The sequence below is a fragment of the Pristis pectinata genome, chromosome 20 (assembly GCF_009764475.1).
Source record: "Pristis pectinata isolate sPriPec2 chromosome 20, sPriPec2.1.pri, whole genome shotgun sequence".
Lineage (NCBI taxonomy): Eukaryota > Metazoa > Chordata > Chondrichthyes > Rhinopristiformes > Pristidae > Pristis > Pristis pectinata.
The window spans coordinates 33,207,507-33,351,685 of record NC_067424.1 but is presented as its reverse complement, the minus strand read 5'-3'; the positions used below and the strand labels follow the sequence as shown (position 1 = coordinate 33,351,685).

The window sequence follows — 144,179 nt, the reverse complement described above, 5'->3', positions numbered from 1 at the left end:
ACTGAAGAGACAATCGTTTCTTCCCACTTCGAAATGTTTTTCCAATTATAAACGAAAGTTTTCAGAAGTAAACCACAAAGTACTCTTTTGTTCCACACCTCTTTGAATGTCGCCTGCATCAATTTCCTGCAGATTAACTTTCAGTTCACCGACCGCAGGACAATCCTGAAGGATTGGAAACCGGACCCTTCTCCCGCCGGCATTTCCCCGGGACCGCCGGCCAGAGTTCAAAACTCTCCCTCTGGAGAGCGGGATTCAGACAACGTTCAGCTCCGGCTGCGCTTCACTGCATCCTGATGACATACTGTGTGTGGCGACACGGCGGCAGAACTCCAGCCACCGGGAGGCCGAACCACGGCGAGGTTGGGGACAGGAAAAATCTCCTACCCCAAATCCAGTATCCCCGGACACGGCCACGGCACTCCTCGCCTCTAACATTCAACAGAACCAGGTCGAAATGAATGAAGTGTTCCTAAAAGGGACCCCGCCCTCATTATATAAAACAGACTCGACACAGTTGTATCTATTTTTTGATACATTGCAGCCTGGAGATTCCCATTCAGTGCGCCATTCACTCAATTTACCTAATCCCAGGCTTCCCGCAGTCAGTCCCGTGCCTCACACAGCCTCTTCAACCAGCAAATCAATAACAAGACAAACTCCACACGAGTGCCAGAGAGAGATAGAGAGAGAGAGAACACTGACCTGACCTGTTTTAATTTGCACACATCCAAGCCGGTCTCCTCCTCGCGTTGTGCCTTAAATCATATTGTAGGAATGACAGCGCAACGGAGAAGAAGTGGTTTCGGGCCGGTTTAACTAGGTGGGGTTTGGTAAGATTGCAGAGGCTCTTATTGGAGCCTCGGATAAGTAGACGCCTTGAATGAACCACGGGCCAACTGTTTCATACAGCTACGTAAAATTCTACTACGCGGACTGAGGCAGCAGAACGGATCACTAAAAAAAAAGTTTCAGAAAAACTTTGCCAACAAATTAATATTTAGAAACAAGCCTTTTTCTTACCAGCCCGTCTCGGTTGCTGTCAATTTCCATCCTGCCCGCCGGTTAATTTCAGGCACGGTTCACCGCAATGTTTCCCATTTCGGCGAGAGCTTCAGACGGGCCCGAGAGGATACACAGACCTCAAGTGTAGTTTCCACTTTCTCTCTGTGACTGTGCGTTCAGTGAGATCCTGGCTGGAGCGACCTTAAGCGGAAGTAGTGCGCCTGCATATCAATGAACGGCAGCAGCGCCTCTACCACACAAGGCAGACGGGATAACGCCTGCTCCAAATCTCCAGCGATTCCCACTGATGTTACTTTCCAACTACTTGCGCTCGCTTTTGCACCGCCCGAGCAGGCGGCGGGAAGCCATCCTAAATTAACGTCGAAAAGGGGATTAGATACAAACGGAAAGAAGTTGAAGCTGTGTTCTTGCAACTTCACAAGTGGACGGAGAAACGGTTAGCGTTTCAGGCAGATGGTTTGGAGAGGTCAGGCAGCATGTGTGAGAGGGACAACCGGGTTAGTGGTTCTAATATAAGGACAGAAAATGCTGGGAGTCTTCGGCAGGTCAGGCAGCGTCCGTGGAGGGGGAAACAGTGTTAACATTCTCAGGATGAAGACTCTTCGTGGATGTTAGAAAAAGCTGGGAAGTAAAGCATGTCTCCAGTATTTCTGGGTGTGTGTGGGTTAACCTACCAACCGGCACGTCTTTGGGTTGAAACCCATACAGTCACGGGGAGAACGTGCAAACTCCACACGAACAGCACAGGAGGTCAGGATTGAACCCGGGTCTCTGGAGCTGAGGCCGTAGCTCTGCTGGTTGTGTCACTGCGCTGCCCTGGAACCTCTTGAACTGCTAGAGCTTTTATTGCTGATGCCGTTTACACAGGGCTTCACTTACTTTTGGCAATACTTCTCCCCGACAGGTTGTAGTGACTGAAATCACTTGCTCCAGCATTCCTACCTGGTTACGGCACTATTGGGGGCTAGGGAGAGCTTTAGTTCAGCTAGAGCTTTGGTCATGAAGGCTCCAATACAGAGGCAATCTCAAAATATTGATGTTCCCATGGGAAAGCGATGATTGACATGGATACCTTCCTGAATGTTGAGGTGTAGGGGAACGTACCAGGTGGAGCCGCTAAGTTCAGGGAAAAAGGGAGAAAACTCTAAAAATTTCCAGGATGTGATTCCTTTACATTCATATCCTGAGCATGAGAAAGACAAGCCCCAATTCACCGTTGTAACGTGTGTGGCATTTTTAATATTGGTTGGAACCGCTTTAGGATTGTATTTGTGTGACTTGCTACTTTCTATATTGTGACAACATTATTCAGTTGTGGAACTTATCAGAGAGTCTGTCATCTCTATGCAGGAAGCCACATTAAGGAGGATGTTATTTGTAACACTGGCAGCTTTTATTTATCATGTCTCTTTGCTGTTAGTTTTAATTGCTGACTATTTTTCGGTGTCTTTGAGAGAATCCATTGTCCCACAGCCTGGAAGGTAGCAAATGTAATGTAAATGTAACCCCGCTATTTAAGAATCTGTTATTAAGGAAGTGTAATGGGGTACCCAGCATTATTATATACTAAAACTCAGATAATCTGACACACTGGCGTTGGATTGGCAGATTTTCTGGATTATTGGACATTGTTCCTGTTAATACCCAACGCTCTTTTAATTCCCTTTTTTTTTAGATGTAATGCAGCAGTATAATAAATTCTCATTGTCTTAACCAGCTGAGGAATTTATGAACCTTCACATAACATACAAGTGTGGTGTTAAGCTTCAGGCTGTAAGAATTTTAATTTTTGACTTGTGCAAAGAACAGTTTAAAATGTATTTCCATAATAAATTCACAGTGGTTTTAAAAGTAGATGTGTGATATGGACTAATCAACTTTTACTAAATAATAAACTACTTAGTTTAAAAACAAACTAAATATCTAAAGACTATTAGAGAAGGAAATGCACCATTCTTACTTGACCTGTCTTATATGTTACTCCAGACCCACAGTAATGTACTTGATTCTTAACCAACCCTCTGAAATGGGTTTGTCACGCAGTTTATGGATAGTTAGAATGGACTATAGATACCAGTCTTGCCAGCATGGCCATGGATGAATGAAGATAAAAAGTAAGTGGATAAAAACCTGTACCTCTGGATGAGTGAGTGCCATTGAATGCACGTCCATTGTCGTGTGGGAAATGCTCCTTGTGTTTAGCTCAATCACATTTGCAGCAAGTGTTGTCAGTTGGAGGGGCTTGAGCTCCAGGTTTCAGAGTTTGAACAGTAGCTGGGAGCTCTGAAGCGCATTGAACTGAGAGCTATGTGGACAGCACATTTCAAGGAGGCGATCACCCCACTGCAAGTATTTGAGACAGAGATGAAATGGGTTAACATTGGGACTAATAATAAAAACCAGGCAGGTTATGCAGAGGTCTCCTGGGTGAATCACACTCTGAGGGCAAAACCTGCTCTGGAGATGTAGTCACAACCCAGGTGTAGGCATCACAGACAGTTCAGTGCAGGAGAGAGTAAGGTCAGCAATGCAATCATTATAGGAGATCAGTTAGTCTGGGATCAAGTAGGCATTTCTGCTGCTCCAGAAGTGATTCTGGGATGGTATGTTATGTCCCCAATGCCAGGGTCAAGATTGTCACTGAACAGCAGCAGACCACAGAAGAGGGAAGGTGAACAGCCACAGGCTGTGGTCCATATTGATATCATCAATATGGATTGAAAAAAGTTATGAGTTTCTGCGGTCAGATTTTCGGGAGCTAGGAATGAGAATAACAAGTGGATTATAATGGGCACTATATGCTAGTGAGTATAGGAGAAGGATATTACAGCTCAATACATGGCTGAAGAGATGGTGCAGAATGGGGGAAGGTGGGGGGGGTGCTTTAGATTCCTAGGGAATTGGAACCAGTGTTGGGGGCAGTGAGATCTGTACAAGCCTGAGATGATTCATCTCTGGGCCAGGATGAATGACTAGGGTAAGGACAGAAATCCTCATAGGGATGGTGGAGATTCCAGCGTCTGCAGTCTCTTGTGTCCTCTTAGAGAGGATTGCTGGTTCTGTTGGGGAGGGCTTAACCTCGGTTGGCAGGTGGGTGGGAATTAGAAAGGAAGAAGGATGTGCACATGACGGAAAGAGACAGATGGCACCAGAGTAAGAAATAATATAGTGTAACACGGGAGCAGATTAAGAGAAGATCTGAATGAGCTTTGCAGTAGGCACACATAGAGAGTGATAAATAAGGTTGGTAAGCTGCAGGTACAAATAGCCATATGGGATTATGATAGTGTAGTAATAATTGGGATCTGGCTGGCTCAGAGCTGGATAAGGTTGTCTACTAAATGAAAAACATGATGACGCTGGAGGAACTCAGCAAGCCAGGCAGCAGCCGTGGAGAAAAGCAGGCGGTCAATGTTTCGGATCAGGACCCTTCTTCAGGATGCTGCCTGGCCTGCTGAGTTCCTCCAGCGTCATCGTGCTTTTCATCTAGATTCCAGCATCTGCAGTCCTTTGTTTCTCTTGGCTACTAAATGTCTCTGGACACAAGTGAACCAGAATTATAGGGCAGGAGAGCGGACTGGAGTGTGGAGAGACAGTATTGATTAAAGATAACTCGACAGTGCTGGAGAGAGAGGAGTTCCAGGAGACATGAAGATTAGAATGAAGAAACAACATAGGGACCCTTCCACCTCTGGATGTATTCTCAAGAACACCACCCTGTGGGAGGAATGAAGGTAAGCAAGTTTGCATGGAAGTTGCAGAGCACAGAATAGTGGTAATATTTACTGAAATGGTGGTATGGTAAAGAGCAGAGAAGGGAAGGAATTTCTGGAGAGTTTCAGGAGACCCTTCTCCATCTCAGTGATTCTGGTGAGGAGATTGGCGAGGTGGAGCAAGAGGCAGTGGAGGAACAGACATCATAGCATGTAGATTAGCAACAGAGAAGGATAAGGAACATTATGGAGTAAAGGTACTTAACTGAAGAGGAAGACCAGTAGTAGAGGGTTGAGAACGAGCCTGGCTGGGGCAGATTGGCATTAAAGAGGGGCAGGCAAGACAGAACTTGACAGCATGTGATTGTAAAGCAGAGATGGAGCGAGTACAACATAGGCATGTACTGTAATAACTATGATAAAAATCGTCACCCTGGGACTTCAGTGGTGAGGGACTCGTGGATTTTGGATGTCACTTCTATTAATACCTGAACACACTTTTCTTTGACTTTTTTTTTCTTGTTACTTTTCCATTAAACCCAGTGATTTTAAAGGGAGAGTGAAGCAGAACCCGGTGCATGTCAGCTTGCAAGTTTCAGCTTGTATGTTTCAGATTAACCCTTGGTGTTTCCGACACAACTCCAGCTCTGAACCCACAATCGGGATCCCAGGCTCATACTCTGGGCTAATGAGTGACCCCCAGATGCTGAACAGTCAGGATTTCCGAATGAACGGATGGCAGATTTTCACAGTTTCACTGGACACACCAGGCAGAAACGTGAGGCAATCGAAACCAGGGCTTCTTGGAGAATGAGACAGTGCAGAGAAAGGGAGTGCATGGCAGATGTCAGAGAGATAATACAACTGAAAGCCAGGTTGAATTTAGAAAATACATGGAGAAAATGAGAAAAGATATGGAGAGAGGAAGTGGTAGCCAACATAAAAAAAGGGACAAAAATCTTTGATAGTCTTTTAAACAGGAAAAAATATAATAAGAGGAAGTGCAAGACCAATTGGGGACCAAAAGAGTTTAACTCGCTGATGAAGAGGGCGTGACTGGGTACTAAGTGAATGCCTTGCATCTGTCATGACCATAGACAAAGAAGAAGTAGCTGTGATATTGCACAGGATAAAAATCTGACAAGACAAAGGCACTAGAAAGACTGTCCTTAATGTAGATAATTCACAACGTCCAGATGGGATGCATTCTAAGCTGCTGAGAGAAGTGAAGCTTGAAATTACAGAGACATTGCTCATAACCTCCCAATCACTCTGAGATGCAAGGAATGTGCCAGAGCAGCAGACATTTGCAAACCTTACACATTAAAAATGGAGTAAAGATAAAGCCAGAGGCCAGTCAGTTTTACCTCAGTAACGTGGAAGCTTTTAGAAACAATAATCCAGAACAAAAATAGCAGTCACTCACATTCTTATGGACAATGTTACAGAAGCCAGCTCTTGTTTGTAAAAAGCAAGTTTTGGTTAACTAACCAGATTGAATTTTTTGATGAATTGACAGAGAGGACAAGAAGACGGTCCAGTTGCTGTGGTGTCTATGGACTTCCAAAAGGTATTTGATAAAGTGTCACTTAACCAGCTTGTTAGCAAGGTTGGCACCCTTGGAATAAAAAGCAAAGTGAAAGCACATGTGTGAAACTCGGTTAATGATGAGAAGCAGAAAGATGAAAGGTATTTTTGTTGAAAAATGGAGTTCCCGGCATCAGTTTTGGGACAATACTTTTACTGTAGTTTATTAATAACTTGGATATAGAAGTACAGGGACAATTCCAAAATGTACAGGTGACACAAATATTGAAAGTAAGGTGAACAGGGAGGTTTTCACAAGCATCTGGGCACTCTAATGGAATGAATGGACCTGCTGTAGTGTGGAAAATTATGAAGTGATGCGTTATGGAGACAAGGCAACACAGAGACACAGCTAGCAGGGCTACTGCCTCACAGCTCCAGCGACCTGGGTTCAACCCTGACCTCTGGTGCTGCCTGTGTGGATTGCACTTTCTCTCTGTGATGGCGGCAGTTTCCTCCGGGTGCTCTGATTTCCTCCCATGTCCAAAGATGTGTGGGTTGGTAGGTTAGTTGGCTGTTGTAAATTGTCCTGAGCATTGAGATGAGTGGTGGGATTTGAGGGCAATTGATGGGAAGGTGAGATGAATCAAATGCATTTGGTAGGATTTGTGTAAATGGGTGGTTGATGGTTGTGCAGACTCGGTGGGCTAAAGTGCCTGTATCAGACTGTACCTATGACTGTGGGAGAGACGTTATATATAAGATACAATTGATTGGCAAAAGAACCAAAGGCAAGATGGGGAAAACATATTTCAATGCCATGGCCAAGAAAGCTCACCAGCGCCTCTACTTCCTCAGCAGGCTAAAGAAATTCGGTTTGTCCCCTTTGACACTCATCAACTTTTATTGATGCACCATAGAAAGCATCCTATCTGGATGCATCACGGCTTGGTACAGCAACTACTCTGCCCAGGACCTCAAGAAACTGCAGAGAGTTGTGGACACAGCCCAGCGCATCACGGAAACCATGGACTCTCTTTACCTCTTGCTGTCTTGGTGAAGCAGCCAGCATAATCAAAGACCCCACCCACCCAGGTTATTCTCTCTTCTCCCCTCTCCCATCAGGTAGAAGATACAGGGCACATACCACCAGGCTTAAGGACAGCTTCTACTCCACTGTGATAAGACTATTGAAAGGTTCCCTTATATGATGAGATGGACTCTGACCTCATGATCTACCTTGTTGTGACCTTGCACCTTATTGCACTGCACTTTCTCTGTAGCTGTGACACTTTACTCTGTACTGTTATTGTTTTTACCTTTACTACCTCAATGCACTCTGTACTAACTCAATGTAACTGCACTGTGTAATGAATTGACCTGTACGAATGGTATGCAAGACAAGTTTTTCGGTGTACCTCGGTACAAGTGACAAACATAAACCAATCCCAATACCAAAGTAGTTAACATCTGGACTGAATTGTCTGACAGGGAGGTCTCACCCTATCATAGCTTCCCAATGTTCTCCCTGTCCCTCCTCTTCTCTGCCTGTTTTCTGACTTTTCCTAGCTTCAATGAAAGGTCATGGAGCTGAAACATTAACTCTGTTTCTCCCTCCCTCCTACCTTGAGCTGCTCATCATTTCCAGCATCTTCTATTTTTATTTCAGATTTCCTACATCTGCAGTTTTTGTTTGCTTTTGCTGTCAGATTCCTACACTTACCTTTGTCCTTTTGTGTCTCTCAATAACCTCTCCCCAAATACATCCAATGTTGGAAGTTAATTAATGCTTCAAGGAAGGTGAAGATACCTTTCTGATCACAGATGTCCAAATAATAATGCTTTTACAATGGAAATTTTAATTTCCTTTCATAGTTATCATGGTTTCACTCTAAAAAGGGAGTTGGATCAATGCTTGAAAGAAAGAAATGCACTTCTGCAGGGTAAGGGCATTTCCTCCCACATCCACAGATGTGTGGGTTGGTAGGTTAATTGACGACCAGCTGCACTGACCTTGCAATGAGGTAGCATAGTCTTGAAGAACTGAATGGCTTTCTTTTGTGCTGTTACTAACCCATGATTTTATGACATTTACCTCAATCGCTTTCAGCTGGGTCTGGTCTCACAATGAGGCGGGCTGTTGGTCCATTGAATAACAAGTGTGCCACCTACTGTTCCAGTTGGAGACCAGCTCCTACAGTAGCGTATGTCATGCAATTTCTCTGAGACCTAATTTATATTCAACTTAAGAGTCATAGAGTCATATAGCACAGAAACAGGAGTTTCAGTCCACCATGTCCGTGCTGGTCTTCCGTACTAATCCCATTTACCAGCACTTGATCCATAATCTTCTATATCTCCAAACGCTTGTCTAGATACTTCTTAGATGTTGTGAGAGTACCTCCCTCCTCCATCCGCTCAGGCAGTGCATTCTAGATTCCAACCATCCTTTGGGCAAAAAAGATCTTCCTTAAAACTCCTCTAAACCTCTCACCCCTTTCCCTAAACCTATGCCCTCTGGTGTTAGACACCTTTCGTATGGGGCATCTAAGATTTTATTTGCGCTTGAGGTGACAATACAACTCTCCTCAGATGGTGAAAGTTGAAGCAAAAAAGGGGCTCATCTCAGGGCTCTCTGGATCTTCTCAGGGCCTGTTTCCTTGATTAGACTGTCCATCCTGCTTAGACCCGCAGGCTAATGTTGTTAGCTCAACCCCAGCACCGCGGGATGTGGTAGCTCCTGTTTCTCTTCAACTTTCACCATCTGAGGAAAGTTTACCATAAACACAAGTAGCAACATCATCCTTTTCTTCACAGACTATTCCAACTTGCAATGATTCCTAAGTGACACATTCCTGCAGATGTTTGTCTAAACTTTAGAACCTGGTGGCACTGCTGAGCAGCAGTTGGTTTACCCCCAAGGCAGAAGGTCAGAGGTTCAAATCCCACTCCTGAGATTGTACACAATCTCTGCAGATTCTCCCAGTATTTTAATGAAGAAATGCTGCACTGTCAGAAGTTCAGGCAAATTAAGATAAGATAAGATCTTTATTAGTCACATGTACATCAAAACACACAGTGAAATGAATCTTTTGCATAGTGTTCTGGGGGCAGCCCTCAAGTGTCGCCGCGCTTCCAGCGCCAACATAGCATGCCCACAACTTCCTAACCTGTATGTCTTTGGAATGTGGGAGGAAACTGGAGCACCCGGAGGAAACCCACACAGTCATGGGGGGAATGTACAAGCTCCTTACAGACAGCGGCCAGAATTGAACCAGGGTCGCTGGCGCTGTAAAGTGTTACGCTAACCGCTACACTACTGTGCCTGCCTGTTGAACTGACATCATCTCCTTCTTGAATTAATGTAAAATTTTGTGATCTAATGGTATATAGTATGTTTTTTTTATGATGATTAAAGTTTATTGTGGAATAAAAAAAAGGTCCAAATGGACCGTATTGATGCCGCGATGCTATTTTAGGGTGTTCTCCCCGAGTTCCTTAGATAATATTTATCCTTCGTCCAATAGCATTAAGAATAGATTATCTGACCTTTCGTCACATTGTGACAAATGGTGAGGGGAGTAAGTTCAAAGGAGATGTGTGGGGCAAGTGTTTTACACAGAGAGGGGTGGGTGCCTGGAATGTGCTGCCAGGGGTGGTAGTGGAGGCAAATATGATAGAAATGTTTAAGCGGCTCTTAGATAGACACATGAATGTGCAGAAAATGGAGGGATATGGACGTTGTCTGGGCAGTTTAGTTAGGCATTTAATTAGTTTGGCACAACATCATGGGCTGAAGGGCCTGTTTCTGTGCTGTACAGTTCTACGTGTCTGTAGGTCTTTGGCCGTCATGAGTCCTACATTGCCATAGAGGTAGAGGGTAAAGAGCTTGTGGCCATGCTAGGTCTGTGAGAGACTGGACACTATCAGGCATGTAAGGAGATAAACATAGGAGCAGGAGTAGAGAACATAGCCCCTCAAGCCTGCTTCATCATTCAACAAGGACATGGCTGATCCACTTTCCTCTTCCCTACAGCCACACACACCATTTTGCTCTATCTTAAAGGAACATTCACTGAGTCCGTAACAACAGCCTTCTGTTCTTGTTTTTGACTCGGCTCAGAAACACCAATGGGTTATGATCTGTATACACAGTCAATGGTTTCTGAGCGGTGCAAACATATACACTGAAATGTTGCAAGGCTAAAACAAGTGACAGTAGTTCTTTCTCTATGGTGGAATAATTCTTTTAAAGTCTTCCACTAACATCAATTCTTCTCGCACTAGATTTACCTCACCAGTGTCAGTTTCTTCACCAAAATTTAAAACACTGTCCAGCAAGAGAGACAGCGATTAACGGCTCCCAAAACAACAATGTGAATATGTGTTGACTGAGGGTAAATATTGATCAGGGGACCAAGGATAGCTATGTTGCTCTTCTTTGAAAATAGTGTAATGGGATCTGTTATACTCTGAGCAGACAGCCATCTCAAACACAAGACCACTTACTCTCTCTACAGCTTTGGAATAGCAGCTTGGATTTTTATGCTCCAGTGTCTGGAACAAGACTTTGAACTAACAAACCTTCAGCCCAGAGGCAAAAGTGTTTTCCAACTAAGCCACAGTTGAACCTGGGAAGCAAATGCAGGAGTGAGGGAATGAATTCCCAGCTGAGAAAATGATTAAATGTGTAAAAGAGCAAGTAGTCATGGTTTGGCTTCAATCCTGCTTCCAAACAGAAGTGAAAAGTTTTAAATGAACTGTTCTCTTCCTCTCATTTCAATATTACATTTCAAAGTTACCTAATTTAACTCAATTTAATTTTTAGTTTGATTTTTTTTACAACATCGCTGTATTGCTTGTGAAATATTTTTAAAACTGCAGATGCTGGAAATCTGAAATAAAAAAACCCAGAAAATGTTAGAAATATTCAGCAGGTCAGGCAGCATCTGTGGAAGGACAAACAATGTTTCAGGATGAAGGGTCTTTGTCTTGAAACATCAATTCTGTCTCTCTTTCCATAGTTTCCATAGAAACTGCCTGCTGAGTGTTTCCAGCATCTTCTGTTTTTACTGTATTTCTTGTGTTGTTTAGTGCAAACTACTGGATTGCCTTTTTGTGTGGTGCGAAAAAACAGGGAGGCTTTCAAAAAGCACATGGACACAGTAATGAAGGGACCAGCAGGTTGTATTGAGTCTCATGGAGCACCATGGTCTCTGTTAATAAACACTATCTTCAGTTCCTCTGAATGGAACAGACTACACAAAAGCACTCAACAGAGTCACTTCTGTTAATAAACCTGACTATCATTTTATCTGAGGTTTTAATGTCTGTAACATTCCCCACCTCACAATCTCAATTACACATCAGTGTATTACAACTGGAACCCCAGTTCTTTGCTGTTTTTACTGTGCATCAGCCACCAGGAGTTCTCAAAAGCACAGAGCAGGTTGACAGTTAAGCATACTTCAGATCCCAGAAATCTCTTTGCACAACACCGTGGTTTATCTACTGGACGCCATTGATAAGATGCATCAAAAAAACACTGTAATAGGATCAGACTTACATGTGTAAGCTAATGGTAAATAAATTTACATCAGATATCAGAAGAAATATCTTTGCATCATATGTTCAGAATAACCTGTAAGTCATATGAGTAGAGACCCAGATAAATGGGGCTCCCAAATGGGTGTGGCTGAGCCTAAGTGACTGTTCTCATTTTTCTCCACTTGGTTTTGGGACCTCTCATTTGTGGCTCGGTGCCGGTGTGGTTGTTGAGTCAGCAGGTTGTGAGATCCATTCCCACCACAGGGTTCGGAGGCACAGTCTGGGCTGATGTTCAGTGCCTTGTGGGGGAGGTGTACTCTTCCAGATGACATAGTAGCATAGAGATTCAGCTGCACACTGCTGTTTATTTCGTCATTGTGTAATTGAATATAGACTTTTCCCGGAGTGAAACAGGATAATGTGTTGAATGACTCTGGAAATTTAACTGGGCACTTCCTGGCATGAGTGGCACTTGTGGATATCTTACTATTTCCATCTCAGATGCTTATCAAATGGCTTGTTTCCATGTGTGATGCTCTCTTCTTGTAGAAATTAAACCAGACGTGACTGTTGTTGGTCATTCCTGGAACAACTCCAAAGTCCAAACGGCCCTTGATCCCAATTGGATCTCGGATGTTTGACTCGCTCGCATGCTGTGCCTTGATCAGACCTCTAACTGTTGCCCCTGCCCCCAATACCACTACAACCCTCACCCTGGATCCAGCCTTGGTTAAGGGAAGCCGTATTTCCTTCACATATCCTGCAGCATACAAGGGAAATCTTGCAATAGTGTTGTAGTAACACAGTCCATGGGCAGTACTGAGGCTTGTTACAAGGGAGCACAGCTGAAGCAGACATTGGTGCACTGTGTTACAGCCTTTTATGACACAATATAATTTCTAAACCATGAAGCTGAGCCCCAATCTTGGTTGTAAATGATCCCATAAGCACTATTTCAAAAGAGAGCAGGGTGCTTCATTTTTCTAAAACATCATTATATCATTGCAATTACGTGGCGTCTTGCCCTGTTCCATTTCTACAAGTGAAATACACTGCACTTCAGGACTACCTCATTGACTGTGAATTGCTTTGGAATGCCCTGAGGAATTGAAATGTGCTGAATTAGTCCAAGTTTGCTTGTTCCCTGAGACTGTTTATTAAGTGGTACAATTGTAGCACCAGCCTTTCCCATCAGAGGGCACTAGAGCAAGCATTTGCACAGCTTGCAAGTGGAACCTGGCTTCTTACTGTCTGATCAGGTTGGATCATTGAACTGATGTTATTTCCATTTGTGTGACTGCATTAAAACCGGCCAGAGGAAGGTAGGGAGTAACTGCCTTCCTCTTCCCCACTTATTTTTTTGGAATGGTCCATCTGGACAGTAAGTGTATTTGAAAGCAGCCAACGTAGTCAAGGACCTCTCCCACCCCGGTCATTCTCCCTGCTCGGGCAGAAGATACAAAAGCTTGAAAGCACGGACCGCCAGACTCAAAGACAACCTCTATCCTGCTGTTATCAGACTATCGAACGGAGCTCTCAGACGCTAAAGATGTGCTGTTGATCTCCCAATCTACTTTGTCGCGGCCCTTGCACTTTATCTGTTTACCTGCACTGCACTTTCTCTGTAGCTGCAATACTATATTCTGCATTCTGTTTTCTTTTTACTACCTCAGTGTACTTATGTATGGCATGATTTGTTGGGATGGAACACAAAACAAAAGCTTTTCAGTGTATCTCAGTATGTGACAATAATAAATCAATGCTAGAATGTATTGGGAATAACCCATATAGTGACCCCATCAATTTCAAGTAACGGTCCCACATGACAGCTTGTAGTTTTCCAGTGTATCTCAGTACACGTGACAATAAACCAATATCAATTTGTGGTGTCATCAACTGAAAGGCCATTCTGTACTCCTTTTGTTGTCCTAGTTGCAGTGTCCCTCATGGTACTCTGCTGTGGGCCCTGTAGAGAACTTTGACTATATGCCTCTAGGACTACACTGCTGTTATCTTTCAGCATGAAATGCATACCCCACAGGGAACCAGTATTGACCAAAAGTTGACTGAAATCTCTGTCCCAAGATCCTGTTGGGAGCCCTATGTCAGTGCTAAACTTTTCAACCAGGCTGTAAGCTGGAAAGGAAATCCTAAAGTATTTGTTTACACAAACATAAGCTTTTCTCCTGGTTGCTTGCTCTGTGGCAATATTATTAAAACTACGTCATTGCATAAATAATAAGATGGCTTTTTCAGCATCTGTCCCCATCTTTGCGAGTGTAAATATCAGTGGGAAACATGTTAGCAACTTTTAGACTGTTAATAAAATCAAACTTTCCTATGTCGAAGCATCTTTGTTGTGCCTTTGGTGGGATATCAAATAAGCCCTCATCAGGCAAACATGATGGGGATGGTAAAGTCAAAAGGGACGATTGTGTCAATCAAATTGTCATGGTTGTGAGTTTTGGATAATAAGTGACTCAGAGGGTGTGGCAATGTACCACCCTGAGTAGTTGCCATGATAAGCGCTTTCTAAAATAATCTAGAGTTAAACAATAAGTAATATTTAGTATTGAAGCATAGCAAACAGGTTTAGAAGGTTATGGCCCAAATGCTGGCAAATGGGACTAACTTAGATGGGCATCTTGGTCAACATGAGCCGGTTGGGCCGAAGGGCCTGTTTCCGTGCTGTATGATTCTATGACTCTGTAACAGAAACTACTGTAGAGAAAAAGAGATGCCAGGAGTTACAGTAAAGGGTTAAAGTGGTGTAAGGTACAGAATACAGATGTCCCATTAGAGTACAACAGTTTGCAGTATATTTTTTAATAGTTCTGGGTTGTGCTGCTCTATGTGCCTTGAGTAGTTTGTCCACACAGGCAAGTTCCAGCTGAACTCAGACGACAGGTATAGGAGTATCTACCGACACATTGTGGGGCACTGATAGGGGATTGAAGGATTGGATAGGGCAGTACTTGAGAGAAAACTTACTGCTGAAGGACTGAGTATGCATCATTGTGGCTGCAACTGATCCTATAAGAGAGGCTGGGAGAATGGGAACAGACTACTGTGGCTAAGACAAGTCGAAGATAGAGGCTGTTTAGCCCCTAGGCAGAGAACACAATGGTTAGTGCAGGAACATAAGGATTTATGTTTTCCTTGTGAATGCTGCTTATCTGATGCTATGAGCCTGTGATGCTGCTGGAAGTTTTTCGTTGCACCTGTGCACACATGTACTTGTGCATATGACAAACTTGACTTGACTTGAAAGATGCAGTAAAATTCTGATAATCTGGCATCTGATTGTTCGGAAACCCCGATGGTCTGACATCTGGCTCGCTCATTAGTCTGGAAAGTGAGCTGGGAGTCCAGAGTGCAGGCGGAGTTTGTGGCCAGAACCAGGGGTCTGGAGTCAGAGCCGGGCTCTAGACTGTGGGCTGGGTGCGCAGCTGGAGTTGGGGTTAGAACATAAGAAATAGGAGCAGGAGTAGGCCTGTCGAGCTTGTTCACCATTCAGTGAGAACATGGCTGATCTGGCCGTGAACTCAGCTCCATCTATCTGCCTTTTCCCCATAACCCTTAATTCCCCTACTATGCAAAAATCTATCTAACTGTGTCTTAACTGTATTTAATGAGGAAGCCTCTACTGCTTCCCTGGCAGAGAATTCCACAGATTCACTACTCTCTGGGAAAAGCAGTTTCTCCTCATCTCCGTCCTAAATCTATTCCCCCGAATCTCGAGGCAATGTCCCCTAGTTCTAGTCTCACCTACCAGTGGAAACAAACTTCCTGCCTCTATCTTCTCTACCCCTCTCGTAATCCTATATGTTTCTATAAGATCGCCTCTCATTCTTCCGAATTCCAGAGAGTATAGTCCCAGGCGACTCGATCTCTCCTCATATCAACTCAGCGAACCTCAGAATCAACTCAGCGAACCTCCTCTGCACCGTCTCCAAAGCCAGTACATCGTTTCTCAAGTAAGGAGACCAGACACAGTACTCCAGTTGCAGCCTCACCAGTACCCTGTACAGTTGCAGCATAACCTCCCTGTTCCTAAATCCAATCCCTCTCCCAATGAAGGCCAACATTCCATTTGCCTCCTTCGTAACCTGTTGCACCTGAAAACTGACCTTTTGCGATTCATGCACAAGCATTCCCAAGTCCCTCTGCACAACAGCATGCTGCAATCTTTCACCATTTAAATAATAATCTGATCTTCCATTTTTCCTTCCAAAGTGGATGACCTCGCATTTACCAACATTGTACTCCATCCGCCAGATCCTTGCCCCCCCAGTTAACCTATCTATATCTCTCTGCAGACTCTCCGCATCCTCTGCACATTTTGCTTTTCCACTCAATTTAGTGTCATCAGCAAACTTAGATACGCTGCACTCGGTCCCTCTTTCAAGTTGTTAGGTAAGGTAAGGTAAGGTAAGGTTTCTTTATTAGTCACATGTACATCGAAACACACAGTGAAATGCATCTTTTGTGCTGAGTGTTCTGGGGGCAGCCCGCAAGTGTCGTCACTCTTCCGGCGCCAACATAGCATGCCCACAGCTCCTAACCCGTACGTCTTTGGAATGTGGGAGGAAACTGGAGCACCCGGAGGAAACCCACGCAGACACGGGGAGAATGTACAAACTCCTTACAGACAGCAGTCGGAATGTTCAAGTTAATGTGTATCGTGAACAGTTGTGGGCCCAGCACCGACCCCTGCCACTGATTGCCAACCAGGGGAACACCAATTTATTCCCAACTCTCTGCCTTCTGTCGGTTAACCAATCCTCGATCCATGCTCATACATTAACCCCAACTCCATGCATCCTTATCTTATGGATAAGTCTTTTATGCGGCATCTTATCGAACGCCTTCTGGAAATCCAAGTATATAATATCCACCTGTTCCCCTCTATCCACTGTGCTCATTATATCCTCAAAGAACTCAGGTAAGCTTGTCAAACAGGACCTGCCCTTCCTGAATCCATGCTGTGTCTGCCTGATGGAATCACTTCTATCCAGATGTCTCACTATTCCTTCCTTAATGATAGCTTCAAGCATTTTCCTGACTACAGACGTTAAGCTAACTGGCCTATAGTTACCCATCTTTTGCCTACATCCTTTTTTAAACAGTGGTGTGACATTCGTAGTCTTCCAATTATCCAGGACCCGTCCAGAGTCCAGAGAATTTTGGTAAATTATCACAAATGCCTCTACTATAACTTCCGCCATTTCTTTCAGTTCCCTGGGATGCATCCCATCAGGACCAGAGGACTTGTCTATCTTTAGACCTACTAGTTCGCTCATCACTACCTCTTTAGTGACAGCGATTGTATCAAGGTCCTCACCTCCCATCGCATCTATAACATCTCTCTTAAGCATGTTAGATGTGTCCTCCATCATGAAGACCGACACAAAATAGTCATTCAAAGCCTCGGCCATTTCCGCATTACCCAATATTAATTCCGCCTTCTCATCTTCCAAGGGATCTATGTTCACTTTAGCCACACCTTTCCACTTTATATAATTATAAAAACTTTTACTATCTGTTTTTATATTTTGTGCCAGTTTACTTTCATAATCTACCTCCCCTTTCCTTATTGCTTGCTTAGTGGTTCTTTGTTGCTTCTTAAAGTTTTCCCAATCTTCCAGTTTCTCACTACTCTTGGCAACTTCGTATTCATGAGCTTTCAGTTTGTTGCTTTCCTTTATTTCCTTGGTTATCCAAGGCTGGCTCTCCCCTCCCTTACTGTCCTTGCTTTTAACTGGAATATACTTCTGTTGAACGCTGTGAAAAATCTCTTTGAAAGTCTTCCACTGTTCCTCAACTGTCCCATCATATAGCCTGTGTTCCCAGTCTACACCAGCCAACTCCTCCCTCATCCTGTTGTAGTCTCCCTCGTTTAGGCATAATACACTGGTTTTAGATTGAATGATTGCACTTCCATTTGTATGAGAAATTCAGTCATATTATGATCACTCTTTCCAAGAGGATCTCTAACTAAAAGATCATTAATTTTACCTGTCTCATTGCACAGGACCGGATCTAAGACAGCAGGTTCCCTTATAGGTTCAGTAACATGCTGCTGAAGAAAGCTATCACAGATGCATTCTACGAAGTCGTCCTCAAGACTGCCTCAACCAACTTGATTTGCCCAATCTATGTGGAAATTCAAGTCCCCCACGACAACTGCTGTTCCATTCTTACATGCATCAGATATTTCTCGGTTTATTGCCTGTGCCACTGTAACGTTATTATTCAGTGGCCTGTAGACAACTTCCAGCAGTGATTTTTTTCCCTTTACTATTCCTAATCTCTACCCAGATGGGTTCAACATTCTGTTCCTTAGACCTTATATTGTCTCTCACTATCGCCTTGATTTCATCCTTAATTAAGAGTGCTACTCCACCTCCCTTACCTTCCTGCCTATCCTTACATGTTACTTGATACCCCTGGATATTTAATTCCCACTCATCTCCACCCTGCAACCACGTTTCTGTAACGGCCACTAAATCATAAGCTCACTGACCCTGTTTCAAATACTACGGGCATTCAGATAAAGTGCCCTTGCACTCATTGTCCTCCTAGAATTTAGTAACCTTTGTGTGTTTTGCCATAGAACCATAGAACACCACAGCACAGAAAAACAGGCTATTCGGCCCTTCTAGTCTGTACTGAAACGTTATTCCGCTAGTCCCGTTTACCTGCACCCAGTCCATAACCCTCCAGACCTCTCCCGTCCATGTATTTGCATTCAACTTTTCTGTACTCCACTCTTACTTTCCTAACTTTTGCTTTGATCTCTGCATTGCTTCCCTCTGATTTTCTGCATGGATTCCCATCCCTCCGCCATATCAGTTTAAAGCCTCCCCTCCATTTTGCATTGGTCCCATCTCCCCCAGGACCGGTTCCAATGCCCCAGGAATCTGAAACCCTCCCCCCTACACCACTGCTCAAGCCACATACTCATCCTAACTATTCTGCTATTCCTGCTCTAACTAGCAGATTGGTATTGGTTTATTATTGTCACTTGTACCAAAGTACAGTGAAGATAGGCAGCAATACCTCCGGCATGATTATTCTCAACACTGGTGCCCCACAAGGCTGCGTCCTCAGCCCTTTACTCTACTCCCTGTACACTCATGACCGTGTGGCCAGATTCTGCTCTAACTCCATCTACAAGTTTGCAGATGATACCACCGTTGTAGGCCGTATCTCAAACAGTGATGAGTCAGAGTACAGGGAGGAGATAGAGAGCTTAGTGGAATGGTGTCATGACAACAACCTTTCTCTCAATGTCAACAAAACAAAAGAGCTGGTCGTTGGCTTCAGGAAAGGGGGCGGTGTACGTGCACCTGTCTACATCAATGGTGCTGAGGTTGAGAGGGTTGAGAGCTTCAAGTTCCTGGAGTGAACATCACCAACAGCCTGTCCTGGTCAAATCACGTAGATGCCACGGACAAGAAAGCTCACCAGCACCTCTACTTCCTCAGGAGGCTAAAGAAATTTGGTTTGTCCCCTTTGACTCTCACCAACTTTTACCAATGCACCATAGAAAGCATCCTATCTGGATGTATCACGGCTTGGTACAGCAACTGCGCTGCCCAGGACCACAAGAAATTGTAGAGAGTTGTGGACACAGCCCAGCGCATTATGGACACCAGTCTCCCCTCCTTGGACTCTGTCTTTAACTCTCATTGTCTCGGTGAAGCAGCCAGCATAATCAAAGACCCCACCCACCTGGGACATTCTCTCTTCTCTCCTCTTCCTTCGGGTAGAAGATACAGGAGCCTGAAGGCACCCACCACCAGATTTAAGGACAGCTTCTAACCCACTGTGATAAGACTATTGAATGGTTTCCTTATACAATGAGATGGACTATGACCTCACGATCTACCTTGTTGTGACCTTGCACCTTATTACACTGCACCTTCTCTGTAGCTGTGACACTTTACTCTGTACTGTTATTGTTTTTACCTGTACTACATCAATGCACTCTGTACTAACTCAATGTAACTGCACTGTGTAATGAATTGACTTGTACGATCGGTTTGCAAGACAAGTTTTTCACTGTACCCTACTTTTTAATTTATCTCCTAGTTCTCTAAATTCGGGTTGTAGCACCTCATCCCGCTTTTTTCCGATATCGTTGGTACCTACATGTACCACGACAACTGGCTGTTCACCCCCTCCTTCCAGAATGCCCCGCAGCCGCTCCGAGACATTCCCTGACCCTTGCATCCGGGAGGCAACACACCAACCTGGAGTCCCGTTTGTGGCTACGGAAGCTCCTGTCTATTCCCCCTACCACGGAATCCCCCACCACTAGAGCTCTGCCTCTCCTTTTCCTGCCCTCCTGTGCAGCAGAGCCACTCACGGTACCATGATCCTGTCTACTGCTGCCTTCTCTTTGGGTCAGAAACGACAGGGGCAGGAAGGTGAGTGGGTTTGAGGCTGGAGCCAGGGTCCAGAGTGCTTGGATATTTTCCACTCCCTTTAATGTCAATGGGTTCACTGGAAAATTTATTATAGACTGTCTATCATGTAAAAAAAAATGAAATAAAAGTGTTTGGGTATTAAAAGGCATAACATCTGCTAGTCTGGCACTAGTCCTGAGAGGGCTGGATTATTGAAGTTTTACTGTATAAAGCTTTGGGAGAAAGAAACTGCTGGAAAAAGTAAAAAAAATCTTCGGGAGGACGTTGTAAAATTCCCAGAAAAGGATGAAAGGTTGCAGGAGAAGGATGTGGTAATGAGGGGATTAAGAGAAGAAAAGAAAGAGTTCAGACATGACAGAGAAGAAGAAAGAAAGGGAATGGAGACAAGGTGTATTCGAGGCACAAGTAGGTGAAATACAACATCAGTGTGACAAGTGACATGGAGCACTGGGTGGTGCGAAAGAAGAAAGTGACGTATTTAAGGAGCTCTGTGATTTAGAGACAGCCTTCCAGGTGCTCTGGGAGTAGGAATCTGGAGCATGTGCTGATCTGTGTGTGAGGGAGGGATTAAATGACTGTAGCAGATGTCACAGAGACGGCGAGGTGAGATCTGTACTATGATGGGGCTGTGGAGGAAGGAAATGTCTTAGACACATGGGTGGAAAAGGCTGGAAGAGAACTCTGTGGAAGGTGATGGGAATGTGGCCGTGTGGAGTGAGGAATACTGTGCCCAGTAATGCACAGGAAACGACACTCACAGATGAGGGAGACCAGGGGGTATCAGCTTATAGTGAAGCTTGTATTCCCTCACAATGACGGGAAACCTCCAGAGATCTGGGAAGCCCCTTGGATGGGCAGGAGATGTGGAAGGTCACCTTTCAGAGACAATAGCCCCAATGCTGGGTTTTGATGAGGCTAAGAAGTGTTTGGTTTTTAGTTTAGATTGGTTGGTATCGACTGGATTATCCCTAGACAGTAAGTGTGCCCACCCAAGCTAATGGGAGGATACTAAATTACACGGTGGATAAGGGGAAGGGAATCCACTTAAGATCACTTTAAAGACTGTGCAGGGAAAGGAGGGACACCCAGAAGCATTCAGCAATCGAGCCTGGCCATTTAAAATGCAATTCAAGGAGGAGGGTTAGGCTGCCAATCATCAGTTGACCAGAGGCAGTCTCCGCCAATGTTAAGAGCCCTTCTGGCTCACACAGAGCCTGTCACCAACACAGCCATGTCAGGATTGAGTTTGAGAGATCCAGGCATGGCAGAACACATGTGCTGAGGAAGCTGGTTCTACTCTAGGAAGACAAGCAGGATAAACCCTGCCAATTATGTCAATAATTTCGAATCAGTATCAGAAAAGGAAGGAGAGATCTAACACATATCCCAGACATAAATGGAAGCAAGGGTCTGGAGCAGGCTCGAATGGCCGAGTGGCCTACTCCTGCTCCTATTGTCCATATTTCTACACGTTTCTAGATCTAGTGAGAAGTCTGAACTTTCAGAATTTCTGCTCGTCTGGTATACTGCACGTATCATCTGTGCACCTCCATCCCACCCACCACACACACCCTCAAAATCTTGGCCCATTAACCCTACAGATTATCTTTTTATGATCTTAATCTAGCAAGTTTACAATTAGGTGCAGAGAAAATAAAGGGCCACTCCCTCCTCTCTTTTTCTGGTACATCGATGGATACATTGGTGCTGCTGCCTGCACTCATGCAGAACTGGATAATGTCATTGTTTTTGCTGCCAATTGCCACCCTGTCGTCACTTTCACAAGGTCCATCTCTGAATCTTCCCTCCCCATTTCTGGATCTCCCCATCTCCATCTCAGACATCCATTACAATCCTGTGCTATCTTCTCGCTACTTCTTCCCACCCTCCTACCCACAAGGACTCCATTCCATTCTCTCAGTTTCTCTGACTCTGTTGTACTTGCTCCACTGGTGAGACATTGTACACAGGTGCCTCTGAGATGTCTTCCTGCTTCCTGAACCATGGCTGCCCATCTACCTGGGTGGACAGAGTCCTTGACCGCATCTCATCTCTTTCTGCACAGGTCGATTGGGTTGCTAAGGCCTTCATGGTGTGTTGGTCTTCATTAGTCGGGGTATTGAGTTCAAGAGCCGCGAGGTACTGTTGCAGCTCTATCGAACTCTAGGTAGACCACACTTGGAGTATTGTGTTCAGTTCTGGTCGCCTCATTATAGGAAGGATGTGGAAGCTTTAGGGAGGGTGCAGAGGAGATTTACCAGGATGCTGCCTGGATTGGAGGGCATATCTTATGAGGATAGGTTGAGCGAGCTGGGGCTTTTCTCTTTGGAGAGAAGGAGGATGAGAGGTGACTTGATAGAGGTGTACAAGATGATAAGAGGCATAGATCGAGTGGACAGTCAGAGACTTTTTTCCAGGCTGACAATGGCTAACACGAGGGGCCAATTTCTACCCTATCTATGCCTCTCATAATTCTATCAGGTGACCTGACAGAATTAAGAGAGGCATAGATAGGGTAGATAGTCAGATTCTTCATTCCAGGATAAAAATGTCAAATAATAGAGGGCTTTAAGGTGAGAGGAGGAAAGTTTAAAGGATAAGTGCGAGGCAAGGTTTCTACACTGAGAGTGGTGGGTGCCTGGAATGTGCTGCCAGGGGGAATGGGTAGAAGCAGATACGACAGCATTGCTTAAGAAGCATTTAGACAGACACATGAGCAGGCAGGGAACAGAGGGATAGGGACCACGTGCAGGCAGATGGGATTAGTTTATTTGGCATCATGGTCAGCACAAACACAGTGGGCCAAAGGGCCTGTTCCTGTGCTGTACGGTTCTATGTTTCTATGTTTCTCAAGGCAATTGATTATAATTTCCCTGCTGATAAAGGCAGCTGCTATAATTCCCTCACAGTGTCTGCTCTGTGACATATCAAATGATATCTCTAGTGATAACTAATTGTTGCCCTCATGATATTATCAATAAACTGAGAGTGGTGGCCATGTGACTCACTGTTACCCCGAGCAATAACTGACTGTATGGTGGTTAACCTTCGTAACAAGCCATAGTTCTCTGAGTGATAGCTGAATGTAGAATCATCAATAGTAATTCAGTTACCTCAGTGATAACTGAATGTAATGAACCTGATGAGAGTTGACTTGTCTCCCTAATGGTACCTGATAGTTGTGTTCATAGATATCACTGATTATGTTGGCCCTATAGTCACCACGATCCCTCTGAAAGTGACTAACAGTGGTGTCCCTCACAGTACACTTGAGGTACCTAGTACCCATAATTACATCTGGCTGCTGTTCCTGCAGTGATAACTCTATGAGTGACACTGACATCAACATTTTGTGGTGCCCTAGAACAATCAGGTATCATGGATGCATGGTAATTGACTGTTATGCCTTTAGTTGTAACTGGCCGAGGTGCACTGAGTGGTAACCGCCCTGTGGTGCCTGTAGTAGCAACTGATGGTGGTGATTAACAGTTACATCTTTTCCAGAATTTTCAAACAAGCACCAAGCCCTTGACTTATTGGTGGTGAGAAGGGCCCTCCCCATCAGAACTTTCATGAACAGCCAACTTCTCAGTGTCGCCACATGCCTCACGCTAGGTGTCTGTTTTGAAGACCATCAATCATTTTCTGGAATACGCATTTGCCAAAACAGTTGTTAGAGAGATGTGCAGTGGCCTTGCTGAGGTTCATCCTGTAGAACAGGACTCTGTTCTGTGGGCTTTTCCTAGGGACGCACACTAAACAATATCAATTGCTGCTTGAACATTATCAACTCAGTGACAGGTCTACTTTGGTTTGCCTGAAACTTGCTGGACTGATTGTTACAGGCATGTACCAGGGCTAGGTGTGGAGAAATGCACTGAAGCTTGGTGCAGTCTCTACACAGGCTTCATGGTGAAACACCACAGCTTAGGCCCCCTTGCCATTGCACAGTGAGGGCTGGAAACCACCTAATAAAATCCTTGGACTTATTACTTATGAATATCTATGTGAAAAAAGGTCATCATCATGCCTTTTAAGTAAATGGAACAATATGTCTTGTGCTGTGTCAATGTATGAATGTGTTCTACATTTTTGGAAAGAATAACCTGTTGTGCGGTTAGTCGTCACACACAGTGCGACTAGAACTAGAAGCAGTGTTTGTTCATAGGTATCTGCCTGTGGTTCTGACAGTGTTAACTGATTCTAAAGGTTACCGGCTAAAGTGCTCCGGTGGTATCTATTGGTAACTGCCTGAGGTGCTGCATGTGATACCATGGCTGCAGTGCACACAATGGTAACTGTTTTCTGTGCCTCTCACAATGCTCTAGTTACAGTACCTTAACAGCAACTTGCTGGAAAGCTTCTAGTATAACTGGCAGTAATATCCCTTCCTGTAACTGAAGACAGTGTCCCTTAGTGGTTGACTGTAATATTCCCAGCGATAACCATGGATTAGGAAGGCTACTCACAACAGCCTTCTCGAGGGTAATTAGTACTGGCCTTGTCAGTGATATCCAGATCCCCCCCCCAGAAAAACAAATAAATAAAAGAAAAGCTTGGTTGTGAGCAGCTGACTCTGCATAGACTGTACAGGGGACCTAATGTCTACGTGACATGGTTCCACCTTTATTGAGTGGATAAGATCTAACTGCCACATTGTTTAACGAGTGCCACAAGCTCTGCTATAACTCCATGCCTTGCAGCAAAATGTGCCCTGGTACAGTGGGTGTCAGAAAATATGATGGCATCACATGTCAGAAGCAGATCATCTCCTGACTCTGATAGCATATGATGTCAGGAGCAGATCATCTCCTGTGGGTGATGTCTCTCCCTCGAGTAGCTCCCAGGTTGTAATCCTTTAAGGATTCAAGAAAAGCTGTCGCTAACTCAAAACCTCTCATATAACATCAGCAGCATTTTATTTCCCAGGCACTGTTGGCAGGTCACAGGGGGGAGATGTGATCACTTAACAAGGTTGTGTTGTTTGCCTCAGGCACGTTGAAACATTATGTGTGAACAGAGCAACTAGGAGCAGGGGTAACAGAGACACAAGGAATTCTGCAGATGCTGGAATCTGGAGCAATACACAAAAAAAAGTGCTGGAGGAACTCAGCAGGTCAGGCAGCATCCATGGAGGGAAATAGTTGACATTTCAGGCTGAGACCCTTCAGGACTGGAAAGGAAGGGGGCAGAAGAGGAAGAGGCTGTTCTGGTTTCTGCCCTCTTCCTTTCCAGTCCTGATGGAGGGTCTCGGCCTGAAATGTCGACTGTTTATTTCCCTCCATGGATGCTGCCTGACCTGCTGAGTTCCTCCAGCACTATATTTTTGGTGTATTGCTAGGAGCAGGGGTAAACCATTTGTCTCTTCCCGGCTGCCCCACCATTCATCAAAACCTTCGCTGATCTTCAGCACCATTCACCTGCACTACTTCCCTATCTGCCAATTCCCTTCACATCCAGAAATCCACCTACCTGTGTTCTGAATGGTCAATGACTGAGCCTCCACAGTGATCCAGGATAGACAAGTGATCCAAAGATTCGTCAGCCTCTGAGTGGAAAAGAATTCTCCTCATCTCAGTTTTAAGGTATCAGGCTGACACAGGCAGGGAGTGGAGGGATATAGACCATGTCCTGATTAGTTTGAATTGGCATCATGGTAGGCACAGACATCGTGGGCCGAAGGGCCTGTTACTGTGCTGTACTGTTCTATGTTCTAAACTGCCTCCCCCCTATTCTGAGACTCTGACCTCTGGTTCCAGGCCCTCAGCCAGGTGAATCATCCTTCCTGTGTCCTACTGTGGAGCCCTGTAAGAATGTTGTAAGTTTCAATGAGATCTCCTCTTATTCTTGCAAACTCCAGAGAGTACAGATCTGGTCTACTCAATCTCTCTTCATAGGGCAAACCTGCCACCTTGGACGCAGTCCAATGAAGCCTTCCTCCGTGGCAAGTACACCCTTCCTTGGGTAGGGAGATCGACACCAAACCTCCAGGTGCGATCTCACCGAGACCCTGTATAATTACTCACATCTGGCCAAAGATTCTGCCCATGCAACTCTTCAGCTGACCCACTGAGCTGCAGTAGTCCAGTGCAGACTCAGCCCCCTGACATTCTCACCCAATGGCCCCAATAAAACAATGGTTCAGGGAAGGAGATGATATCGAGTCATGTGTGCTCATTATTCTGTTGCCATAGAGACATAAGGTCATGCAGCACAGAAACAGGCCCTTGTCCATGCTGATCATCAGGTATGGACCGAGACCAATTCCATTTACTGACACTTGGTGCATTGACTTCTTTGCCTTGGTGGTTCAAATGCTTGTCTTGTTGCATCTTGAACGCTGTGAGAGTCTCTGCCTTCACCTCCCTGTCAGGCAATGCATTCCAGATTCAACAACCCTCCCTCTGGGTATAAAAATTCTTCTTTGTATTCCCTCTAAGCCTCCTATCCCTTACCTTAAACAGGTGCACTCTGTTATAGACACTCTGCTGTTTACTACTGTTGCTCCTCTCTGTGGCCTTCATAATTTTGTACGCTCCATCAGTTTCCCCTTCAACCTGCTCCAGTCTCGACCTGAAACGTCAACTGTTTATTTCCCTCCATAGATGCTGCCTGACCTGCTGAGTTCCTCCAGCATTTTGTGTGTGTTGCTCCAGGTTCCAGCATCTGCAGAATCTCTTGTGTCTCTGTGTGACCCCCCCCCCCCCCCCACCACCCCCAGGACTATCCAGTCTTCTCCTATAGCTGAGAACTGCATCCCAGGCAATTGGTCCCTGGTGAATCTCCTCTGCACTTGTTGCAGAGCACCTATCGAGAGGTGCCCCTTCGTACTGCTTCCTCTCTCCCCATCTTTCCCCTTGTCGTCTGTTTACCCTGAGCATGGAGTGTTATCCTACGTGCATCCTGCCAATCTTACAGTCTAGTCATTGGGCGAGGGTTGTGCCTGTGTCTGGCCTGTAACCTTCATATCAGAAGGATGGGCCAAGTTCTTCTGTGCCCGATGGGATCTGTCCTGATTCAGTCCTGGCCAGTAATGCCCAGAGATATTTTCTGTGATACAGAGCTTAGAGTTCTTCAGGGAGGGAAGGATTGTGTTTGTATGCTTTCCACCCTTTTGTAAGCATTCTTGCGGTTTTTATTAACCAATGAAGATACTGCTGCAATTTTTTCTACTGGCAGTGAACAGAATTTCTGGTTCAGATCAGTCCCTTCTGAGAAAGTGTAATTTCCAGCACACTTTACTGATGTTGTTCATGTTTAGTTTGAAAATGTGTAACTATGTATGGAATAATAGAATTGTACAGCACAAACTGGGCCCTTTTGGCCCACTTCATCCATGCTGGCCAAGTCTATCCGTGCTAATCCCATTTGCCTGCGTTAGGCCCATATCCCCCTCTGCCTTTCCCATCTAAGTACTAATGCCTTTTACATGTTATAATTATAACTGCCTCTGCTACCTTTTCTGGCAGCTCATTCCAGATAACCACCACCCTCTGTGTGAAAAGTAACCACTCAGATCTCCTTCATAATTCTCTTCCCTCACCTTAAACCTGTGCCCTCTAGTTATAGAGACCCCTACCCTTGAAAAAAGACTCTGACCATCTATCCTATCTCTGACCCTTATAATTTTATTTATTCACCTCCACAAGCTCATTCCTCAGTCTCCTATGCTCCATTATAAACCCAGTCTATCCAACATGCCTAATTTGTTGTCTTAACTACAGTAAAATTACACAGTTGCTGTTGGTTAAAAAAACAGCTCCATGCAGACAAGTCCGTTTCCCTCTGTGGGTGCTGCCTGACTTGCTGAGTTCCTCCAGCATTTTGTGTGCATTGCACCTTACTGTCTGACTGCACTGCACTTTGTAACTGTAACACACTATTCTGCATTCTGTTATTGCTTTTCCCTTGTACTACCTTAATGCACTGTTGTGATGAAATGATCTGCATGTGCACTACATGTGCATAACAAAGATTTTTCACTGTAGCTTGATACATGTGACAATAATAAACCAATTTACCAAAGAAATCCCAACCCAGACCTGTCCATGCGCAGTGTCACCTTGCTGCTTGTTCCCTTGCTAACATTTCTGGATATGCACCCTGCCCTTGGGGTTACCATATGCAGTGACCTGCAGGGAAGTGTGAGGTAAGATAAGATAAATTTCTTTATTAGTCACATGTACATTGAAACACACAGTGAAATGCATCTTTTTGAGTAGAGTGTTCTGGGGGCAGCCCGCAAGTGTCGCCATGCTTCCGGTGCCAATATAGCACGCCCACAACTTCCTAACCCGTACGTCTTTGGACTGTGGGAGGAAACTGGACCACCCAGAGGAAACCCACACAGACACAGGGAGGACAAACAAACTCCTTACAGACAGCGGCCGGAATTGAACCCGGGTTGCTGGCACTGTAATAGCGTTACGCTAACCGCTACCCCCACTTGTTGGAATGGCTACCACATGTCTGACCCTGAGGTGGAGTTAGCTGGTTGGGAGGAAACCATGCATGGTTCATTATCAGGTTGGGACAGGACCTGGTCACTGTGGCCACTTGATGCATGAATGGAGTAATGCAGGAGTTCCACAGGACGTGACCATGACATCCCTGATCAAACTATTCAGTGCAGGACAAAACTGTCCTCCCCAGGTTACAAGCACCCAACTTATGGACAGGCTGTACATATGAGCAAGTGTTTGGGAGACTGGCAGGATGGATTCACCAGCTGCTGCTGGGCTGCAGGCATCTTCTGTCATGTGAGAACTTGCCTCGTGATACTACCTGAATGGTTGAGTTAAATGGCCTGGTTTAACTACACGTTGCCCTTGGTTGGCCAGTGTTTTACTTAAATATGTTGCCAGGCAGCCGCATTTGGGACTTACGAACTGTTTGGGTTACGAACTGTTCTCGGGAGCAGATCCCTGTCGTAGCCTGGGAAGGACCTGTACTCAGATGTGACGGGGACTTCACTGATACCCTCTCATTGTTGAAAGAAGAATCCTATCGATATTCCATCCATCTGATTCCTGACTGCACTTTCTGTACATCCCACTGCTCCTTGCGAGGATTCACATCCTATTCCACTGTGCATTATGTTAATCTCACATTGTCTTAATGAGCATCCTATTAATCCCAGAGTTCTGCATTGTAATTATCTCAATACCCTATGTATTCCATTTATCCCAGTTTCCCAGTCTGCCTTCTAGTCACTGCACAATTTTTCCCCCTGCAGTCTATAACCCTTTAAAAAAAATCCCAATGACCTCATTGTATATTAAACTTTGTATGGACTGTATCGTGTGCAATTCTGGTCACCCCATTACAGGAAGGATGTGGAGGCTTTGGAGTAGGTGCAGAAGAGGTTTACTGGGAGGCTTTCTGCATTAGAGCCTATGAGCTATAAAGCAGAGGTTTGACAAATTTGGGTTGTTTTCTCTGGAGCATCAAAGGCTGAGAGGAGACCTGATAGAAGTTTATAAAATTATGAGAGGCATAAATAGGGTAGGCAGTTGGAATCTTTTTCCCAGGATAGAAATGTCAAGTACTGGAGGACATGCATTTCAGGTGAGAGGGGGAAAGTTTAAAGGAGATGTGTAGGGCAGGTTTTCGACACGGAGAATGGGGGGTGCCTGGGGTGGGCTGCCAGGGGAGAAGCAAATACAATAGTGGTGTTTAAGAGGCTGTTAGAAACATGAATGTGCAGGAAATGGAGGGATATGAATTGTGTACAGACAGAAGAGATTTAGTTTAATTTGGCATTGTGTTCTGTGCAGACATTGTGGGCGGCAGGGCCTGTCCCTGTGCTATACTGTTCTATGTTTGGTATGTGATTGCACAACTGAACAACATCACACCATGATTAGGTTTTATTTATTAAAATTATTGTCCTTAGTAATAAAACAGCGGGCTATCGAAACTGTGTGATCTGGGCTACTGCTAGGAAGTTTTTCCGGTTGTAGGTTGCACCATCAGCTGCGATCAGAGGTGGAACTGCTCCTACCCTCCGACTCACAGTAGGGAGAGGAATGTTTCGATTCCCCATCACTGTTGGGGTCCTGCTTGGAGACAGGAGACTTGTGAGACGTTCTGTCCTTCTGGGGGTCCTCGGTTAACTGCGGAGAGCTCTCCGGGTTGTGGCTGAGTAAGTCCTGGAGGTACTTGATGTACCTGACGGCGGCCCGCAGCGTCTCCACTTTGCTCAGGCGTTTCTCTGACAGCGGCCCCGGAAGGTGGTCGCGGAGTCTGGCATAGCCCTCGTTCACACACTTAACCCTCTGCCTCTCCCTCTCATTCCTCTTTTGGATGAAGGCTGGCTCAAAGGGACAGTCATAAACGCCAAAGTGTCCATGGAAGGGCATGTAGGGAAACATGCTACCGTAAGTGTCGTAGTAGGTTGACTCCATGTTGGTGGGGTAGACCAGAAACGGGACGTGTGCTAAGCTGTCGCCGTGGGGAAGGTGCTGATTGCGATGAGTGGATGGGTCAGGCGCTAGAGGTACACCCAGCTGCATGTAGTTAGGAGCACCCACTGCCCTGCTGTCTATCAATGACCTGGGATAGTTACTGTTCATCTTGAAACTTCAGTAGAAGTCAAAGAAGCAATCCTACTACTGTTAAAAGCATTAAATTGATCTCTCGGTCGCCTGATAGCACTGTCCTGTTTGGGACATCAGGTGGGAGCGGAGCTTTTCACTTGCTCCCCAGTCCTGGAACATTAGCCCAGAAACGGCACACCTCAAAGTCTCCTTCAGACGACCCCAGACCGCAAGCTCCTCTCTAACCTCCCTCTACCTGAGCTCTGGGCTTCACGCTGCAACTGAATATATGGTGAAGCGGCAGGGTGTTCCCGTGGGCCGGACGGAGGGACCAGAAATCCCGGTCATTTGTCGGAACCGAAAGGCCACCGGAGGAAAGGTGCCGAGGAAATTCACTCCGTTCAGTTATCCTTTATCACGTTGCAGGAACCAAGCCCTAGAATAGAAAGAAACATTTTAGTGACTGTCCAATTACTGTCAGACATGTACAGAAACAATCCTACCCAAACTTATTTTATTCTCCGCACTATCTCAACAACTCCTCCCCTCCCGATTCTACCAATCGTCCATACTCTAGGGCCGTACACCTTTGGGATGTGGGAGGAAGCCCACACGGTCGAAGGGAGAACGTGCAAACTCCACACAGACGGGACCGGGGGCCGGGATTGAACCCGGGTCTCCGGTGCTGTGAGGCAGCGGCTCTACCAGCTGCGCCACTCTGTTGCCCGAAGGGTCCCTCAGCCTTTTCAGTGAACAAAAAAATTTTGCACATAATTTCGGAGCGGACGGTAGAGTGGGTTCAAATTGTGTCACGAAAATGTGCTATCAGTAAAAGTGACAACGATGAGTTAGATTGTCATCTAGCACCCAAATGATTCATCGAGTAAAGTATTCACCTGGGTAAAGTGGGACATCAGGTCCACAGCAATGTGCGTGAATGTCAAACTGGCCGTCAGAGTTGTCCAACAAGTCACCAAGTTGCACTAAACTGCACTTCTTCACAGGAAACTGGCTGCTCCCACATTCTGCCAATCAGTGTGAAAACCCTCTCCCCTTGCTCAAAGCCAGTTTAAGGACTTAAAGAGCATTGCATAAGATTCCCATGCAAGGACACCATAGGAAATATGCACTACTGCATTTGTCTGCTATCTAACCCCCTCCCAAACTGGTTGGCAGCGGGGATCCAATCCCCCAATTCTCATAGTTCCCTAACACAGCAAAAGAGGCCATTTGGCCCACCGAGTCGATGCCAGTTTGCAGAGCCATGCCATCAGTTCCAATCCCTCCACCTTTTTCCCCTGTAACCTCTTCTCTCACATGCCCTTTAATTGCCCCTGATTGTCTGGCCACTTACCTACACACACCAGGGGCTCATTAACCTATCAGCACGTTTCTGGGATGCTGGAGCAAACTGGGTACCCACAGGAAACCCACAGGGTCACAGGGAGAATGTACCAACCCCACACACAGGTCCGGATTGAACCCAGGTCACCGGAGCTGTGTGGCAGCCACTCTCACTGAGGATACGCATGTAATGTGTGGGTGTTTATCATTCCCCTATGAAAGTGATTAAAGGTACATCCCAGAACATGCCCTATGAGCCCAAGAACAGCCTTTCTTCTTAAGAATGGGTTCATTACTGTAGGAGAGTCAGGGTGGAACCAAGTTCCTCATAGGGAGAGAGGAAGGAGAGGGAGATCCCGACAGGGCTGACAGGAGATACCCCTGCCCGATCTACCTTTATATCCTACTACATACCACCCAATTTAATGCAAGCTCTTGATCTCTCTGACTGACCTATCAATCAGTGAGAATAGGCTTGTGCTCTGGTGTCAGACCAGCTAACAGCCATGCTGAGGGAAGAAAAATTGCCTGCAGATTATTGGCAAGGCTAGATTTGGAAAACTGGATTCAGTTCTGGTCATGATGGCTTCTATAGCTGTCAGCCAAGGCTCAATGATTGCTCTCACACTTTCAGTTCACATCCCATTCCAGAGACTCAAACACACTTCATGGCCCCTGGATTGATGCTTCAGTGGTGCTATGGTGGTGTAGCGGTTAGCGTAACGCTATTACAGCGCCAGCGACCCGGGTTCAATTCCAGCTGCTGTCTGTAAGGATTTTGTACGTTCTCCCTGTGACTGCATGAGTTTCCTCCGGGTGCTCCGGTTTCCTCCCACATTCCAAAGACGTACGGGTTAGGAAGTTGTGGGCATGCTATGTTGGCGCTGGAAGCGTGGTGACACTTGCGGGCTGCCCCCGGAACACTCTATGCAAAAGGTGCATTTCACTGTGTGTTTCAATGTACAGGTGACTAATAAAGAAATCTTATCTTATACTTTTGGATGGCACATTAAGCCAAGATGCTTCGGTCTTCTCAGTCAAGAATAAAATATCCCAAGTCCCACAATACATTTATCCAGATCAGTGCATTCTTCTCCTGCCTGATTACACATCTCTTTGATTTCCAAGCTCTGTTTCTTCCAGAAGTGTGTCAGGACCAAAATATGGGGTGAAATATTGGTAGGTAAACCAGTGCTTGAAACAAAGCTGGAGAGAGACACTAAAAATGTACCTTCCCTTCACTGGGACACTGAGATCAGTTAAAGCAGAGGTGGCAGAGAATGAAGTGAGATCTTCCAGGATTGTTCAGAACACCAGCACCATTGGCGGTGGTTTATCCAACCTGGCAGTAACAGTTGGTCTGCAATATTTTCTAAAGCCAAGTAGGTCTAAAAAGACACAAGCCTTACTTCTAATATTCCACAACTGAAATAGAATAAATAGAAAGTGTTTCATAGTAAAAAGCAAAAACAGGGCAAAACTAAAAAACATTAATCTGATGAAGCATCTGCATCCAAAGCACTAACTGATGAATATTTCCAACAATCATTTCATTAAAAATATACTAAATGTAAGAAGGAAAACCATCAAAGATATAATGGAAACAATCCATCATTATAATTTCTCACAACACCCGTTACAGTCTGTCACATCCTAATATAGGTAGGATTATTAATGGATTATTGATGGATTTTTAAGGATGTAATGGATATTCAAACACCGTATCAGAGACTGAAAAGATCATTCTTTAGCACACCAATGTCATGAGCCAGGGCCTCTGATGTAACGTACATTGAATGACTTCTTCACAAATTGCAGCCCATTTTAGATCCACACTGAAGATGTATTGACTGTGACAAGATTACTTGTTTACGACAGAAGGGGTGTTTCAAAGGTTGCTGAAACCTTGGTTTTCGAAAGGAGGAAGTGTCTTTGCTGCTCTTTCTGAACTGCCTGTTACAGTGGATAACTCTTGGAAACGGGTGTGGGAATTATGGTGTGTAATTAATGGGTGTCCGACCATTGTGATACAGGCAGCATGTTAAATTTGCCCAGGATGTTATCTCACATGATTGCTGCGTATAGCCAGAACTTGCCACACTGCATCAACAGAGGACCCACTATCACCTGCCTGATGCCACCTTGAAACAGCCCACACTGCAGAAAGGGAAGGTGCTTTGTGACTGTGGAGGTGACTTGTTGCAATGTAAGGAATGTGGTGACCAACCTGTACACAGTACAGTTCCACAAACAACAAAAAGTGACGAGATAGTCTATTTTATAGTGATGTTGATTTAGGAATAAATATTGACCAGGGCACCAGGAAGAAGCCTCCTGCCTTTTTCCAAAATAGTGACATTATTATGATTTCAAATAACATAGAAGTGGGCTATTCAGCCCATCAAGTCTATGCTAGCTCTCAGAGCAATTCTTTCAATCTCATACCCTCACGTATTGTCCATGTAACGTATTCTGTCTCACATGCCCATCAATTCCTACCACTCACCTGCATTAGGAGATAATTTACAGTGGCCAATTAACCTACCAACCAGCACATCTTTGGGATGTGGGGAGGAAACTAAAGCATCTGGAGAAAACCTCACGGTCACTGGGAGAACGTGCAAACTCCACGCAGATGGCACTGGAAGTCAGTATTGAATCCGGGTCTCTGGAGATGCAAGATGGCTGCATTACCCGCTGCACCATTGTGCCACAGTGCCACCCCACTTTGTTCTAAAGAGACGGAACCTCTTTTTAATATCTTAACCCAGAATTAACACTTCCAGGCTCCCTTAATAATGCAGTGGGGTGCAGCCTAAATTGTAACTTCAAACATCTAGACTCTAACTTGAGCCCGTAACCCGTGAAGAGAGAAAGCTATTGCTGAGCCAAGGTGTAATTTATGGAGGCAAACAGAGGTAGTTCAATTCCAAACTCAACAAAGAGAATGACGGGGAACTAAATATTCTTGGACATGTTCAGTAAAGGATCAGAAATTGGGGATATTACAGAATTAATTAAGGAGAATGTTGAGGTGCTGGAGAGAAGATCCATCCTAACAGGTTAAGGGTAGACGAATGATTTAAGAAACAATTGAAGTGGAATAACACCACTGGGAGTAGTTAATAAATCAGCAACTATCTTTAGTATCCTTACATCTGCAGGTGATGGTGGATATTGTTGTCTAAGTTATGGATGGCCTGCAATGTCCTATTAATTGCATAGTTCTGTCTGAAATTTGGATGATCTACAGCAGTAGTTGAAAGAGTTTGTGATACTGTTGGATAATTCAGAAACAACATGCTTCTTTCCTCTTCAGACTGTTGGAGCCATGTTCTGTCCTGAACTTCAATGGCCTGCTGTTGCCATAATGTCACCTGCCCCATCATTTACCAGGGTTTCCCATCAATTAGGATCGATTTCATGTGCCTTCACATCCTGCATGCATAGGGAAACTTGGCGCATCCTGTTGTTCCCTCTGAATGTTCCCCGTAAAGCGTGCCCTTAGGTGGGCAACTACCTTCCAATCTGCTCAGATGGCCCAACCGGTGCAATTGTCTCTGACTGGGTAGGGTTCTACTGCTTGGTAAATTTGGCTTTTGAAGAACATTTACAATGGTGATCCTATCTTGCCATTTGATACTGAGTTTGTGGGTAAGCAGTGTAGATGGATGCTGTTCACCCTTTCCTCTTGCTGCACGTGAATTACCTACGTTTCCCTACTATGCACAAGCGTGCTTTGTATGCAAGCCTTGGACACCAGCATTTCAGTCTTAATGGTGAGCTTGCAGTCGTTCTGTGATCTTTTATTTAGTCTGTTGGAAGTGACAGCAGCTTGTTCTGGTGTGAGCATTGAATTTGTCATCTGGAGAAAAGTAGGTGATCACTGTGGAACCCAGGCAGCCAAACTTCTGAACTTTATTCTAACTGGTTCTCGTTAACTTTGTGCCTGTATAGAACTTTCTGTGTGCTCGTGGTGAGAACAAATGCTTAAAGCTTTTGAGAAGTGATTCATTGGCTCTTGCGACAGACCTTCATTGTAGCTGAAAAGGGCAAAATCATCAATGAATGATAGCTCTCTGATAGGCACCTTTCTGACTCTAGTTAACCTTGAGTTGTACAGTCTAAAGAGCTTTCCATCCAGTCTTGCATGCAGATGCACTGTTTCCATGTCTTTAATCTTACAGTTTAAAAGCACCAAAGAGTGTAAGAGTCAGAACACATCCTTGCTTCACAGCACTTTTCACCCCAAAGCTGTCGGATGTAGATCCAGTAAATAGAACCATGGTCTTCAGGCTGTCAGAGAAGGAGCACACGATATAAGATTTAACAGGATTGCTAGGCATCCTATCTCTTCTTGGACCATGAATACATCAGCTCTGCTGACAGTGTTGAATGTTTTGGTTATATCCACAAACGTAGGAACATGAGAAACAGAAGCAAGTTTAGGCAATCGCCTCGTCAGCTAGCTCCGCCATTCAGTGAGGTCATGGCTGATCCGACCTTGGCCTCAACACTACTTTTCCACTCTGTACCTCCACCCCTTGACTGCCTTGTAATTTAAATATATGTCTCGAATTCATTCATGACTCCATCTCCACAGCTCTCTGGGGTTGAGAATTTCAAAGATTATCAGCAGCTGAGAGAAGAAATTCCTCCTCTTAAATGGGCAACTCTTTATTCTGAACATTGCCAGTACTAGAACCCTCCCTGAGGGAAACATCTTTTCAGCATCCACCCTGTTGATCCCCTTCAGAGCATTATATACTTCAGTATATCACCTCTCATTCTCCTGTACTCTAGGCCCAATCTGCTCAACCTTTCTTCATACACCAACTCCTTCACCCCAGCAATTAAACTGATGAACCTTCTCTGCATCACCTCCAATCCAAGCATATTCTTCCTTAAATATGGAGAAAAAACTTTACCTGAGACCAGGTTGGTCTTACCAGTACCTTGCCAGAGTGATGTACAGTGGCCGATCTTGTTCCCTTTCCTCGAAGTTAGTGAGGGGCAGGCACGGTGGTGTAGCGGTTAGCATAACACTATTACAGCGCCAGCGACCCGGGTTCAATTCCCGCTGCCATCTGTAAGGAGTTTGTACGTTCTCCCCGTGTCTGCGTGGGTTTCCTCCGGGTGCTCCGGTTTCCTCCCACATTCCAAAGACGTACGGGTTAGGAAGTTGTGGGCGTGCTATGTTGGCGCCGGAAAGGTGGCGACACTTGCGGGCTGCCCCCAGAACACTATTGCAAAAAGATGCATTTCACTGTGTGTTTCGATGTACAGGTGACTAATAAAGAATCTTATCTTAATTTCTATAGTCGACCCAACTCCGAATCCACATTGAATTTCAGGGCAGATGTGCCTCACCTGCTGTTGTAGGTGACCCATGTGAAAACTTCCTGTTGTACCTAATGGCAAGATACCTCTGCAGTTACATACTCACCCTTATCTCATATATTTGTATAGAGACTGATGATGGTTTTGTCATGCATGCCTTGAACCACACCGTCCCTCCAGCTCTCATGCAGCAACTGTTGGATATACGCTGGTAAGTTTCCTTCACGAGCATTTCCACTGAAACATCATCTCTTCCAGGTGCCTTGACAGCTCTTCTTGGAAGTCCCACATGACTTGTCTAGTTGGTATTTCGTCCAATGATATGCTGGTGATGTTTCTACAGCGCTCGGTGGATTTCTGCTCCCTTCTATTCATGTTGATTTTAATCACATTTTGAGGGAGGCAACCTTGCTGACGGTAGGACTTATTGCTTTCTCCATACCATTGTACATGACAGTTAGGTCTCCCAAGGCTAAATGTATCTCATGACAAACATTTGTCCATAACTGATCTGCCCAGTGTCCAGTTTCTCCCTGTACCTCATTTTAACCTTGTCAAGGTATCACTTTAATGCTGTTTGTTAGCTTCTTTTTATGTTCAACACAAGCTATGTTCTTCATGTTGATGAGAACTAATAGTTCTTCCGCATTTTCTTTAAGCTGATCCTGATTGGACCAACAATTTTGCCCAAATGTGGCTGTGGCCGTTTCACAAATTGCTGTTCTTCCCAAATTCCCCCTCCCAAACAGATTGCATTCAAGAGCTGTCAGAAGTTCTCGGCAACTCTTTCAGTTCTTGGTGTTAGCAATGTTGACTTTAGGCTTGCCTGTGGATTTGACTGCGTAGTGTCTTGCCTGTAGCAAATGACCGGGGAATAATCAGGTTCACAGTTGCTGATGTGAAATGCACCAGTCTTCCGCACTGAAAATAACTCCTTATACCTAACAGGGACAAAGTCAAGTTGGTGCCAGTGGTGTGATCATGGATGTCACCGTGACATTATATGTTGGTGTAAAAAAATGGTTTAGGGTGCAAGATTAAAAAAATCTGTCCATTTTCATTCATCTTGCTGATACCAAAGTGCCCTGGGCAACTTCAGTTTGAATTATTTTCTGCATCAACTCTTCTACCAAAGTTGCAGAGGGGGGATAATCCCTCAGTTGATGGTAATCCGTTGATAACTTCATGCGGAATGTCTTAAAGCCTTTCCTTGGGGAAGCATAAATTGAGTGTTGGTGCCTAAGTGCTCCTGATGTTCAAACAACCAGTAGTCCTCTCAAGTCTAAGTGAAAGAATCGTGCACTCTGACTTCGCAGTGGGAGTGTCTGTAAGCTTTCTCAACTTGCTGCTCGTGGTGAAGCCAGCACCATGCTGGTGATTTTCTTCAGGGGTTTTAGCTTGCCAAAAGAAGTAAAATTGGCCACTCGGACAGTTCCTGTTTCCAAGTCCTGTTTCTTGGAGCGCCCATCTTGTACAGTTCACGGTTAATCAAAGCTGACTACCGTGTGTGACCGGAGTACAGGAGGTCGATCAAACCAGGGCAGCTGGTCCCAACACTCCAACTGCAAGCCACAAAGTTCCTGCTTTCCATTTGTTTGACCAGGTGCAACATTTCCATCTTCCTTCTGACTATGGGCTTCGCCCAATGTGCTTGCAGAGACTGGACTGGACTGGAACAGCCGAATTGCCTGTCCTTCAGTGAAGAGGTGTGACTTGCAGGGTGACAGACCTGGACTGGAAAATGGCTCTTTGTTTTTGCACTGGTACAGACAAGAAGGGCCAAGTGGCCCCCTCCTATATATCATCTCCTATTCTATGATTCTATAAAGAGAGGGGAAAAGGTTGAGGGTTTTGGCGGAAAGGTGTATTTTGGGCTTGTGGTATCGATAATTGATGGATTTAGAGCCATGGAATCATACAGCACAGAAACAGGCCCTTCAGCCCAACTGGTCCATGCTGACCAAGATGCCATTCCAAGCTAGTCCCATTTGCCCATGTTTGGCCCAAAACCTTCTAAGCCTTTCCTATCCATGTACCTGTCCAAGTGTCTTTTAAATGCTATTAATGCACCTGCCTCAACCACTTCCTCTGGCAGCTCCTTCCATATACTGGCCACCCTCTGGATGAAACAGTTGCCCCTCAGGTTCCTATTAAATCCCTCCCCTCTCACCTAAAACCTGTGCCCTCTAGTTCTTGATTCCCCAACCCTGGGAAAAAGACTGAGTGCATTCACCCTATTAATAGGTTCCTACGAGCCATTTACTTTTTCCTGTCTTTAGAAAGTTCCTATCTTAAAAAGATCAAATTTTGAACATCTGGTTTCGCGGGTGCATTCATGCTTCCGTTATATAACCATACCCCCATTGCATTTAACAATGACGATCACCTCAGAAATCCAGAGTGCGTTCTTTTTCCAGAGTGCGTTCTTTCCGTCCATTCGGTGAGACTGGCCGTGCTTTTGTACCGGGAATCTTCTGCCTCTGACCAGTGGGTGTGTGGAACTGATTTAAGCATTTGAACAGATATCCGTGTGACCATTGACATTTGAGATCTCCCACCCGTTACCGTTTGATCTCAAAACATGGAATCAGTATTGTTAAGAAGCGAATCGTCTGAAGCTCTGCGGCTGCTGAAATGGCATCGTATAATACACGCAGGACAGCGTGTGGAGAATTTGCGTACACGGCTGACTCGAGCTGTCCATCTGTACACTTGAACCTTGGGCACCAATTTCAGGGAGCAAGGGGCTGAGCAAGGTGCAAAGGATCCAGCTCGGCACTCTCGTCTGCTTCCCCGCTCTCTCCTCCCACCGAACTCTCTCAACCAGCTGGTATATTTACATTAAAAGATAGCAGGCAGTTTAAATCGCAGTCAACCTAACCGTAAATACAATTCAAGTATCATCAGAATAGTTCAATATTTTAGAGCGTTGTCATCGTGTTAATTCAAGCTAAAACTTGGTTAACCGACAGACACCCACCCACCCACACGCACACACACACACACACACGCACACACACACATACGCACATACCCATCCACACACACACATCCGCACATACACACTTACACACACACTCGTCCACACACACACACCCATCCACACACACACCCACACACACACACATCCGCACACACAACACCCATCCACACACACACACACATCCGCACACACAACACCCATCCACACACGCACCCATCCACACACACACATACACATCCGGACACACAACACCCATCCAAACACGCACCCATCCAAACACGCACCCATCCACACACACAAGACCCATCCACACACGCACCCATCCACACACACACACACACACATCCGGACACACAACACCCATCCACACACGCACCCATCCACACACACACACACATCCGGACACACAACACCCATCCACACACGCACACACATCCGGACACAAACCCATCCACACACACACACACACAGTACACCTTGGTGCGATAGTGTAAATCGGGTGAGGATAGTTGGCAGACACCAGAGACTGCAGATGCTTCAATCCGGAGCAAGAAACAAACTGCTGGAGGAACTCAGCGGGTCGGGCAGCATCTGTGGAGGGAATGGACAGTCGACGTTTCAGCTCCAGACTCTTCATCTGGATAGAGAGTTGGCAATCTATTTTACATTCTGGAAGTGGTTATTTCTATCTAGGATATCGCGGGAGATGTAAAAAAAAATCCACCTATTCGCTATGTTCCGTTTTACACGATTGGCCAAAGTGAAATACTTACCAAGGATCCGCATGTCATGGAGTCGGCACAGCACGTGAACTGGTCCCGGGCCCACTAAGTAAGCGCTGACCATCTACCATCCACTTACGCCAATCCTATTTCACTTTGCCCACATTCCCTTCAACTTCTACCACTCACCTGCACAATTTACATTGGTCAATTAACCCACGGGTTTCACGCATTGACATCCACTCCCGTACACACCGCACACTCCCGTGTGATTATTGGGAAGAACATTCTGAGGATTCAATGGGATGCTTTTAAACACGTTCAGTTCACAGTCAGTCTTCCGTTCAAAATTCGCAAGTCATTGTGTTTTAAAACCCAAACATTGCAATATCCAATTATTAGTTCCCGATGATCCTTACATTATTCGCTGCTGTGACGCGCTGGCCCTGGACTATTCGCAACAATAAATACCAGACAGACCCCTGTATGGGACAGAGCCCCGTGCTGATACCGATTGCTTTCATCAACGGTCCCTGTTGTTAACAGATCACTGGGATTATTACTATTATACATTTCCTTCTTAAAAGTTATGGAAGGAAATGTAATTTAAACACTGAGCCCTGTTGTCATAAACTGTAAATAATATTTCTTTTCCGAATAAAATACAATGAAGGCGATAGTTGGATCGGTGGTTAAATCAGTGAGTGATGGAGTGATTGCGATCACCCCAGCTCAATTCCACCGCTGTAAAAGGGGCGTTAAGGGCAGGCGAAGACGACCGGAGCCTCGGCTCTATCCGCGTGGGGAGCAGGGCAAGCGGGTATCGGGTCGCTATCCCAATACATATTATCAGTGACTCAGTAACATACGAAGGGGAGAAGTGTTTCGGAAAGGGAGCGAAGAACCGACAAAGATACGAAACAATGAATATAACAGAGAGATTTTAGGAATTAGTTAAAAAAAGCTACACCCCATTTGATCAGCTACCCCAATATTGGAGAGAGACCAGACAGGATTCACCCCGCCAGATACTCCCGACTCTGTGTATTCCCAAGGTCTGCAATATTTTTAAAATATAATAACCACCATCGATTGTAGTTCTAAGTCCCCTATTCGCCAAACCATTTTTGCGACGAGCAACCAACGATTCTGTGCGCAAGAGACTTCGGCGAGATGTCCATCACACTGCCGACATCCGTCTTCATTTAAACCTATTCACTGGGTTGAGTGACGGATACAGTTTGATCCCGCCTGGGACATGGCTTTCGCAGAGCTGATGAGACAGGGAACGCTCTTTCTTTAATCACTTACCACCTTTGATTCAACACCAAACACCCGACAAACTGAAAAGCGGGTGCCTTAGGTAAGACAACTTAAACTAAGTTGGCTGAAGTCCGGTTGATCTTCCTGGACTTCTGATGGACGCACTGAATCGACGCAGATTCTCTGCTCATCCCTTTGTCCCTCTGACCTGATAGGTCCAGGGTTGAAGACAAGTAACCCCAGAATAAATCATTGGAAAAATAATTCGAATCTTGTTAAACTGCCGCATCCAAATGTGAAAACCAATGAGATGCCTTTAAAATCGCGGACTGCTCTCAATATTTTTCTCAGCTAGTATTAACCCCTTCCTGGGGTTCGAAATATTGGTGCAAGTTGTTCCCAGTACCCAACTCACCCATTGAGCAGATTATTTCGCTAGGCTAATCCTATTGACACGCAAAGCCCCATACAGTCTTTGGAGAGTGATCTGAAGCAAGAATATCGAAGAGTTTGGAGACACAAGAGACGGCTGATGCTGGAATCCGGAGCAACACACAACGCGTTGGAGGAACCCAGCGGGTCGAGCAGCATCTGTGGGGGGCATGGAATGGTCGACGTTTGGGGTCGGAGCCCTGCATCAGGACTGAGGGTGGAGAGGGGCGCTGAGAGGGGATTGGCCATCTCCCCTCTCCACTCTCACTCCTGATGCAGGGCTCCGACCCCAAACGTCGACAGTTCCTTGCCCCCCACAGACGCTGCTCGGCCCGCTGAGTCCCTCCAGCAGATTGTAATTCGAAGAGCTTGCATTGCTGCCCACCCACTCCCCCCCCCCCTTACTTTTCATGTCTTTGAGAAGTGAATCAAAGAATTGCAGGGATTGGAGATCTCCACCTGCCTTGTATATTGCGGGGTGAAAACTATTGAAAACTCCCTGGAGGTTTTTCCACGACAGCAACCCAGATAGGGGCCACGTTGGATACAACGCAGAGTATAAGTACCGTCCACTTCTAACTGTAGAGATCAGAACACAATTAGTTTCGAAATGGTGTTTTTGTCAGTTTATTCCTAAATCATAGAGTCATAGAGACGTACGGCACGAAAACAGGCTCTTCAGCCCATCGAGTCCGCGCCGCCCATTAACCACCCATTTACACTATTCCTACCTTAATCCCATTGAGTCCCGATGAAGGTTCTCGACCCGAAACGTCGACTGTTTATTTCCTCCACGGACGCTGCCTGACCTGTGGAGTTTCGTGTGCGTTGCTCCAGATTCCGGCATCTGCAGACCTCTTGTGTTAATCCCGTTTTTCTGGGATTGATGGCAGACAGGATTAGATATTTGTTCCACCATTGTAATGTAAGGAAAAGATGCACAACAGACGTCTCCAACATCAATGAGATAGGTGACGATCACAGAGCAACAAACACAATGCTGGAGGAACTCGGCGGGTCAGGCAGCAACTGTGGAAGGTAGTGTCGACGTTTCGGGTTGAGATCCTTCATCTGGACTGGATCCCTCAGCTGTCAAGCCTGGCTACTCATCGTCCTCCCTCAGAGGCCACTATCGAGCCCCTGTCTCCGCTCCAGCCGACCCGCGTCCCGGGATGGATGCAAGAACAGAACTGGCTATCGTCCTGTCTCGATGGCTCAGTCTCTCAATGAATAAACTCACTTTTGGGTGAGCTTTCTTTGTAGAACAAGACGGTTGGAGACCATTGATCATAGAAAACGGGTTTATAGATCGACCGAACAATGACCATCAAATAGAGAAATGGTTCGAACTCACGGAAGAGAGCCTGGGACCGACTGGTCAGGAAGAAGTGGCTAATGACCTGCTGATCACATCGAGTCAAGGAGGCTTCATACCAACAGAGCACATTGAACAAGGGTTTACAGATTGACCAATTATAACTGGACAAGAGTTGGAGACAGACCTGTCTCAGAGGCTGACTGTTGTCACAGAATGCGCGGGCTCGTTCACCTACCATTCTTTAAACCCTAATCTACACTAATTAGAGCGAATGAGTAATATTATAGAGTAAGCAAAAAAAAAGTAGTACTGTTAACAGCTTTTTGAATAAAGTAACAAAGACAAGATTTCAGTCCAGTATAAGTTGTTTGTATTCTGACTTCTATAACAGCAAATAGCCGGGTTTACATCAAATTGTATCTCCTGGGCCCTGGTTAGATATCAGTCGCGGCTAAAATTAGTCTTGGCCTCACAATAAAAGGGATTTATGGACATCTCCATTCTCCGTCAATCTTCAAACCACCTCTTCTCAAATTAGTCTTAAGGCAAGACCAATAATAAATTACTTTTTACCAACTTCTGCAGATGGAGATAAGACAATCATCCTCAATTTTTTCCTCCTTATATTAAAGCCAGTCTACCTTAACTTACCTCGGAAATACCTTCTTCTTCCAGTGTGAAAGATCGATTATTCTGACAGGCTTTCAGTGAAGGCAGGTAATTCTATAATCCCAGTCGTGGTCGGACAGAGGACTGGTTACAGCGGGAGCAGACCCTGAAGGTGCCATGTATTCCTCTTCAGAAGTTGCAAATGTGTGTGTGTGTGTGTTTAGAGTTAGTGCAGAATACTAACTGTGGTTCTCATTAACATCCTGTTAGTTGGGAGTCCTGTCAGACAGCAATCACATACCTGATCTCACTTCAAACACACAGCCCCGGGGCACTGCTTCCGTCTGAGTCATCCTGGAGCTGGAGAAAGAACCCAAACTTGGAAACTGCTGCCCAGGACAGGGAACGAACAAGGAGGCAGTTGGCAGACAAGCAACCTAAGGCGATTGAACAAAGAGGCAGATAATGACATACCCAGCACAACAAAGTCAGCTGGATATCCGAGTAAACAGTGTCAGAGAGAGAGAGGCTGACTGAAACGTGGATACAGTTGGGTGGGTAGACAGTTCGGAAGGCAAAGGAATGAACATCAAAGCCGCGGAGTGCCTGCAGATTGACGGTGAGAGGGCAGGTTGACAGTTTGTCCGGTCCGTGACCAACACCGGAGGTGGACAGGCACAGAACCAGCAACAAACGGCAGTGAGGGGTGCTTGTGCCCTCCTTCTTCTCCACGGCGGGCCTCAGCACTGAGCCCGGGGGTACAATGTCCTCTGGCACTTCGCCCACAAAGCTTCACACAAGTGATGCTTGGTGTAGGTAGTGTGACCTATCCACATGGGCAGGGGCGCTGAAGATGCATGTGCCCATAAGTACTTTTTTACACACAACTTAATGCTTTAATTAATTTATAGCTCTTAAATGTGATTTTAAGTATATGTATTTTAATTTTAAAAACTAATGATTTAAGTCCTTTTTAAATGCCAGGGATATTGAAGAGATAAGATATCTTTTATTAGTCACACATACATCGAAACACACAGTGAAATTCATCTTTTGTGTAGTGTTCTGGGAGCAGCCCGCAAGTGTCGCCACGCTTCCAGCGCCAAAATAGCATGCACACAACTTCCTAACCTGTACGTCTTTGCAATGTGGGAGGAAACCGGAGTACCCAGAGGAAACCCACGCAGACACTGGGAGAACATACAAAATCCTTACAGACAGCGGCCGGAATTGAACCCAGGTCATGCTGGGTCACGCTAAGCACTACACTACCATGCCTGAAAGGCCTTCAACAGCTGTGAGCAGTCAAGAGACTCTCAGGGTCTCAAGAGCTGCTCCCTGCGGCCCAGTTGCTTCTTGCAGCCTACTTCACCTCCTGCAAAAGCCATGGCAGTGAGGCCTCCAGTACAATTGGACCCATGGGGAAGTGTAGCTGCAGGATGGTGTGGGTAGCAGGCCAGAGCTGGAGAGTTGCTGCTAATGGGCACTCTTACCAATGCCACTGCAACCCTATCCGACTGCCTTTGCCAAGATATGTTAGTTAAATACTGGTTGACTTTACCCGGGCACTTGTTCTGTGAATACCTGGAGTAGCTTTCCATACAAATCTTGGACTACTCTTACAGTAGTCACTTCCAGTTCCTGATTTCGGATGAAGAAACAAACTACTTCACCACTCCCAGATGTTTTCTTGAGGCGCATTGATAAGGTCTGTTATCCACAGAGCACACCTCTGGTGCAGTTCTTGTATTCCACCTGGATTGAGGAGATGTTGGGCTCCAATGCTGCTCCTTTGACATCCATCCGGATGTCTGACCAGCAGGCATGGCTGATGCTCCATTCTGCTGTACGAGCTGTGGCAGCCCTTCCACTGTAGAGGGTCAACCATCCATGCACTCAAGTCGCAGTGCATTACCATTAATAACAGGAGCAGGACTCATGTTGGTGAATAAACCCTTTCACCAGTTCACTGTTCTCCTGGGAAAGAATGTGAATTTGGCGAAACAAGTGGCACTTATTCACAACTGGGAAATCTGTGCTCCCTATCTGCCCCATCCACCCCTCCCCATCAATGTGGTAACACAGTGAGGGAGGAGGATGCACCTCAGTCATTTGTATCCTCGTGCATGTGGCAATAATAAACCGATACCCACCAACTCTACTGAAACATGAGTGGAATCAATCTCAGCAAGAAACTGTGAGACACAAGATTCTGCAGATGCTGGAATCTGGAGCAACACACACAAAATGCTGGAGGATCTCAGCAGGTCAGGCAGCATCTATGGAGGGAAATAAACAGCTGTGATCTGAAATGTCGACTGTTCATTTCCCTCCATAGATGCTGCCTGACCTGCTGAGCTCCTCCAGCAAAAAACTTTGAGAGTTTGAATGCTGAAAGGTTGTTGTGAAAAAAGATCTGTCTGTGAGGGAACTAGGTGCCCTTGCCCACTGTGATCTACTTTTAACTCTTCTTGTAAAGTATCAAACAGCAGTGGTTCAAGGAAAAACTCTTCACTTCCTCATGGACAGTGTCAACCTTTCACATGTTGCTCAGGTCCCTGGGATCAACGACTATAACATTCTATAGTATGGACATGTGAAGGAGTAGAACTTTCACCCACTGGTGAACAGAGCTGTCTCAATTAATGATATTGATATATTGATATTAATTGACAATATTGGCTTGGCTTCTTTGTTTTTCCTCTTTTTTTCCTTTGGGAGTAGAGGGCGTTCCCAGCCTGACCCACAGGGCACGTCTTCCTGCTCTGCATTTTCCAACTTCTACATTCTTTTGTCTATATTCTCACTCTCTAACTGCTCCCATTCACTCATTGACCAGATAACCTTGTTTACTGCTTATCCCCATGGTCACCCCAGTTTTATCCCAACAGAGACATCCCCTTCCTCCACTTTCCTGCCAGCTGTAAGAGCTTCTTTTGTCTCCTTTTCAGTTCTGACAAAGGGTCTTCAACCTAAGACACCATCTCTGTTTCTCTTCCCACAGATGTGACCTGACCTGCAGAGTTTTACCAGCATTTTCTGTTTTGGTTTTAGATTTCCAGCATCTGCAGTTTTTAAAAAAAATTTCATTGGCTCTGTTAATCCTCCATGAGCCAGTTAAATTTCTAGCTCAGTTAAATAATCAGAGCTCCTGTGGTTGTGGAGAGTTCAGGTGGAGCAGATTGTCTGATCTATTTGTTTTCTTTTGAAGTTAGGCTTTAGGATAAAGGTAGCAACTTTGTCAAAGAGGTGGGGGCCATCAGACCTTCATGTCTGTTCTGTCAGGGGCATGTGCACAGAATGTTTGAGAAACAAAGGACTGCAGAGGCTGGTATCTAGATGAAAAACACGATGATACTGGAGGAACTCAGCAGGCCAGGCAGCATCCATGGGGAAAAGCAGGCGGTCAACATTTCAGGTTGGGACCCTTCTTCAGGACTGAAGATAGGAAAAGGGGAAGTCCAATATATAGGAGGGAAAAGCAGAGCAGTGATAGGTGGACAAAAGAGGAGAGGCAGGGTGGGCATAGGGTGGTGATAGGTAGATGCAGGTAAGAGATAACCGTTGAGGACATCAGCTGAGGTAAAAAAGTCAAAAGAGAGTTCATTGTCATATGCACAAGTACATGTATGCAAAGGTGCAATGAAAAGGTGGTGATAGGTAGATGCAGGTAAGAGATAGTGATAGGCAGGTGTGTGGGAGGAGGGGAGAGCAGATCCACCGGGGGACGGGTCAAAGGTAAGGAAAGGAAAAAAAAAGGGCTAGAAGAAAAGAGAGATAGGCTAGGAAAGGGAAGAAGAGAAGAAGGATGGTGGGGGGGGGGGGGAACGGGGAATTACTTATGCACAAAATGCTTGGTGGGGTATGGTAAATGTATTATAGACATGTGTTTGTGTCCTCAACATGCTCAGTGATCATTGGGGTGGAGCATGTCCCTGCTCTCATTGAATGAGATTATGTCGGGTCTCCATTCTAATTCCATCCCCACACTTTGGCATCATATCCATTAATATCCTTGTCCAGTGAAAATCTAACAATCTCACATTTGGAATTCATTGAGCCACATTCTGTTGCTTTTTGTGGAAGAGTTCTCAACATTCTGGCCATCCTTTGCACGAAGAATGTTTCCTAACTTCTCTCCTGAATGGCCTGGCCACCATTTTAAGGTGACACCCACATGTCTCTTACAGCTGCAGAAAAAAAACTTTAATCTACTCACCCAATTCCTTTCAAAATATAATATGAAAACTTCAGTCAAATTACCCATTAACCCATATACCAAGTAAAGCAAGCGTAATGCGTGTCATATATTGTCAATAATCTGATGCTTGGTGTCTGAAAAATCTGCGCTGTACTCCTTGCAAGGCAAATATATCCTTTCCAAGGTGTAGGGAGCTAAACTGTATACAGTACTAGATGAGTCCAAATAGGGCTTGTTACACCTTTAACAGTCAGACACAGATGTAGTCATTGATATTACAGATGTAGTGTTGAACATATTTGTTTTACTGTGGACCAATTCTACTGATAAGCAGGATCAAGCCCTCATAAATTTCCTACCTTTGATTGTACTTAGAGCCTGGATGCTGGATCGGAGTCAATATCATATGTATAAGGTCAGACCTGTGTCTTGGAAGAAGACACTTTTACTCAACCCGTCCGTCTCCTCCTCCCTCTGCTCTCTTCCCTTTCTTTAGATGCAGTCGCAGGTGCGGTATGGTTTTCCTACTTAACCTCATCCAATTTGAAACAGTAGACCTCAAATCTTTAATATTAAACTTTAGAAAGGCAAGCTGATTGCAGCTTTATGAATGCACATTGTGGTCTGCCTGTGCTCTCCAATTTCCTCTCCTAAAGGTATTAGCTCTTATTAGATTTTGAATTCCATTACCGTTGACTGCCCTCTAATACTTCAATTGTCTCGTCAGGATTCAGCAGGGCACATGCCATTTATTGCAAGGGCATTGGGAAAAGGAATGAAGAAATTTGCTATAACCATTCAGTACTTTGGTAAGTCCATTCCTGGAGAATTTTGTGTGGTCTTGGTCAACATGTCCACGGAAGAATATAGTGACTTAAAACTTATCCACTCCATTATAGGAACAAAGGGACTTGATGGTCAGCATGAACATGGTGGACCGAAGGGCCTGTATCTATGCTGTATGACTCCAGGAACACACTAATACAGCAGTGTGCAGTTCACCTGCATTGATTCACTATGGTGCATGAGAAATGCAGATTTAGACCCTGATCCCAGTGAACAGTAAGGCGTGGTTTCACTAGGCATTGATTCCATATAAAGGATGACCCAACCTGATAACTTACCACTGATTTAATACAACTGTGGGAACTAGCTGAGTGGTTAACATGTGAAGGCTCCAGTCCTTGAAGAGTCCCTCCTTGTGGAGCCACACCCCTGGTGTATTTAGTAGCAATGTTACAGGAATTACAGAGCAATTCTCCCTGCTCTGTCCCAATTTCTAACCAGGACCTTAGAATTTTGGTGGGTGTAGCCCACTCCAGAAGGAAAGTGCTTTGTGCCAAGGGGCCAGGAATCTTTCCCGAATCATGGTCTTTGTTCCATCATTGCTCCATGATCTCACTAAATCTGAGAAGGTGAGAGCTCCAGCAGCTTGATGTATACCTCAAATGTGTTCCCTTCGAGAGCACCCAGAGCTTTCAGACAGCTCACGACCTCTCCCGGACTCTCTCTCTCTCTCACACACACACACACACACACACACACACACACACACACACACACACACACACACACACACACACACACACACACACACACACCTTCCCACACAGACAGCCAGACACACAAGCATTTTTTCTCCCCAGTTTTCCAGCATCTGCAATATCCTGCTTAGGATTGTCGCTTTGTTCACTGCTACTCCTCCCGCAGGAAGGCAAACCTCCAAGAAGTTCTGATCTTCTCACTAATAAGATTTCCACCCATCTCTTTTACCTGGTTCACTTCATTGCCTTCTGTTTTCATGTCTTTGATCAGGTGCCTACTGAGACCTTCCTCCTCGCCTCACTTTTTTCCTCAGCCTATGTCTCCGGTTTGGATTTATTCTGCCCATGATATTCAGCATTTCTCAAATCATTGTTCTTGCCGCATTGGGTGATCCATATTCAAAGCCGTCCACCAGCACGTGTGTACTCTTGACTTCCCTCTTCAGCAGTGCTGCCTTACTCTTTCTCAGGGTTGTTCCAGTCCTTAGTTCTGCTTCTTCTGTTGCCTCATCCAACATATTAACACACTCTTCCTTCCTTTCACTGCCAAGGGTCACAAGCTCCAACAACACTTGGATGCAAATACTCTTCAGGATTGACCTTCCTCATCGAGTTTCTCAGAATTAGAATCAGGTTTATTATCACTGACATATGTCATGAAATTTGTTGTTTTGCGGCAGCAGTGCAGTGCAAGGCATAAAAATTACTATAAGTTACAAAAAGAAATAAATAGTGCAAAAGAGGAATGATGAGGTAGTGTTCATGGGTTCATGGACCATTCAGAAATCTGATGGTGGAGGGGAAGAAGCTGTTCCTGAAATGATGAGTGTGGGTCTCTGAACTCCTCTTTCCTCCCATTTCAATCCTCATTGCGTTCTTGCTATTCCTTTGGATCATCCCCTCTCATGCAGAGGCCTCAACCCCATTATTTCCTCAGCTCAGCAAGTCTCGAGCTCTTACATGATGATGAGCTATTTTTCTGACTTTGCCTTTGTAGCCATTTCTTAGGACAGGTACCTTCATCCCATATGGTGGGCTTGCTCTTCCACCTTCAGAATTCCTGACCCACCTGGACCCCTCCCTCTTGCATCTTACCCTCTCCAGATCTTTTCATCAGAAACTCCATTCCAATCTAACCCTTGCCCCTCTGGATGTGCAGCACTCTGTTCACCAAGCACCAGCCCCAATAGTGTCATCAAGTCCGCCAACAAGGCTGATGCAGTTTTGCTTGGAAAACCTCCATCTTGAACAGCAGCACATCGATACTTCCTCGCACCTCCTTCTGGACCCCGACCCCACCACCAAATATCAGGCTATTGTTTTCCAGGCTGACTTCATCCATCTGGATGCATCAGGGCTTGGTATGGCAGCTGCTCTGCCCGTGACCGCAAGAAACTGCAGGAAGTTGTGGACACAGCTCAGCACGTCACGGAAACCAGCCTCCTCCATCGACTCTGTCTACACTTCTCGCTGCCTCAGTAAAGCAGCCAGCATAATCAAAGATCCCACCCACCCTGGACGTTCTCTCTTCTCCCCCCTCCCATTGGGCAGAAGATCCAAAATCTTGAAAGCATGTACTACTAGGCTCAGGGACAGCGTCTATCTTGATGTTATAAGACTATTGAATGGTCCCCTAGTACGATAAGATGGACTCTTGACCTTACAATCTACCTCATCATGGCCTTGCACTTTATTGTCTACCTGCACTGCACTTTCTCTGTAGCTGTAATTGAAGGAGCATTGAATGCAATTGTAACATTGAAGAAAATGTACTTAGAAATTTATGTCGTATAAATCTTTTATGTGGTAGACTTTTTTTCTATTCCTTTATTCTGCATTCTGTTATTGTTTTCCCTCGTACTACCTCAATGTACTGATGTTATGAAATGATCTATATGGATGGCATGCAAAACAATGTACTTCACTGTACGAAACATCGACTGTTTATTTCCCTCCATAGATGCTGCCTGACCTGCTGAATTCCTTCAGCATTTTGTGTGTGTTGCTCCAGATTCCAGCATCTGCAGAACCTCTTGTATTTCACTGTACCTCAGTACATGACAATAATAAACCAGTTTATCTCCGCTGTATCTCTTCCCTGCACAGCCTCCAGCCTCACACTCCATCCCACCCCCCAACCGTGCACAGTGCATCTCTCCTTTCCTATAGACAAATTTGTTTCAGTCTATTCTTGTATCTAAAACTAATTTCTTTCTATTTTGACATTATTCTTTCTCCACTATCCAATCTCTTCCCACCTACATCTGTAAAACTTGTGATGCCCTCTGCCACTTGACACTTCCCCTCGCTGGCCCCAACCTACTCATCTTGGATGTCCACTCCTGCTACATCGCAACTGCATGGCAGATAGCCCGAGGGACCTACGTGTCTTCCTTGAATAGAGGTCCAACCAGTCCCCCTGCAACAGACCTCTCATCTGGTTGAACTATTTGCACATTTTCCCCTTAACTTCATTTACTTCTGACAGATAAATAGATGCAGCTATGGGGGTAACTTATGTTTATCTTTTTGTAGGATATGTGGAACCCATTTCTTTCTCATCATCAAAGGATCTCTCCCTGACAATTAAGCAGGTTTAGGATGAACAGTAGTTGCTGCGACCTGGTTCTAAATCTCAAGACTTTCATCAATGTTTTCAGCACTAGAAGGAGACTGAGGTTGGTTTCATTGCATCATGAGCAAAAGGAAAGGTCAAAGCGGCTTTGATCATCAACGGTTTCATCTCAGCAATGATTTCTGATGCTGATTCCATCTCTGCCTAGGGGATGGGAAAACTGCATCCACTTGGTTGCAGGCGGAATCCCACAGAGACTGGTCATGGTGCTGTCACGGTCCTGTCACTCAGTGTATGTGATGTCTCCAACACAGCTTCAACATATGCTAATGACAAAGGGTTTACAGGGGCACCTAACACCACCCTGGTTAAAGCTACACCGGTCAAAGACTTCAGTACTTGTGGCGATACTTTCACTGCTGGCGTTGTGCCCCAAATCATTCACAGTCTTAGCAACACTGTTTCACCTCGACAATAAAGCTGCTACTCAGAAGCTGGATATCAATTTCTGTGGGATGTTGAAACTCTACATAGTACCTCGGCTGGACTGTTCCCTCACCTTCAAGCATCATTTATAGATGAGGGAAAAGGTGATGATCTGAATAGGCTATTCAAATATCTGCTTTGACATTAGTGTGCTCAAACACAGAGCTTAGTGCTCCTGTATGGATAGGCAGTCCATCTGGTTAACTAATGTCTTTCATGGAAGGAAATCTGCTGTCCTTACCTAGTCTGGCCTGTACATGTCTCTTGACCCTCCAGTGTAATTTATCTTTACTACCTCTTCACTTCTGGGCCTATCTGGCATTTCCACTAATATCGAGATTCACCAGTGTTCAAAAGAATGTGAGGTGATATTTTTCTGAATGGGATTGACTGGGTAGGTGCTGAGAAGTTGGGGAGTCTGAAACTAAGGGACATTGCCTTTGGATAAGGGGTTGGTCATTCAACATACGACATACATTTTGTTGTGTTACTTGGAGGGTTTCAAATTGTGGCAGTTCATGGTCTTAGAAGGTTGTGGATGTTCATCGATAGATTTTGGGATATTAAGAAAAGAAAGAAAAATGAGACGGGAGTGGACAAGTATTGAATTGGTCATCACCCTAATGAAGGACAAAGTAAGCCCAAGAGGTCATTGTTGTTATCGTTGCTGTTTGTTTCTATTTTCTTACCTCATCTGGCATCGGTGTGACTTTGGAGGACTGGAGGGCAGCCAAATAAGAGCAGATACCTTTAGTACAGGAAATTGGGGCACCATAAACATACCACATTGCGCACCCACAAAGCTGCAATTGTTTTGCATGCCAAGGCTTTAATATTAAAGATGTTAGGTCTGGTGTTACCAAGCCTGCCTTGAAATCAGCTTTACAGGGCGGTAACCTGCTGATTAATCTTCTTTTTCAATTATGTTAATTATATGATTGCAATGTAATAATAAACATCATAATTACTATTTAATGTTAATTATATTTTACTTATGTGACAGCAAATCATTGCTTGTAATTATCTGAATCCAGAGTCCATAAAAAGTACAGATCAGAGTCAGTTAGAGGAAGATCTAGTTCACAAACCTAGTTCACAGCTAGGTTCTCCCTTCCTCACTCCACATACAGGAATGTCATGGTACATTCTGTTTATATTCACCATCTGTGTCTCTGCCTGGTGACTAACACTGAAGAATGCATTGGTGAGGAACATCACCAGGATTCTAATTCTGCACGGTTCAGTTTAAATTGAAAAAAACAGACAGTTGTGCAGTGGTGCTGTAGGCTCTGGGTATGATAACAGGAACTTGGGAACTGTTGTTTGGAAAACCTATTGAACACATAATTTATTGAATACTTGATACCTGTAATTTTTATTTTGGTGTTGGACTTCTCTTGCAATACAGATATTGACACGGTCAAGAAAACAGAAAGAAAAACAGACCTATTCCTTACGAACTAAAACACTGGATAGAGCACAAGGGTTTCCATTCCAGAGTAGTAATACAGCACATGGGAAGAGTGAGATATTAAGCTAATAAGTACAAGAGTGACCATTATATTCCACATCATTTTAAGAAGCATAGATTTGGGGGACAATCACTTGTACTTTTGCAATGCCAGATACACATTGTCCCTAGAATAATTATATATTTTTTTCTGTAGATTGGAAAGGTTGGATCCAGAGTAAGTTGTTCAGCCTAGAGAACATGATCTGTACGTTAGAACGTAGGGTACTACCTTACACTGTGCACGGTTTAATAATCAAAACAAAGTGCCTCTCCTCTTCTTGTCATTGCTATAAACACCACAGATGAAATAATTTGTGATTTAACATGGTTAGGGTCTGTGCTAATCTCATTAACATATACTCCATCTCTGGAAGAATACATTCTGTTGTACCAGCTCTTGTATCAGGCTAATTTAATACAAATCAGAAGTTGCACTTCTGAGACACATTTGCAATCCAAGTGCAAGGGCTTGACAGAAGAAGGCAGTACTTATGTGGTCTATATTTCTATTCAAACAAATTAACACTATTTATGGGCCTTAGACATTCTGGTCAACAAATAACTTTCCAACTTCAAGTGCTCCTTTTCCTCGCAAATGTTATAAGTAACAGTGCAGAACTAAGGTGTAAATTAATACTTTAATATATACAACACTATCACATTGAAACATCACAAAGCAATTGCTTTCGAAGTGTGGTGATTATGCAGGCATTAATTAACTGTCACTGCATGAAGTCATCTAATTACTTAAAAAAACTAACAAAGCCAAGCAAATCCTCATACTTTGTGTCATTAAGCCAGCTTTGAATTTCAGATAGCAATGAAGTGTTGTTTAATTTTGCACCGGGTTTACTGAACACATTCTGCAGATGATGGATAATTTGATCTTCAGAGGAAAGTGAGCAGGAGGAATTAAAACTGAGCTTGCAAACTCTGGTATTGAACAAAAAATGCAAGTTGACCCACATATTAAACATCTCTCAATGCCTGGACTAGCTGCTGGAATGCTCAATGTTAGATTTGCTTACCAACATCTGTAAATGATGATTCAGTAAGTAGTATCACAGACATCAGGATGTCTGGATGTTTAAGTGTGTAATATAAATAGTCTCCAATTGATTTTCAAATATACAGCTCTAGAGAATGGAAAAGTAAATATTGCTTAAAGTTCTCAGGTTAATTGTTGCCCACCCCCAAACTTCTACTTTAGCATGAAGATCCCTGAAGCCATCACAGCTACAAAAGACAACAAAGTCTCTATTTCTACATTGTGCTCCAAAATATGTTGTGCAAAAATTCAGAAAACAATGTGTGAACTACCTTAATTTACTTGCAAAACTGCAACACAGAAACCTTCGGCAGTTGTGATACACAACTTGGTCCTGACTGCTTGATGGTCTTTATAAACATAGAACAGTCAGGACATTACTGTGGTGAAAGAGGCACATCTACTTTTAAAATGGATGATGCTCCTTCAATGTTTCAGCAACTACTTGTTTACCAAAGGATTCACCAGACTCAACCTGAAAGGGTAGGGCTGCAATGCACTTCAATGTCTTTCAGAATTTAAGTGAGATTGCACTGGAGAGTGATAGAAACAATTGTGACTTCTACCTCCTCTCCCTTCCCTTACCTCAAAGAGGTGAAAAGGTCTGGCACTAGAAATAGATTGAAAACTGATTACTGATTCCAAGGATTTGAATACATGACAAGTACGATCACAAAACTAGTAACTCTAGCCCTACTGACAAGGTATGATCAAAGAGCTGGAGGATTTGATGGAAATAACAATGCCAAACTGAGACGAGATTAAAAGATTTAACATATCAAAGTCCTTGGTCAACAGTTCCTGAATTCCCCATGCCAACTAGCTCAAGGGAAATTATTTTGAAAAGATTGAAAAGCACATAACTCACTAGGTTCCTGTCACCATCACCACTTCTCCACATCAATGCATCTTACCTCCCTACTAGACTACTTCACCTTCCACTGGATCACATTGCATGTACGACACAGAAGCAGGACGTTCATCCCAATCAATCCATGCCAGTATTTATACTCCGCTCAAGCTCCAACTCCTGTCTTTTCTCATTGAACTGGACTTCATTGAGATAAAATCAAACACACCTCTGATGAGTGAAAGTACATTTGATGGATTCCAACTAGGTCCCCTTACTAACAGCTGACTGACCCACTGAATCTCCTCGCAACACACCAGCATTTTAGCCTTGGAAAGGCTGATATAATATTTGACACAGGACAGAAATTTCCCTTCTCTTGGTCTAGATTATCTGACAACAGTCTGTTCAATATGAATATAACCTGTCAAAGTTATTAGACTGCCTAGTTAAAACATATTAGGTTAGTTATTTTCCATACATGCTCAAATTGGAAGACTTTAATGGGGGTGCAACTGAACTTCAATAATAAGTGGGCTAATGATTACTTTTTTTGCCCTGTCTTGCTTTTAGCTACAGTATGTGACTTACCAACTAAGAGCAGATACTTGATTTATTCGTCAAACTTTAACCAATGATGCTCTATTCCAAGCAAGCTCACGGTGTTGGGGACTTACTATGCAGAAACAGCAGAGATGAGTAGTGTCCAACCATTTAATTGTGCAATAAATCTGCATTTCATTGTGCAGTGACATCTGCTATAGTCATCCGTGTTAATACACATTCAAAGCGCCACATAACAAAAATGATTGACTGCTGTCTGTCAAGTTCACTATAAGTTCAGAGCTTGATCCTCGTGGTTTCCATATATTCTTTGGCTAAAATTAACTTTATGCTAGGTTTCATTGGCTGCTTGCCAGAAAGAATATTAAATCATTTCAAGATATACTGAACAATGTCAGCTTATCTAAAAGGACTCAGCCTGTCTTTCAAGCTATTATACAAATGAGAAATTCTATGACATAATAGAGGTAACCATATTTAGTGAGTCAACAACTCCCTGTCCCATACAAAGGGACATAATATAATATTATCATCATACTAGTGTGTCAGAGTTTTGCTGTTTAAATGTCACCTCCGAATAAAAATGTTTTCTGCAGCTTCACAGCCACAGCCAGTTACTGTACATAAACACAAGGGAAGCTATAAAGTAAGTTTATATCAAGAAACTCTTCAAAGGCATAATCTATCATCAAAGATCCCCAACATCCCGGCCATGCCACCTTCTCACAGCTACTATCAGGCAGGAGATACAGAAGCCTGAAGTCCCACACCACCAGGTTCAAGAACAGCTACTTCCCATCAACCTTTCAATTCTTGAACCAATCTGCACAACCCTAATCACTACCTCGGTATAGCAACACTATGACCACTTTGCACTGCAAAGGATTTTGCTTTTTTTTCTAATTGTGTTCTTTTCCGTAAAAATTGTGTATAATTTAAGTTTAACTTATGTTTTTCTTGTGATCATCGTGTATCTGCTGCTATGTGCCTGTGATGCTGCTGCAAGTAAGTTTTTCATTGCACCTGTGCATACATGTACTTGTGCACATGACAATAAACTCAACTTCGACTTTGACTATTTCAAAATTCAACATTGGGCACATTCTCATGTGGAGATGTTCAGTAAGATGGTCAAATTCAAAGTCCTTAGCCAACAGTTCCAGATATCCCCCTGTCAACTGTTCTAGAATTCCCCTTGCCAACTAGCTCAAGGGCAGTTCTTTTGAAAAGGCTGAAAAGCACTTAACTCACCAGGTTGCTGTCACTATCATACAGATGACATTTAAACTCCAACAGTAGAACACTGACACTCTAGCATGATGATCATATTATATTGTGTACTTTCCTAGAGGATAGAGAGTTGATGACTAATTTTTATGCATTTGGGTAATGTTTCTTAATAAGCAGAAATTCCATGAGATCAGTAGTCCTTTAATCAAAGACTGTGACATCTCATACTAAGTGTTCATGGATTGCACCTCAACACATTCAGCACAAAACAATTCTTTAAAACAAATTCCCAAAGAAACAAAACACTTCAATTTTTTTGAAATGCAATGAATCAAGGATAAAATGAAGAGCTCTGAATTTTGGCTTCGCATTTAGAAAGATAATTAAAGGTTAACCAGAAAAAACATGAAGCAACCTGTGGTGTTCAGCATTGGGACACCACAAACCTCGCTAATTAACGATGGAATGACATGTACAGTTATAAAACCTTGCATCACTGAGACACTTGCAGCTCCTGAGAAAACACCATCTGCGTTTTACAGTGATCCAGCTTAGTTCCCATTTCTGACATAACATCCTGCAATTTACTTTACTTAGGACACTTCCAGTGGAAAGACCAAATGGAAATCCCAGTCACCTTACAGTGACAAAGGTATGGAAGAGAAAGTTGTTTCAATGACGAAAGTTCCAGGATTATTGAACTGTTTAATGGGGAAGTAACTTATATTGATTTAACGCAGCATTATGTAAATGGGAGAGATAGGAAGAGAGACAGAGAGAAAGAAAGAGCGAGATCTGTACACTTACTGCTGTAGCTTAGCTTTTCTTTTCCTGGTGTTCGATTACTCTGAGCTGTAAGAGGAGGCACCTTGGGAGACAAGATCAAGAAGCTCTCTTCTGATTACAACGTGAATGAGGTGAAGGGTGTGGGCAATTCACATCATCAGTAGAGAGGGATTGCGTATGATAATTCAACCTTTTATGAGAGAAAAAAAACAAGGGGGAATTTGGACTGTGTTTTGTCACTGAAGCTTTATTACATATTTTGTTGCCAAAGCTTTCTTATATGTGCAGACTTTTAATCTTTTGAACGTTTAATTAGGGAGCCACATTTAAAAGGGTCATTAGGGGAATCACCTTACAGAGACACATCCTCAAAGGGAATACTATGCAAATTATTTAATGCTTCACTTTGATGTTTGATACATACAACTGGACTACTTAAAATAAAGCTGGGAGACAGAATTAAGTTTTCAGAATGAACACCAACTTTCATGCTTCAAAGTGGAAACATGACTAGGCCTGAATCACGGTGAGTTGAAAGAGGTCCCGTTTAACTCAGCATCTTATGTCGGTCGAAGACGGTCTTTCGCTGCTCCTGCACCTGACGCTTCCATCGCTGCTGCGCTCCCTCCACCCTCTCGAGGACAGTGTTGGCACGGGCTTGCCCGTGAGATGGAGTGAATGGTCGTGTGTCCTGGAACAAAGACACAAAAATTAATATCACTCAGCATATCAGCACTTTCTTTTCCAATTTGTCCAGAATACTATGGTCAGTACTCTTCCGAACTTTTCTCTTCTGTCTCAAATAAGAATGACAAACTCTTGCACATTTCCTGCCCAATACAAAGTCAGGTTACTCTTTCCCAGCACCACAACTATGACACACCAGACCTCCCTTCATTCTTTACTCTTCCTATAATGACGAGGCTTTTACATTTCAATCTTCCCTGCACATTTTCAGTCTTTCTGATTTACCTTGCCTACTTTTTCATACTTGGGTCCGTCACTTGGTTCCTTTCTAACTATATAAAATATAATTAAATGTGCACATTTCTTGGAAGGATGATACAAATGTCACAGATATAATAGTTTTCATTTAGGTGCTCCTTTAACCTACTATTCCCCACATTCCCTAGGGCACTTCACATCAAACAAAATCAGGCCACAGAGGGAGATGCTTTATGGCTAAGTTTTTGGTCAAAGCTACAGGTTTTAAGCAAAGGAGAAATGAAAGAAAGTGGATAGTTTCAAGAGTGGAAGCAGATATGATAGTGGTGCTTAAGAGGCTTTTAGATAGACACATGAATATGCAGGGAATGGAGGGATAGACTGTAGACCCTGTACAGGCAGAAGAGATTAGTTGAATTCGGCATTGTGTTCAGCACAGATATTGTGGGCCAAAGGGCCTGTTCCTGTGCTGTACTGTTCTAGTTCCAGAGCTTAGGACCTTAGCATCTGAAGGCACAGCCACCAATAGCAGAGTGATAGGAAATGGGGACGTGCAGCAGACCTGAAGTAGAATTAAGTATATTATCTCAGAAACTAAGCATTTAGCTTTTAGAGACAGATAAAGGTAAATCATTAAGTGAGAGTGGGCAGAGATCTTTAATCTCAGAGCTTTATCCAGTTTATTTATGAGGTGTACAGGCAGGGAGCAGGGAAAACAGCATCAAAATACACAAGGCATTAAAGATCCCACAGAGCATTTCCTGATATCTGTAGGTCCTCAGTAACGCTTACAGCTAGTTACTGAGGAATTACCTGTGGGAGTTTCTTCATTTATAAACCATTTGCGGATTGTCATCTCTCATTTTCTTCTGCTGGCACATAAGATTCTGATGAATTGCTCTAGCAATTAATTTTTCAGCATTTACCTCCCATTCCATCTCCTTGAGCCCTTGACCTTCCATGATTGGCTGAGGTATCTCCTGAGTCTGTAAGAATATTCCATTCCCGATACTCATACTTAGGAGCTCTCTGGATTTGACCTGGAGTTCTTGGTAACTCATGAAAGTTGCAAGAACACTGTGGGTTGGACGCAAATTCCAGATCACACCAAAACACACAAGATTTTCATTTGTGAAAATCAAACAACTGCAGATGCTGGAAATCTAACATAAAACCAAAAAGTGCTGGAGACACTCAGCAGGTCAGGGTGCATCTGAGAATGAGAAATAGAGCTGTTGCAGGTTGAAGGCCCTTTGTCGCAACTGGGAAGGAGAGAAAGCAGGTTGGTACCAAACGGCAGGAAAGGGTTCCAACATTTTCATTTATGCATATTCAGCTAAAATATCCCAAGGATGAATGTGCTTGAAATTGCTTTGAGGTAGGTGTCTCTCAATAATACCTTGAAAATAAAATACATTCTCAATGCCCAGAGGAAATTTCTGGAGCAGTTTTGGAACTGGGCAAACCTTGGCTCTCATCACATGCATCCTGTTTTGCCTTAAAACAGTGCTCAGAGGATCTGTGCATGGTGTCTGCCTGCAGTTCCCTGTGAAACCTTATCCTCAGTGCACTGTGGAAACTGTAGCTCCCCCCACCCATCCCCACCGCCTCTCTCTTGGATTTGTCTGCCAATGGCCTTTTATGGCACATTTCTCAGAATGCCAAGGAGTTACCCTCATCCTCTTATTTTCATCTGATGTAGAGATCTCAGTTAGACAGTGGCTGAATTGCTATGATAAAGCAAGTCAGAAAAATTCACACCAAAATAATCTTACAATGTTTTAACGTTGCTTTTACTTCAAAAGCTATCGTCTGTAGCTTCCTCTGAAAGCAACATCAGGGCAGAGGATGGGTCCTGTACAAACTTGACTGACAAGGAATGGAAATATTATAATGATTTGGATGAACAAACATTGGTACCTGCAGTGTCACTCAGCATCAAAGACAGCCAGGAAATCATCTAATTTCATTTTTAAAAATGACATCAATGGCACTTTTGTGAGATTGAATTGTAAGGAAAACCTGACTGCCAGCCTCATCTGAATCCACAGCCAGGCTAGTCTACACATGCCCTTGGAGATCACATTTCACCTGCGCATGACATCTGCAGCAACATCCAGAGCACAGTAAGAGCTTGTCTGTTCATTGAAGCTTACGAGAGAACGGCCCCTGCATTAACCATCTCCAAAGGCCCTCTTCCAGCCCGCCTTTGCTGCACAAGCTTTCCCCCTCACAATGAAGATCCACGAGACACTGGATCACTTTCCATTTCTCAGCAGCCATTTCTCAATGGAGGCTGATGAAACTCACCACTGCCCCCAACACACTAGCAAAACCTTCGACCATTTGAGGGCAGGAACATTCAAAGATCAAGACCTCAAACCTGGCATGATGCTCATGATATCTGGGCAACAGTGATTCCCACCTTCCTGGAAGCTTCCCACATGTGTTACCCACAGTAGGCATCCTAAAGCACTGGAGAGGAGCAAACAATGCAATCTTCACAAAATCCTCCCCATCTATCTGTAGGATAAGTGAACCAATGTCAGTGTCTGGGCTGCACCTAGAATATTGAGGCTCTACATAAACTCACAATGATGGGTAGGTCACGTTGTTTGGGTTCCCAACACCAGATTCCCAAGGCAGACACTCTATGCCAAGGGATTAACTGAAGGTTAATGTCCAGAATGTTCACAAAGGATCCTTGAAAAAAATACAGTATCACTGACTCATGAAAATTTGTGGCCTGTGACTGATTAGAAAGGAGAGTGTCTGGGGAGGCACTGAGCACCTTGATTCTCTTCATCAGGAGTTCAGCGAAAGCAGCAGGTGTGCACCACCTCTCAAACTACCTGCTGATCTGCCCCAAGCACCTCCTGTCGCACCCCTGCCAGAGTCCACAGGTCCCTCTTGGCCATATTACATCTCAGGATCCTTGCAACTGGAATGGAAGCAAGTTATCCTTGACCCTGACGGGCTGCCTAAGAGTGAGAAGGAAGACATGAAGTAACGGAAGAAGAACCTATCACAAGTCCACTTTCTGCCCAAACAGCTGCAGACATAATTGTACAGGCACAGGTCTTCCCCAGCTTACGGCAGGGTTCCATTACTCAGAACTGTTCATAACCCAAACAGTTCTCAAGTTGGAAATGCAGCTGCGAACCGAGTTCCGACGTGACAGAAGATGCCTGCAGCTCTGGAGCTGCTGGCAAATGCATCCCACTGGTCTCCCAAATGTCCGTTCATATGTATTGGCTGTACATAAGTCGGGCGTTTGTAAGTTGGTGAGGACCTGTATTGTCCTAAACAAGCGCAACAGAGAAATGGGGAGCTTTTTAAAAAAAATTTCATAACCTCAGCGTCAGATAATTCTCAGTAATGCTGATATTCCCATCCACACTTAACAGGATTAAGTAAAATCTGCACCAGGAACATGCTTCATTGTGATGCTCAGGCAAAACTGCTGAAATCTGCATGACCTCCAGGGACCCAGATTCAATCCTAACCCCCAGAAGAGTCTGTGTGAAGTTTGTACATTCTCCTTGGGTGCTCCAGATCCCCCTGGGTGCTCTGGTTTTCTCCCACATTGCAAAGCTGTGCTGGTTGATAGGCTAATTGGCCACTGTAAATAGTCCCTGGTAAACTTGGGAACATGGTGAGAATAAGATGGGTTAGTGGAGGATAAGTGTAAATATGAGTACTTAATGGTCAGTACTGACTCAGTGGGCTGAAGGGCCTGTTTCTGCACTGTATGATTCTATGACCTGCCAGCGGATATGCCCATAACTGGGTGTTTCCGGAGCGCAACCTATAGCTCAGCCTTCCATTCAGCACAGCTCTGGTCGTGGTCTGCTGGACTGGTCAGGGATTTCCCACATTTCAGGCTGGAAAATCTGCCCACTGAACCCATGTTCTCTCCTCTGTATGGGAGATACCATCCTCTGGGAAAAAGCAGTAAAACCTTTATTTAGTTAAATCAGGCTTGGGTTTAGATTGTTTTTATAATAAAATTATTCCAATTTATTCATTATTAATTAATTATCATGTGTGATAATTAATACAGAGTATTACAATTTCAAGTATGATTTAACACAATGTATTTAGTAGTACTTTTACCTTTTTGATTCATGTACTCTGTATTTTCTTTGTGGAATTAATAAAAATATTGTAAAAAAAATCAGGCTAATTGTTTTTAAGTATATCTTCATTTGTGTTTTTTTGTCATTCAACTTTTAAGTACTTTTTAATTCCTTTAACTTTTTTTAAAACATATTCTGTAAGGTTTTGAATACTTTGTGAATGTGAGAGATGTTCACAAATATTCACTTTCAATGATGATTTAAAAAAATCTGCAGACGCTGAAAATCTGAAACAAAAAGAGAAAATGCCTGAAACACTCAGCTGGTCAGGTAGCATCTGTGGAAAGACAAACAGCATTAACATTTCAGGTTGAAGTCTGAATGGCCTCCCTCTGTGCTGTATTGTTCCATGACATACCAGACCATTGTATAATATGTTGCATTAACCATGCCCAGCTTATTGTACATTGCCAATGGACATCCATATGGGGGATCAGGTTTTAGTATGACAGAACTATAAATGTACCAAGTGATACTAAATTTTGATAAATGGCAAATAATATTCTGTTTAAGGTTTAAGATCTTCAAGAACCTCCTTTTTTTTAGAAGTAATTTTTAATCTTTCAACAGAGGATGAAGCCAGCTGGGAATGGAGTGTTTACATCTTTCTGTATTTTTATTCACTGTGGTTTCCATGGTTTGATATTGAAGTTCTCAAATTTCAACATGCTTACAAAAAAGGATACAGTATTGTTCTTGGTCAGTTGTACTTGTAAAAACTTGCAAACTTTGGTAACAATAATCATTGAAACAATTTAGTGTTGCCACTGTGAAAGTGTCTGAAAAATGTATAGATATCTATCAGTCTGTGAATGCATATTAACAAAATGAACAAATATTGCCTTGTGACAAAGTGTAAGGGTACGTAATGCTCTGTAACAGAATACTGACGAACTGTGTGGGCAGGTATTAGTTTATAATGACAAACTGTAAGGTAGGTATTAGTCTGTGACAATTCGCTGACAAGCATGCCTATACACGTAGTGGTCTGTGATGGCATTTGGTGATAATTGGAGTTAACATGTATCAACAACACAGGATTAAAACAGACCAGTTTTTCACATGTAGCAAGAACCTGTAGTAAATATTGCAATAATGACTTTCAAATAGTTACTAATCCACTGCGTCTGACCATTTGACCCACTGTGTCTCTGCCAGCTCTTCATGGACAATCCTGTCAGTCCCATTCCCCCATTCTTTGCACATTGTCCTGTGGTGAATTTGTGGAACTCCTTGCCACATACAGCAGTGGAAGCCAGATCAGTGGGGGCGTTCAAGGAGGAGAGAGATAGATATCTAAATAGTCAGGATATCAAGGGATATGGGGATAAGGCCGGTAATTGGGATTAGAATAGTTTTTTTTCTTCTTCTTCCCCCATTCCCCATTTCTCATTTCTATTTCCCTTTCCTTGGAGCAGACTCGATGGGCCGAATGGCCTGCTTCTGCTCCCTTGTCTTGTGATCTTGTGAACATTATTCTCTTGCAAGTGCCTCTTTTGAAAGTTCTGGTTGATTCTGTTTCGACCATCCTTACAGGCAGTGAGCTCTAGGTTATAATTACTTCCCCCACATAATTTTTTTTATCCTCCCATCCCTCTTATATCTTTTGTTCAACATTTTAAGTCCATGTCGCCTGATCCTTGAACCATTCTCAATGAAAACAGTTTTCTCCATTTACCCAACTAACCGAGATGCTCTCACACATCCCTAACGGTTCTCTCAACCTTCTTTGCTCCAAAGAGAACAGCCTGAACTTATCCATTCTAACTCCACAGTGAAATTCCTCATCTCTGGAACCACTCCAGTAAACCTGCCTTAGAAAGTTCAGCTGCTCCCTAAAATTAGTGACCAGAATTGGAAGCAATACCCTGGTTGTGGTGCATTCCCTCTTTTCTGCTCTGTGCTTTATTTTTCTTGTGTGTATTGTATCCTGTTACATTTTACACAATCATCCCAATCTTTGACTCTGCCATCAAACATATCTGAATTTGTTTCCAATCAGATTAAAGTTTTTTTCTGCTGCAGTCCACCCATAACCAATAAAATATTCAGCATTATCAGAGGTAACATCTGCTGCAAGGATTCCATACCTTTTAAGCAGCAGAGGGTGCAGAATAGTGTCCACTGGGATTCAGCAGGTAACAAGCCTAGACAAGTTTATCATGTCTGTTCACATTACTTTGCTATCGTCAAATTAACCATCAATCCTTTTCTTCTTCTCAGATAGACACTTGGGGTTGAGGTTAACTTTCTTCCATTCCAGTTCTGAAGGTTCTGAGGTGGTAGAAGTTTTATGTGGGATCCACAGACTCTCCCACGGGTGGAGCAGGTGGCACTTGATGGGGAGAGTTTGGTGGGTCGTTTGGGAAGTTGTGACTGAGCAGCGCTATTTGTTCACAGTCTCTGCATGCTTCTGAGGTGCTCAGTACCTTGGATGCTCTGTCGCTATCTTGAATGGTCAAAGCTTTTAATCCAGTTGACAAGCAGCTTCTTAATTGCACAACTATACACTTTCCAAAAGCTGCATTTGTGAAATCTCTTCTGTAAAGTGCCTCATCTACTGGATTGTTCACTTTGTTGCCTTGTCTGTTTGATGCTTGCAGGTGAAGCTCCCTAATGCAGAGGATGGATTACAATTTGCAGTGAGATCGTCCAGTCTCCCAAGGTTTCCAAGAGCAAAATCTGGTGCGCAGAAGTTGATAAAAATTTCCTAAATTGAAACCCTCAAACATGGAAACCAGGATTGAAACAAAACTCTATTTATACTACTGTATATGCAAGGCTTAAACTATTTGTAAACTTTTGATGCAATAGAGTTGCGCAGTAACCTGTACATATTCTGTTGTCAGCACCAAATTATTGTACAAAGTGGAGCTGTACATTAAACATCCACTAGTTTAATTCATTCTACCAGTAGCCAAGGATAGAATTTACTGATAACCCCTAGTTGCCTTCTTTAATCTCCAAAGTCCACATGGTGAGGCTGCTCCCTACAATTCTGTTTTAGGGAGGGAATTCCAAAAATTTGATCCAGTGACAAATCTGTCTCCTTCACTGGATATCAGCAAGGGCAAAGAAGAAATCCTAATCTGGGGAATTTTCCCTCGGTGGTTCTGACAAACTAAATGCTTGACATGGCCAAGGTAATCCACTGTTGCCAGAAATTTGTGTCAGGTACTTCCATTGAGCAACTAGTTGGACATGGAGACACAAGAGACTTCAGATGCTGGAATCCGGAGCAACAAATAAACTGGCCATCTAGATCTCCCAGTTGCCAGCCATTTTAGTTCCCCTCCCCATTCCCACACTGACCTGTCTGTCCTTGGCCTCCTCCACTGCCAGGGTGGGGCTAAATACAAAATGGCAGAACAGCACCTCATATTTCACTTGGGTAGGCTATAACCCAACAGCATGAACCTGCTCCCCCTTGTCCTTTTCTCTCTCCTCCTGATCTACCTCGTTCCCCCTTCATGCTCCTCCCACCCAAGTCCCCCATCACCCAGTTTCTTTTCCCTTCTCCACCCACTCCATCTGCCTGTCACCCACACACTCCTCCAACTGGGTCCCTAACCCTACTGCTCACATCTGCCCATCCCACCTCCCTTATTTGGTTCCACACTCCACCTTCCTTTCCTATCAGCTTCCACCATCTGCAGCCCTTTGTTGCCTCCGCCTGTCACCTCCCAGCCTCTGTCGCTACTTCCACTCTCCCCTCCTCCATCTGCCTATCACCCCTCCTCACCCTGGATCCACTTACTGCTTGCCAGTTCTTGCTCCATCCCTTCCCCTTTGTACTGGTTATCTCCCCTCTATCTTTCAGTCTAGATGAAGGATCTCGGTCCGAAATCTCAACTTGTCCATTTCCCTCCACAGATTCAGCCTGACTCACTGAGTTCCTCCAGTGACTAGTCAGACATTATCACCTATCAATGGATCCAGAGGATAATTATTGCTGACCTTCTCTCAACAGAGGGACAAATCCCCAGCCAGAATTACAGCATTAGACAACATCTGTATCTGCTGATGACCATACCGCAATGGTTTTGTGTTAGAATAACCCAAAAGCAAGATGAGGTGTTCCCTATCTCCACAGGAGGTGTTACTGACACCTACTATGCCAGACTATCACTGACACTTCAGTGCAATATTGTTGGATTGGATGTTTTAAACCACAGGCCTGTCCACCATCTGACATGAACAGAAAAGATCCAATTAGGCTATCTGAAGAATAGCAGAGGAGATTTAACCAGACTCCTGCCTAATACTTCTCCCTCAATCAGCATCTAAGACAGATTAGTTGGGCATTATTATATTGCTGTTTGTAGGACTTGTGTGCACAAATTTACTGCTGCCTTTCCATATTACGGGAGCTCCTGGACTTCTGATGTACTTAATTAACAACGGGACATCCTATATTTGTGAAAGGCACGATATAACAGACATGCACTTATTTTAGTAGTATATGAATAACTTGGAAAAGTTACATATATATACATATTTCAGTGCTTCTGAATCCACCCTGCAGTATACATGAGCTAAAACTTATAAGGGACTAGCACAATAATTCAAAATTTTAATAGGGTCTTTTGTTGGGATAGCAATTCTTCTATTGACAACACTATAAACTGCGCTAGAGCATTCAGGCTCTGCGAGTCAAGCATTTTAAAATCTGGAAGTATTTAATATAAAGCACCAAAGTGAATATGTCACTTGGCTACGTAGCATTTCTTCAGGTATGGGTGTGGGGAAAAAAAGATAATCTATTGCATTAGTTTGTGGTGTTAATATCTTATTATCCCAGGGCATTCTACAGAAGTCATCAAAATAAGAACCATTTTCTGGTTCTCCTGGCCTCACTGTCTGATTATATGTACATAACACAAACGTTTATCACTCTGCACTTCATGCATAATTTTTAGAGCTGATGCAACATTTAAGATCTGAGAGTATTGGACTGGCTAACACTACATCTTTGTTTACAAGAAAAAAATACACAAATGGTATTGCACATCTTTTGGGAAGGGCCGTTAAATGAATTAATCATAATTAATGAATACCCACAGATTTGTATTCCTGATGGTAAAAGCATTTGACATGGGAAATTCCCATTTGCACTTTTCCTTTGAGCTACACTGGGAATACAGTAAAGCACAATGGTAGCATGAAAGATGTTAGCACAATTAAACTGTAAAAACTTCTCAACTAGGATCTGCCTGTCCAAAACTTGAGTTGTATCTATACAACTGCAAGATGAAACACTGGTTACCAAGAGCAACTTGAGGTAATCTACTAGGAATATCACAATAATAGCACCTTAAAGCATTTGACTGAAATATATATTTTCTGTAGTTTACTAACACCAAAGGACTAAACTTAGTGACATTCACGCATAGTATTAATTTTCCATGAACATGGTACAGATTGGGAATGCCATTCTGCATGACGTCCAAAACACACGTACATTAAACACACACAAATGCGCACAAACAGACACCCACATAACATGTAGGTAATTATATCTGGAAACGTTGATGATGGCTTGGAGCTTGCCTCAGAGCTTATGCAAATACATGCACTGCTCACACAGTGCAGCTCTACTACTGAAGGTTGGGTGACTTTGAATCTGGGGTGGAGATGCCATAGGTTGAATAGTTTTCCATTGGTTTTGAAGATTAGCTTCACTTCTATTGGTAAGTCCTTTGGAGATGAGGTGCAGCATTGCAGTGGAAAGGATTGAAAAACGTTGTTTTGGAGCAATGACATGGTCTTGTCTGACACTGGTCATCAATGAGATCGGCTCTCTTGTAGACCTGTTGGGTAGGGTTGTTGCATGCCTGAAGCAAACATAAGATGGAGATGAACTTTTGTGGGCAGCGGAATTTGAGAAAAGCATTCTGGAATTCCCTCCAGCTGATGGAGTTACATTTCACTGGGAGGTATATGGTGAAGCTCATGCCCACTGTGCCTCTTGATGAATGTAATCCACTCTGAGATTCAGGGAGCAGCTTCTGGCCACTAGGTGGAGGTGGTTGATGAATATCCTGGTGATGTCATCCCTTGTAGTAGATGGCAGGGAGATCGCCCCGCACATCTCAATTGGATATTTCCTTTCTTGAAAATAGTTACAATTAGGGGATGTTTGAGACCCCCTGGAATATCTTCCCCCTTCCAGGTGTAGGTGATGAGATTGTGGATCTGTGACAGAAGCTCTTCATCACTTGGTTTTGGATCTTCAGTAAAGATACCATCTGCTCCCAAGGCCTTGTTTTTTTTGGCGAGGATATGGCCTTTTAGACATGTTGGTCAGGAATGGCGGCAAGGCCAAATCAAATAAACTGCTATAGGATGGAGTCAAAGGCACACACATCAAAGAGCAAATTGCAGATATAATTATTCAAACTGTTCCTTTCAGCAGGCATTAACTGCTTCTCTCCTTGGTAGGGCCACAACCCTTATTGGTTCTCTGTGAGGTAGGCCTAGGGTTTTTGATTAGAGAAAACTTTGACATTGCTGTAGAACCCATGCATATCATGGCTTTCATTGCGTTACTCAGCTTCTAGTGTTTTTTTTAAGCGCATTATCTACTCTTTAGGTATATGTGGAAACACAGACTTCTAAACCAAACACACTCAAATTCCATTTTCTTTTATCGACACTGTACCAAATTCTTCTTCGATTAATATTTACCGTTTGTCTCTATGTTTATCCATTATCAATCAAGCCCAGCCAATTGGCTGTGGTCATCTTTTGTCTCATTCTTTCAGAATCATCCTTAGGACAAGTTTAAAACCCTGTTTTATCAATCTCCCAAGTCCTTCTCAAACCTCAGGTGAATTTGATTCTATCGTGATTACTCGACTCCATATCTTCCCTTACTGTCTGTTTTAGTTTGTTAGTCATCACCAGATCTAGTATGACGCAGAAGCATATTTATAAATTACTGCTAACTGCAATGGGCTCAGTTCATTGACTTACAAAACTGCCAATTATTTGCAGGTGGGTCAACAGATAGCATAGGATTTAAATTAATTTGTATAAATGTATGCAGTAGTTTCAGGGCTTTATGTTAATTGCAGTACTAAATTTGATGCAACTGATATTTAACCTTGAGCCATTTCAACTGAAGATTAATATTTTTGGATGTAAGATTTAATACTTTGTAAATATAAATGAAAAAGGGCCGGATGGAGAAAACTTTACATTTTGGTTTCTTGGCAGTGTCAATAAGGTCTGGGGTTAGTTTGATGGCTTTGAAGAGAACACTTCCTTTGCTACAGTGCTGCTACAATAGCAAAGCCCAACCCCTCTCTACCCATGACTCATAACCTCAGGATTTGTCAAAACACTTTACAGCCAAGTAAAAACACTTTGAAAAAAATACTTTGTTGTAATCCAAGAAATACCATAATCCGTGTGTTTGTTTGTGATGCGATTGAGACCCAAATGTTGTCATGCTACTTTACATATAGAATTCACAGAATAGTAAGATCGCAAGGCTCAAACAGTCCAGATCTCGGTTTAAGTTTCATGTGAACCTCTATGTCACCTAACACCATCATCCTCTTCCTCTGTACTTTAATCTGTTATTTTTATCTGCTGTCCCTGTATCATTGCTGTTTGGTTCAACTACTCTATATGATGCTGGAGTAGTTGAGCCAAACAGCATTTTTACCACTATCTGAGTAAAGAGTTTCTCTTGAATTGCCTTGTGGACTTATTTCTGATACTTAAGACCCTTAATTCTGGATTTACACAGAATATTTGTATGTCTGTCTCAATGAAGTTCATAATATTTGGTAACACCATATTCTTCTCCTTTCTGGAGTAAACATTCTCATTCTGGGTCTGCACACATACCTGTAATACAATGGCCTAAGGAGCACAGTGCTCAGGCCATGTGTTACTATCCCCATTTAAACACTTCACTGCTCAGGGTCAAAAATACAAAGGAAATGGTGGCAAATGGCAACTTGCGGAAGCCATAGAAAGTCTCCAGATATGGTAAGCTTGAACACAAGGACGCAGGGTGTCAACCCAAAACGTCAGAAATCTCTTTGCCTCCACAGATACTGCCTGACCTGCTGAGTTCCTCCAGCAGTTTTTGCTCAAGGTTCCAGCATCCAGCAAGATTCTGACTAGTTGGGGAGAAGAAGGTAGCATACATAAGGTATAAGCAGCAAGGTTCAGACAGGGCTTGTGAGGAATATAGAGTAGCGAGGAAGGAACTTAAGAAAGGGCTGAGAAGAGCTAGAAGGGGACATGAAAAGGCATTGGCTAGTAGGGTTAAGGAAAATCCCAAAGCCTTTTTCACGTACGTGAAGGGTAGGAGGATGGCTAGGGTAAGGGTAGGTCCGATTAAAGACAAAGGTGGGAGAATGTGCCTGGAGGCAGCGGAAGTGGGAGAAGTTCTCAATGAGTACTTCTCCGGTATTCACCAAGGAGAGGGGTCTTGATGACGTGGAAGGGAGTGCTGGTAAGGGTAATGTTCTCGAGGTTGTAGATATCAAGAGAGAGGATGTGTTGAAGTTGTTAAATAATATCAAGGCAGATAAATCTCCAGGGCCTGACGGGATATTCCCCAGGCTGCTTCGAGGCAAGGGAGGAGATTGTTGAACCGCTGGTAAGGATCTTTGAGTCCTCATTGTCCACAGGGATGGTGCCGGAGGATTGGAGGGTGGCGAATATTATCCCCTTGTTCAAAAAAGGTAGTAGGGATAGTCCAGGGAATTACAGACTGGTGAGTCTCACGTCTATGGTGGGTAAGCTGTTAGAAAGGATTCTAAGGGATAGGATCTATGAACACCTGGAGAATCATGGACTGATTAGGGACAGCCAGCATGGCTTTGTGAAGGGAAGATCTTGCCTCACAAGCCTGATAGAGTTCTTTGAGGAGGTGACGAGGAAGATTGATGAGGGTAGTGCGGTGGATGTGGTCTATATGGATTTTAGTAAGGCGCTTGATAAGGTTCCTCATGGTAGGCTTCTTCAGAAGGTCAGAGGCCAAGGGATCCAGGGAAGCTTGGCTGTGTGGATTAGGAATTGGCTTGCCTGTAGAAAGCAGAGGGTTGTGGTGGAGGGAGTGCCCGCGGATTGGAGGGCAGTGACTAGTGGTGTCCCGCAGGGATCAGTTCTGGGACCTATATTTTTTGTGATATTTATAGATGACTTAGATGAGGGGGTGGAAGGCTGGGTTAGTAAGTTTGTGGACGACACTAAGATCGGCGGTGTTGTGGATAGTGTGGAGGGCTGTCGGAGCTTACAGAGGGATATTGATAGGATGCAGAGCTGGGCTGACAAGTGGCAGATGGAGTTCAATCCGGAGAAGTGTGAGGTGGTACACTTTGGAAGGACAAACTCCAGGGCAGAGTACAAGGTAAATGGCAAGGTACTTGGCAGTGTAGAGGAGCAGAGGGATCTGGAGGTTCATATTCACAGTTCACTGAAAGTTGCCTCACAGGTGGATAGAGCAGTTAAGAAGGCCTATGGGATGTTAGCTTTCATAAATTGTGGGATTGAGTTTAAGAGCCGCGAAGTGGTAATGCAGCTTTACAAAACTCTAGTTAGACCACACTTAGAGTACTGTGTTCAGTTCTGGTCGCTGCATTATAGGAAGGATGTGGAGGCGTTGGAGAGGGTGCAGAAGAGATTTACCAGGATGCTGCCTGGATTAGAGCGTATGGAATATGAGGAGAGGCTTAAGGTGCTGAGGCTTTATTCACTGGAAAGGAGGAGGATGAGAGGAGACATGATAGAGGTATATAAAATATTGAGAGGAATAGACAGTCAGCGCCTCCTTCCCAGGGCACCAATGCTCAAGACAAGAGGGCATGGCTTTAAGGTTATGGGTGGGAGGTTCAGGGGGAGGTTTTTCACCCAGAGAGTGGTTGGTGCATGGAATGCACTGCCTTGGGTAGTGGTGGAGGCAGATACATTGGACAGGTTCAAGAGTTTGTTGGATAGGCATATGGAGGAATGTGGGATAGAGGGATATGCGGGAGGAAAGGGTTAGATAGTGTGAGGGTGGTTTGATGGACGGCACAACATGGTGGGCCAAAGGGCCTGTTTTGTGCTGTATGGTTCTATGGTCTCATGTGTCTTGCTTAATCGACTTGCGTCCCATCTAAATTAGATGACACTAAACTGCAACTTGAAGGTCGAGTATATCAGTAGAATCAACTGAAAGACTTCCAATAACGATTATACCATATATGACTTAAAGTTTCTGGTCTTACTATGCAGCTATTTTTAATATTCATAATCATGCTACAACAGAAACAAGATGCATGTCTAATGATTCTTACAGTTCTTGGAATTGCAATACAGACTATGATTATGACCAGGATCAGCCTGGATTGGACACCTAGCCTTGGTCCAATAGATTAAAAGCCAGCACTTGGCTTGATTTGCAGCCTGCTCTCTGGTCACTGGCTTGGGCACCACAGGGTTTGGGGCAATCTCTCCACTGCTGGGATAGAGTGTTTGGTCAGTGACTGCAATTTTGCTTAGACCAGATCTGATTCCGCCATCCTTCAAAATGATTTCAGGACATAATACTTGTCCGGTACAAGTAGTGCAGCAGGTCAGGATATGTTTAAGTCCTTCCTCCTCCAGATGGCTGGCTATTGATCTGTCTTTGTTATAAATTCATCTCTGGCATCTGGATGTTGCCGGCAAGCCCAGCATTTATTGCCCATCCCTAATTGCCCTTGAGAAGGTAGCGATGAACCACCTTCTTGAATTGTGCAGTTTTTCTGGGATCTCAGTGGAGAGGGTACAGGTCCTCTCCCGCTTATAAACACCTGACTTATGTACAGCTCATCCATACAAATGAGCGTCTGGGAGACTGGCAGTCTAGATTTGCCGGCTGCTGCTGAACCGAAGGCATCTTCTGCCGGGTGGGAACTCCGTCCGCGGCCGCATTTCTGACTGGCGAACTGTCTGGGTTATGAAACAGTTCTCAGGAACGGAGCCCTGTCGTAACCTGGGGAGGACCTGTACGTGAGGTGGGCCAGTGTGGAGAACTGCTGGAAGCAGTTGACGAGGACTCACTGCCCCTCTCTCCCCCACCCATGCAGGGATAAACTAAGCATCTCTTTGTATCCAGTTTGTTCAATGACTCAAAAGGAGAAGAATTATGCTTTTTGTATAAATGAGGCCTGCATTTTTTTCAAAACACTTCCTTCCTTACTTCATCTCAGAGATCCTCTGTTCTGCATCATTCTTATCCTAATGAAGGTCAGAGATTGTTACCTGTCAGCAGACCTGTGAAAGGGACCATTACAATTACAGCAGTTGTATCCTGTACTGCTCTGCACTTCCCAAGTCACAAGACTGAGATGAGATTCAGCAGAGCAAATGTTGCTGGTGGAGGGACACAGATTCACATTTCATATTTCTCTATAATGTAGGAGGAGGCCATGTCATCAAGCCCATGCCAGCTCTCAGAGCAATCCCATCAATCTCATTCCCCCATACATTTCTCTGCAATCTATTCTCTTTCACACATGCCTATTAACGCCTATTAATGAACCTACCAATCAGCATGTCTTTGGGATGTGGAAGCAAGCTGGAAGCACCTGGGGGAAACCCATGCCGGTTACAGAGGACATATGCAAACCCCACATAGACAGCACTGGAGGTCAGGATCAAACCTGGCTCGCTGGATCTGTGAAACACTTGCGCTCCCTGCAGTGAAGCTAAGTATGTACCTGTTCTGCACTTAGAGGACTTCTCCCTGGCTGCAAATCTCTGGTGGATCAGAGTTTAGCACACATGGGCAGTCTGCTCTATTCCACACAGGATATAGCATTTATTTTTGAATTTTCACGTTTCCAAGCCATTTTTTTTTCAAGCTGTTAATGTGCATGGCTAACACACCAAAAGAACATGTTAATGTCTGAATTAATCCCTCTCTAACTTCATGAGGACGGCCACAAATCATAAAGGCAGCTCCCAACAACTTCCCGAGGGCAGGTAGGGATGTGCAGTAAATGTTGGCCTTGCCAGTGATGCCCTGATCCCCAGAAATTAATTGCATTTGCAAACTTATCCAGTTCTACCTTCACAGCATCCCAAGCACACTCACTTCTGGCTATGGTCTGTACTTCATTCCATACGTATTGTTTGTTTCATCATTAATTATACAGTCTACACTCTGAGCCCCTCTTGTTAACAAGTAACTGAGTTCCTTCATTTCATCCAGAGTTGTCTCCCCATTGTTTCTGCTCAGTATCTATTGTACTCCTCTGAAACACTTGAGAAAGTTTCTACATTAATGATGTTGTATAATTGCAAACAGTTCTCAATTTAATCATAACGGAAGACAACAATTTCACTGGGAGATTTTCTCTTGTATTTCTTCTTAAAATCATTTTAGGATGGTAAAGAAGGCATGTGGCACGCTTGCCTTTATTAGTCGAGACACTGAGTTCAAGATTCAGGAAGTTATGTTGCAGCTTTATAAAACATTAGTTAGGCCGCATCTGGAGTATTGCATTCAATTCTGTTGCCCCATTATAGGAAAGATGTGGAGGCTTTGGAGAGGCTGCAGAAGAAGTTGACCAGGATGCTGCCTAGATTAGATGGTATGTGCTATAAGGAGAGGTTGGACAAACTTGGGTTGTTTCCTCTGGAGCGGCAGAGGCCGAGGGGAGACCTGATAGAAATTTATAAGATTATGAGAGGCACAAATAGAATAGACAGCGGTATCCTTTTCCCAGGGTCGTAATGTCTAATACGAGAGGGCATGCATTTAAGGTGAGACGGGGATAAGTTCAAAGAAGTTGTGCGGGGCAAATTTTATTTTTTACACAGAGAGCGGTGGGTGCCCGGAATGCACTGCCAGCAGTGGTAGTGGAGGCAGATACAATAGATGCATTTAAGACGCTCTTAGATAGGCACATGAATGTGCAGAGAGTGGAGGGATATGGATATTGTGTAGGCAGAAGGAATTAGTTTAGTTAGGTGTTTAATTACTAGTTTAATTAGTTCGGCACAACTTCAGGGGCAGGTGCAGAAACAAAGAAGTGTTTAAGGCATATCTTGTTTTGCTAAAGTTTGCTGTAAGCAACTGCCCAAGTATGTGCAACTCCACACGTAGGCATCTTTAAATAAGTATAAAAGGAGGGACACAAACATGTAAATCTTTGAGTGGGGATCAGTACAGAGCTGGGGTTACGCTGTTTACTCTTTCTCTGTATCCCTCACTCCCACTAGCGTTAAACTAATAAAGCATTCATCGTACGCTCCTTGGGTCCTGCTGTTGTCTGCTTTATTACAGCACGGGTCAAGTTTCACAGAAAGTCCTGTTCCTGTTCTGTACTGTTCTATGTTAGATGATAGGATCTGATATTGAGGGGCTACAGGGAACCATTACAGAAGAGGGAGATGTGGTCTGGGGCAAATCAGAAGTGAACATATTGGATGGTGGGACAGGGTTAAGGGCTGAGAGGCTGGCTTCTGCTTCTATTTTCTTATGATTTTTTACAATCTGGACAGGGCTGTAGTCACTGGGAACACTGTCAAAAAGCTTCTTCTCTCTTAGCTTATGTATTCACCTCACGTTCCCACAGAGATGGAGAAAACGTAGTTACAAAATTAAGATAGATGCTAAGGAGGTGACCAAGATGACTATGGCAATTAAAGAAAACGTCAAGGCCTCATTTAGCTCTGTCTGTGCATTGCTCTTCCTGTACGATGGTGACTGATACAAAATAGTGATTTGTGAACAGCAGGGTCAAAGATTTGTGGAGTAGTAAAGTAGTGAGGAATTCATAGATCTCAACACTTCGCAAAGATCAGAGGCATATCTATCATTGGGATGCATTTCATGCCAAAAGTGTACATGGTGCAATTGAGAAAAAAATCTCTCTCAAAAGTCCTGGGAAACATGAAGCAAAGAGTGCTGCAGTTCTGTCAACAGAAACATTTGATGGGAAGTGAAGGGGTTTCACTGAGCAGCAAATATCAAAGGCTAGATTTGAAACAGAGCTTTCAACAATGATCATCATACATGTATTGCATCAATCAATCTGGAGTACAGCAGCTTGAAGTTTAAGAAAATAGTCATTAAGTCTGAGCCCTGTCATCCAATTTCACAGACAGAGAAACGGAATTCATGAGTCAGGGGAATAACATCACTTCTGAATGGGTATACTAATGGTTTTTTTTCTCCCTTTCACAGATGAGTAACAGAGATTGATACTTCATGTTCCTTCCTAAAAGAATTCCTGCTACTTGGCACCTTGAGAAGCTAGAAAAGTTGTACTAACTCATTTGGTAGTTCAGTGGGCTAAAAGGTCACCCAGTGACTAGCTATGTCCTATCCAGATTCAAGATGTTTCTCTCAATTGAACTCCACTTGCAGGGAGTAGGAATGTGTCCATTGGCTTCAAAAACCTGAGTCATGGAATAGTCAGAGATTTTTTTCCCTGACAGATTTTCAATCTTCCACACTGGACCATCCACTTGGTTAATGGTTACAGACCAGGCTTAACTCCATTGTTAAATAATCAGTTTCACATGCTAAAAATGACCATAGAGTTAAAAATAAATGGAAATCTCCAGGAGTCTGTTAAACTGCATCCCAAAGGCAATCACCACTGACAGAAGATGAGAGAGTAGCGGGTAGAGGAAGCCAGTGAATCATGGAAACAGCAGTATTTTCAGTTTGTAGAGAGGAGAATGTGTGTGTTTTTTATATGGTCAAAACAGTGATTAGAATCAGAGGTATGTAATCGGTAGAATTGGAGGAACTCAAATATCCCATAGATCTGGAGGGACTTAGAGATTAGTGAGGTTTTGAAGGAACTTAAAAACGAGAATAAGAATCTTAAGATCAGGTTGCTCAACCGGGAGCCAAACAAATCCTGATACATAACATAGAGCTGCTGCCTCCTGCACCAGCGACTTGAGTTCAATCCTGACCTCTGGTGTTGTCATTGTGGAATCTGCACATTCCCCCTGTGATCGCAGGGGTTTCCTCTGGGTGCTCCAGTATCCTCCCACATCCAAACACTAGTGGGTTGGTAAATTAATTGTCCACAGTAAATTTCTCCTGGTGTGAAGGTGAATGGTAGAATCTGTGGGGAGTTGATGGGAATGTGGGGAGAATAGATTACAAGGAAAGATTGGGTGGGAATGGAATTGCTCTGAGAGCTGGCATAGACTCAGTGGGCCAAACGGCCTCCTTTAATGTCATAGGGAAATATGGAACAATAGTAAAACTAATATTCTTCTGCTATTTTGATGCTGAATATTACAAAGGTGGAATCTATCTGATGATTATCTGAGGAATAAATTTAAGGAGAAGCAAAGTGGAAGCTCAACTAATTAAAACTCTGTCACCAGGCACTACACAAAATTCATTCTGCCCTAATTTATTCTGAGAACTCGCCCTGCTTCCCCTGAAAACAACACCACATAGATGCCCAACACTCCAACTTCGCTCTTTGTCCACTCTGAGGTCTATGACTTCCTACGGCCTCAACACAAACTCACACTTATGCATTGACTGCTTTGTCCATGGATGTCATGGTCACTCTCAGCTTTCTAGCCTCAAGGTCATTCCAGGTTGCTGCTACTGATGCCAGGCACATTTTGGAGTTTGTTCACCAGTGCATTAGAGTTCATTCAAGCTCTTTACTCTAGGAGAGAGGGTCCCCTTGCACAAAGACATGCATCTGGTGGACGCTTCTTCATTACAGTTCCCAGATCTCTCTGATCCACTTAGGGAACACTTCCGCCCATCCCATCATTGCTGCATTCACTCTTTAAGCAGTCAGTACTGCTTGTCTTGTGGTTTGTTCCTCTAAGGGCTGGGTGCCAAGTTCACAGCTGCAAGATTTTGCAACAGATCAACAGAATTCACATGCTGAAAATGACACTGTGAATTGATACATTGAGGAGCCTGACTGCTATTCTGGGAACTTTGCAAAGGAATACCGTGATTTTTATAAGGCTTTTCTGAAGCTCTTAGGGGGGTCACATAACCCTTTCTTAACAGCATTAAAACTTGATGAAGAAATTTCGAAGCCACTGTGTATCTAACCTGCAGATCTGACACATGGAAATGCTTCCCTCTCACACAAAACTTCTTTATGAACTCTCTATGCTCTCAGAGTATATCTTAAGGAATGACCTATTGGAAAGATTAAGGATTAAGAAACGGTGTAAGCATGAGTGGCATGGTGGTTAAATTACTGGATAGGTATTCCAGAGACCTGGCCTAATAATCTAGCTCCACAAGTTCAAATCCACCCATGGCAGTTAGGGAACCAAATTCAGTTAATTAAGTAAATCTGGAAAGATATATATATATATCTCTTAGTAATGGTGAATATGAAATAACTGCATTACTGTTAAAAACTCATCTGGTTCAGAGAAGGAACATTGGCCGCTCTTATCCATTCTGGTTAATGCAGACCCACTGGAATGTGTCCTTTATGGCCTAGCAAGTCACTCAGCTGCAAAAGAAACTGCTACCATTAAAACAGAATAAGAACAGAACCAGAAGAACCATTGTGATTAAAACATGCTCTAAGTCTAGTCAACCTCCACAGCACAGTGGCACACCTGGTTGATTGCTGCCTCACAGCTCCAGAGACCTGGGTTCAATTCTGACCTCTGGTGCTATCTGTGTGGAGCTTGCACGTTCTTCCTGTGACTGCATGGGTTTCCTTCAGGTGCTTGGGTTTCCTCCCATGTGTTAAAGACGTGCTGGTCGGTAAATTGGCCACTGTAAATTGCGCCTGGAGGCCAAAGCTGCCAGACTGGGTCTGTGGCAGGCAGTGAGGACATCAACAGAAGTGATAATCTCACTTGACACTGTGCTCAGTAATCTGACTGTTCCTGAAGCCTCTGTCCAAGTCAACATTGGAAGGAGTGACCACCACACAGTTCTCTACAGTGATAGATCCTAATGCGGGAGTCTCATGTTCACAATGTGAACACCTTTCAACATGCAATGCCACTCTATCATTGCTCCAGATAAGATAAATTCAGAAAAATCTAGTTGCTCAAAACTAGGCATTAACACATTGCAGAGTGGCCACCGGCAGCAGCAGAATTATATTCTACAAATCTATAACCTTGTAGCCTGGCATATCCCTCATTTTACCTTTGCTATCAAGAGAGGGGACTAACCCAGGTTCAGTAAGGGTGTGCTGGGGGGAACACAGGCATATCTGAAAATGGGATGCCAACCTGATGAAGATGCACCACAGCACCTCATGATTGCTAATCAGAAAAAAAGAACATTCAATAGTTGGAGCTAAGCAAACCTGTAATCACAGAATCAATTCAACTAGTTATGAATGGTTGCGGACAATGAAATAGTTAACAGTTGGTTCCAAGGACAGGCTCAACTATGGTGGATCCCAACACAGAATGCTATAGGCATCTTCAATGTGAACTGCTGAGTGGATTATCCACCTCAGCTTTGTTCTGAGGTCCCCATTATCGCAGAAGTTTACTAAATAGAAAGAGTTGAGAAAACTGAGGCAATGGGACCAGAAAACACCCCAGAGGTAGTGCTGAAGCTAGTGCTACAGATCTAGTTGTCTGTCTAGCAAAACTGTTCCAACTCAGTTATAACACTGACGTCTACCCAGCAATATGGAAAATTGTCCTGGTATGTCCTGTCCAAAAAAAGAAGAAATTCAAACTAATTGTCCCATCAGTTCACTCACAATCATGTCAAGTTCTGTAGGGTGCCAATGGCAGTCCTGCCAAGTGGCACCTACCAATAACCTGCTTGGTTTGGGTTCTTGCCTGGACCATTCAGCTTTAGCCTTGGTCCAAACATAAAGACAGAGCTGAATTCCAGAGGGCAGTCTTGACATCGGGGCAGCGCTTGACTAAGTGTGGCATCAAGGAACCTTGGTAAAATTGTTGGGAATCAAGGGGTAAACTCCACCAGTTGAAGTCCTATCTTGTACAAAGGGAGAAAACTGTGCTTGTTGGAAGTTAATCACCTTCGCCCCAGGACGTGTCCACTGGAGATCTTCAGTGCAGCATCCCAGCCCAATCATCTTCTGCCGCTTCTCAGTGACCTTCCTTCATTCCATCATGAGGACAAAAATGGAGAAGGTCAATGACGATTGCACAATGTTTAATTCCATTCACGGTTCTTCAAAATATGAAATCAACCAATACCTGCATCAGGCAAGTAATGTTCACACCATAAAAGTTAATTCAGTAACCCTGCAATAATAGTTTAGCCACACTGACATTCAAGAGTCGTGCTCCCCATCATCTACATCTTGTATGTCACTACTGAAAAGAAATTTAAATGGAACAGCCACACATATATTGTGGCTGGAAGAGGAAGTCAAGGCTGGGCACCTCCAATAACTGACTCACCTCCTGACTCCCCTAAGCCTTTCCATCATCTACAAAACACAAGTCAGGAGTATGATGGATTGTTCTCTACTTGCTTGGACCAGTGCGGTTCCAACATTCAAGAAACTCAACACCATTCCAGCAGTCTGTTTGAATGGTACCTCATACAGAAGGACTGCAGTAGAATTGCAGTTGGAATAGGGGTATATATTTAGAAGAAAAACACAACTGGAATCCAACCTTTAAGGAGATAATAACAGGATACTTGGTAAATCAGTACATGATTAGACAGAATAAGTGTGTCTATATGAAGGAAAGTGATGTTTGACAAATGAAATAATTTTTCATGTGAGTGTGACCAGCAGGGTAGATAAAGGGGAACCCTTGGAGGCAGCTTATTTGGATTTTCAAAGAACCTTCAACAAGGTACCATATAATAGATTGCTACATAAAATAAAGACCCCAAGGGGTTAAGGTTTACATAACAGAACGGACAGAGGATTGATTAAAGAGCAGAAAACAAAATAATAGGTCTTTTTTATGTGGCAGACTATTCTCGGGATGCCAAAGGAATTAATGTTGGCCTCTCAGTTATTAACAATTTATATGTGAATTGCCAAATTTTTGTTGCAGATACAAAGCTGGGTGAAAGACTGAGCTGTGAGGGGGAGACAGAGTCTGCAAAAGGAAATGAATGGGTTATGCATGTGGGCCAGGTGCTGGCAGATGGAACGCAAAGTGGAAAAATGTGAGGCTGTGCTCTGTGAAGTACAGAAAAACAGATATTTTTTAAAAATATGAAATTATAAACATTCAACCCAGAGGGAATAAAATTTAAAAAAGTGTTGTAAATACTTAACTGGACAGACAGTATCTGTGGAGATGAAATTTCGTCAGAACTTAATCAGAACAATTTTGATGATCTTTCATCAGAATTGTTTTGATTAAGTTCTGACAAAAGATCATAGACTCAGAATGTTAACTTTGAATCTCTCTTAACAGATGCTGCCTGACCTGTTGAGTATCCCCAGCACCTTCCACTTTGTTTCAGATTTTCAGCTTCTGCAGTATTTTGCACATGTGCGAAGAGATCTAGATGTGTTGTCTCAGGAAATGCAGAATGTAAGCAAGCAGGTACAGCAAGAAGTTAGAGAGGCCAATGGTTCACTGGGATTTATGCATGGAGAGTGTGGTACAAAGGGCAGTCCCACAGTGTTTTGATGAGACCTCATTTGAGTACTGTGTGCATTTCTGGTCTGTGTATCTGACAAAGCATGAACTGGCCTTGGAGTCAGTACAGCATACGTTTGTAAGATTGATCCCTGGGAAGAAGAGTTGTTTGAAGATGAGAGACTGGAGAAGACTAGACTTTACTCAATGTAGTATGGAAGAATGGTAGGTGATCTTATTCTGACAGGGACTGACAAAGTAGATGCTGAGAGAGGTTGTTTTCATTGGTGGGGAGACTAAAACTAGGGGGCAACATCTCAGGATAAGAAGTTGCCCTTTTAAGACTGTGATAAGACAGAAATTCTTGATGCATGGAGTTGAAGATTTTCAGAATTTTCTTCCTCAGAAGCCAGTAGATTCTTATTTTATTGAGCATATCCATGGTTGAGATCAACAGATTTGTGAGTATTAAGGGATATGGGGACTGGGTGAGAAGCTGGACCCATGATCTTACTGAATGGCAGAACTGGTTTGATTTGCTCCTGCTTCTAGTTCTTCTGTACTTACTAAAGGTGTGGATGACCATTTAAATACATAATTCCATGAAAGTGCAAGTACACATTAATAAAGCCAATCTGAAAAACAAGTAGAAGTTTGGGGTTCATAATTAGGAGTGTATATTATAAATGTACGAAAATAATGATGGCTTCATATGAAACACTGTCCGGCAACAGATGGCGGTGTCCATCAGGGAAGGATGTTAAAGCAAAAGGGTCTGCACCATCAGGATGATTTCAAATTTCCACCAGAGGGATGATACCTAAGAGGTGATTTATGAGATTTTAAAAATTATGGCTTTTTTTTTGCGGAGTGTTCTTTCATCTGGGAGGGAGTAACTTACTGAGCCACCTGTTAACAATTACTTACACACAATCTTAGTTAAATATATGCTTTTATCAGCTTCAAGCACGGTTTGCTAAACTCATTCTAGACATATAAAAAGGGATAACAAAGGGGGAATAAAAGGCATGTTTGTTTCTCAAGTTCTTTTGACCACTGCTTGGACTAAAAGAAAGGCACCGATTTAAGGCCTGGGCAGCACTAAGTTTCTCCTGAATTAAATGATTAATATCTAAGTTAAAAACAGATAAAATATGACAAATAGATACCATATAAACTTAAAGGTATCAAATATTACTAATTGAAAGTCTTGCAATAAATAAATATTACAATAATACATCAAAATCAGAATACAGAAAAAATATCTTACACACAGTGTCTGTCTAGAACCAACAACAGGGAACAAATAAGGCTTGGGCTGCTTCCTCTCGAAGTCCTACACTGGATATCTGCAGGATACTGGATTTGCTTTGATGTCTGCCTTACTGCTAACATTTTGCTCAAAACCTCAAATGTTAATAATTAAAACTTCCATACTTAACAGGCAGAAGTATTACTGTGACAATGGATTTTCATTTTTAATGGGCTTTGAAGTTTACATTATATTCTAGAAGTTAACAAATAAAACTCAAAATTTACACTGTCCTCTGACCAAACAGAAACACTAAAGCAGCCTTTCAAAGCATAAAGGACATGAAGAATAATATTTACTCTCTTAAGATAAAGGCAATCACTTCAATCTAATTACAGCATCTCAGTGATGCTGTACTTAATGGCAGACATTTTAAAATGGATAAGTCTGTAGAGGAATGCAGATTCATTCGAAAATTCTAATTTCTTCAGTATTATGATCGAACTAAATGGTTAGCTTCTAAAGTAATCAGCATCACGGTCCAAAAGATTAAACACATAGGAAGAACATGGACTCTTGTTAACTTGAACAATGACATCTCTTCAGTTGTTCTTACTGAATCCTATCATATAGTTTGAAATGTAACACAAGAATGTTTTAAACAATTTTAACAAAAATGTAGTGCAATTACGGGAAAGATTTTGAGGAATAAAATTCTTCAAAGATTGTTAAATATCCCATTAAACAGGGATTAATTCAAGAGAAAGCTGAAGGCACTTAGTTAACAAATTAGAAACACATTCTGGGCATTGCAGAGTAATATTGTTTTCTATTTGACCTACAGAGAATCAACTCACTCTTTATACATTAATACAAAAGAAAACATTCATAATGCTAAAGTATGTACTTGGCTAGTTTCTAAACATGTTACTTTATGAACTGTGTCCAAATTGGTAGCAATAACTAATGAATTATATCTTATAGCTCATCATTTACAAAAAAAAAGGCATTTAGCAGGTGGAAGGAATAGGCTGGACTGAGTTTAATGCTGACCATAATGTTTCCTGAGGAAATGGTGATGGCCACAGCCCCATGTCATTACCTATCACTCACACAGTGTGCCACATAGCAATGATTGGGAATGTGATTGCAGAAGATTATGTAAGATATTGATTGGGGGAGACACAGCAAGATGCACATGGAGATAACAGTATAATGCAATTGGAACAGAACCTCTGGGCACAGTGCACTTGAGCATGGTGCAAATAGATATAGAATATTATAGGACAATGACAGTCTAATAGGAGATAGCACATTAGCATAGCACATCACTGGACGTAAGATAACTAACACGGTGTATAGGAAAGTAGAGCATCAAATGCAGAACAATGTAAAGGGTTATGCTCCACCAGAACCTTGTACAGCCTTCAGTACAGCACTGAAGCAACTTTGGAGGTACCACCTCCATCTGCTCTCATTTCATGAGACTACTTTGAACCACTGGCCAATAGATCACTTGACCAACATATAAAGATCTCAGAGATATTGCAAAGAGATATTATTAGAATTATTCCAGAAATGAAGGATTTTAGTTATGTGCAGAAGCTGGGGGTGTACTATCAGTAGCAACGGTTATTTGATAGAGATGTTTAAAACTAAGGGTGGTTTTGATAGAGGAATGAAAATATATCAATTCGAGAATCAAAGGATTTGAGATTGTTTTAAAACAATCAGCAAAAGAACACAAATGAGAACACTTTTCTCTTTTGCACATGATTTGTCATGATCTGCAATGTACTGTCTGAAAGGAAGGCAAAAGCCGATTGGATAGCATTCAATCCAATCCGACTGGTAACATCCAAAAAGAAGTGGATTTAAACATGAAGAGAAGAAAAAAATTACAAAGCAATGGAGAAAGAGCAGGAGATGGGCAAGTAAACCAACATATGGGGAAGTTCTACCAGAGAGCTGGCACAGATACAGTGAGTTGATGGGAGCCTCCTGTTCTGTAAAATTCCACGATTCTGTGGGCATTTTCTTTGAACCTCTACAGTTCTTGTGCAATGCACGGATATGTAGGAGAGTCCTAGGATTTGACTCAAAAATGATGAAAGAATAGCTAAAATAGGAATATGTAAAATGAAAGGTCATTATTTTTTTAATAATATTCAAGTTCAGTGTCAGAGGTGAAGTACTGTTGAGCTAAGCTTAGTGAAGTTTCTGCAAAAGAAAAACTGTGCTCATAGGGTGCCCGACTATCTCACTTCTTGTTACAATTTCTGCTCAATCACACTGTAACCTCTTCTTCTGATGCCCTACTCCTCATACTCTATATTAGACTGACTGTCCCTTCTGGTATTGCCTGATCTCTGCATCTTTCAGTGTCTTTCATACCATTGAGCATTGCCCTCATCTACCAAAACAGAACCGTCCTGGAAGGCAAACATAACTCCTGGCTTTTCCTTTCTACTGCAAACTGCCTTAAATTCCTTTAACATGTCTTCCATTCTCACCTCCAACAAGAAGCCTATGGATGTCCCAGCTGCTAAGATTGGGACTATCCAATTCCCTCCCTTCTCCTACCCACTTGTATCTATGGTTTCCTTCTTCTTTAGTGCTGAGTAGCAATCTAAGGCCCTGCTGCCACTAGACTCTGAAGGGCCAGGTCCTGGGCAACAGCCCTGCAAACACTTAAAGGCTGTATTGTCTAAGTGGCATTGGTGATTTACATACAATGTATTCACTTGATGATGCTACGAATGTATTGATTTGACAACACTACGAATCTATAGACTGAACAACAGTATGAATGTTAAGAAAGCCACATCCTATTTTCTATTTCTTGTATATTTTTTTTATGAATAACATTTACTTTTGAAATTAAAAAAAAGCACCTACAAGTATCATTAATTAGAAGTACTGAGTGGATGATCTACCTCAGCTCCATCCTGAAGTCCCCATCATCACAGAAGCAGATTCAATTTATTACATGTGATAAAATAAACAGCTGAAAGAATTGGATGCAGCAAATCTTCCACCGGTGGTACACCTGATAGAGCTGCTGCCTCACAGCTCCAGTGCCCCGGGTTCAATCCTGTCTTTGGTGCTGTGTTGTTTGCCCCGGTTTCCTCCCATGTGCCAAAAAACATGCAAGTTGGTAGGTTAATTGGCCACTATAAATTGTCCCTAGTGTGTAGCTGAGTGGCAGAATCTCGGGGGAATTTATGGGAGTGTGGGGAGAATAAAATGGGATATATGTAGGATTAGTGGTAATGGGTGCTTGATGGTTGGCGTGGACTTGATGGGCCAATAGGCCTGTTTCCATGCTGTAGGACTCAATCATTCCTCTCATAAAATATCCTCTTTGTTCTTGCCCCCTTTCTGGACAAGCTTTCCCCCTTTCTTTGAATGTGCAGTCAGCTCCCAAGTCCATGCTCATCACTCCAGGAACCAAGCTTCAACGGCTCTTGTTGAAGCTACAAATGATACCCCTATGTGACTATGACAAAGGTAAGCCATCCTGCCATATCAGTCACAACCGGTCAACAGCCTTTGGCACACCTGACCACACCATCCTTCTCCAATACTTTTCTACCGCTGAACTTTGAGACACTCCTTAAGATTTACCTCCTGACCAAGCAGCTGGTTAGCTGCAATAATATCACGCTATGCATCTCAGTGTCACATTTTGTTTTGTACTTGTGAAGTGCCTTCGGACATTTCAACACATTGACTATACTTTATAAATAAGAGTTCTATCAGAACTTAATGGGAAATTTTGACAGATTTTATAGACAGGAAGTGTGGGCAGATATCTTTTTTTACGCAGCTTAAGATTCTTTTTGTTCATGCACTCTATTGAAAACTATGACATAAATATTTCTTAAGGATATGACCATGCTCATTGTCCACAATAATCTGTTTTGTTCTGGTGGGTCACCAGGAGATGGCTGTTCAATATCTGTACCTAATGCCCTCTCAGTAGGCCCATATTTCTTGTAATAACTTCCCATTACCCTTTGTTGAGAACAAGCTGATTACTAAATAAAAATGTATTCTTTGATTTGCTGTAAGCAACACCATTACAGAGCTGTAGTATGTAAAAACACTACAGAAGTTAAGCTTCATTACTTAGGTGCATGACAGAGATTGGAATCAATCTGGTGCAATCTGCAAATCAATTATGGTTCAGTCAAAAATAAATGAAGTTGTGCAGGTCAGATTACAGTTCCCTATGTTTGGGGTTGATTCATACTACGCTTGATGTTGACTGCCAAAAAAAGCACAGGGGGGTGGATGTAACAGGTCCGCTTTTGAACAGTTGTGATCACTAGGCCATCTCCAAACCACACCAACTTGGCACTTTTGTCTAAAGACTTCAAATTTTCAGCAGCACCCACTCTTCTCAGTACAAGCGAAACTTTCTGCAACCATGAACTCACAACCTGCAGTGTAACAGAGAACTGGTATTCAGGTGCATTGCATCAATCAAAACACATAGTTTATACACTTGGAATCATCTTCAAAACTTGTGAAGTGCTCATTTATAGCTCTTGTCCACCTACGTAAGGCTCAAATGCATTATTACTGCACATGAGTACTACTGTGCTATGGTGACTGAGGCAGTAGAGCTGCTGCCTCACATCTCCAGTGTTTGAATCTAACCTCTGGTGCTGCCTTTGTGGAGTTTGCATATTCTCCCTGTGATTGCGTACATTTCCTCCAGGTGCTCTGTTTTGCTCCCACATCCCAAAGACGTGTGGGTCTGTAGGTTAATTGGCCACTGTAAATTGTCCCTTGTGTGCAGGTGAGTGGTGGAATCTGGGGCGAAGTGCTGGGAATGTGGGGAGAACAGAATGGAATTGGTACAGATTTGCTTGGTGGTTGGTGCAGACTTGGTGGGCCAAAGGGCCTATTTCTGTGCTGTGAGACTCTATGACTCTATGATAGTTGCCACACAGCCTTTTAGGCAGTACAGGGAATAGGGCTACTTGTGGATGGCACCAGGATCATTACATTCTGTCCTCAACTAATGCTCACACACTTTGTTTCTGATTTAGTGCTTATCTACAAAATTCCTTAAGAAAATAATCAGCATCCTTCTCAAATAAAAGGAAAACAAAAGGATAAGTGAATATAAGCATAATTAGCTGTGTCCCAAGCCACTTTAGAAGGTACTCGTACATTGCACAAGCATTTTGTATGTGGACATACAGGTCAAATAATCTTACGCTGAACTTCAAGTGATAAATAACGGAAGTTCCACCTTTCTTTGGCATCATCTGAAACTTCAGAGAGTTTTATGTTCGGCAGGCAAGTATGAAAGCATACGACTTTGTGTTGTGTATTTTCAATTTCTTGGTACATTATTGATGCAGGATGTCAAAACTGAAACATTATGTACTTTGTGATGTTATTTTGCACACTCATTTGGCTATAGTCAAACTTAATGTTCTACTTGTGAGCAATTGCCTCCTAATAAATGTTAATGATAGTAGTCCTGATGAAGGGTCTCGGCCCCAAATATCGACTGTTTATTTCCCTCCATGGATGCTGCCTGACCTGCTGAGTTCCTCCAGCACTTTTTGTGTATTGCTCCAGATACCAGCATCTGCAGAATTTCTTGAGTCTTAATCAATCACCTGATTGGCAAAGGCTGGCCAATGCTGGTTTATCTATGCCATGAAGTATTTTTCTTTCAGACATGGCCACAAACCCCTCAAATCTCCCATTCTCTCCTTTCTTTCCGTTTAACCGCTCACCCTGCAAGATGAATTCCTGAGGTAAAGCTTCACATTTCCTTCTGAATTTGTCCATTGGAAAAAACATGAAACATGAACAGTTTTTGTAGGTAGATTTGCTTTTCTTCAATATTTAAATGCTAGTAGTGGTTTTAAATAATTTTGCATTTTATTTTGTGCCTGTTTAGTGTTTTGTTTTAGACTGTGGCTTGAATCCTGAGGTATTCACAACCTTCACAACAGGAGAAAAACTGACAAAAGGACAAGCCATGATCAAAGTGTCTTCGTAACAAGCACACCAACTACAAAGAAAAGCTGACCTCGAAGATATTAAAACCATGCTGTAAGGCTGAGTCAAGTCTCCTATGACAAAGACAAACTGTCAAGACACATTCAGATCTCCACCCAGCACTCAAGGGATTAATTCGCATCTCATCGTAGGAATGCAATTGTATGATTGAAAACAAACATCCTTCCTCCAATCTGACAGCTTGACTTTTACTCAAGCAAATGTAAACCCCAAAAAATAACAGAGTAAAAACACACAGGTAATTCAATCTCAAAAATACCGAGGGGATGAAAACTGTCAAAATATGGAATACTCGATGCTTGTTAATAACATGCAAGGAGAAGGATACACATTTAGGAATTATAATTTATATCACAACTCAAAGAAAGAACGTTTCTGTTTGAGGGTCATTCTCAGGTATCAGCTACTTACATAATATGCTATAAGCCAGCAGTGCTTGGAAGATAAAGCACTTTAATACCAGTAGCCTGCTGTCAACCTCTGTTGGGACATGACTGTAAACCGAGCAAGGGGGAAGGAGATACTCAGGAAGACAGTGTTTCTATCACAGACCACCCATGCACTGGACTGCTCCCAGGCAATATTGCACATGGCACCCAGAAAATGAGCAGGAGTAGGCCACTCGGCCCCTCAAACCTGCCCTGCCAATCAAGATGATCTGGCTGATCTGCCTCAGGCCTCATCTCCTCTTCTGTGCCAGGTCCTCATAGCCCTCAATCCCTGATCTTCCAAAAATTTATCTATTTTCTCTTTAAATACCCCCAGTGGTTTAGGTTCCACACCCTCTTGGGGTAGGAAATTCCAAAGATTCGCCATCCTCTGCATCGACTTGAAGTAGTGGTAAACTGCTTCAATGCTAAGTTTTGTCTCCCTCAGCCCTTCTCTCCCCACCTCCTCCATTTCCCTGGATCCTCCCACCTCCCCCCCCCCACTTCAACCCCACCCTCCAAATCCACCTACTGCTATTACATTACTGCCAGGACTGCAGTTATACTGCATGCTGTGGGATGAGGCTAGAAGATTGTGATACACCTTGCCCACTTAGAACATAGAAAGGTACAGCATGATGTTGCGCCAGATTAATTAAGCTAATGACACCTAACTAATCCATTCTGCCTGCACATGGTCCATATCCCTCTGTTCTCTGCATATTCATGTGACTATCTAAGAGCCTCTTAGATGCCTCTAACGTACCTGCCTCCACCACCACCCTGGCGGCACATTCCAGGCACCCACCACTCTCAGTGTAAAAAAAACTTGCCCCACATACCTCCTTTGAACTTTCCTCCTCTCACCTTAAATGCGTGCCCTCTGGTATTAGACATTTTGACCCTGGGAATAAAGGTATCGGCTGTTTACTCTATCTATGCCTCTCATAATCTTATAAATTTATGTGGAGAAAACAACCCTAGTTTTTCTAAGCTCTCCTTATAGCACATACCCTCTAATCCAAGCAGCCTCCTGGTTAAACCTTTTCTGCACCCTCTCTAAAGCCTCCACATCCTTCCTATAGTGGGGTGACCAGAACTGAATGCAATACTCCAGATGTGCCCTAACCAGAATTTTATAAAGCTGCAACATAACATTCTGACTCTTGAACTCAGTGTCTCAACTAATAAAGGTATGCATGCCATACGCCTTCTTTACCATCCTATTAACTAATTGTGTGGCAACTTTCAGGGAGCTTTGGACTTGGACCCCAAGATCCCTCTGTACATCAGTGTTGTTCAGGGTCCTGCCATTAACTGTGTACTTTCCCTTTACATTTGATTGCCCAAAGTGCAACAGCTCACACTTCTCTGGATAAAAACCATCTCCCAATTCTCTGTTCATATCTGCAACTGATCTTGCACTGATTTGAAAGTGAAAATACAAATGTAAAATTAGTATTGATGCTACAAATGCAGAGAGGAGGCTGGTTGCCTGACTGACACGATTTACAGTGTCAGGTTCAGGTATCAGAAATCCTCAGGCTCAGGTGAGGTTGAGCCAGCTCTTTATAAGTGCACCAAGGCTTGGTACCATGGAACATGATGGGGCTATCTGCCTGCAAATGACTGAGAGTGCTGGCGGTACAGCAAGTGGGTCCTATTTCTCAATGTAGAGCCTGGCTACCTGAGTCAGGCCAACAGGACTAACTACAGTGTGTGTGTCAGTTTGGTCTGTGTCATGATTCAAAAAAACAAAAGTCTTTATTTTTATACCTGAGAAGATCTCTAGTGCAAAGACTAGCCTTTAAAAATGTGCATCTCTACTATCTCAAAATTGAGGTTTTAAACAATAACATCTGCATTTTAAATGTTACATCATGTTAGTTACTTTCAGTCATGTGTGATTTGTTCAGTTGCTGTCAGTCAGTATTAAGTTTCTTTATGTCTTCTAAGTTTTTTCCACTATAAAGTTGGTTCACACTCAACTTGGATCTGAGCACATCTCAGTGGGGGTCTCACCCAATGATGTACTGCAATGTGCACCTACAGAATTCATTATTACCACCTGACGACAGAAATCTATACAATTTTCTACATACCTAATGTAAAGATAATGGTGCAGTATTACTGCATGCTCCATCCATCCTTTACATATCCTTCTTCAGACTGAGGTGAGTGAAGCAAACATAGATAAGAAATCACACCAAGGACCTTTCTATTTTGTATTGGCACATTACATAGTGCCATAGCCAAAATGAATATTAAAATTACTGCAAACAGCATACAGGTAAAATTAGCTGACTTGTGCCTAGGGCTGTAGAGATTCTGGCCTGAACTCGGGCTGTGCAACATAAGAATCTACTGGTACATGGCTTGCTGTCAACTCCACTGTTGGAGCCGGAGGTCTGGCACTCAGTTAGTATTCAACTATACCCACGGGGTACAGTTGATTACTAGCTGGGTGCCAAACAAGCAGTACATCTGCATTTTAAACAGATTAAAGACTTTTTCACTGTTTAGCAAAATCTGCTCTGCATATGATGCAAAATACTGCATTAACACAATATTATCCTTTTTCTTTATTTTTTCCTAGGTTGTGAGTGTCACCAGCAAAGCCTGTACCTATAACCTTTACATCCCCAATAAGTTGTCTTCTTCAACCTCATTAGTCCTTGTGGTAACTGCATCCTCACAATGCTGTTGGGCAGGGACTTCCAAGATTCTGACCCAGCAATGTTGAAAGGAGTGTATGAGGTCTCAAATGGTTCAAGCTTCCTGAGGGTTGTTGGACTTCCCTCATCCATCCAAGTTCCACCTCAATCCTGAATTATGCAATGCAGGTGCTGGAAAGCTTGCAGAGTCGGGAAGTGAGCCATTCCATGTAGAATACCTACTCTCCGACCTGTTCCAGTAACCACAGTATTTGTGTGGCTGGACTTGTTGAGCTTCTGGTCAATGCTAAAGCCCCAGCTGTAGACGGGCAACTCAGCAATGATAATGCATTTGAACGTCAAGGAAAAGAGCTTATACTCTTTTTCCTGTTGAGCAGCAGCGGCACAGCTGGTTGCCTCACAGCTCCAGTGACCCAGGTTCAATTCTGACTTCTGGTGCTGTCTGTGTAGAGTTTGCACATTCTCTCTGTGACCATGTGGGGTTCTTCTAGTTGCTCCAGTTTCCTCTCACATCCCAAGGGTGTGCTGGTAGATTAAATTACCATTTTTGTGGAATGGGTGGTAGAAGAATCTGGCAAGTGTTAGTGGGCATGTGAAAGAGAATAGTTCACAGGGAAATAATTGGGGGAATGGAATTGATGGGAATGCTCTTGGAGCCAACATATACTCAGTCATATGTCTTCTTCTATGTCATAAAGAAACTAAAAGATGAAATAGTTATTGCCATACACTTATGCAGTGCAACTGTTCCTTGTAACTTATAAGGTCAAACCTTGTCTTGTTACAGGTGGCATGGATTGCATCATTATCTACAGAACTGTGAATGGAACTGAACAACATATGATCATGGGCGAACATTCCTACTTCTGTTCTGATGATGGAGGGAAAGTCATTGTTGAACAGTAATTTTCTGGGCTACGATGATTGTCTTCCAACATCAGTGCCAGGCTCGAGACCAGCCTGTGTAGGATTTCCCTCAGGGCCTCATTAACTAGTGTTACCAGGGTTCCATCAAGCTGCACCTGGTCAATTGTTTCTTTAACGTCATTGGCACTCAATCATACATTAATTCTGGATTTCAGCTCTTTTCGCTCTGTTTTGGCCAATGAAATCTGGATCCAAATGGTTCTGGCAAGAACCTAAACTTAGCATTGATGAGCAAATTACTGGAAGAAAGTACCACTTGACATCTTCATTCAAATGAATGAGAGTATACTGATATCGTGATAATTGGCTGTACTGGATTTATTGAGCTTCTTGTGAACCATGGCACAGCAGGCAATTTTATACTTTGTGGAACAGATGCTGGTGATGTATTGGTATTGGTATTTATTATTGTCACTTGTAATGAGGTACAGTGAAAAACTTGCCTTGCATACCGTTCGTACAGGTCAATTCATTACACAGTGCATTGAGATAGTACAGGGTAAAAACAATAACAGAATACAGAATAAAGTGTCACAGCTACAGGGAAGTACATTGCAGGTACACAATAAGGTGCAAGGTCATAACAAGGTAGATTGTGAGGTCAAGAGTCCATCTCATCGTATAAGGGAACCATTCAATAGTCTTATAACAGTGGGATGTAACAGTCCTTGAGTCTGGTGGTGTGTGCCCTCAGGAGGTGACACTGCTTTGCAGGTGTGGCTGTCTCTGGAGTACAGCATTACAGTCATGGTGTTATCAGGGCCTGTAGCTTTTGCTATAATTAGTGCATTCAACAGCTTTTTGTTATCAATGAACTGAATTGGCTAAAGACTTTTGCTGGAGGAGGCCTCGGGAGAAGGTCAAAAATGATCAACCACTCAGCATCAATGGCTGCGGACGGTGGTGAATGTTCCAGTCTTATCTTTTGACTCGCAGGCTGGGATCCTCCACACAGGCTGAGATCCTTCACCTCATAGCCTGTGCGAAGGATCCCAGCCTGAGGTCCTTCACGCAGGCTGCAATCCTTCACTTCTCAGGCTAGAATCCTTCATCTCACAGCCTGAGATCTTTCATAAAGGTGGGATCCTCCTCTGCTGAAGTTTTGTCTCTTTCTTCTTAAACCCCAAAATGTTGATTACATACTTTTCCTCCACTTCCTGTATCCTCCTTACATTATCATCAGATCCCACAGCATATAATTAAAGGTAGTCTTTTAAAATGGTTAAATTTGGTTTTCAGGTAAACAAAGCTTACTATCACATCAGACAGTTTCTGCTATCACATAATTCTTTCTGGAGCAGGGACTGCATTGGCCACTGAGACCAATCCCACCTCTTTGATAAAGTGTTTGGAGCTTAACTGGAGAAAGCATACAAGACAACCTGATTGTAATTAAAGCGACCATTATGTCTAATCATGCAAGTGCTATGCACAGTTATGTGGTTTTATGACTAAATGTCAGAATTAAAATTATACTTTATTTTCTAGTTGTAATTATTTTCTCCCCTGAATGAATGATAGATTTGCTTCTAATGGCAATTTAACACAGAAGCACACTAGTTTCAGTGCCAGACCAGGGTCTCTGGACAGTCACTTATTGGTGAATGTTTATGATTATTGCCTAATAAGCACACATCACAAGTGGGAAAGTGTCACAAGTGGATAACACCAAATGCTGGAGATACTCAGCTGATCAGGTAGCAATTATGGAGACCAAGTTAGAATTAATGTATTAGGTCGATGACCTTTCTCCACAAATGCCAAGTACCGCCAGCATTTTCTGTTATTGTTGTAGATTTCTAGCATCTGTAGTTCTTTGCCTTTAAAGCACAGATGTATAAACCAGGCCAGCTCAGAGCAATTCCAAAGCTTTGCATCCATCCATACCTAATGATCGCTTACCTGCTGAAATAGGGAAGCATTTGCAATGTTCACAATTTGTAATATTTTTTCTAGACCCTCCTCAGATCAGTCATCCAGAGAGCACAGGTTGATATGAGAAAACCAAAACTACAAGAGCCAATATCTTTCTGGTATCTTCACCAAGGGGCTATTACTTGTGTGCAAGACTGAGAGAGTATTGGCAGTTGGTTAACTGGGATAGCATCACAATTGTTGGTTACTCACCAAATATAATCTGGGAGCAGGAAAAGTGGGCACTCCCTCTCAGTCAGAGCACTGAGGAGCTGTAAATCTTGGAGATGCCACAAACCAAACCTGGGACCTTGCTAGCTCAAATGGCTTTAAAGTACACATCTCCCACCAGCCAATCAGGCCAGGTATGGACTTCTTTATGATCAAACAGACCCATCACAGGTGTATGGAAATTATCTTAGTTTAAATTGTCCATGACCATTAACTTCAAAAAGCATTTGTGTACCATCAAGAGCGTGTAGTTTCGGATTTCATATGCTATCCAAAGTCGAGGCATAGCCACAGGAGCTACATGTTTTAACAACCTGATGGTTTCTGTTTATGTCCCAAGCTCATTCTTAAACACAGACCTGCAAAGGTTTTTGTTGCTGGTAACGATATCCTGAAGTGTCTGACCAGGTATTGCTCACCGACACCCAACCAGCCTCACACTGTCATTTCTTACCCCATAATAAGCACTTGTACTATTTTTCATTTCCTCTCAATATCATTAGACCACCTACATTGGCTCTCATCAGCCCTCACACAGACTGGCAGGAATTATTTCACCCAACCTTGTGTTAGAAGCATCACTACACTGTAACAAAGTAGGAAATAACTGCAATAAATCTATTAAAACAGGAGTGGCAGGAAGTGCAGTAAGCTTTTTTGAGTTGTTTGATCTTAAATATACGTTTTATTTTTAGATTACACAGGGAATGAACTTGAAGGGATAATTTTAAAAGCTCAAACTATCAACAAGAAAGTTCTCAAGGTAAAATTAAAAGAATATCCCAAAGGCATAGGTGAGTTTTGGGACAATGAGCAAATTTTGTTCAGTGCTTGAAAAATTACCCTCCAAAAAAATAAAAAACATGAACATTGTATGTAAGGCTCAGTTTTATTTAGTGGCCTATCAGTTGATCAAAATATCTTAATGCGCTTTGGTTGATAAATTATGCTTTGTAAGCAAGGGTATGTAGGCAGAAATCCAGTCCCAAAAAATTCCACAAATATCAACCAGATAATCTGTGCGTGGTATTGGTAGATAGAAGAAAGCTAGCTGGGACATTGAAATGCTCAATACTTGCGGCAGTTTTCTCAGTACTGCCACAGACCCAGTCTGACGGTTATATCCTTCAGGCAGCTAGGTCAGTGGTTGAACTTTCCGGCCACTATTGGTGATGGACATGGAGTTTCCCAACCCAGAGTGCATTCTGTGTTTTGCTGCTTTCAGTGTTTTTGCCAAGTGCTGTTCAAGTGTTGGAACACTGTTAGATCAGTTAAGGGAGGGAATTAGGTGGTAATCAGGGGAGGGGTTTCCTTGTTCATGGAATCTGGAGTCAATGCTGAGAACTCCCATTGGCGGTGGGACAGGATACACCCAGAGGTTACGGTGGAAGAGTTAAGCATGTTGTTTACAAAGTCTGATTCTGTGAGTACAACTGTTTCTGGCTGCTGCTTGACTAATCTGTGGGACAGATCCTGCACTGTGGCCACCAGTCCCCAGAGGTTAAAGACCAACTGGGCTGGAAGCAACCATGTTGTCTCTGAATTCTGTGCATAGATTGTTGGAGAGTTAACAGTCCAGTTGTATCCTTTGCTCTGTTTTAAAGTGTCAATTGTGAACCCATGAACACTACCTCGTTGTTCTTTTTGTTTTGCACTATTGATTTATTTTGTAACTTATAGTAATTTTTATGTCTTTGCACTGTACTGCTGCTGCAAAACAACAAATTTCACATCAAATAAGTTAGTGATAATAAACCTGATTCTGAATTGCCATTAGCAACCTTCCAACTGCTACCCTGGCCAGCTCAGCACTGGTTATGAACTGTCTATACAACATTGTTGGACTCCACGTACAGCAGTGGAGGCCAGATCATTGGAGGCGTTTAAGGAAGAGATAGATAGATATCTAAATAGTGGGGGTATCAAGGGATATGGGAATAAGGCCAGAAATTGGGGTTAGAATAGTGTGTTTTTTTTTGCGTTCCCCCCCCCCCCCCCCCCCCCCACAATTTCTCATTTCTTTTTTCCCTTCTCCTTGGAGCAGACTTGATGGGCCGAATGGCCTACTTCTGCTCCCTTGTCTTGTGATCTTGTAACTCTGTAATGCCTTGCTCATTGGATCAGTGAGAAATGTAACCATAGGTTTCCTTATGTTCAGAGCACATAAATTATTAGGTCTAATGTGAGTTTGTCGCTACAATTGGAATAACAGCTGCTGAGAGAAAGTGTTCCCCATGGCCATAAAGCTGAAGTTCCCTCGAATAGCTGTCTAATAGGGTTGTAATTGTAACTTTCCTCTAGTCCAGCTAATGCACACAGGCTACTGCTACCTTCTACATTCTGCCTTTTAAAGCTTGATTTTGACTCTCAATACTTTTCCTGTATTTCCTTCTGATCCCAGAATGAAATTTTCATTTCCTAGTTGGCAACAGGTCAAGCGAAAGCTCCACTATCCCAACATTCAATGGTCTAGTATCAAATATATTTGTCACCAAAGTGACACATATCTTCACTTCATGTTAGTTGCCTTTTAAGGAGTTTTGATCATTGTGTTTCATGTACATACATGGCAGGATGGCACAATGGCACAGTAGGTAGTGTTGCTGCCTCATAGCTCCAGTTGGTAGGAGGATCAGGGTGGAATTTATGGGTGTGTGAGAGGAATAGGTTACATGAAACTAAGTGGGGGAATGGGATTGATGGGAGTATTCAGACCCAACACAGACTAGATGGATGAATGGCCCACTTCTATGTCATAGAAAATAAGCAAATATGAGAATATTTTCTGTTAAAACTTCACTTCAAAGACTGTAAGTAAGCTATAATCATTTTCCTTTGTCTGTCAGATACTCCATTGACATGGCATAAAACCGGAATACGCCAGCTTCTATCCATAGACTGGATGCTACTAGGATTAGTACAATTGCTACAATACTACACACCAAAATGCATGAGAAAGTTAATAGGTTTATTACATGTCTTTGGATAGGATAAAATGAAGTGTATCTTTGTATTGGCTGAGCATTTTTATTTTCTCACTTGGTTTAGTTCGAATAAGAATCCTAGAACCATAGTGAACTCACATTAACGCCGAGAGTATTATTTTGGGTTTCCAGCTGTAAAAATGCTTTGGACAAAATGAGTAACAGGTTATACACATGCGAACTATTCTGTTGAATTGAGGATTGACATAAACTAACTGAATAAAATTTTGAAAATAAGAAAACTACAGATGCTGGAAATCTGAAGTAAAAGCAAAAAATGCTGGAAACACTCAAGAAGTCAGGTGACATCTGTGGAAAGAGATGTCACCTGACTTCATGACGTCCTGAGAACCTACATCAGAACTCTGTCAAAATAAAATTTTGAAGCCAATGGTTTTTCATTTTCCATTCTGCTTTGAGTGTTGCACATACTGAACTATCAAACTGTTACATTACTAAGAAATTCAGAAGCAGCACATGAAATCAATAGGCGGGTTTTAAAGTAATGCGTCAAAAAGACAAAAAACTGGCACAAAACACAAAGGAAGAAATTAGACACAAACCAAGAGCAAAGCCAAAAACTTAGGAAGGTCTGCCAGCTATCAATCATGGAGGGAAGAATTTATCACAATTGTTTGAAAATATGACAAATTAATGTGTGTCATATATAGACTTGCAAAAGAATTTCTAAAAATAGCACACAAAGAGGCCTCCAACTAAATGAAAGCTCTATTAATATAGAGGTTGTAATTGTTAATGTAGAATGAAATACTAAGTAATAGAAAAGATGTAGTGATTAATGATAATATTACGTTGGAGGGTGAAACAGTGATTGTTGATAATATTGATGGTGGACCAGCACAGTGCCATAGCTGCCTCACAGCTCCAGTGGTCCTGTTCAATCCAGACCTTAGGTATCATCTGTGTGGAATTTGCATATTCTCTCTGTGACCACCTTGCTTTCCTCCAGGTGCTCCGGTTTCCTCCCACATTCTAAAGATATGTGGGTTGCCAGCCTAATTGGCCACTGTAAATTGCCCCAAGTGTTTGGTGAGTGGTAGAATCTGTGGGGAGCTGATAAGAATACAGAAAGGATAAAATAAGGATTGGTGTAAATGGGTGCTTGATGGCCAGTGTGGACTCAATGTGCCGAAGGGCCTGTTTCTGTAGTCCATGACTATTATATTGGAAAGAGATATTGTATTTAATGATACAATAATATTCAATGGTGAGATATTGAACAAGTATTGATAATATTACTGGAGACCAAAGTGCTAAGTAACAAATGATAATTTGTGCATGATGGTGATTAATATTATAGTAGAGAGTGAGGTACTGAGTAATGATTACATCACACTAGAAGATGACAAGCTGAATGATTACCAATAATATTATGTTGGTAAGTGATCAGTGTATTCAATGTAATGTCAGAAGTGAAATGCTGGAGAGTTGTACTGCATGGCTCTTGTTTTATATTCCAATGATATCACCATTTTGTCAAGTCCTTTTCCTAGGTTTTTATGTGTAGCTGAATTTATTTAACCAACACTTTTAATGCATATTCAGCTGAGCAATATGACATACTTTTCAAGGTTATTTTTCTTTCACTATTTCTCAGATGGATTGCTGACTTCTCAGGTGGCCTTAAACTTCATCGCTGGCAGCTGATCTATTAGTTTTATCTTTAATTTTAACCCACAATCCAACAGACTATTTAGAAAGGAGAGCTGGAGATAGCTCCAAATAAAGAACAAAAAAAATCTTTTGTATGTTATGTTAAGACGTTTACCATATTGATAGTAAGATTATGTTATTAATAACCGACACAAGGTGTATAAATAAACCACAGCTACAAATTGAAAACCAATGCTCATTTGAAATATACTGATTACTTAAAGGAGCACAATTCCTACACTTACAAGTATGTATATCTTTTATAAAAATCCACCCAAAGTTACCATTCACTTTCCATACCTCAGTGTCTTCTTCATTGTGCAGTGGTTGAATATACGAGTCCGGTTTACGTATTAGTGGATCCACTATCATCAGGAATGCCATGTACACAAGGAGCGCTCCAACCACAGTCAGGTAAATGATGATTGTTACCTGTCAATTGAAATTCAGAGAGTACATTCCTAATTTGCTTGCAATTATTTGCCAGTATTTGTTTATTTTACCAGTACTCTGTATGATATAAAAAAATAACAAACTCCTACAGCTATAAAAATGCTCAGGCCTCGAGAATGAGCAAGAAAAAGTTATTTAACTGCAGAAAACTTCAAGATCACTCCACTTCTCAGCTGATGGCCACATGGGCAAAGTTCCATCAGCTCAGTCACTTAAAGGAACTGGAGCAGAAACTCCTGGTTGTTTTGATTTTCCCTAACGGGGTGAACTGCAATATTGCACACAATGTTTTAGACGTAATCAGCAAAACTAAGGTTGAAGGGTAACCAAGAGCCTCCCTGAGATTATCAAATACGAGAACTCTGATAAAAGGGAAGAAGCAGAGGAGATCTGCTAAGATGGTACCAGTTACGTGGAGAGACTAAATGCACCTGGAATTATTCTCCTCAGAACTGGTACAAGTACGAGGAGATCCGATAGAGGTGATGGAGCACAAAAATACAAGAAATAGAATGGATAGTCTGTAAAGCCCCTCAAGATTAATCTGCCATTCAATAAAATCATGGTTGATCTGATGACTAGTCTGATTCCTTGATTCCCCTCCAGTCCAAAAACCTATCTTTTAAAGTTGACTAAACAATGACTCAACATCTACAACACTCTGGGTAGAGAATTTCGACGATTCACAGCTCTCAGAGAAGAAGCCCCTCTATATCTCAGTCTCAAGTTGTAGACCATTCACCCAAGATCATGCCTCTTAATTCTAGACTCAACTCAACAGAAACAGCTTCATTGATCCTATCAAGCCCCTCAGAATCATAAACAGACCTTTGATGAGACCATATCTGGAGTAGAGAGATTCCTCCCATTCTTCTAAAAATCCAGTGAACACAAACCCATTCTGCTCAATCCCTCCTCATTAAGCAACCCCTCATCACTGGAGAACCTTTGCTGCCCTGTCTCCAAGGCAAGTACCTCCTTCCTAGTACAGAAAAACAGCCGTGCCTGAAGGTTGGTGCAGACTCAAAGGGCCCGTTTCTGTGCTGTATCTTCCTCTCTCTGCTCCAGATACGGTCTCATCAAAGGTCTGTACAAATGTGGCAAGTCTTCTTTACTCTAGTACTCATCCAGCCTGCTGAGATCGACATTCCCATTGCCTTCTTAATGAATAACTGTACCTGCATCTGAACTTTCTGACATTCTTTTTTGAGAATACCCACATCTCTCTGCACACCAATATTTCACAACCTCTCATGCCATGAAAATAATAGTTTGCTTTTCTATTTTGCTTACCAAAGTGGATAACCTCACATTTCTCCAAGTTCTTGCATTCTCTACCTAGACCCCACTGGAAACCCTTTGTATCTTCCTCCCAATTTACTTTTTTCTTTTTCTTTGCATCATAAGCAAACTTAGATACGTTACAGCTTTCATTTAAGTTACTGATTTCGATCAAAATTGGATGCCTCAGCACTGATCCCTGAGACAACCCATGGGTTACGAATGGAAATGTTCTATTTAACCTGACCTTTGTCTTTTAACCAATCCACTATTCAAAGTACCCTCAATACCATAAGCTCTATTCTTGTGCAATAATCTCCTACATGGCATCTTAATGAATGCCTTTTCGAAATCCAAATTCACTACATTTACTTACTCTGTCCATCCTGCTGGTTGCACCCTCAAAGAACTTCAATCAATTTATCAGACACTATTTCACTTTCATAAAGCTAAACTGATTTTGCCTAATTAGGCAATGGTTTTCTAAGTTCGTTTTTAACTCTTCCTGAAAATGGATTCCAGCAATTTCCCAACAACATAATGGGCTAACCAGTCAGTGGTACCTTGCTTCCCTCCTCATATTTTTGAATAAAGATGTATTATTTTCCTCTTTCCATTCTGCTGAAACTTCTCCAGAATCCAGGGAATTTGGAAGGTGACAACCAAGGCATCCAATTTCTCGCAATCACTTGTTTTAGACCCCTGTACTGTAGGCCAATCAGGTCCAGGGAATTTGTAGGTCTTTAGTCCCATTAGACCACTTAATGCTTTGTTAACAGTGATATTAATGGTTTTAAATTTCTCACTGTCTTTTGCCTTGTTTATCTACTTTTTTGCATGCTGTTAGTATCTTCTACTGTGAAGACAGGTATAAAAAAACCACATTTGTTTAATATCTCTGCCATTTCCTGTTCCTCATTATTAATTCCCCGGCTCGACTTCTGTGGGGCCAACTTTTTCTTTTGCTTATCTCTTCCTCTTTATGTATTCTAGGAACTTTTACAATCTGGCTATGTACTTCTTTCTCATTTACACTCATATTTACTCCTTCTTTATCAGCTTTTAGTCATTTTTTGCTGGTATCTAAAATCCTCCCATACCTCAGAGTTTCAACTATTCTTTGCAACAATACAGAAAAAGTTTACAGGTCAAATAGCATCTGCAGAAGGAGAAACAGAAATGATGTTTTAAGTCAATGACCAATGACCTGAAACATTATCTCTGTATCTCTCTGCAAAGATCCTGCCTGATGTATCGAGTTTCATTTCAGATTTCCAGCATTTGCAGGATTTTGCTTTTGTACTATTCTTTGCAATTTTAAAAACTTTTTCTTTCAATCTAATACTTTACTATGCTTTAATTAGATAGATTACTTTTTCCATAGAATCTTATATACTTACAGAGAATTATGTAATATTTACTAAGATGTCTGCCACTACTTATCTATCATTAGACCTTTTAAGCTATTTTCCTAATCTACTTTATCCACCTCACTCCCCATACCTATGAAATTGCCTTCAAATTTGGATTATTGGTGGTTTATTAGTGGATTGTTAACTACCGGCAATGGTTATTTACTGCCACTAATCTACCAATAAATCAACTTAATCTGTCATTTTCAAACTGAATATGAAATTCTATCATGTTATACTAATTACTAATTAATCTTGACTTGTTAGGAATTACAGTCTGTTTTTTGGTTGGCTCCAGAACACAACTATCTTGCATACATTGTATTAACTTGTCCTTTCCCAATTTAAGTTTTCTGGTCTACATGAAGATTAAAATCCCTCATAGTGACAGCACTACCTTTGCTACAAGTTCTCTTATATCTTAATTGATAGTCTGTACAAGAATGCGGCTTCTATTAGGGGAGCTTGTGGTCCACTATCACCAATGTTTCCTTCTCAATTTTGTTCCTCATTTCCATCTAAACTGATTGCATTTCCTGCCTAATGACATGTTTTGTTGTTGAAGTTCACCTACCTTCCCTCCATTTCTGTCTATCTTTCTGAAACATCAGGTACCCCGTGATATTTAGTTTTGTAGCCCTTATCACTTTGTAACCCCATCTCTATTGATTAAACCCATTAATCTCTATTAGTACAACCATTTCATCCATGATTTGTGTGTTCAATAAAGAGCCTTAATGTTGATGATACTCTCTTTCCCTACTTTAAAGCTATTTGGTGTTGCACTGTTACCATTATACTCTTCCTGTCAGACACATAATCATAAATGGGTTTAATTGAGTAAACAAGGAAACACGAAGATAGGAGCCATCAGGCCCTTCCAGCCTGCCCGCCATTTAACATGATCATAGCTGGTCTCAACTCCTCTTCTGTGCCATTTCTCCGTATCCCTCTGTTCCTTGATCTATCAAATATTTAACCATCTCCACTTTAAAAACTTCTGATAATCCAGCTTCCACCATCTGTCAGACAGAAAATTCCAGAGATTCTTCACTCTCTGTGAGAAGAAATTTCCATGCATCTCAGTTTAAAATGACTGGCCCATTTTCCTGTAGTTATGTCCCCTTGTTTGAGATCTTCCTACTAGTGAAAACACCCCATCTACCCTGTCTAGCCCCCTCCGGATCTTATGTGTTTGAATAGGCTCTCTCTTCATTCTTCTAAACTTCAAGAACTACAGGCCCAAAATATTTAGTCTCTCTTGGTAGAACAATCCTCTCATCCCAGAAATTAGCCTGTTGAATTGTCATCGCACTGCCTCCAATGTTACAATATCTATAATTTAGGTCAGGAGACCAAAACTATATGCAGTATTCTAGGTGAGGCCTCACCAACACCCAATACAATTGCAACAAAACTTCCCTATTTTTAAACTCCAACCCCTTTGCAATGAAGGCCAAAATGCCATGTGATTTCTTAACTACTTGTTGGATCTGCCTGCTGGCTTTTTGTGATTCAGGCACTAGAACGCCTAGATTACCCTGTATCTCACTCACTTGCAGTCTCTCCATTTAGATAATAACCTGGCTTTTAAGCGCATCACCTCACACTTCCCCACATTAAACTCCATTTTCCATTCTTTTGCTCACTCACTCACGCTATCCATATCTCACTGCAGAATCACAGTATCCTTACCACAACATGCCCTTCCACCTATTTTTGTATCATCAGCAAATTTGGAAACCTTACATATTGTTCCTTATGCCAGGTCATTAATGTAAATAGTGAACAATTGCAGGCCAAGAACTGATCCCTGCCCTTCGTTAGTTACCTCCTTCCAGTCTGAAATGAACCCATTTATTCCAACTCTCAGTTTGCTATGAGACAGTCAGTTTTCAAGCCATCCTAACACACTTCCTCCAATACCGTGGGCTTTTGACTTATGCACCAACCTTTTATATGGCACCTTGTCAAATGCCTTTTGGAAATCTAAATACACTCTATCTACAGGTCACTCTCTATCATCTCTCCCTGCTACATCTCCAAAGAATTTGACAGGGAACCGTTTCCGCTGTTGATGGGTCAGATGACGTGCCAGTACTTCTAGCATTTTCTGCTTATATTTCAGATTTCCAGAAACTGAAGGACCTTGCTATTGTTTTATTCTTTGCGATTTTACGAACCTTTCCTTCATGATTTTGTGAGACACAGGAAGTGTATACACGTAACACCAAATAGGCAGAAAGATTTAAGGCAGTCGACCAAAGAAAGAAGGGCCAGTGAGGATATTTTTTATGCACAGGATTTTTGTGATCCACGATCCACTACCTGAAAAGGTAGTGGAAGAAAATTCAAAACTAACTCTTTAAAGGGAATTGGATAAATACATAAAACTAGAGCAAGTTTCAGCCTTGTGTGAAAAAAGGAGAGTTTCGCCCAGTCAGCAAAAATCTGGAGTGGACTGAATAATCCCATCTGTGCTGAATGACTGAAAGCCCAAAAGCACAAGATATACTTAATGCATTCTCACAGTCAGCTCCCAGTCACCCAAAAATAGTCACTTTGATTATTGCAGGTGCTCTGACTGGTGGACATTGCATTGCTGTTGGACGTGAATCAGAGGAAATAGAGGATTAGCTGTACCTTGATTGTAGTGGTGCTTCTTTCTTCATATTTACACTCACACAGCAAACAGTAAGCCTCCACATCTCGGCCTGGTACTGGCATGGGCTCCACCACATGCAGGCAGTTACTGAAAACAAACAACACTCGACATGAATGAGCGAGCATGGCTCTCAATGTAATACACAACTTTTACAATGCAGTTAGTGTTCAAAAGGAAACCCTTAAATGATAACGTTCCTGTAAACGGGGGTATTTTTGACTGCAACAAAACACTGTATTGATGACAGTAGTAGATTTGCCATTAATTCTACAATTTTTTGAAATAATTTGAGGAGGATGTGTATTGGGGGATTGTGTGTGGAAGAGTGGAAGAAATATATTGCACACCACCGTACACTTTATATTAACCTGCAAGCATATCTACATGCAAAAGTTATGGACAAAGAGATAAAATGAATTTCGTGGATGTCGCTCTAAATAACTGATGCACCCTTGTTCTGACAACACAAGAGACCCAAAAGCAAAAATGTCATCATTATAAAGAGTTTTAAAGTGAACACAATAATAGTGCAAGTAATTCAGAAAATGCTGCAAAATACAACAATCTGAGGATGGTTGGAAGTGAAGATGAAGCTTCATGAGCAGATTAGGATCTAATTCCAGAGAAACAAAGGACTGCAGATGCTGGAATCTAGATGAAAAACACGATGATGCTGGAGGAACTCAGCAGGCCAGGCAGCATCCGTGGAGAAAAGCAGGCGGCCAATGTTTCGGGTCAGGACCCTTCTTCAGGACTGAAGATAGGAAAAGGGGAAGCCCAATATATCGGAGGGAAAAGCAGAGCAGTGATAGATGGACAAAAGAGGGGAGGTGGGGTGGGCATAGGGTGGTGATAAGTAAATGCAGGTAACTGTCAAGGACATCAGCTGAGGTAAAAAAAAGTCAAAGTCGAGTTCATTGTCATATGCACAAGTACATGCATGCAAAGGTGCAATGAAAAGCAGCAACACAGGCACATAGTATCAGATAAGCAGCATCCACAAGAAAAACATAAACATAAATTATACCTAACTTTTACAAGAAAGAACACAATTAGAACAGTTCTTCAGGGTCGAGGATGACTTGCTTCCACTCTGGTTCCATGGGTTGTTAGGCGGCTGATGAGGCTAATGTGGGATCCACAACCGATACCGGCATACGTAGGACAAAGGTGTTTGATGGGTGGGTAATTTGGGAGGTTGTGTGTTCATTTCATCAATTACACTAGGTTTTTGTGTGCTTTCACTGGATGGACCCAAGATTTTCAATGCCAACCTGAATGCTCCTCATCCATTTTGAACAATCATTGGCCAGGGATTCCCAGGAGTGGGATTGTTGCACTATTTCAAGAAGATTTTGAGAACATCCTTGAATCGTTTCCTCTGTCCACCTAATAATCTATTCCCAGCTCTGTTAGAGCAAGGGAGTGTCCACTTCAGGAATCTGGTATTGGGTATGTGAACAATGTGGCCTGTACAATGAGCCCATTGAGTGTAACTGGGGCTGCAATGCTGGGGATATTGGCCTGGGAGAGGAAGCTGACACTGGCTCTGCAGAGGCAGCCCTGGTAAAATTGCCCCAGTGCTTTGAGGTGTCTGGTGTAAGCAGTCCATGTCTCAGAACCATATAGGAGGGCAGGGATCACTGCTGTCCAGTAGACCATGCATTTTGTGCCAGGTTTGAGACCTTGACCTTCAAACACACATTCTCAGGAGGCCAAAGGCTGTGCTGATGTACTGATCAGTATGGTAAATGTCACCATCGATAACTACCTTGCTGAGAGGAAGCTGCTGAGATATGGTCCACACTTTTCTGTCTACCCATCGATGACCTTTCTTTAGAGCCAGCAGCATTATACGGGGGGGGGGGGGGGTTGTTAGGGGGCCAATGTCTTGTGGATGTTGACTGCAAGGCCCATCCTTTTGTATGCTTCAATGAACATGCTTGTGACGACTTGGAGCTTAATTTCCATTACCTCTGTACATGCATGTTGTCTGCATACAGGAATTTGATAATTGATGTTGGGGTGGCCTAGGTTCTGGAATGAATATAGATCAAACAGTTTTCCATTTGTCTGTGGATTAGCTCCACTTGAGTGGGAAACTTGTGGGAGGTTAGATGCTGCACTGCATTGAGAAAGATTGAAAGAAGTGTCTGGACTATGACTGTAATGAGATTGGATTTGCTATGGACCCATTGATCAGGATCGTAACTTGCCTGCCATCAGGAAGCAAACCTAAGATGGAGACTAATTTCTGCAGGCAGCCAATTTTGAGAAGGGTGCTCAAAAGCGTTAATCTATACATGTCCTGCAGAAAAGACAGAGTTGATTTGCACATTTTAGTGTTGTTGTGGACTTGATGGTTGACATGGACAAGGTGGGCCATGGGGCCTGTTTTTGTGCTGTATGACTCTAACCACCATTTTTAAGACTCAATCAGTCAGAAAATCAGGTGGAGTTCAAGCACAATGCAATATAATTGAAAGATTGAGTTCTGTTGTGTACACTTGATTGCAGCAATGCTGCGGGGAAAGGTCAAAGCAGTATTCACAAATTGCTCTTGTGCACCATCTACTGGTTGGTGAGGGAGTAACATAAGCACCGTCCTGGAGAAGCCATCTGTGATAAAAATAATGTAGTAAACTTCTCACAGGCATTACCATAGCTGAGATTTCAGCCATCTAGTGTTGTCTAAGTGCATTAGAAATGAAAGCTCAAGAAGCATTTGTTAATGAAAATTTGCTCTTACAGAACTTAAATGTCAATTTTTATTGTTTATTCAACTTGCATTTCTTGACACATGCACAGAGGATCTGGCTCTGTGTTACGGGAAATTGTAATACGGATGGTTTTCTGGGAATGCGACACCACCACCCCCCCCCCCCCCCCCCCCCACATAACATGACTGTCGCTTGTACAGTTAGTGCCATGTGTTAACGTAGCAATAATGATACACAGCTTCCCTTAGGAAGTTTAGAATAAATTTAGTCTTCTGCCTATTTCTTCTTTAACAATATGCTATAAGTTAAATATAACTTGAAAAAATGTATCTCTCGAAATTCACTAATGATCCTTGCAAGCAGACAACTTTGCAGGGGTCCCAACTATCCAGCCATTCTACTCATGAAAAGCTTAAGTACTCATGACCTGAGCTCAATTCAACAAGTGGGCATTCTGTTCAAGTGTGACCTGATACAAGTGCATGCAGATTCAAAGCATTGGATAGTAATCAGCACCTTACTGTGCTAGTTGAGGGATGCTGAGCTAAAGTGTAGTGCTCAGCTGTTGAGATCAGTTGACTAAATGCAAAGTGGTGAAGGAATCTGGTCTGAATAGTTGAATATTGGAGAATCAACAGTGAGCTTCATTGTAATTGCTCAGAACATCCTACTTTCTTCATCGTACTCCTACAGGCAACACCCTTACCCAAACCGTTGGCAGATAATAATTGGGCACTACTGAGAAACACAGGCAGCTTACTAACAGTTCCATACTAAGCTACAGAAAAACTAAATAGCATGTGATTAGGTATGAGGATCTTGATGAAGGAAAACAACTGTTTGTATTTGCTGTACTTATATTAACATTTTCCCTTTTAATTTCCTACTCTTTTCATATTGCCGCTTGTATCATGTTACATGGAACATAGAACACTACAGCACAAGAACAGGCCCTTTGGCCCACCATATCTGCACTGACCATGATGCCAATCTAAACTAATCCCAACTGCCTGCACATGGTTCGTATCCCTCTATTCCTTGCCTGAACATGTGTCTATCTAAATGCCTCTTAAACGTTGTTATTGTAGCTTCTTCTCCCACCTTCTCCTGGCAGCGCATTCCCTGAACTTACCACTCTCTGTGTAAAAACCTGCCTCTCAAATCTCCTTTAAACTTTCCCTGAAGGTGACAGCATAGGTAGATAAGGTGGTAAAGAGGGCCTACAGGATACTAGCCTTCATAAGCAGTAGCATAGAATACAAGAGCAGGGAGGTTATAATAGATTTATAAAGCATTGGTTAGGCCACAGCTGCCATACTGTATGCAGTTCTGGTTGTCACACTATAGAACATAGAACAGTACAGCACACGAACAGACCCCTCAGCCCTTGATGTTGTGCCAAACTAATTAAATTAGTAATCAAATGCCCTACACAATATCCATATCTTTCCATTTCCTACATATTCATGTGCCTATCTAAGAGCCTCTTGAATGTCCCTATCGTATCTGCCTCCACCACCACCCCTGGCAGCACATTCCAGGCACCCACCACTCTGTGTAAAAAAAAACTTGCCCTGCACACCTCCTTTGAACTTACCCCCTCTCACCCTAAATACATGCCCTCTTGAATTAGACATTTCAACCCTGGGAAAAAGATACTGGCTGTCTACTCTATCTATGCCACTCATAATCTTATAAACCTTTATCAGATCTCCCCTCAGCCTCCGCCGCTGCAGAGAAAACAACCCAAGTTTGTCCAACCTCTCCTTATAGCACATATACTCTAATCTAGGCAGCATCCTGGTAAACCTCTCCTGCACCCTCTTCCAAAGCCTTGACGTCCTTCCTATAATGGGGTGACCAAAACTGAATACAATAATCCAGATGTGGCCTAACTAGAGTTTTATAAAGCTGCAACATAACATCCTGACTCTTGAACTCAATGCCTCGACTAAGAAAGGCAAGCATGCCATATGCCTTCTTTACCACCCTATCAACCTGTGTAGCCACTTTCAGGGAGCTATGAACTTGGACCCCAAGATCCCTCAGCTCATCAACACTGTTAAGGGTCTTGCCATTAATGGTGTACTGTCTCTTTACATTTGATCTCCCAGGGTGCAACAACTGAAAGGACATGATTGCCATGGAGAGGGTGCAGGGAAGATTCACTAGGACAGCAATAAAAGCAGAGCTGTGGTCTATCTGCCTTAGTACTAAGCAAAGCTGATAATTTTTTTCACAGCTGACCATCAAGGGAGGAGTTGAAGTATGGGAATGAGCTCTGGTGTCCTCAGGTCAGGATGGAGTGTTTCAGTTATGAGAAAAGACTGGGTTTGTTTTCCTTGGAGGGGTGGAGGTTGAGAGGGGGACCTCATTGAGAAATATGAGGGGAATCGATAGGGTAGATAGCAGGAAACTTTCCCCCTTATAACAGAGCTATCAAAAACTATAAGACAGACACATAGGGGAGGACTAGGAGCTTTAAGGGGACATAAGGTAGATTTTTTTGTCACTCAGAGTGTGGCTGGAATCTGGAACGCATTGCCTGAGAGGGTGTGGAGGCAGGTACTCTCATAACATTTAAGTATCTAGCCAAGCAAATGAATTGCCAAGGCATAGAACATTACAGACCAAGTGCTGGTAAAACAGATTATAGTAGATGGGTAACTGATGGTCAAGCAAGGATATGGTGGGCTGAAGGGCCTACTTCTGTGCTGTATGACTCTATGACTGTCAATGATTCTACTCCAAAGGAGTCTACTCTGATGAAGGGTCTCGGCCCGAAATGTCGATGGTTTATTTCCCTCCATGGATGCTGCCTGACCTGCTGAGTTCCTCCAGCACTTTTTATGTATTGCTTCAGATTCCAGCATCTGCAGAATATTTTGTGTCTCTACTCTGAACAACTGGTTAGTTTCAAACCCTTAGGCTCTGTGGCTTCAACAACATTATGCAGCATTAGTTACTTCTTTTACTAATGCATTAATGAAAGAGACTACTTCTGTTTAAAACAACTTTGGTGAAAACCAAGTGGTCAACTCTCCACAGCACGTGACACTGAAACTACAACACATAACATCTCTTTTTATTAAATAACACAAAGGCACAACATTGCTTTCTTTTTACTTACAGCCAGTGAATGTAATATGCCAAAAAGGACATGCTAGAAGAACAATGAGCAGATTGGCATTCACAGAAATGCTCACTACATATTCACCATAAAAGTTATCTGCTTGAAGTGAACCATTATTGGGGAAAGTTCAATTTCAAACAAGACATGCTTGATAGATAAGCAACAACCAGTGTTGCAAACAAGTGCGATAGGCAGGTGAATCACTAAAAAATATTCTCTGATTGGGGCCAGGAGTTGGCTTCACCGTGTTTGCCCTCTGCTCTCTGCCACATTTAACAGGTATATTTCAATGGTATATTTCATGCTGTTTAAAACTCACTTCCTCATCCAAAATTGTAGTCATCTGTTCAAACATCTCCTTACGAGTCCTGGCACCAATTTCTTATTTAATATTGGCCCTGTGAAGCTTGGGGAGGATTTTACTGGGCTAAAGGTGCTGTTTTAAGGAAATTGTTAATGTGGATCATAGAGGAAGGTTTTAGGAGGGTCTTTAAAAAGAGGGAAGAAATTCCATGGCTTAGAACCTTGAAGGTGAAGGTAAAGCTTTCAATGGTAGAATAATGAAAAATCGAAGATGCACAAAATCGACAGAGAGGAGTATTCACAGAAGGCGGTAGGATTTGTGTAAGGTAACTGGAATTTCTATGAGTGAGTCTCTCAGTAGCTTAGTCTTAAACATGCTATCATAATTTGTGTGTGTATCAGCCACAATGACTAATAAACATTCTTTCATTGTTGATACAGATGAGGTTTAAGGAGGTTGCAAGTGAGCAAGCTTTTCTGAATTGGGTGATGGTTTGGATTGGCAAGCACTTGTGTCCTGAGCAAGTAAAGGAGAATTTCACTGTGAAATCATATGATACAGTCATCACCATGTGAGAAATATGACCATGTAGTTTGGTAGGGCCACCGACATCTGGGGCTGTGTAACTGATCCCCAGTATTACCAGGAAGTTGAGCTGTAATGGTCTCCTTCTTCTGCCAAAATATGTTGAGCATGAACAGATTTCCAGACATAAATCTTTAGTTCAAGAAAAGGCATTAAATCAATTACTCATCATCTGTATCAACAATGAAAGAATGTTTATTAGTCATTGTGGCTGATACACACACAAATTATGATAGTGTAGCGACTCACCATCCGAGCAAGCAAACCGGCTTGGCGGTCGGGTCGCGCGTCGTTGAAGCGGCGAGGCCCAAGATGGCAGTGGGCCTTCGTCTTCCCCGAGCGACACGGAGAACCCGCGCGCGGGAAAGGTTTGATGTCGTGGCGTATACGTCATTGCTGTTTTGAGTGGGCGGGAACAGGCTCTCTTAAAAGGCCCACGCAAGGCGGGAAAATAAACAGTTCTGTTCTGAAACTCTACGACTAGTGTCTTGTGTTCATTCCACGGTAGCGACTGCTACAATAGCATGTTTAAGACTAAGCTACTGAGAGACTCACTCATAGAGATTCCAGTTACCTTACACTAAGCAAATACCCTCTTTTAAAAGTATAGACATAGAGTGACAGGGTTATCTCCAGACTAGCTCTGCACTCTCTAGCTTGGAAGAATGAGACGTGCTAGCATTGAAACATATAAAATTCTGGAGGGTTGACAGGACAAATGTTGATGTTTCCTCTGCCTGGGATTGGCTGCTTGGGATAGTTATGAGAAGAAACCTCTTCACCCATGGTTTGTGAAAGCTCACTTACTGTGTATATTCAAGACAGGGATCATTAAATTTTCAGAATTTAAGTGAACCAAGAGATAGTGCAGGTAAGTGGTGCTGAGAGAGAAGATCAGTCATGAAAGGCAGAGCAGGCATGAGGGGCTGAATGGCTTACTCTTGTTTCTGTTTCTTACATCCTCCTCCATTACACAACCAATCTCAGCTCAACCCTCACTGTCTGTTGACTTAGAGGATCACTTACTCATAATAAGCAGTGAATGGTCCTCTAAGTCAACAAGCACGTCCTTGCACCTAGATTCTTCATAACAAGAGATATGTTTTGGGCATATGTACATATTTCCATATATCCAGGAAACATTTTAACATGATTCAGCTTCGAACTTTGATAGAGAGCATGAAAGTGCTGCTCAGCATACTATTGTTTACGAACAAGTGTGCTCAAGACCAGAGATTTTCCAAGCGGTGGGGTGGGGAAAGAGAAGTTGCGAGATGTTAAAACAAAATGGGTGGCTGAAATGGATCAGGCAAGGATGAGCAGTGCAGGGCACAAGAAGTGTGGACTGCATGTAGGAAAGAGGCCTAGGGAGCACGAGAGAGATCTGGAGAGCATTGGAGGGAGGGAGAGGGAGAGGGGCAGAGGGAGATAGAAAGTGGGGAGGACAGAAGACACAAACCTGAGGAACATGGGAGGGAGGGGGAGGGAGAGAGAAGGAGGGGGGAGAGAGGAGAGGGGAGAGAGGGAGAAGCCCGGAGGAAGCATGGGTCTGGAGACCAGATGAGTTCACCTCCTGATGAACCCTTTGGTTAAAGTAGATTGCCTAAAATAAGTTTGAAAACCACTGCTCTTAGAGACACATGCCAGGGAGGCTTCTGCAGCATCCCGCCAGTCTCTCAAGGCAGAAAACACTGAAGCTTTGAGCTTGAAGAGAAGTCAATACCACCTGTAACACACTGTTCTAAATTAAAATCTGTATTGGCAATACTAAACTAAATGTTATCATCCTGTTCACTTATACAGTACATTGCCTATTAATAAATTACTGGGCAACACAGTACTTTGGTGCAATATGCTGGAAAGGCAACATCACACTTGGAAAAAGAAACATTATAGCATCAAATTCACAACAAAATTGGACGTATAGTGAGCTTTGTCATCATCCATATAGATGTAAGTCATGTTTATTTTAATATCATCATATTTAATTGGTGCCTAAATTCCATTCCAATACCCAACCATTCTGCATATCATATGGCAGGACAAAATTATCAACTTCAAGGTCCTTGTCTGTACCAAAGCCACAAATGCAACAGCAATTTTTTTTGTTCAATAGGGTATGTGACTTATAATACCAAAAAAGATTCCCTTCTGGAAGATATTGTGGAATTATGGATGGAAGAACTTTTCAGCAACAATTTACTTTAATTAAATGAGGCAGCTGTCTGCTTTAAATTGCAAGTCTTGAACCAAGACCAGTTTCCCAACATGCTCTAGTATTTTGCACATATCATTCACTTCCCATTAACAGCAGTGTGCATTGATGCAGTGCCTTTCAAGTTGTAAAATGTCTCTAGGTGTTTCAAAGTGGCGATTACCAAACAACATTTGGTTTCAAGATATCACATAAAGAAATCTTAAGGCAAATGGCCCATAGCTTGAAGAGGAAGGTTTCATGTGGAAGAAGTTCTTGAGTTTAGAAACTAACCAGCTAAAGGGAAGGACATTTATGGTGCAATGAAGAAAATCAGGATGCACAACAGACCAGAATTTGTGAAGTGTATAGCTTGTGAAAGTGATTAACGTTTCAGCCAGTTTCATTTATATCTCATTCAAGAATTAGCTACTGGATTGGCCAATGTGAGCCATGAATTAAAATTTAGAATAGGATTTCACACAAACATAAAAGTACTTCAGTACTAATATAAGAACCAAGGAGATGTTGAGCCTGTTCTGGCATTCAATTAGATAAGAGGTGTCCTATATGTCAACTCCATTTACTAAAAAAAAGTACCAATTCGTTTTGAAATATCAACAAACTCCCAGTTTAACTTGCTTTTAGGAAAGGGACATACAATCAGATCTGGATTTTCACTGCTTCCTCATACAACCTCTGAACAGTCCAGTGCTATTTTTTTCTAATTTTGTATTGCCCCTTCATCCTTGGAACTTCCCTTTGAGGAAACAGATTTGCTGCATACATTCTACCAAATATTTTGATCATCTAGATCACCTCAATTATGTCACTCCTTAATCTTCTATATTAAAGGGAATGCAAACTAAGTTTATGCAACCTGTCCTCATGGTTTAACCCTGGTATCATTCTTATACATCTGAAATGCACCACCTTTAAAGCCAATTTATCATTCTGAAGGAATGGTGGCCAAATTGAATTCATTACTCCATGCAGGGTCTGTCAAAAGGCTCCATATAACAGAAGCAACGCTTTTTAGCCTTTGAATTTCAAACCACTGAAAAAAGGATTATCTTATCTGTCCACCAGATTTTAATAATTTTTAACGATTGGACCTCCAAGCCTATATCCTCCTCCACAGTTCCTATCTTGTCATTCAGAAAACATTCCAATCTACTTTTGCTTGCTCCAAAGTGGATGACTTTACATTTTCCTCATACTGAACTCCACCTGGCAGTTTTTCCCACTCATTCAGCCTATTTTACAATTTTCTGTTCCTATCTATACAATCAACTCTGCCACCTGAGTCACCATATTTTGGTTAACCCCCACATTAATTATTTCCTGCAAAAAATTCAACCTGCAACATCAGACATGAGCAGCTCTCCAAATGCATACTGTCTCTCTTTGATCAGGTCATATCTGCGCTATTACTATGTAATGCTGCCACTAATAATAGATTTTATTAACTTCCCTGGAATAGGCAGCAGATTAAAAAGCCTATAATTTCCTGGTTTATTGCTCGTACGCTCCTTAAATAACACCGTGACACTGGTAATTTTCCTTCTCTAAGGGGCCAATTGCAATACTGAGAGAATTTTGTAAGAACATGAATATAGTGTCTACAATTTCCTCACCTACTATTTTAACTACCAAGATTTGGAGATATATCTACCTTTAGTCTGTTTTTTTTTCTTTTTTTCCTAAATAAACTATATTTAGGAAGTTCCCCCACTAGCGCTATGTTTTTGATAACTTTTTCTTAAATCTGGCACTTTAACCTCTTTGTCTACTGCGAAGATTGATTCACAGCAAGTATTTAGCAATTATGCTACAATTACACTGTCACCTGGATTGTAAAAATCAAAACGCGTCTCAGTTTTTGAAACACTGGGAGTAGCTGCCTTTCTCAAAATAAAAAAAATCTAAATATGTACAATGCTGGATTTTGATGATTAGACTTCCTTGTGTTGTCTTGCTATGTAGACACCTGGATGGACCAATACCCTGCAAAATACCATTTTAGCTGCTAATTACATGTAATGGATGAGGTGGAAGTGCAATCAGACTCAGACATCCACAGATTTCACAGAGACTATTTTGAACTGGTTTTCCTACAACACCATTTATAATTATTTTCACTATGTGGTGACACAGCCCAGTGTGTACATATTGTATAAGTATAAACATTCATATGGCTGAGGAAGCAGGCACAGTTTGATGTCAAGGTTAGCAATCCATTCAACAGCTGCAGACGAGGCAGTGTGAATGACTGTGGTGCCACCAGAAATGGATCTCTCAGTGCAGGAATTCACTATGTGAGTGATGGTGTGTCTTGGGTGGCCACCATCGCAGTTTGGGCTGTTCTGCTTGAGGAGCAGGTGGCCACTTCTTTATAGTCCTGATGTCAAGTTGCTGAGGGTTATCCATGGGTATTTCTTCAGAAGGTTAAAGCTGTGTATTTCAGAGCCACAATGTGCAGCCAATGTAGAACAATGCCAAAAGACAACTCATTTTAAGTCTTGGAGAATCTATATAGAGTACAATGTAAGCTTTTATATGCTTTAAATTATATTCCAAAATTCACAATTTAGCTAACTTGGGTAATGCATTGAGATGTTTACGCAAGCAAAGCAAAATGATTCTTGTGACTGGTAGTATACGTTCTACGCTGAGGTACAGCAGAAACATTTTCTGCATCCTGGGAGATTTGGCTTGGCTGTGAAAGACTTTTGAACCACTCTAAAAGTAAACTTACAGAGGATAGACAGTCAAGTCACATCTACATCTTACTAGTTTGACTGGAATATGGAGGAGGCTTTTGTCATTAAATCTGAATGGTTTGACCGACAAACAGAATTTATGGATGACAGAAAGAGACAGGTGCAACTTCCTTCCCGAAAATGTTTTGAAGTAACAATTCAGGTTCAGGCTGAAGGCCTGATTCTTAGTTCCCAACTGCAGCGGGTATCCAAAAGTCAAAAGAAGTCCCGATACTTTTAAAAGTCACACTGGCTGCAGGTTCCTTATTAGTTTTCCACAATTCTTATGGGTCTGTTAGAAAAGGGAGCAGGTAGATCCTCATGTCAGCAGTCTGAAAACTCCACTACTGCACAGACCTGGGTTTTGTAAAGAACATTTTGCAGAAACTGCAACAAATATGGCAAGCTTCTTTATGCACTGAGTCTTCCCAGTCATTTTTGCCATCAACTTATTTATTCAGAGCTTTTGGCAATGAAGTCTTTGAGCTTTGGTTTTATATAAATGAGACAAAGGAGACAATATAAATCTTTTGCTTATTTATTTGTGATTATATGAAGGGTGTGCTTTGTTGGTGCTGAATATTAGTCTGTAAACACAGGGACAATGCCATATCATGCAGAATCTTCAGGAAGAGTGCTGAATCAGACAAAGTATGCAGGGCCAGCACTACCATGCAGGATACCTAGGGACAATGCTGCTCCTTACAAAATGTTCATGCATACAAAATTTGCAAGAAGAGGGCTTTATCATACAGAGTACACACTGTGCCTCTGGTGAATCAGGGAAGGTTTATTTAGTCACTTATCGTAAGATCATAAGATATAGGAGCAGAATTAGGCCATTTGGCCCATCAAGTTCTGGGTTTAGAGGTTGGTACTTGGTAAATACATTCTCCCAGTGATATACCAATGATCCCTCAATGTATAACTGCTTGGACCTATGATCAGCCAGTAGCCCACCAAACATTTTTTTCTCTGTGCACTGTACAATAACTCTGAACTGTGAACTTTTCTTCATGTGCATCATGCCTTTGAAGCATTAATTATTCATCTCACCAAAATACTTCATGATTTTTGCAGCAAAAGGCACTCAAAACTTATGGGCCAGAACAGCTTGGCATCTGCCTAATCTGGCTGTATTTGCTGTTTACACTTATTCTGCAAGTTTCACTGATGAGAGATTCCTTACAAAAGATATCTCAATTCTTACTTATGAGGCTATGCACAACGCAAGGCCTATCAAATACAAATAAGATCACACGGTGGAGCCAGAACAAACCCCAACTGTAAAATTCCTGCAAAAGGCTTTGACTGCCAGCTTGGCCATGCACACAACCTTAGTAAGCTGTCAAAACTTTCAAGAACAATTATAAACTAACAATTATAAATTAATCAATAAATTAATAAAACTATTACAATAAAATATAAACTACTAAAAATGTTTAAAAAAACACATTAAAAATGTTGAAATAAGCTCAATCATTGTAAGAACATATCTGATATGTCTTGGACCCTCATAACCAATCATCTCCATTGAAATGAATGGACTTTCTGTTTCCACCCTGGCTCTAACCTGGCATAGGTTCAAATGGGCAATTCCCCTGTATCTGTTCTGGGCAATTGCTACTAGACTTGAGGTATCCAGTGTTACAGTATAATTAGTAAAGTTCCAGCAAACTCCTCAGGAAGCCCAGATGTACATGCAAGTCCTGAAGATCTGACATATATGAAAGAGATTACATTATTTATACTCTACAAAAGGAGTCATCTATTATTCCAACTCTTTTGAAAGGTCATCAACCTGAACCACTGCCTACAGTTCTCTCTGCATGGATGCTACCTGACCTACTGAGTATTTCCAGCTCGCTCTGTTTTTATTTTTGATATCCAGTATCTGCAGTTTTTCACTTTTCATCTACTATTCTCTTTTGATAACAAATAATAATTAAGGTTCCCATCCAGTGAATTAAAAAGAATTTATAAATAGTTTGCAATCTGCTTGATTCAAAGATTCAATCCAAGCAGATATTCAACATTATATTGAACTGGTGATAGCATTTCATATTGTGTTATAAAGAAAGTGTATACTATCCAAATAAAGTAACTGCATCTATCCTACAAGGGCATACTAATTAAGGAGGTGGTGGTGGTGGGAACAGAAACTTCTTATAACAGCTTTGATGTACGTGACAACAGACTGCCCAGGAGCCAACGTTCATTGATGTGCTAGCTTTGAAGTCTAAGGTAGATTTTCTTTGGCTTTTTCTCCATGCTACATTTAAAATGTAAATATTTTTAAATTAGGATTTTGCAAAGAGTTGCCTGATAACTCAACAGATAAATCTACTGCAGCATCAAGATCCCAGATTCATTCCATTGCCAATGTTACCAAGGACATTACAACTTCAGCAAAATGGATGAGGGAGAAGCAAAAAAATATAAACTAGTCACTGGTTTTTGCACTTGTGTTGGGTGAGAGCACATTTGGACCCAAGCATATAGAAAAGGTAGAATGATACATGCTGAGTGGCTATTTGATTGAGGTACCTGAGGCTATATATTTGCACATCCAAATAACAATCAGCTGTTTCAGGAGAAATTGGAAAATAATTTTGTAGAAGAGTGAAGCTTTGGGCAGATACCTTTTGCACTTGGGTGCACTGCACTAATATTGCCTGTTGGACCACACGCAAGGAACTTTAAAAAAAAAGTAATAACATCAATTAAATGCAAACAAATACAAAACTGTAAAAGACCCTTTTATTTTGTTTTTCAAAGACTTTTACATGTCTGATGTAATGTCATCATTATCTGTGTGATTTACTTCAGCAGCCGTCTGAAGAACTTCAATCGAAAAAGGTCAAGTTACAACTATTTCTGTGGTGCATTTTATGCGGCTTTAATGAATTTTCAGGGTTAACACCTATATGCCTTGGTCGTTTGTCCAAATAAAGGATGAATATGATACATGTTTAAGTATTGTAAATGGTATATGTAATGGTATCAAATGGTTCATTCTAGGTCCATGGTCATCATATTCTTCTCTGGAGACTTGAAATGTATTTTGACTTAACTCAATAGTAAGTACACTGCCCTTGGATTCATCTGTCTCATGATATATCCAGCAAGAGATGGTAATCAGTAACTATGCGTAGACAACCTGCTTGATTTTCCTTCTCCCAACTCAAAGGTAATAATTTAATGGTAAGATCGCTTCAGCTAACTAGCTCCAGACCAGTGACCAAATCTGTGATCTCGCTGCTCTGTAATAGTTGAATATTCACTGACGAACAACACTGGGACATTGAGTCTTAATGTTACAAGACATAAGAATAGGGGAAACAGATGGAAGAAATGTTTGTCTACATCCAGGAATTTTTTTTTTCCCCAACCACTTGCTTCATAAACATGAATTAAAATATAAAATTAGAACCTGATTTAAAGATTGGCTTTAGCCATCCGCAGTCATAGACAAAACAGAATTCCACTGCCTGGGTCAGATAGCGTGAATACATTAGGGTGTTCAGATAAACCTAGTTTCAATAGAGATGTGCTTTTGTTGTTCTTACAATTTCCTGTACTCAGAGACCAAGTTGCTATAGTCTATTTGACAGCTGGCAATTCCTCCTCAAATACCAATACATAAAAAGGACTGGAAGTAACAGAAAATATTATTTGACCTCCAAGTGGTGAAACTATCAAGAAGTCTTTGCTTTAAAGTAAAGAGATTATCTATTGCAACAAACAAGATGCTGGAAGAACTCAGCAGGTCAAACAGCATCTGTGGGAGGAAAGGAGTTGTTGATGTTTTGGGTCAAAAACCCTGCATCAAGACCTTTCCTTCCCTCCACAGATGCTGCTTGACCCACTGAGTTTTTCCAGCAGATTGTTTGTTGCTCCAGATTCCAGTGTCTGCAGTTTGTGTCTAGATTATCTATTGCCGTGGGCCATCTACAGTAAAACTCCGACAACCTGGCACCCGAAGTGCTTTGGTGCCAGACTGGCAGATTTTCTGAACTATGGGACGTTATTCCTTGTAATATCACAATAATTCCCTTTGTTTTTCAGAAATTATACTGTGGCATAATACATTTTCCAGTCAACTAGGTGAATTTAAAGGAAGTGTGGGAATCAGAAACAGGTGAATTTAAAGGGAAAGCAGGAACCCAGCCCACGGTGGTTTAAAGGGATTATGGGAAAAGCAGTTCCAAATGAGTTTAAAGGCAGTACAGAAATTGGGGCCACAGTGAGTTTAAAGGCAGTGCTGAAAATGGGACCCTGGTGAGCTTAACAGAGGCACAAAAATGGGTCTGGTGAGTTTAAAGGGAGCAGGGAAGCTGGATCCTGGTGAATTTGAAGGGAGCAGAGAAGCTGGATCCTGGTGAGTTTGAAGGGAGCAGGGAAGCTGGATCCTGGTGAGTTTGAAGGGAGTAGAAACTGGGCCTGATGAGTTGAACTGAAGCGCAGGAACGAAGCCCGGTGAGTATAGAGGGACCAGAGAAATGGGACCCTGCAAGTTTAAAGGGTGTGTGGGAAAGGGGCCCCAGTGCGTTTGAAGGGAGTATGGGAAATGGGGCCCCATAAGTTTAAAGGGATCACAGGAAATGTGGCCCTGGTGAGTTTAGAGGGAGAGTGGGAAGTGTGGCCCCTGAGAGCCAGATGTTGAACTATCAGGACTTTCAAATAATTGGACAGTGGATTATTGTTCATTGTACATGGGATATCATATAGGATATATGACACAGAAACATGCCATTCTCCCCAACCAGTCCATGCTGCCAGATACAGTCCATTTGAGGCTCCTCCTTTTTTCCTCATCTAAATATATTAGCATAATCTTCTATTCTCTTCTCCTTCAGATGCTTGTCCAATCTCCTTTAAATGCACCTATACCATTTGCTTCAGTCCCTCCCTGTGATAACGTTTCACATTCTCACCACTCTTTGAGTAAAGAAGCTTCTTCTGAATTCCCTGCTGGTTTCTTTGGTGACTGTCTTTTATTGACTATCTCAGCTTATCTTCTTCAACACAAGTAATATCATTACCTCTGTATCCACTCCATCAAAAATTTTCCTAATTTTAAAGACCTTAATTAGGTTGGCATTTGGCCTTCTTTACCTGAGAAAAAGCGACTGGTTATGCAAGTGCTCACATTTCTGGTATTATTTATCCCTGCACATTCTCCAGTGTCACTATATCTCCTTTAAAGTATGCAGACCAGAACTGTACACAATTACTTAACGGTTGACCAGATAAGGTTTGAAAGTATGAATGAATGAATGAATGAAAGATGGCTATGCCATCTTTTCACAGCTACCATCGGGCAGGAGATACAGAAGCCTTAAGTCCCACACCACCTGGTTCAAGAACAGCTACTTCCCTTCAACCATGTGGTTCTTGAACCAACTGGCAAAACCCTAATCACTACGGTTCAGCAAAACTATGACCACTTCGATCATTTTGCACTAAAATGGACTTTGTTAGTTTTTTGTATTAATTGTGCTCTTTCTTGTAAAAATGGTGCATAATTTATGTTTAATTTATGTTTTTCTTGTGAATGTTGGTTATCTGATGCTATGTGTTTGTGATGCTGCTGCAAGTAAGTTTTTCATTGCACCTGTGCATACATGTTCTTCTGCATATGGCAACAAACTCGACTTTGATATAGAACAGGAACAGGCCCTTCGGCCCACAATGTTGTGTCAAGCTAATTAAACTAGTAGTTAAATGCCTAACTAAACTAATCCCTTCTGCCTACATAATGTCCATACCCCTCCATTCTCTGCACATTCATGTGCTTATCTAAGAGCTTCTTAAATGCCTCTATCGTAATTGCCTCCACTACCACCCCTAATAACGCATTCCAGACACCCACCACTCTCTGTGTAAAAAAACTCACCCCACATCTCTCTTTTGAACTTACCCCCTCACACCTTAAAAATGCAAAGCCCATTTCAACCACTGTATCCAGGGAAAAAGATATGGTTTTTCTACTTCATTTACACCTCTCACAACTTTATAAATGTCTATCAGGTCTCCCCTCAGCTTCTGCTGCTCTAGAGAAAACAACCCTAGTTTGTCCAACCTCTCCTTATAGCACCTGCCCTCTAATCCAGGCAGTATCCTGGTAAACCTCTTCTGCATGCTCTCCAAAGCCTCCACATCCTCCCTATAATGGGGCAACCAATACTCCAGATGCAGCCTAACCAGAGCTTAATAAAGACACAAGAAAGACTGCAGATGCTGGAAATATGGAGCAACACACAAAATGCTGGAGGAACTCAACATAACTTCCTGACTCTTGAACTCAATGCCTCGATTTATAAAGGCAAGCATGCCATATGCCTTCTTCACCCACTTCACCCACCTCTCCCCCCCCTCCCCCCTTCAATGTCTGCAGCCACTTTCAGGGAGTTATGGACTTGGATACCATACCATTCCTAGTCCTCAGTTCTATTTGTCTTGAAATAAACTCTAGTGTTTGGTTTATTTTATTTTAATGATCTTGCTAAACTGTGGTGCAACAAATTAACTTAACAGATTGATTTAGACCTGGATGCAGTGGTCTATTATTAACAGTTCAAGGAGAGAGGAAAATATGTTAAGCATATTATGTCCATTGTGATATACTCTGTAATGAAGTATGTCACACATGGAATGTATAAAATGTAGAGGTTTCAGTTCACTGAAGATTTTACTTGCTCACAAAACTGACTTTTCTTGTGAAAATAAAACATTCTGTGAACCGTTCTGAATTACATCTTATTTTTACAGAATTACTTTAACAAAGAGAAAAAGCAGGCCCATGGCATCTGATTGTTTATATTTACACAATTTCTGCAACCCAACTACTTTTGTTAATGCCAAGTAGTTTTCAAGACTACAGCATAAAAACCACTGATGTATGTCTGTAAAATTACAAACAATAGCTGAGACAAGGAAATGACAAAGACAACCTTCAGTCAGATGCATCAAAGTCTCTGTAACCCCTCAAAGCTTGAGGAAGAAAAAAATGAATACCAGAAATTTAGAAAAATCACAGATACTGACATATTACAGATTACAGTGGATGAGTCAGCGGAGGGAGAGGAAATAATTTGCAAAGAGTGCAAGTCTACATTAGAGTTTCTGATGCAATGAATGTACATACTTAGCAAGGCTGATATCTGCCCATGCCTTTACATTAAATCGATGAAACATTTCCTTTTACACCATGCACAACACAAGTACCTCAAAGCAACATCATGTACTGCCTTTTTTACAAGCCTAGTACAACTTTAACTCAAACTTCTGCCTGTCAACTAGTTTTTTTTTAAGAAACACTGTTAATCAGGATAAACCATATGGGTTAATCAGTCTAACATTCATACATTGAGTAGCTTTTAAATCTAACCTTGTAGAGTTTGACATCAATGAATCCAGCTCTGGAGAAGAACTTATTTAGTTTAGTCTGTAAGTTATGGAGGAGCCTCCACCTGGATTGACAGATATCAGGTTGCTTTTGGAACACGAGATGAAAATCGGTCTCATCCCATTTTCTAAGTCCCCATTTCGACAATGTACTTACACGTAAAGGCACACTCCCCAAAAATCTGTACTTCAACTTGACAGGCAACATTGACACCTGAAATTCCTTCAATACTCTTAAATGTTCTTGCTCATTAAAACATGTGGGAATAAAAATGTCCTCACTATGAATTATACTTTTAGACATTTTATTAAAACAGGAATATGTTTTATAATCTACATTATGAAGTTTACTGCAGAGAACGCTTCTCTACAATATGAAACCCAATAATTAATTTTGATCATTTCCAGATTCCTCAAATCAAGCAATCCCTTTTAATGAGGTTGAGTATAGTTCTGTTTCAATGGCAGCTTCTGTTTTGTTGATAACATTAATTTGTTTAATTGATGGTGCTGTTTTATGTCTAGAATATGCTACTACGACTGTAACAAGGTCAACTCAGAAGTGACACTGGGCTGAAAGCTAACATATCTGTTGGTATCTTCAGAACTGGTATTAAGCAGTGAAGTGACCTTTGCTACATTATGTCCCCAGGTGTGAGAGGACAGTCTTTCAAATTCTGCTTGGAAGATAGAGATAGAGCTGCGATATGGAATGCATTATCTGAAGGGGGTGTGGAAGCAGATTCAACAGCATCATTCAAATGAGAATTACATAAATAGTAAGATTAGCTTCAAAGCCCTTGAGGACAGAACTAAACTGCACAATCAAATAGAATTTACAGCACAGAAACTGGCCATTCAGCCCAACCTGTCTCTATGCTTCACGTAAACCTCTCCCTACTCTCACCCTTTTGACTAACATTCTATTATTTTCTCCCCCCATGTACCCATAATCTATTGTTCAAGTGTCAGTCTTCTGAAAGAGCTATTCGAAATTCCATGTCCCTGCTCTTTCCCTAAAGTCCTGCAACCCTGTCCTGGCACCTTTTAATAACATAGAATTTACAGGTAAGAAACAGGCCTTTCAACCCAAAGTGCACCACATGAACACGTTATTTCATCTTAACCTGTATTGGGCAACACTTTCAAAGATTTGATGCCTAATGGCAGGGCAACTATACTTGACTGTGGAGGTCAATCCCTTCCTTTGGGTCAGAGATGCTGAGGGCAATATTAGTATATGAACTGCTGCTATGGGAACTGTCAAACTCAGCTCAAATCAGATTTGTGGCTCAGTGCTACTTTTGGGTAGAGGGTAGTACAGGCATTAACCGTATCTCTTTTCTGAAATATGCCTATTGCCGGTACTACTACATACACCTCAGAAAAGGCGATTAGCAGTTCCAACCGATAAATTGCAAAGAGGGACAGCTCAGACTGGGAATTATGATCTAAATAACTAGCATCAGTCATACTGATATATCAGAGGGGGTTTAATGATGACTATTAGGATCTGTACATAACTTATAGCTTAGAACATCATTTGCACCAAAGCATCACGAGACAATCACAATTTGCTTGTACTTTGCTGAGAGTATCTAATGACCTAGAGCACGTCTGGCAGGTTGGATACAGTAATACAAGAAAGTTTGTGCATTGCAACTTCACTCATATTTTCTCACAATATAGAAAGAAGTCATTCGGCCCATCTGGACTATGCCATCTATCAGAGTATTCCCGTTAATCCCATCCCCCCCCACATTTTTCCCTTATAGGAGTGATGAAAGTACACTAATTGTTAGCTGCACCAACACTCTACATTCACAGTATCTTGAGAGACACAATGCGGAGAACACTAATGGTATTATGAAACATATTTCTAGAGATTTTATTGTACATCAGACTTTCACTCAATTGCTCTTGATGTGATTTTTCCTTTTCTGTCAGCCTTTGTCTGCATTCGTGTTTAACTTATAGTTACATTGCTATTTTTCTTCATCAGTTTATCCTGGCGTTGTTATGCTTAATTTACAAATCTTCGCTTGAGGTGATTAACATCAGTGCACAGAGAAACAGTTAATTGTGTACGAACATTACGCACCATCCACTGGCCTAGTGCAGATTGACACATCCAATTTCCCAGATTGTAAGAGTATTAATGAACAAATTTATCCATAACATCTCACCACCTTCTCATCATAATTAGTTTTTAAACTGCCTATATACAAAGCTATAGCTAACATAATGGTGCCATAAACTCCGATAATGCAGCATTCTCGGGAATTTGGCAATGCTGATCTGGCAGAATTTCTGGACTATTGAAAGGCTATTAATATCTTTGAATTCACTTTTTTTTAAATGATGGTATCCACCAGTACAATAAATTTTCCAATAAGCTAAAGGGAGTGTGGGAAACAGGGCTCCAAGTGAGTTTAAAGGGAGCATGAGAAACAGGGCACTGGTGAGTTTAGAAAGAGCACAGGAAACAGGGACCCATTGAGCTTAAAGGAATGTGGAAAACAGGGACCCGGTGAGTTCAACGTGAGCGAGGGAAACAGGGTCCTGGCGAGTTTAAAGCAAGTACGGGAAAAGCCTTGTTGAGTTCAAAAGGAGCTGGGAAACGAAGCTCTGGTGAATTTAAAGAAAGCACAGGAAATCAAGTAGTGAGCCAGTTGCCGGACCATCGAGATTTCCAAACAATGGGATACTATCTTATTGGAGCTTCACTGCACCACTAGTTGATTTTAAACCAGTCCATAACACGTCAATAGTCAAACTTCCATGAGGCTGTACATAGAATCAAAATCAAGTGTTCCAGGGGAAGAAACAACCAGATTGGAGAGGAGCAGATGGTATGGGGGTATGGTGGAGGAAATGAAGAAGGGGATTGGTAAAGCAGTGAGTTATGGAGGATACAATGAGATGGGAGAAGGTAATGCTGCAATAGGAAAGGGAGTTGAATGGGAAACAGGAGACAAAAGGGAAGATGGGAGAAGGACTCAAGTTCTTGCTTGGGGGAAAAAAAACACCTAATCCATAAGTAAAATCACTGCAGTTCACAAAACTGTTATTAAACACACATTTGGCTTTTTGATAAAAGTAACTGAAGAGCCCCCCAGTGGTGAGACTCTTTTGCTGCCTACAGTTGAAATTGCAATATATTGTTTTATAAAACCACATCAGTGTGCCAACTGTATAACATTTGGTGGCATACTCAGTGATTTTAATATATAATAGATACTATTTCCACTTTTGTGTACAGTACTTAAAAATATCTGAAAGGTTCCCAGCTTAAGTGAACTGCCATGTCCTGGGGTAATAGACCAAAGTGTGCTTTATCTTTATCCACATTAAAGCACCAATACCTGAAGCAACAGGAGAAATGCTCAATGCCAAAAAATAAGTCATGTTCAAAAGAGCTAGCACTTTTTAGTCACTGTAAGATCCCATAACAAAAAAAAACAGTGGGTTTGCATGAGAAAGTAAGAAGGATGTCAAGCTCCCATTTCTGTGCATAATGAGGACAGATTTTTTTTTAAAACCTTGTTAATGTTTTAATCAATTAAACCAAAAAGCACATGGAAAGTCAGTTTAGTTTTAAAGGAATGATCTTAAAACAGAAGATTCAAGTTGAAGACATCCAATGATTTTGCCAGAATCAAGCTGAACCATTTCTGCAAAGAGTTTCGCAGGGCATTCGAGTCCTTCTCACTTCTGTGGCTGACTTCATACACTCACATGGCCATTGTACTGCGGACCAAGTGCAGATGTCCCTTCATGTTTGGATGAATAAAAATGAATCATTATGACTGGATTATACCTTGACATTCATATGGCTGAGAAAGGTTCTTCTCAGCCAATTTAGCAAGTCCTAATGTGTCTTGCAGATGATGGAAGTACTTTGGGAAGTCAGAAAGTGAGTCAGTCACCCCAGGATACCCAAACTCTGATCTGCTCTTTATTCAATTAGTCCATAGTATTTATGTAGTTAGTCCAGTTAAGTTTCTTGTCAATGGTAATCACCAGGATGTCAGTGCTGGAGAGTATGAGTATAGTGAAGCAAATGGAGACTGGAATGAAGTGGCTGGACACTCAAATTGCAGATGGTCATTATCTGGCATTGGGTGGCATGAATGTAAATTGCCATTTCTCAGGCTGCTTCATCTTTTTCCAAGGCTGAATATTGTTCTATGTAGGCACAGACTGCTTCATTATCAGAGGACTGTTCGATTATTAGAAAACATCCCGAGTTTTAACATTATGGAGGAAAGATCTTTGACAAAGCACTTGAAGATGGTTGGGCCTAGGTAACTAATTTGAGGAGTGTCTGGGGATTGAGATCACTGGGTTCCAACAACAACTCTCCTTTGTGTTAAGCATAACTCCATCGTGGGGTGTATTGTTCCTGATTCTCTTTGATTTCAATTTTACTAGGACTCCTTGACGCCACATCCAGTCAAGGACGCCTTGTCGACAAGAGCACTGACTCACAACTCACACCTGAAATTCAGTCCTTTGTCCATGCTTGGACTGGGACTGTCATAAGATTGGAAGCTGAGGGATCAGAGCAGAACCCCAACTGCACTTCTGGAGATAAATTATTAGAGGTAAGAGCTATTCTTTCTCTAATTTTCTACTTTTCTTTGAAACAAAAACAGCAGATCAGGCAGCATCTGTGCAAAATAAAGCAGTTAATGTTTCATGTCTAAGACCCTTCATCAGACATGACAAAGTAACTTGAATCTGAAACATTAACTCTGTCTCTTTCACAGATGCTGCCTGACCTGCTGAGTATTTTCAGTATTTTCTTTTTTATTTCAGATTTGCAGTTTTGCTTGGGTGGACCTGTACTGGAACGTTTTGACTGGAAGCATGGCTAAAACAGAACAGAAGCCGGATCATGCTGTGGCCCATAGCTTTTGTCTAGTGTGCTCAGCCATTCTTCATATAAGGATTGAATCTAGTTGGCTGAAGGTCAGCTGATAAGACTTCAGGACTTGACTGAGGGGAAACACCAATGGTGGCAGGACTGCAGAGCTTTGATCTGATTGGTTGGTTTTGGGATTTCTCAGCTCTATGTACATCAATGCCTGACTAGAACTTCACCTTCATCACCATGAATCCCAACCCACAGTGAGCATAACAACCCCTACATTACCACTCCCAACCCACCAATCTCCAATCAGGCTATTAGTCATCAGGGTGAAAAGGGGCTGTTGACAGTGGTATCAAGCACTGTAGCAGTTCAAGGAGGGAGCTCACTACCATCTTCTGTGTTTGTCCTGGTCTTTCCAAAATGTATCACTTCACATTTATCAGGATTAAATTTCATCTGCCATTGCTCTGCCCATGTTACCAACTGATCAACTTCCTCCTGTAACCAAAGACAACCCCCTCACCATCAACAAGACTGCCAATTTTTGTCTCATCTTCAAAGTTGCTGATCATACCTCACATCATCAATATACTGTATACATAAAATAGTAGGGAACTGGACACCAAACCTTACGGTACACTACTGGTCACAGGCTTCCAACCATAAAAACAACTCTCCCATCACCCTTGGCCTCCCATTACCAAGCCAATTTTGGATTCAATTTGCCAAATTGCCCTGGATCCAATCTGAGACCAGATCAAAGAGCTTATCTAAGTCCATATAGATGACATCAACTGCACTATCCTCATCAATACATTTTGTTAACTCTTAAAAAATTTCAATCAATTGGTCAGACAGGATCTCTCCCTAATAAACCCATGCTATCTTTGATCAATCCCTGTCTTTCTAAGTGTAGTTTTAATCCTTTCCCTCACAATTTTTAAAAAATTTCTTTCCTACCACTGATGTTAAACTCACTGACCTGTAATTACCTGGCTTATTCTTCTACCTTACATGAATAAAGTACCACATTTGCTATCCTCCAGTTATCTGGCACCTTACCTGGGTGCAGTAAAGATTTAAAAATCCCTTTCAAAGACCCAGCAATTTCCTCCCTTCTCTCCTTAGGACACATTTCATCAGGCCATGCAGATGCATCCACCTTTATGCCCACTAAGACATGTAATACATCCTCCTTCTTAATGATAGCAATTTCTAAAATGTCACTGCCATGCTCTCTCTCCCTTGTTTTCTCCAGTTATAATGTCCTGCTTCTTAGTGAATATAGATGAGAAGTGTTTACTTAAGATCATACCTACATCACTTGGCCCAAGCACAAATTGTCCCTTTGATTCTTTATGGGCCCTACTCTTTCTCTGGTTAGTCTCTTCCCTCAACATATCAACAATATGCTTTGGGGTTTTCCTTAATCTTGTCCACTATTTTGTGCCTCCTCTTTGCCTTTTTAATTGCTTTTTTTTTAAGTACCCCCCCCCCCCCCTTATACTTTCTAGACTCCCATCAGGCCTCTCCTCTTTATAGCTGCCATATGCCTCCTTTTTCCTTTATACATTCATCAATATCCCTTGACATCTGGATTCCTCGGACTTGTTGTCCTTATCCCTCACCTTTATGGGCACACTTTGGCCCTGAACTCTCCCTCCTTCACTTTTGAATGAGTCCCACTTGTCAGACGTAGACTTACTTGCAAGTAGCTGCTCCTAGTTTACTTTTGCAACATCCTGCCTTATGATATTGAATTTGCCCTTCCCTTGATTCAGGACCTTAATTTCTGATCCATCCTTATCTCTTTCCATAAGTACCTTGAAATTTGCCAGATTCTGTTTGCCAGTCCACTTTCTTTTGTTCTTTCTTACTCGTATTTTTTTCTTTTATTTATCTGTACAATGTCACCTAAGAGACACACCAGCAATTGCTGACCCAGTTTTCTGACTGTATTTAACAAAACCTCAGGAGTTTCATTAAGCACCAACATATTGGCATCACTGGGGCTTCTATGTAAACAGTTTAGATCTAAAGTCTCCGATTTAATGGAAAAGTGGATTTAATTGTTGAAAGTACCACAAAAAATAGTAAAAGTCTTTGAACATAATTTTACTTAATCAAACTGCTTTTAGTCCTAAAAGCATTAAAAATTTTGAAATTGCACTATTTAGAAGCCTGTTCATGTTAAGCATACAATATTGCTGAGATGTTAGGACTGGTCTTACCAATCTTTCTGGGAGATATTCTTGTTGTAGATGTGGCCAGTCAGGTTCCTGTATGGAGGACAGATGCACTTGCACCGCACATCTTCAGAACTCTAAAGAAACAGATTGAAATCATAAGCATCTCCCAAAACCACTAAAATGCTACTAGCATACATTCGCCGTTCCTTGTACTTAATGCTCTAGAGTAGGACATAATAATAAAGAGCATCACATGCACAGTAATAGCCCCCGAAGCAGGTAACCACACACAATATAATGATGCAGAAATACAAATATGAAGACCAAAACCAAAGCTTGCAGAAGATTTACAAAAATTAAAAGAGGATATTGTACGCTGCTAATTCATACCCTTGGTCACATCACCTGATGGGGGAAAGTGAGTCTACTCAGTTCATATCAACAAGAGGCTTGAATTTATGGAATGGACAGCAACTACATTCAAGAACAAACTGATGAGTAACTCTCATTATAGATGCAGAATTTTGGTATTGGTTTATTATTGTGACTTGTACTGAGGTACAGTGAAAAGCTTGTCTTACAAACCGATCGTACAGGTCAATTCATTACACAGTGCAGTTACAGTGAGTTAGTACAGAGTGCATTGACATAGTACAGGTTAAAAACAGTAACAGTACAGAGTAAAGGGTCACAGCGACAGAGAAAGTGCACTGCAATAAGGTGCAAGGTCACAACAAGGTAGGTCGTGAGGTCATAGTCCATCTCATTGTATAAGGGAACCGTTCGATAGTCTTATCACAGTGGGGTAGAAGCTGTCCTTAAGTCTGGTGGTACGTGCCCTGAGGCTCCTGTATCTTCTACCCGATGGAAGAGGAGAGAAGAGAGAATGTCCCGGGTGGGTGGGGTCTTTGATTATGCTGGCTGCTTTACCAAGACAACGAGAGTTAAAGAGTCCAAGGAGGGAAGGCTGATGTCCGGAGCCCCTTCCCTGGTCTTGGCGACCTTAACTGGGCACCTCTGAGTAGATTATTGGAGAGTAAGTGCTACTTGATGGCACCTTGCTGACACCTTCCATCAATTTGCTGATGACTGAGAGTGGACTGACTGGGTTTTAATTTGCCGGATTGGCTTGTCCTGATCTTCGAGAACAGAACATACATGGGCAATTTTCCACATTGTCAGATAGATGCCAGTGTTGCAAATGTACTCAGACAGCCAAGCTGCAGTGTAATACTGTGCTGCAGTGATCACGGTCTCTAGTTACATGGATTAATTTTTTGAGTCAATACTAATAACCAATACAGTCTGGATGATGTCTGGTCCCATCACCTTTTCTGTAGTCAGTGCTCTCAGCCATTTCTTGATATCACACAGTGTTACTTGAATTGGCTGAAAACTGACTTCTATGATGGGGATCTCAGGAGGAAGCCTGGGATAATTCCAAAACAGACAACAAACAATCATCTTTCAACTCCAATTTGAGCATTCAAACAAAACAGACTCCAGAAACTGGAAAATCTATGGAAAAAAGGTTATTAGTATTGACTCAAAAAATTAATCCATGTAACTAAAGACCATGATCACTGCAGCACAGTATTACTTAAATAATGTGCCAAGCATTTTCAGTCTTTATTACATAAATGGGAACCACCCAATTTAGCTTAATTAACAGTAGTTCCTTTTATTAAAGTGTTATTTTGGTTTTAAATCTTTGCAGTAAAGGTTGATCTTCAGCACTAGAGTATTACCAATGCATACATTTTAGCCCCAATGCCAGTTCATGGATCTTCCCCCCACCACCTCAACATTCCATCCATTGCTGCTACACTGATCCCACAATTTCACATGCAGCTCACAAGCCAGCTTCCAAAATGTGCACAGGTTGTCCACAGTGCAGATATGCCAGTCATTCTGCATTCCCCTAGGAAGTTAGGATTCTGACCAAGAACAAAACACTTAGATTTACATCTATAATAAAACCAAAACACGGCAGATACTGTAAACTTACAACAAGAAGTGGTGGAAATGCTCAGAACCTGTGCTAAGAGAAAGAGTACATGTTTCAGGCTGATCATTCATCAGAGCTCTTATTTCTAGATCTATAACATATTGTCATTATGTAGTGAAATGCCTTGATTCTATGATTTCCTGGTACATTCATTCTTCAGTAATATTAAATTGTAAATCACATGACAGCTCCTGTTAAATGTTGCACTTGGGTATTAATATGGGAAATTGTGATGTTCAGCACTTTGGTCCACTTCTGTGAAACGTCCAGCTCTTTCATGGCTGACTTAAAACTCCATCTTCCCCATAAGGCTTTATATCCTGGCAAAAACAAATCCATCAGTTTGAGTGCTGAATTGACCTAATCTCAGCAGCTTTTTGTGCAAATGGTTTCAGATTTATGCTATGCTTTACGTGACGACCAGCTTTCTGACATCAAGTCTGAATGCCCTGATTTTAATTTTAATGTTGTGACTCCTGGACCTTTCACCTGAGGAAGTAATTTATATCTGTCTACTTGAAGAGCTTTTTGATTATCTTTTATTTTATTCATTCATTGGATGCGGGCAATACTGGTAAAGTGAAAATTTATTGCCCATCCCTCTTGCCTGGTGAAGGCAATGATGAGGTGCCTCCTTAGCAACTGAGTGGGTTGCTAGGCCATTTCATGGGGCAAAGGTCAACCACATTCCTCTGGGTCTGAAGTCACATATAGGCCAGACCACATAAGGCATCGGATTTTCTTTCCTGAAGGACAATTGTGATATTACTAAAACCCTTTCATTACAAGTTTATTTATTTAATTCTATATGTACAATTTATGTTCTGTGTGTTGTCTGAAACGATGTGCCTGTGATGCTCCTGTAAGCAAGTTTTTTTTTATTGTACCTGTACCTCACCGTACTTACGCATATGACAATTGACTCGACTTGACTTGAAATTTAATTCCCATGTGCTATGAAGGGATTTGAACTCAAGACTCTAGATCATTCCAGATTCCAGGCCTCCAGATTACTAGTCTGACAATATAACTACTAAACTAACAAATACATAGACTACCTAAAACACTGAGCACCTCAATTAGAGAACCCCTTAATCTACTTTCAAGGAACACAAATCTTGACTATACAGACTGTCTATAATTTAAACTTTTTAGCTTTAGTGTCAGCCTGATGTTTCACCACAAGACCAGGCTGATATATTTGTACTAAAATGTACTTTTTTTTCATTCTAATTGTGTTTTTTGTAAGGATTGTGTATAACGTATTTAATTTATGTTTTTCTTGTGAATGCTGCTCATATGATGCTCTGTGCCTGCGATGCTGCTGCAAGTAAGTTTTTCATTGCTCATGTGCATCCATGTACTTGTGCAGATGACAATAAACTCAACTTTGACTTTGCCAGGTACAGTGTTCCATGAAGAATCTAACTAGAGCACTGTACCCGATAACGTCACAAATTCTTGGGATTATCAGCCTGGTACTGAACTTCTCTCAGCAGTGCTTAACTCAGAGGACCATCTGTTTGAAGCAGCAAAGAATTTTCTACCATGCAGAACATATTGATGCCTGCTTCATTGGTTTGCAGCAAAGGGACATGGCTCATGAATGAGCATTTGATCACAAAGATCAATGTGCTCTGTGGTGTGCATTTACATTTTTCCATTGTGATTTGGAATCAGTTATTTTCCACATGGGTTCCAGTGGTGTCCAGCAATAACAATGTCATTAAGTTGAGTGAGCGGTCAAACAGATTCAAGTATTCGCAAGAAAGCAAACAGGGAAGTAAAAAAGCATTACTTTTATTTAACCTGTAGAAAGTAAAGATTAAGGTAGAAACTGAAATATTTTTGAGTTACAAAAATCTATCATCATACAGTTTTTAAAGTGTTGAAGGAATGACAATTCACACCTATAAAATTAATTCCTTAGGGGTCAGAGAGGCTGTTCTTCAGTAGTTAAACCATACCCTGCAGTTAGACTTTTCAGAACTGGGGAAGAAGTTAAAAGGTAGGACTTCAAAAGGCTCCACATCCCAGTGAGATTAGAAATAGGAAAACCAGGCAGATTAATGTGTGGCCAAACATTATGTAGGAGGGAGGGATTTGGATCCCTGGGGCACTGGGGCCAGTTTAGGGGCAAGAGGGACTTGTGCAAGATGGATGACTTGCTGCTGAATGAGACTAGAACCAATGTCCTAGAGCAGAGGTTTACAAATATGGCTGGGGAGGATTTAAACTGAATTGGCAAGAGGATGGGTACTCAGAATCACAGTATGGTACAACTTGGAAGGAGGCTATTTGGCCTGTAGAGTCAATATCAGCTCCATGTAAAAGCAAATCATCTAGTTTCATTCCGCCATCCTCTCCCCATTTGACTACTTGAATTTAAGTTCCCCAAATGCCACGATGTGATTTGAACTCATGTCTCTGGACTTGTGGTTCAGAACTCTGGCGACCAGTCCAGAACATAACTGCGACTCTATTGCACCCCATAATAATGTAAATTACATATTGTGATAGAAAAAAATGGAATAAAGTGCACAAAGGAAGTGATGAATAGGAATACAAAAGGAAGTAATACTGTATTAGGTGGGAGCAGACTAACAAAATGGGTTTAGAATGAATGTATGTAGAAGCAGAAAATGGTAATCCGCAAACACGAACAGCCACATGAGATTACGATGTAACTAAGAATCATACTGTTGTACAGCACATGAACAGGCCCTTCAGCCCACCAAGTCAACACTGACTAAATCAAGCACCAATTTACACCAATCCCATTTTATTTTCCCCACATTTCCATCAACTTCCCCCAGATTATACCGCTCGCCTACACACAAGGGTCAATTTACCATGGCCAATTGGCCTACCAACCTGCACGCCTTAGGGATGTGGGAGGAAACTGGAGCACCCAGATAAAACCCATGCAATCACAGAACTCCATGCAGGCAACAGCTGAGGTCAGGATTGAACCCGGGTCGCTGAAGCTGTGAGTCAGCAGTTTTACTTGCTGAGCCACTGTGCTCCCTGAGAAACATGGCTCCGAAAAGGGCAGAACCAGACACTTAATATTTCTGAATACAAGGTTCAATTAAAAAAAAGGAAGAAAGGAGGTGGGGTGGCATGTAATTATACTAACATAGTACTACACGAAATGAATGCCCTTGGGAGATCAGTTATAGAATCTTCTTGGGTAGAAAAATGGAATCATCTCACTTCTATAAGTCCAGAGAAACATTCTCACTCAATGGGTGGTTGGGATCCAAATGACTACAAGGAATGTGGAAGCAGAATTGATCAGAACCTTCAGAAAGGAAACCAGATATATACCTGGAGAATAATTGGTAGGGCCATGGGGAAAGGATGATGAATGGTACTCAAGGGATTGCATTACTGAAAAAGTCAACACCAACTTGATGGGTTGAGTGGCCTCCTGCTGTTCTGTAACAAATCTATGATTCTAGCATACTGTTAAAAACTCAATTATACTTCATTTGACAAGGCTTAACATTTTCAGTGTGTTTTTTTTACAGGTAGAATAGTGTGCAAAAAGGTAGAACCTCACATTTGATTGCGTGTAGGTCGCTTCTGCTGAAGGCTATATCAGCATAAGCTGTGAAAGAGGAAGGGTATCATCAACACCAACACCTTCAATCGTCACGTTTAACTGTGCTCATGCTGCCAGCAGAAGTTGCTGTCACTTTTAGGATAGTAACAGTGGCACTGACAAACTTGAGTCCATGCTCTGTTAACACATAGAAGCCCAGCAATGGAAGGAATGCACCACCTCCCAGGCTACCTATCCCCCTCCCACCCCTTGCCCCTGCCAAGAACTTCCTATCTTACCAGTGGCAATATCAGTAAGTCCCCATATTGGCCTCATCAGAGCCCACAGAACTGCAGTGGAAGCAAGTCATCCTCCATCCTGAGGAATTGTCTAAGAATAACAGGGAACTCTGACATGGTTCACCATCATTACACACGTAAATTCTGGGTTAATGTGTTACACATGCTCTCCCATAAAGCAACACAACCTAACTAGTAAACATTGGATAAACAGGAACTCTGCCTCATTAAGAAGCTACAGTCATAGTGATTCTTTGGAATTGAAGAAAGTTTGCAGAAATTCTTCACCTATGTTTGGGCTCTCTCATAGGGTGTCTGATATTTTGTTGAGTTCCCAATCTCTTAGTTTCCATCTCTCCTTTTCTTTTTTCTGCTTCTCTTCTTGCAGCATCTCCCTTTCATCCTTCCTCTGCTTTCTCACAGTCTTTCTACCTTTCCAGATTGCTGATTGCAGCTGCTATTAATAGCTAAATAATAACCTTCATTTGGATGGGAGGCTGTGGGGGAAATGCGACCATCATGGCTCCCTTTCCATCCACTCCCTCCCACTGACCACCCGAGTTCTTTCTCACTTCTTCACTACCACTTTTCCTCCTCTCTCCCATCATTGACTATCCTTAACCATCCATCTATTCTCCCTGGTTGGAACTGAGATACAAGAGATCTAATTGCAACTATTTGCACTCCTTTCCTCACTGCCTATGTTACCCTCAAAGAAGCTGTGCTGCTTTCAAAATTCTGATTCTTTTTATTTAAAAATTAAATCAAATTAAAATGAAAATAAAGTACTCCATTTGTCCTCTTGATTGGTGTTTGTCCATCTGCTTATCGGCTTATAGATTTTAGAACCTGGAATTAAGTACAGATTAGAGAGAGACACAGACAGACAGACAGAGAAAGCGTGGCTAAGAAATCGGACATAAGTAGCACCTTTCACATCAGGCTACACCACTTCTTGGACAATTGAGTATTTTTTTAAGCAAATCACTGCTATAACACAGGGAAGCATGGCAGATAATTTATAATACAGCAAGGTCCCACAATAACAATGAGGTAATGATTGGATAAGTGCATTCACACCAAGTGAAAATTTAAAAAAATCTGAGGATACTTTAAATCTGAAATAAAGCGAAAAAAATGCTGGAAGCACGGCAGATCAGGCAGCACCTACAGAAAGAGAAACGGAGTTTACGTTTCAGGCCAGAGACCCTTGGTCTGAGTATCTCCACTGACTTTTGTGAGAAATAAGTATTAATCAACACAATGCTTATCCTCAGATACCAACAATCAATTATTTACTTCCAACAGAAAGGAAGGAAAATTATGTCTGATGTAAAATTATCAGTTTTGATGGCAAAAGTAGAAGACATTTATGTTTTGAAATACAAGAATCATCAAACATTGGTATTGTAGGGGCTGGGGTTCTTCTATGAAGAATTAAAAAATTCAAATATGGTAATGATGTAAATAATAAGTTGGTTTTTATTTCCTTAATTTTACACTTCAAATGGATTGAAGGAAATTTTGCTGCTTGTAACTAGGTCTTTGATGAGCCATACCTGGAAAGATTTAGTTGCTTTAGAGGGTTACAATGAAGTTGTAGGGATGAATGGGCTGTGACACGAGGAGAGCGAGTGGAATGAGAGAAATGAGAGGATCTTGTTGAAATTTCAGATATTATAATGGGTGCTTGATGGTTGGTGCAGACTAGGTGAGCTGAAGGGCCATTTTCATGCTGTCTATGATCTTATGGCTTGAGAGGGAAGATGCATAGAGGTTCCCTGCCCAGCACTCTGCCATCAGATGGGGAAGCTAGAGGTCACAGGGCCAGCCATTTATAGCATGGAGTCTGATGATGATTCAAAATTTGTAACTTTGTCGTAAGATATCTTCATTAGTCACGTGTACATCAAAACACACAGCGAAATGCATCATTTGCGTAGAATGATCTGGGGGCAGCCCGCAAGTGTCGCCACACTTCCAGCGCCAACATAGCACGCCCACAACTTCCTAATCAGTACATCTTTGGAACGTGGGAGGAAACTGGAGCACCTGGAGGAAACCCACGCAGACATGGGGAGAACGTACGAACTCCTTACAGACAGTGGCCAGAATTGAACCCGGGTCTCTGGCGCTGTAAAACATTACACTAAGCACTACACTACTGTGCCTGCTGGTGATAAAGATAACTACACTACAGGATGATCTCGGGTGGCATGGTGGTAATAACAAGTGCCTGTAAGTCAAAGTCAAAATCATACAGCACAGAAGTATGCCCTTTGGCCCATCATGTCCATGCTGACTATCAATCACCACACAGGAAGATCAAGTTCAATCCAGGGTATTGAAGTAACACACTTTTGGAGGGTCAATATATAAAGAAAGTACGCAATAGTGGCACCATTTTTAAAATGTAAGATGGATGCCCATATACACAAATCGTTAAAAATGCCACAGCAAGATGGTGAAAGAAGCTCAAGAGGTTATTTAGATAACACTTAGAATATAAAAGCAGAGAAGACACAAGAGATTCTGCAGATGCTGGAAATCTGGAGCAATGCACACAAAATGCTGAAGGAACTTAACAGGTCAGGCAGCATCTATGGAGAGAAATGAACAGTCGACCTTTTGGGTTGAGACCCTTGATCAGTCCAGATGAAGGGTATTGGCCCAAAATGTCGACTGTTCATTTCCCTCCATAGATGCTGCCTGACCTGCTGAGTTCCTCCAGTATTCTGTGTGTGTTGCTCTAAAAGCAGAGGAACCTTGCTGTAATTTTACAAATCACAGCTTAGGTTACAACTGTAGCATTCTGGACATTGTGGGATACCACAATGCAGGAAAAAATGCAAAGACCTTAGAAATGGTCCTGAGGTTTATTTCTCGAATCTTCCCAACATGAGGGCCTTCAGTTACGTTAACAGGCTAGTAGAGCCAGTGCTATTTGCCCTGGGGCAGAGCAGGTTAAGAGAAGATCTATCAGAGATTTTAAGGACAACGATAAGATTTAACAGAGGAAAATCTCTACCCTTTGGGGAAAGGGTCAACAAGCAAAGGTCACAAAAATATCACTGAGGAGAAAGGAATTTCTTTCACACATTGTCAGGATCTGGAATATTCTACATGAAAAGGTGGCGGAAGGTGGATAATTTTAAAAGGGCCTTGGAAAGATGAGGAATTTAGTGGGGTTAAGGATAAAATATGGAGATGACCTGCACAATTGCATTTTCAAGAGTCAACAGAGGGCAGGAAAGCTAAATAGTTCCCTGAATAAAGACAGGTACACAAACACACGCACGAACACGTTATATTCATAATAAAGCAGAGTTATGTAATGATTTCTTACATAATAATCCTGCCCAGTGTTGCTGATCTCAGTGTATAAACAGGCTCAGCACCAATAGGTGACCTGATCCGAGAGATGCGCCTGCCCACTCGGCCTTACCTTGGAGGATTCAGTCACTGCCAACACAATCAGCAGATACAGCACCATTAACGAGCTGCTGACCGCCATGGGCTCAATCCTGAGACAAAAACAGGCAGAAGGAAAGCAGACAAGACCCGACCCCTCGACAGACACCACAGTGCAGCACCGACCGTCTAGTCCCGCCCCTGCAAAGCCTCATTGGTGCCTTCCGCTCCACCTGCTCTCAGATCCACCTCCTGATTGGTCCGCGGGGCTGTCCATTGTTCTGCATTGGTGCCATTATCTCCTATTGTAGTCACAGGGAAGACAGTCCGCATTCACCTGTTTGGTCTTTTATCCACAATATAGCACTAGAAGGTCAGTTTGATAGAGGATTGGTTAATCAATGTGATTTATCGGCCAATGTTTGAAAATAGATATGCAAATGCAGATATACATGCTGCAAATGGAATAAGATAAATTATTATCTTTTCATGGATAGATAAAGTCACGTCCACAGAAAGTACAGTATTGCTGATTCAGCTGTGGTCCTGCTGGTGTGTTTGATGATGCTGAAGCTCCATGTCCAAGTCAGTGAATGAGTGACAGTGA

At 42.4% G+C, this 144,179-nt stretch overlaps 3 protein-coding genes across 7 annotated transcripts in view; all 3 read right to left on the bottom strand.

The window, feature by feature from the left end:
• The window catches only part of LOC127580787 (DENN domain-containing protein 2C-like), a 108,487-nt gene extending 105,843 nt beyond the window's left edge, over positions 1-2,644 (bottom strand). The window contains exon 1 of one of the 5 annotated variants that reach the window (XM_052034667.1): positions 1,024-2,644. The gene's annotated coding sequence lies outside the window, so the exon portion shown is untranslated. Of the gene's footprint in view, positions 1-98; positions 508-584; positions 652-705; positions 776-1,023 lie in introns of those variants that run through there. The other 4 variants (XM_052034670.1, XM_052034671.1, XM_052034669.1 and 1 more) reach the window with 4 other exon arrangements.
• LOC127581050 (achaete-scute homolog 5-like) lies at positions 1,182-30,822 on the bottom strand. Its single transcript, XM_052035109.1, has 2 exons — positions 30,252-30,822; positions 1,182-1,375 (listed from the first exon to the last, which is right to left on the bottom strand). The coding sequence occupies exons 1-2, from the start codon at positions 30,820-30,822 to the stop codon at positions 1,182-1,184; spliced, it is 765 nt and encodes a 254-aa protein (XP_051891069.1).
• A 24,918-nt stretch (positions 30,823-55,740) lies between these two features.
• On the bottom strand, positions 55,741-143,764 carry tmem9 (transmembrane protein 9). Its single transcript, XM_052035013.1, has 5 exons — positions 143,607-143,764; positions 134,350-134,441; positions 108,113-108,221; positions 102,624-102,755; positions 55,741-60,285 (listed from the first exon to the last, which is right to left on the bottom strand). The coding sequence occupies exons 1-5, from the start codon at positions 143,673-143,675 to the stop codon at positions 60,142-60,144; spliced, it is 546 nt and encodes a 181-aa protein (XP_051890973.1). The 5' UTR covers positions 143,676-143,764; the 3' UTR covers positions 55,741-60,141.
• Positions 143,765-144,179: the final 415 nt, after the last annotated feature.

Excerpts from the sequence above, each read along its gene's own strand:
- tmem9 (XM_052035013.1), bottom strand. The coding sequence starts at position 143,675 with ATGGCGGTCAGCAGCTCGTTAATGGTGCTGTATCTGCTGATTGTGTTG. Across the intron at positions 108,222-134,349 it reads AATATCTCCCAGAAAGATTG|TAACTGCCTGCATGTGGTGG; the intron begins GTAAGACCAGTC and ends GTTTGTTTTCAG. Across the intron at positions 60,286-102,623 it reads ACAATGAAGAAGACACTGAG|GACACACGACCATTCACTCC; the intron begins GTATGGAAAGTG and ends TCTTTGTTCCAG.
- LOC127581050 (XM_052035109.1), bottom strand. The coding sequence starts at position 30,822 with ATGAACAGTAACTATCCCAGGTCATTGATAGACAGCAGGGCAGTGGGT. Across the intron at positions 1,376-30,251 it reads TCCCTACTGTGAGTCGGAGG|GATGGCTTCCCGCCGCCTGC; the intron begins GTAGGAGCAGTT and ends ACGTTAATTTAG.